This window comes from Polyodon spathula, chromosome 22 (assembly GCF_017654505.1).
Source record: "Polyodon spathula isolate WHYD16114869_AA chromosome 22, ASM1765450v1, whole genome shotgun sequence".
NCBI lineage: Eukaryota > Metazoa > Chordata > Actinopteri > Acipenseriformes > Polyodontidae > Polyodon > Polyodon spathula.
The window spans coordinates 28,057,380-28,194,387 of record NC_054555.1 but is presented as its reverse complement, the minus strand read 5'-3'; the positions used below and the strand labels follow the sequence as shown (position 1 = coordinate 28,194,387).

The 137,008-nt window shown below is 47.6% G+C and overlaps 6 protein-coding genes across 9 annotated transcripts in view; 4 read left to right on the top strand and 2 right to left on the bottom strand.

Moving 5' to 3' along the window:
- The window catches only part of LOC121296968 (calcium-binding protein 1-like), a 19,512-nt gene extending 8,453 nt beyond the window's left edge, over window positions 1–11,059 (bottom strand). Inside the window, exon 1 of one of the 2 annotated variants that reach the window (XM_041222943.1) lies at window positions 9,768–11,059. In XM_041222943.1, the coding sequence (XP_041078877.1) occupies window positions 9,768–10,511 (744 nt within the window). In that variant the 5' untranslated portion in view covers window positions 10,512–11,059. The remainder of the gene's footprint in view (window positions 1–9,767) is intronic. The other variant, XM_041222944.1, reaches the window with a different exon arrangement.
- A 9,039-nt stretch (window positions 11,060–20,098) lies between these two features.
- Window positions 20,099–28,647, bottom strand: LOC121297181 (RING finger protein 10-like). 2 transcript variants are annotated; one of them, XM_041223289.1, is made up of 17 exons: window positions 28,110–28,647; window positions 27,120–27,304; window positions 26,624–26,826; window positions 26,216–26,306; window positions 25,769–25,953; window positions 25,205–25,341; window positions 24,797–24,957; window positions 24,299–24,442; window positions 23,827–24,073; window positions 23,584–23,717; window positions 23,000–23,117; window positions 22,501–22,602; window positions 21,954–22,103; window positions 21,575–21,672; window positions 21,315–21,372; window positions 20,660–20,860; window positions 20,099–20,383 (listed from the first exon to the last, which is right to left on the bottom strand). In XM_041223289.1, exons 1-17 carry the CDS (start codon window positions 28,252–28,254, stop codon window positions 20,307–20,309), a joined length of 2,436 nt encoding a protein of 811 aa, XP_041079223.1. In that variant the 5' UTR covers window positions 28,255–28,647; the 3' UTR covers window positions 20,099–20,306. The 2 variants fall into 2 exon arrangements, with proteins under 2 accessions (XP_041079223.1, XP_041079224.1); XM_041223290.1 differs by having other exon boundaries at window positions 20,099–20,380.
- An 822-nt stretch (window positions 28,648–29,469) lies between these two features.
- On the top strand, window positions 29,470–83,610 carry LOC121297180 (uncharacterized protein KIAA1671-like). Of its 2 annotated transcripts, none has more exons than XM_041223288.1 (13): window positions 29,470–29,965; window positions 39,490–39,581; window positions 44,285–45,937; window positions 46,255–46,378; window positions 47,173–50,181; window positions 50,799–50,930; window positions 74,225–74,343; window positions 74,949–75,075; window positions 75,186–75,366; window positions 75,623–75,753; window positions 76,094–76,227; window positions 82,613–82,696; window positions 83,337–83,610. In XM_041223288.1, the coding sequence occupies exons 3-12, from the start codon at window positions 44,349–44,351 to the stop codon at window positions 82,689–82,691; spliced, it is 5,625 nt and encodes a 1,874-aa protein (XP_041079222.1). In that variant the 5' UTR covers window positions 29,470–29,965; window positions 39,490–39,581; window positions 44,285–44,348; the 3' UTR covers window positions 82,692–82,696; window positions 83,337–83,610. The 2 variants fall into 2 exon arrangements, with proteins under 2 accessions (XP_041079222.1, XP_041079221.1); XM_041223287.1 differs by having other exon boundaries at window positions 29,471–29,965; window positions 75,183–75,366.
- Window positions 83,611–87,131: 3,521 nt separating this feature from the next.
- On the top strand, window positions 87,132–90,608 carry LOC121296864 (beta-crystallin B3-like). Its single transcript, XM_041222740.1, has 6 exons — window positions 87,132–87,370; window positions 88,571–88,653; window positions 88,931–89,049; window positions 89,477–89,609; window positions 89,902–90,044; window positions 90,236–90,608. The coding sequence occupies exons 2-6, from the start codon at window positions 88,579–88,581 to the stop codon at window positions 90,462–90,464; spliced, it is 699 nt and encodes a 232-aa protein (XP_041078674.1). The 5' UTR covers window positions 87,132–87,370; window positions 88,571–88,578; the 3' UTR covers window positions 90,465–90,608.
- Window positions 90,609–93,530: 2,922 nt separating this feature from the next.
- Window positions 93,531–96,063, top strand: LOC121296865 (beta-crystallin B2). Its single transcript, XM_041222741.1, has 6 exons — window positions 93,531–93,732; window positions 93,826–93,921; window positions 94,052–94,170; window positions 94,574–94,706; window positions 94,879–95,021; window positions 95,798–96,063. Exons 2-6 carry the CDS (start codon window positions 93,859–93,861, stop codon window positions 95,964–95,966), a joined length of 627 nt encoding a protein of 208 aa, XP_041078675.1. The 5' UTR covers window positions 93,531–93,732; window positions 93,826–93,858; the 3' UTR covers window positions 95,967–96,063.
- A 4,292-nt stretch (window positions 96,064–100,355) lies between these two features.
- LOC121297126 (beta-adrenergic receptor kinase 2-like) overlaps window positions 100,356–137,008 on the top strand; it is a 41,932-nt gene continuing 5,279 nt past the window's right edge. Inside the window, exons 1-3 of the mRNA XM_041223189.1 lie at window positions 100,356–100,470; window positions 101,932–102,044; window positions 109,179–109,255. Coding sequence (XP_041079123.1) covers window positions 101,932–102,044; window positions 109,179–109,255 — 190 coding nt within the window. The 5' untranslated portion in view covers window positions 100,356–100,470. The remainder of the gene's footprint in view (window positions 100,471–101,931; window positions 102,045–109,178; window positions 109,256–137,008) is intronic.

The window sequence follows — 137,008 nt, the reverse complement described above, 5'->3', positions numbered from 1 at the left end:
AATTGGCTGGCTCTTGGATCCCCAGTACTGTACTGTATTGAATTGGCTGGCTCTTGGATCCCCAGTACTGTACTGTATTGAATTGGCTGGCTCTTGGATCCCCAGTACTGTACTGTATTGAATTGGCTGGCTCTTGGATCCCCAGTACTGTACTGTATTGAATTGGCTGGCTCTTGGATCCCCAGTACTGTACTGTATTGAATTGGCTGGCTCTTGGATCCCCAGTACTGTACTGTATTGAATTGGCTGGCTCTCAGATCCCCAGTACTGTACTGTATTGAATTGGCTGGCTCTTGGATCCCCAGTACTGTACTGTATTGAATTGGCTGGCTCTCAGATCCCCAGTACTGTACTGTATTGAATTGGCTGGCTCTCAGATCCCCAGTACTGTACTGTATTGAATTGGCTGGCTCTTGGATCCCCAGTACTGTACTGTATTGAATTGGCTGGCTCTTGGATCCCCAGTACTGTACTGTATTGAATTGGCTGGCTCTTGGATCCCCAGTACTGTACTGTATTGAATTGGCTGGCTCTTGGATCCCCAGTACTGTACTGTATTGAATTGGCTGGCTCTCAGATCCCCAGTACTGTACTGTATTGAATTGGCTGGCTCTCAGATCCCCAGTACTGTACTGTATTGAATTGGCTGGCTCTTGGATCCCCAGTACTGTACTGTATTGAATTGGCTGGCTCTTGGATCCCCAGTACTGTACTGTATTGAATTGGCTGGCTCTCAGATCCCCAGTACTGTACTGTATTGAATTGGCTGGCTCTTGGATCCCCAGTACTGTACTGTATTGAATTGGCTGGCTCTTGGATCCCCAGTACTGTACTGTATTGAATTGGCTGGCTCTTGGATCCCCAGTACTGTACTGTATTGAATTGGCTGGCTCTTGGATCCCCAGTACTGTACTGTATTGAATTGGCTGGCTCTCAGATCCCCAGTACTGTACTGTATTGAATTGGCTGGCTCTCAGATCCCCAGTACTGTACTGTATTGAATTGGCTGGCTCTTGGATCCCCAGTACTGTACTGTATTGAATTGGCTGGCTCTCAGATCCCCAGTACTGTACTGTATTGAATTGGCTGGCTCTTGGATCCCCAGTACTGTACTGTATTGAATTGGCTGGCTCTTGGATCCCCAGTACTGTACTGTATTGAATTGGCTGGCTCTCAGATCCCCAGTACTGTACTGTATTGAATTGGCTGGCTCTTGGATCCCCAGTACTGTACTGTATTGAATTGGCTGGCTCTCAGATCCCCAGTACTGTACTGTATTGAATTGGCTGGCTCTCAGATCCCCAGTACTGTACTGTATTGAATTGGCTGGCTCTTGGATCCCCAGTACTGTACTGTATTGAATTGGCTGGCTCTTGGATCCCCAGTACTGTACTGTATTGAATTGGCTGGCTCTTGGATCCCCAGTACTGTACTGTATTGAATTGGCTGGCTCTCAGATCCCCAGTACTGTACTGTATTGAATTGGCTGGCTCTCAGATCCCCAGTACTGTACTGTATTGAATTGGCTGGCTCTCAGATCCCCAGTACTGTACTGTATTGAATTGGCTGGCTCTCAGATCCCCAGTACTGTACTGTATTGAATTGGCTGGCTCTTGGATCCCCAGTACTGTACTGTATTGAATTGGCTGGCTCTCAGATCCCCAGTACTGTACTGTATTGAATTGGCTGGCTCTTGGATCCCCAGTACTGTACTGTATTGAATTGGCTGGCTCTTGGATCCCCAGTACTGTACTGTATTGAATTGGCTGGCTCTCAGATCCCCAGTACTGTACTGTATTGAATTGGCTGGCTCTTGGATCCCCAGTACTGTACTGTATTGAATTGGCTGGCTCTCAGATCCCCAGTACTGTACTGTATTGAATTGGCTGGCTCTCAGATCCCCAGTACTGTACTGTATTGAATTGGCTGGCTCTCAGATCCCCAGTACTGTACTGTATTGAATTGGCTGGCTCTCAGATCCCCAGTACTGTACTGTATTGAATTGGCTGGCTCTCAGATCCCCAGTACTGTACTGTATTGAATTGGCTGGCTCTCAGATCCCCAGTACTGTACTGTATTGAATTGGCTGGCTCTTGGATCCCCAGTACTGTACTGTATTGAATTGGCTGGCTCTCAGATCCCCAGTACTGTACTGTATTGAATTGGCTGGCTCTCAGATCCCCAGTACTGTACTGTATTGAATTGGCTGGCTCTCAGATCCCCAGTACTGTACTGTATTGAATTGGCTGGCTCTCAGATCCCCAGTACTGTACTGTATTGAATTGGCTGGCTCTTGGATCCCCAGTACTGTACTGTATTGAATTGGCTGGCTCTTGGATCCCCAGTACTGTACTGTATTGAATTGGCTGGCTCTTGGATCCCCAGTACTGTACTGTATTGAATTGGCTGGCTCTTGGATCCCCAGTACTGTACTGTATTGAATTGGCTGGCTCTCAGATCCCCAGTACTGTACTGTATTGAATTGGCTGGCTCTTGGATCCCCAGTACTGTACTGTATTGAATTGGCTGGCTCTTGGATCCCCAGTACTGTACTGTATTGAATTGGCTGGCTCTTGGATCCCCAGTACTGTACTGTATTGAATTGGCTGGCTCTTGGATCCCCAGTACTGTACTGTATTGAATTGGCTGGCTCTTGGATCCCCAGTACTGTACTGTATTGAATTGGCTGGCTCTTGGATCCCCAGTACTGTACTGTATTGAATTGGCTGGCTCTTGGATCCCCAGTACTGTACTGTATTGAATTGGCTGGCTCTTGGATCCCCAGTACTGTACTGTATTGAATTGGCTGGCTCTTGGATCCCCAGTACTGTACTGTATTGAATTGGCTGGCTCTCAGATCCCCAGTACTGTACTGTATTGAATTGGCTGGCTCTCAGATCCCCAGTACTGTACTGTATTGAATTGGCTGGCTCTTGGATCCCCAGTACTGTACTGTATTGAATTGGCTGGCTCTTGGATCCCCAGTACTGTACTGTATTGAATTGGCTGGCTCTTGGATCCCCAGTACTGTACTGTATTGAATTGGCTGGCTCTTGGATCCCCAGTACTGTACTGTATTGAATTGGCTGGCTCTCAGATCCCCAGTACTGTACTGTATTGAATTGGCTGGCTCTTGGATCCCCAGTACTGTACTGTATTGAATTGGCTGGCTCTTGGATCCCCAGTACTGTACTGTATTGAATTGGCTGGCTCTCAGATCCCCAGTACTGTACTGTATTGAATTGGCTGGCTCTCAGATCCCCAGTACTGTACTGTATTGAATTGGCTGGCTCTTGGATCCCCAGTACTGTACTGTATTGAATTGGCTGGCTCTTGGATCCCCAGTACTGTACTGTATTGAATTGGCTGGCTCTTGGATCCCCAGTACTGTACTGTATTGAATTGGCTGGCTCTTGGATCCCCAGTACTGTACTGTATTGAATTGGCTGGCTCTCAGATCCCCAGTACTGTACTGTATTGAATTGGCTGGCTCTCAGATCCCCAGTACTGTACTGTATTGAATTGGCTGGCTCTCAGATCCCCAGTACTGTACTGTATTGAATTGGCTGGCTCTTGGATCCCCAGTACTGTACTGTATTGAATTGGCTGGCTCTTGGATCCCCAGTACTGTACTGTATTGAATTGGCTGGCTCTTGGATCCCCAGTACTGTACTGTATTGAATTGGCTGGCTCTTGGATCCCCAGTACTGTACTGTATTGAATTGGCTGGCTCTCAGATCCCCAGTACTGTACTGTATTGAATTGGCTGGCTCTCAGATCCCCAGTACTGTACTGTATTGAATTGGCTGGCTCTTGGATTCCCAGTACTGTACTGTATTGAATTGGCTGGCTCTCAGATCCCCAGTACTGTACTGTATTGAATTGGCTGGCTCTCAGATCCCCAGTACTGTACTGTATTGAATTGGCTGGCTCTTGGATCCCCAGTACTGTACTGTATTGAGTTCTGTACACTGTACTGTGTTGACCTCCTCCAGTCTCCAGTACCAAGTTCTCCTATTGAATATGCTGGCTGCATGATTCCATGCACAGCCCTGAATTCTGCACAAATTATCTTGAGGCATCTTTTACAGACAGCTTTCGGAGTTCATTCATTCATTCAATCAATCAATCAATCAATCAATCTATCAGTCAATCCACACGTCTATTGGTGAGCGAGGAACAACCATGCAGCGCACCGTGAGGACTTCAGGGTGCCTGACTGAACAAATTAAACACAACTGCACTGCAACACTGTTATGGGAGCTCATTATTTTAAATATTCGCTTATAAGCTAATCGGATGCCATCACAACAATATTCTATTGGAGATCAGTTTGAATCCACACAGGCTAGAGGCAGAGCACTTTGCAAAGCAAGTAAAGCAGACACCTTACCTTCTGGGACAGGCTTCTGCGTGGAGACGTCACACAGCTGCCCATAGCTTACTGTGACCCTGTCCCTCTCTAACTACTCTATCTGCAGGCGCTGGGGGAGATGCTCTACTGGGGCTGAGCTCCAGCTACTGCCATGAGGAGGAGGAGGAGGAGGGCTGCTGCTGCCTGCCTGCCTGCGAGGAGGAAAGCCAGATGTGGAGCAGGTCAGTGCCATACAGAGGGGTCCGGTGAACACGGGGCTGAGGGGGGCTGAGCCGAGGGGTGAACAAGTTAGAAATCCCACCAGCCAGGAGGCCAGAGCAGAGCAGACATGCTCTGAACTCACAATTGATTAGATTTTAAATCTGCTTCCTTCCCCAACACGAGGAGAGACGGACAGAGACTGAGATATAGCGAGGGAGAGAGGGATGGATGGGAGGAAGGAAGGTGGCTCACACAGGAATATATGACACACAGTTACCAGCGAAAAGAAGGGGCATTAATCCAAACGCACACACAAGCTTAACACACACACGCACACAGACACACACACGCACACACACACACGCACACACACTCCATCTTCAGAGCACTAGCAAAACAAGAAACACTTTTTATGAATTCTGAGGAAACGCACTCGGCACTGGGGCAGGAACACCACTGTGGGCTGCGGATATTTTCATGCTGGTAAAAACGAGATCTTGCTTCTGCAGCTTACACAGCTTGCATTGCGCTGCTGGAGAGAGTTAATTCCTGCGTAAAATCACCCTGCTCCATGTTGTTGTTAAATTGTGCAAATATAGGCTTAATATTACCAGATCAACCTGCCTTTTTCAATGAGTGTGTTCAACCCAGCCCAGCACTCTAACCACTGAGCTACTCAAACCCACTGCCTTCCACACTGCAGCCCAGCACTCTAACCACTGAGCTACTCAAACCCACTGCCTTCCACACTGCAGCCCAGGACTCTAACCACTGAGCTACTCAAACCCACTGCCTTCCACACTGCAGCCCAGCACTGTAACCACTGAGCTACTCAAACCACTGCCTTCCACACTGCAGCCCAGGACTCTAACCACTGAGCTACTCAAACCCACTGCCTTCCACACTGCAGCCCAGGACTCTAACCACTGAGCTACTCAAACCCACTGCCTTCCACACTGCAGCCCAGGACTCTAACCACTGAGCTACTCAAACCACTGCCTTCCACACTGCAGCCCAGCACTGTAACCACTGAGCTACTCAAACCCACTGCCTTCCACACTGCAGCCCAGCAATGTAACCACTGCCTTCTATTACAAGCAATCAACAGTTTCCATAGCAAGAGATATCGAAGTGCATATTGCCAACCAGGTACAAGCAGCATTGTGTTTGCTTTGCACTGCTGCATGGACAGTTAAACAGACGGAAGACGCAAAAAGAAAATGATGATCATGCCTCCTAACTTGACCCTACAGGATTTTTGCTTCCCATTAAAGGAAAGTCAAACAACAATCGCTTGCCTCTGTGTTTGGCAGCATGAGGAAAGGCGAGGGAATACGTCACAGCAGCACAGTTCCCACAGCCTGCTCTGCCCTGCTCTCCTCCATCACTGCCCCAGGAGGAACACACTGCTAAACGAGTCTTACAGGGCATGGCTACTGAGACCTGCTTAACCCCTTCACACCATCCTTCTGTGCATGATGCTTTAGCCCAGACCTAGTCTTTGAACCCCACTTTGTACCCAGTGAGTCAGACACACCTGCTCAGTGGTACATCAGGAGGTTGTGGGGGTCATCTTCAAAGCAGAAGGAGGCGATTGTTAACAATTCAGCAGAGAGCACAAACAAGCTAGAGCTGATACCGTCAGCACAGGACCTACAAAGTAAAAAACAATCTTCTGCAATATGTTTGTAAGTATATATACAGCAGCAGACCCTTCTGTTGATGCCATGCCGCCAGTGGGAAGCTCTTTGTATCAGATGTAAAGTCACGGTGCAATGAGCTTCTTGTTTAACTCTATGTTATAAAAAAATATATCAGTACATGTTGCTGTGATTGTCACTCCACTCAGGAGCACAGCAGCCAGCAGCAATAAAACCACACTGTGACGCAGCACAGCAGCAATATCAAGAAGAACATAGTTATCACAGCCCTCTGGAGATGTGACATGCTGCTGATGTGTCCTATAGGTCCCCCGGGAGCCACAGCCTGCATTAAAACACGGCTCTAAAGACTGAGGGAGAGGAGGAGGGGTCTGTGCACCAGAGCCATCGCTTTCACCTTGAGGTGTCTCAAGGTACACTGAGAGCAGCCAGCCTGCCTGCCTGCCTGCCTAGCTACTGTTATGAGGAATAAACCAATCACATACCCATGCTCTGATTTCACTTGCTGACCTTCAGGGGTCTATTTTAATGATCTAAACAGCTGCGTGCATCTTAATAAGACCGCCCTGTAATTCACAAGCCTGGTCCATCACTGACCGCTTTAAATTGTGTTTAACGATGTTAGCAAGGCCTCAAAAATAATCAGATAGGACTGATATAGAGGAGGAGGAGGAGGAAGAGGAGGAGGAGAAAGAGAAGGCAGACTCACCAGGATCCTCACCACGCTCATTTCTAGGTAACTGCAGGTAATTGAGTCTCAGTTCTGTGGGATACTTGTCAGGAATGCTAATGACCCAGCTGACTGGCATTCAGTTTCACTCCACAATACTGAGTCAGACAGCAGACAGAGAGAGGAGAGCAGGGGAAAGAGAGAAAGAGAAAGGAGAGAGAAGGAGAGACTGAGCTAATCCTGCTTGCCCTTGCTGCCTGATCCTCTTGTGAGTCACAGGCTGCCACGGCTGGATTCTGGTTTCTGGAGAATATCCAGCATATCCATCAAAAGAAATACAATAAACTGCTGCTGCTCATTGCACAGCATGGCTGAGCTGAGCTCAACACAGCTCTCTCCTGATCTCTCTCAGCTCCCTGCCTGCCTGCCTGGTTACATACACATTCAACATTGCCACACGCGCAGGTATCAACATTCCCTGGAGCACGACTGCTTGCTGCCCTGACACACACACGCACACACACACGCACACACACACACACACACACACACACACACACACACACACACACACACACACACACACACACACACACACACACACACACACACACACACACACACACACGCACACAAGCACAGCGCTGCTGGTTACTGTGGTAACCAAGAGACAAGGTCCTGCCTGGCACAAATCACCTGTCAGTCAAAGAGAGGCTACAGACAGTTGAGACGTAGACACAGGGCCAGTTCTATTGAGACATGCGCAGAAAGCCAGGGGTTCGAGGTGTGGCACCCCCACCACCCTGTATCTCCCATGTGTAGAATATGGTATCGACGGATATCCACGCCATTCCCACTGTGCCCTTGGGAGAGTTCAGAGTGGGGAAGCTTGGCAGTGTGGCTAGTCCCAAATAATACATCCACTGCAAACTGCAGAGCAGTCTAAAGCAGGCTGTCCATTAATCAAACACCACATAGACAAGAGCACTGGAAGTGCTGAAGAAATGCACTGCACCACGTACAGATCAAATTGAACTAATACAACCAAAAATCAAACGCTTTGTTTTTAATGGGGAGCTGAGTTTCTGTGAGTGGCAATGACCGGCACAGACTGTTTGAGTCAACACAAATACACAAGCATATGCAAAGAGCCTGTGTGAGTCACACAGAGCCTGTCAGCACAGCGACAGGAATCCAATGGAACAAGAGTCGAGTGCAGGCTGCAGGATCATAGTGGACCGCCTTCTGCAGCGGAATCACTACAACTGTTTCCATAGATGTATCAAAGCTACTCCTACTAGCAAAACTGTTGTGCAATTAATGATACAACTGTGTGCAACGGGCAAGCTTAAACTAATGCAAGAGCTGCCAACAGGAAATCATTAGACATCCTGAACACAGAGATTTACCCAGAGAGGAGTCAACACACAGGTTTGAACAACAGGCATTATAAGAAGCTCATTTTCACATCAAATGCAATTCCTACAATACAACAGAATTGAATACATACTGTAAATGACAATAATAATAATAATAATAATAATAATAAATAATAATAATAATAATAATAATAATAATAAATCTTTATTTACGTAGCGCAATTCAAGTGCAAAAGCGCTTTGCAAGCAGAATAAAACACAGAAACAAAAGAAGCACACTTACTAAAAGCAGAAATAACACCAAAACTCAAACTGAAACATGCTAATATTAAGAAAAAGCAATATTATAAAAACATGATTTTAATCGAGATTTAAAAATAACAGTTGAGGGTGAGCCTCTAATAGAAGCTGGTATAGAGTTCCAAAGTGTGGGGGCATTAAAACAGAAAGCAGGCTCTCCCATCCTTTTAGGGTTGACCCTCGGAATACCCAGGAGGCCAGCATCAGCAGAGCTGAGAATGTGTTCCTGCTGGTATGGAACTAGCATGTCATACAAGGGGTCTGGAGCTAATCCATTCAATGCTTTAAATACTAGTAATAAAACCAATCCTATAACGCACAAGAAGCCAATGCAATGAAGCCAACACAGCAGTAATGAGAGCCCTTTTTTTGTTCTCGTTCTCATTCTCGCAGCTGCATTTTGCACAAGCTGCAGGGGTGGTGCAAATCCAGAAAATAAAGCGGCAATCTAATCTAGAAAAAATAAAAGCATGTACTCATTTTTCAGCATCATCCAAGGACAGAAGAGGTCTAACGTTAGCAATATTCCTCAAGAAATAGACCCTAGTAATATGTTTAATATGAGATTCAAAGCAAAGTTCAGAGTCAAAAATAACCCCCAAGTTTCTCACCTCAGATTTTAACAAACCTAAATCAATGTTTGGACTCTATTGCTTAGAGCCTAAAAGTAGGACTTCTGTCTTATCCTGATGTAACTGTAAAAAATAGAGACATCCAGCTTCTAATACCAGCAAGACGCTTGAATAAGACATTGATAGCTGTTGTGTCACCTGGTTTAACAGATATATAAATCTGTGTATCATCTTCATAGCTGTGAGAATTCACCCCCTGTTTCCGAATAATCTCCCCAGGTGGAATCATGTATAAAGAGAATAACATGGGACCAAGAGTGGAGCCCAGCGGGACTCCACTTTTAAAATTGGCTAATCCAGATGCAGATTCTCCTAAGGCAATAAAATTGTGTCTATTCGATAAATATGATTTGAACCAATTTAGAACGGTACCAGAAAGGCCGGCCCATTCTCTAAAACGATTAATTAAAATCTTATGAACCACGGAATCGCAAGCAGCATCCTTTTAAAAATAGGGTTTCCTTTTCATAATAATTATTTTAACTTAGTTATAATAATAATAATAATAATAATAATAATAATAATAATAATAATACGTTTCTTCCTTACCTGGCCGTACACCGGGTTGAGGATGGGTCTGAGATTATGGGACAGGCTGGACTCTGCACACCCGGCGCTGGTGCTGCTTTTGCACGCCTTCCCGGACGCGCGGCTGGAAGACTTGGCGAGCGGGGAGGAGGAAGGGGTCTGCCGCGGGTTGTTCCCCGAATGGCTGGAGGCGAGGCTCAGAGAAGAACCGGCTCGGGATTTCTCCCGCGCCGACTCGTAGAAGCACTCCAGGTCCTCGTACTGTTTAGACTGCGGGGCAGCGGCGTTGGTGGAGGCGGGCAGGCTGTCTGGATGCCCGCGGTCCGAGGCGCTGTGCTGGGGGGGAGGATGTCCCGGTGCAGGGTGGTGTTGATGGTTGTGATGGCGATGGTGATGGTGCCGGTGGTGGTGATGCTTTGAAGTTTTGCATTGCTCCTGACCGCTCAATCCTGATGCCGCCTGATGTTGGTCTGGATGATGCCCGGGGGCAGCCGTGGCATGCGATTCATTCCTGCTGCCCTGCCTCGCCCCGTTCTCCCGGCTGGCCCCCGGGTGACACAGGGGTCTGCGGGTGCTGACATCCCCGTCAGCCGGCCAACGGGGCTCTCCGTGACAGCCGCTGCCGCCTCCACCGCTCCTCCCGCTGTGGTTGCCGGGGTGGTGATTGCTTCTCCTCCCGGAGACTGAGTCGGAAGCCGTTTTCTTCGCAGCAGCTGCCGATTTCAGTAAAGACGTTTTGGATTCGCTTTTTGGAAGAAAGCTCATGTCGATGCTTTATTTATTTATTTGTTTGTTTGTTTGTTTGTTTATTTATTTCGGTCTGGTTTGTTTGTTTTCCTTTTATTTGCTTCCCTAAGACAGTCAGTTTCAACGTAGCCTCGTCTCCAATTTGTTTATTTATTTAAAAAATAGATTTATCAGGAGTCTGCGTCTTCTACTGTGTAGCTAGCGGCAGAGGTCTGTAGAGATGAACACAGAACAGCGCTGTACAGTACCGGATTGTGCCGGGCTCTGTGTACCCTCGTCCTTGTGTTTCATTCAGCCAACTATAATTTAGCTATGTGACGGGTTGGCAGACAATAGACTTTTCACTTTATGAAGATGAATCAGACACCTGCAGCGCGTCGTCGGTCAGTCCAATAAAGACGCACACACAGGGAGCCTCCCGCTTGCTTTGCCCCTCCGATAATTTTAAACGCGCTGCACTTACTCGAGCCGAGGCTATAATCTAGCACCTGTAATAAACTCAGGGAGTGGACGTGAAGCCGGGCTGAGGAACTGGACAGACACTCTCTCTTTAAAATAAATAAATAGAATACATAAAACACAGTGAGGATTCATTCAGCCATGACGAATCTATACCCTCGCTTCACTCCGAGACGACCCTTCTCTCCAGCGAGCATTTCAAATGATTCCTGATAGGTAATATGTAATTATCGCAGGACCGTCCACAGGGCTGTCTTGCGGGGTCTTACGGGGTCTGTGCATCTAAAGAAACCTCTGTATCACATCATATATTCCTCGTGTGTGTGTGTAAGTATAGGTACATTTTTATACAAGTGCGCCATGCAAATTCTGCATACCAGTTCATGTGTAAGCACTGTACGGTATATAACGCCCGCGGTCAAGCGGCTTTATAGTGGAGGCGGGGTTGTACTGCACGGGCGTCCCTGACCATGTCTAGAGCATCTGTACCAGAGACTGCACGTGCCACAGGACAACCAACAGCATGGCAAGCGTCTAGACGAACTGCAACGCCCAGGACGACAAGCACTGATCTGCACCTGTGATTGATGGGAAGATGACGGCTGCAGAGGAGTCAAATGCACATGTTTGCAACATTGCAACTGCGTGTGTTATTAAAACACTCCATTATTTCTATACAGCTGCGTTTCTTTCTTTTTGACAGAACTGTTTCCAGCTATAAATAACATCTCCGAATGATTGATTTTGGGACTCCCGGGAGCAGCTTCTGCTGTTTTACCCGTTCTGTAACACAACTAGTGACAGCTTGGTTTTATTTTCTCCCACAAATAAAGTGGGGCAAATCCCCAGCCCCTGCAGCTAATGAAGGCTGAGAGACCCAGGCTGACTGCTGTCAGAACTGCCAGCTCACAGGACCGCTGCTCCAGCGCTGCGGAGATCAAACTAGCACCCCCTGCCTGCCAGTGACAGGGTTACGTAAGTCTATAGATTTACAAAGCATGGCCCAAGTTTTAGCATTCCTCCGAGAGATGTACCTTCACTGCCTGTGCATTACAGCATGCTCATCACTGTACTTTTACTATACTCCACTACCCTTTCCCATCCTTCAACCATGCTATACTGCAACCAGCCCATCCTTCAACCAGCTATATTGCAACCAACCCATCCTTCAACCAGCTATACTGCAACCAGCCCATCCTTCAACCAGCTATACTGCAACCAGCCCATCCTTCAACCAGCTATACTGCAACCAGCCCATCCTTCAACCAGCTATACTGCAACCAGCCCATCCTTCAACCAGCTATACTGCAACCAGCCCATCCTTCAACCAGCTATACTGCAACCAGCCCATCCTTCAACCAGCTATACTGCAACCAGCCCATCCTTCAACCAGCTATACTGCAACCAGCCCATCCTTCAACCAGCTATACTGCAACCAGCCCATCCTTCAACCAGCTATACTGCAACCAGCCCATCCTTCAACCAGCTATATTGCAACCAACCCATCCTTCAACCAGCTATATTGCAACCAGCCCATCCTTCAACCAGCTATATTGCAACCAGCCCATCCTTCAACCAGCTATACTGAAACCAGCCCATCCTTCAACCACGTTATACTGCAGCCTGTGGATCTGGGTTCAAGGACCTGACTGAATATCCAGTTGCTGCAGTCTAACTGGTCACCGGAACCGAGCGCTCCCCTCCTCTCCCCACCCAGTGAGCTGCAGAAAGAAGGTTTATTTTTTGTCTTTTAGTTTCTCAACAGCAGCGAAGGACTCAGGCACCTTGGAAAAGCTGTCCCACATACTCGTTCCCTTTGGTGACCTGATAATTCAGGTTTCAGTCTAACTGGATGTATTTATAACCCAGCAGTCTGCCCAGAAGTGAGCAATCAGGCAGACACCACCTTGTTCTGAACAGTTTTGTACAAGTCGATATCAGTTTGCATTAAAGGTGTCTGGGGTTTCAATATCAAAAACTACGTTATTCCTGATGCAGGGGTGTATAAACTATTCCTGGGCTCAGATCAGGTATTACTAGCACTGCGTTTCCACTGCCTAGTGCTGCCCTGCTCACATGTGTCTCTGTTAATCACCCATTATCCTGGCACTCTCTGGCCCTCGAGATTCTCTCCAGTCTAGTTTTTTGTGCCAGTTAGGTCCTAAATTAGTCTGTTGACTCTCAGCAGCTTCATTTGAACTCAGGTATTGATGGGCTGTTGATGTGGTAACACTTAAGAGCTCCCAATCAGCAATTAACAAACATTCACTGAGAAACGTGTCACTAGCTAGCCAACACTTAGTTAATTATTAAACCAGTACATCAATTTGAATTGGGACCAAACACTGGCGTTCATTGTTTTCCAATTTCCAGAGCAGAGTTTACATGAAAGCAATATGCTGAGGTGTGAGTGAGTGTGTGTGTGTGTGTGCATGTGTGTGCAGGCCCCCTCAGTAAGGGCTGCAGGGACAGGCAGTGTCCTGTCCCGTGGCCCTGGCCTGGCAGCGCTGGCTGGTCACTCTCTGGTTACCAGCTGGAATGATCTTTACACACCATTAGCACTGACCATTACCAGTGAACTCATCTCTGACGGGTCAGTGCAGTGAGACACATACAGCCCTCCTGCGCATGCAGACAGAGGCGGGCACACACACACACACACACACACAGCCCCCCCCACGTGCAGACAGAGGCAGGCATGTAGACAGGCATGCAGGCACGTGCACACACACACACACACACACACACACACACACACACACACACACACACACACAGCCCTCCCGCGTGTGAAGACAGAGACATACATGCATGCGCACACACACACTCACATACAGCCCCACCGCACGTGCAGACAGAGGAATGCACACACACAACCCCCCCCCCAGCATACTAACCAGGGTCGCAGGATCTGCAGGGAAACAGTGACTCATACTGAAGGGTCAGGAAAGATTGCAGGTAGATAGAAAGAAAGAAATCAAGTAGGATGCTCTGAACATGACACACAAACACAGTGTGAGACAAAACACCCTGTACGGAGGGAGTGCTGTGTGATGCCCTGCTGTTAAAGATTGTGACTCCTGTGGTTGAGATGAGGTTAAAAGCTCTATAACCATGCAGAGGAGTCTGGTTCTTTTGTAGAGTGCTGAAGGTACTGGCTTCAGTGTACATTGTCAGCCTCTGCCTGGATTGCAATGGTTTTACCGAGCTGTCACTGTAGACTGGCTGGTGTTGTTCTGTATATGGACTCCCTCAGAGCGGTCACAGGGTGGACGATGTGATGGGCCGCTCTGCTTGCTTGCACACTTCCCTCACCTGAATGAGCAATACGCTTTGCCATCTCTCCGGGGAAAACAGATATTTATAGATTTGATTTTTCCTCTTTTCATCCTGCAGCTGAAAGTGCTTCTCGCTGATTGAAAATCTAATTGAATCCTTAGCGTGCGTGCCAGAGTGACAAGAGCAGGTCGCTCCGCACACACAGAAATAGCAGCAAAGTCCTTTGCCATCCCTGCCAGAGACACACAGGGCTTGGAGGAAGAGCCTCACGGAGGGGTCTGTTTGATTCTTCAGCGAAGATTCCACTTTTACAAAGTTAACTAACAAAAAAACAAAACAAACAAAAAAAAACAATAGGAGGGGAACATTTCTTTCTAGCCTTAAGGCAGGTACAGCACAGGACTGATACAGCACATGACTGATACAGCACAGGGAAGTCCTCCGTTCCCCTGTCTGTCTGTCTGTCCTCACACAGTTCTAGTGGTTAGTCTCGCTGTCTTGGCTCTCCAGTGCCACGGGCGATTCAGCTGCCAAACGAGCAATGCTAATTATGGTGGAAATCTTTAACGCTTCTAAAGACACCATCTGTCACTGTGTGTGCGCGTTACACACACACACGCACACACACACACACACACACACACACACACACACACACACACACACACACGCACGCGCGCACGCACGCACGCACGCACGCACACACGCACACACACACACACACTCACTTCCTTCGCAGCCTTGTGTGTTCAGTCTCTTTGTTAAGGACCCACAAGCACAGCCTCCTCTGCTGTTCCACTCATGTGTCAAGGTTACAGTCAATAGAAAATATTGAGCTGAGAAGCAGCGCTTCAGTTAGTGGATAACACAGCAGTCTCTACTGCACTCTCTGCTGGAGCCCTCCTGCCCTGATTCGAGGCCCTTCTTTGTTTGCTGTGATGGAATCCATCATCACCCCCAGGGCTGATTCTACCCGATCCTCTCACCCCTTGCTAAAGGTAAAGGTGCTCTCACTTTGCAGTTTGCCGTGTTTCGCTGCCTCATGCCTTACCACACTTTTACCACAGCTTTATCGTGGCATTCTGCTGTAAACACAGACTTGCTTATTCTGCTCTGAGACTTTGCACTGGAGAGAGGGAGAGATGGGGAGAAAGGAGAGCTGGATGGTTGGAGTGAGCTGCAATCAGGTGGAAAGACTGACGCACTTCCAGTCGGGGATGGATGCTATTTATAGAATTTATAGAACCTCAATGACACCTGTCCCCCCCCCCCCCCCCCCCCACCCCCCGCCACCCCAGACCCACCAGCGCTCACCCCTCCTCCCCTGGCCTTGGCGCTCGCATGGCTGCATCTCTGTAATCTCAGATCAGATCTACACTCTGCAGCAGTGAAGCCGGACCCAGCAGAGACTCTGCAACTCAATCGGGCCAGGCCTGAGAGCAGCACATCAAATAAACATGAGGACCAGGTGGGGAGGGAGGCAGGCAGGGAGACAGGGAGGCAGGCAGGGAGACAGGGAGGCAGGCAGGGAAACAGTGAGGCAGACAAGCAGGGAAGCAGACAGGCAGGGAGGCAGGCAGGCAGTGAGACAGGCATGCAGGGAGACAGGCATGCAAGGAGACAGTCAGGGAGGCAGGCAGGCAGACAGGCAGGGAGACAGGCATGCAAAGAGACAGTTAGGGAGGCAGACAGGCAGGGAGACAGGGAGACAGACAGGCAGGCAGACAGACAGGCAGGCAGGCAGGGAGGCAGACAGACAGGGATGGAGGGAGGTGTATAGATAGACAGGCAGGCTGGGAGGCCAGATAATCACCTGCTTCAGAATTGAGCACTTTGGCACCCTTCAGTTGAGGTACAGTACAGTTCAGTGCACTAGTGATAATGTTTCTGAAACACTGGAAAGGTTTCAGTTTTACAGCACAGTTCAGTGCACTAATGTTTCTGAAACACTGGAAAGGTTTCAGTTTTCTGACACCAAGTGTTCAACAAAGTATTAGTGAAAAGAAAACACTTCAAAAGACAGAGAGAGAGGGGAGTGGGAGAGAAGCCCATTCTACCAATGGCAGCCTCATCCCATTGCAGCTGCCTGTTGCATGTGCTAGCTTACATAAACATTGCATTGCCACTGTGGTGCCTCTGCCAGGCTGCTTTGCCACTTGGCATCATTTGTGAAGGGAGGCATCACTCACAAGCAGCTGCTTCCCATGCAGCACAGGGGCACGCTGTAAAGCAGGACTGCAGCAGCTCATCTAACAGGAGACGAGGGCGGATATTATTCTCTGTACAAAAGGAACAAGGGCAATTACCCTCTTGCATGCAGGATCTTGTTGTAATTTGGGAATTAAATTGCAGTGTGATACTGCAGACACCCACTCTCCTCTGAAGAGCTCCCACGCTGCTCTGGGAACTCAACGCTGTGAAAGTGGCTCATGTGCTCTCTCTCAGTCCAGCTTCAGGGAGACTTGCACCACGGCCCGGACACAGTTTGCACAAACTGTTAATGTCACAAGCTGCAAGAAGCTCTTGCAATCGCCTTGAGTGCTGAACCCTCAGCTAGAAGGCAAAACCTGAAAGAGAATGAAATCCCTCACTCGGGTTCTGAAGCAGCCAGCAGCAGAAACGACATTTAAATCTTATTTCTAGAAAGTCAGTTTTTTTTTTGGCTTGTTCCTGCCCCACTCCTCCCTGCACGATTCACACAGGAGCTATATTTGTCAGATCGCTGAGTAAGCTGAGCCCTGACTCCACAGTGCACCCTGCAGGCAGGCAGAGGGGAGGGCACCTGCCTGGATCTGTGGCTTAACTGCTTCAGCTCCCTGCAATGAAATCACTTCAATAAATTGGAGGTGATCTGTGCGAACCTTTGGCATAAGCAGTCAAACGAGGATGTGTTGGTTTTTTTGTTTTCTTCCACTTTCTCAGGATCTGGGCAGCAGCAGCCTCCTTCCTTCACAGTCTCCTGACTGAAACAAATCGCTTTTCAAACCTTGCAGGGGGCTGACACAGCGCAGTGATGGATCTTCATTGCTGCTGGGGTTTAACTTCTCCAGACTCTGTAGCTTCGAAACTCCCCGTCCTTTTCATCTTTCTCTCTCTCCCTCTCTCTAAACCTCTTTTTCTCTCTCATGGCGGAGAGGGAGCTGTCACATGTCACGGGAGCTTTGTCACTCTTCATCGCTCGGCTCTGTGCTCATTTCCATGACAAACCCCTCCGCCTGCCTGCTTTGCAATCTGGAGCTCCAGCTTTGTAAAGGAGTCACAATCCTACATTGTGCGCCCCAGGAAAAAAAAAAAAAAAGCCTGCTTTAAAAATACACTGAGCCAACGCTTAAGCAGGGAGACTTTTCCCTTTGATCCTCAAGTCTCTTATCCAATGGACCAGGACCCAGCTTTATGACAGATTTACACACTTAATAACGCCACATTCAAATGCTAATTTCTACATGTGCACCTGACCCGGTATTGCAGCGAGAAACTGCTATGCAACAGGACTCTTATTAAACAGTAATATTTGGGACACAGGAACCTCTCGTGGACCGCATGGCAATATCACACCCACAATGCACGTCGTGTGATTATACTGCGCACGCTAGCAGTACAGCAATACTGCAGCTACGCTGGAGCGCACGGCTTTTTAATGACACGCTGAAGACACGCGTTAAAGCGCAATGCAATTCAACAGGCATTACCAAGAATCTTCACTCTGATGAGGAGCATGAAAATATGTGCCGCACTGCCACCTAGTGGACATCTGCTGCATCTACTATCAGCATTAATGCACATCCAGCCCCACCTACTTACTGTGGCGCTCTGCCCAGGCAATGGCAATCAACTCAGTGTGTACCCGCCTTTTAAATTAGACAAAGCAATCACGAGCAGCGAAAACGCTTCTCCACCAATCATTCTGTGTTCCAGTTTGCATTTCTTACACTTAATTGGTATTAATTACTGAGCCACTCAACCCACTGCCTTCCACGCTGCAGTCAAGCACTCAAACCACTGAGCTGGTGTTGCCTCCTGCCCGGTGTAATGCTGTTTTCTTGATCCGGTATAACAGACAGCACATGCTGCCAGGCTGTCAGAGTGAAGGTGAGTTCTGGGTAGCAATAACTTTAGACTTTCAAAAGGGACACTGTTTTTCTTTGCTCCGGTAGGCAACATGTTTTGAACTGTGATGCATCCATGCGCACTGTGGCTAATCAGGATACTTTTGAAAACCTGAAATGGGGTCAACTGCTATGCAGTAGGAGTCTTATTTTTATCCCTGCGTTGAAGTGTAATGAACACATGGCCTGTTATGGTTAATGCAGCTGTGCCAGGCACTCAGATCATTGAACTCCAAAGCCATGTTGATAAATGCATGGTCTGGACAATATTGCATTTGTCTCTCTTACTCTCACTTAGTTGTAACCTCATACTGACAAGAGTTTAACACGCTGAACAAGTCAGTGCTTTAACTGGTGCATCTTGACACTTGCAGGAAAACACTTTCTTTACTTTCAAACTAATACGGTTCATGCCAGACCCAGATTTATCAAAATATCGAACATGGGTTTTCATCATAATCCAGTTGTATAGGACAAAACCAGCTTTCAGTGCATGAAGGTGGGTAGGGATTCATTCCCTGCTCCTTCAGTAACAGTCCTAATAACACCACCACCAAAAAAATAACAATCAATAAAGTATCACAGCAAGGCTTTGATTATGTATATTGTTTTATTCCATCAAACTGTTGGCTTAAACTTTCTCAAGTGACAAAATTAAACTTTTTTTTTTTTTTTGTCTAACTCAAAATAAAAGATGGGGGGAAACAAAAACCCCACAAATTAAGCTGCAGAAAACGTTAAATGACGGCTGCAACCCAGAACAGGCAGGTTTGCAAATAGTGATTCAAGCTTGAAGAATGGAGACTCCGTTGTGTGCTGGGGCCGGGTCTTGCTATACCTCCACTGGGTCTCAGAGAATACCAGGGATTACACTTAAACACACACACAGGGGAAGCCAAAACTGCCACGGATCATCCCTCACACGTTTTAGTTTAAACCTCAGTAGTGAGTTAATATTTGAACCACAAGCTATAAATACCTAGGGAGGTGCCCAAGCACCTGCCTGCAGACATAATGTGTAAAGTGTACACTGCTCACATATAGTGCTCTCAAAAGCACAGGGCTTTCCATTCCTGTCAATGCTAAACATCTCCACATGGTCCAAAGCACCATGCTTACTCCAGGCTTTGCAGTAAGCCAACTCCACAAGGTAGAACATGCTTAATACAGAGTTTCCTCCCCAGCAGAAACAGCTGGCATGGCAGGATCTGCTCTTAACAGCTGCTAATTTACAAACATGTGACAATAGTTAATGCCAGAGCCTTGCTCCCTTCCATAGCGTAATGTCACCTCCAGACTGACAGAGCTGGTTCACAGAACTTCACTGAAACAATACTGCTTGAATTGAAGAGGATTCAAATCTGAGCAATGCACAGGCTGGTCAGCAGGGAAACAGGAGCAGTGGAGGGGGGGGGGGGGGATTGGGGTACAGAACAGACAGACAGCTCCTGCTCCCCCCCCCCCAGGTTTGGGTTGACCTGATTCTCTGTGAACCTAGCACAGCCTGGCACCCCTGGGGGCAGCTTGTACCAGGGTGTCCACAGCAGAGTGCATTCCTGCAAGCAGCGGTGGGATGGAACAGCTGTGGAGACAATACTAACAGCTGACTGACTGTCCTTCACCGCAACACTGTCCACTCCCCATCATTAAAACAAATTAATAAACTAAAATCACTTCACAGCAAAAACAAAAAAAAAAAAAAAAAAAAAAAAAAAAAAACAAACAACTAGTCTGAATGCAAAAATTAAATAAAATCTGATATTTTTATGCAATTATTTTATATAATTGTAGAGGGTATTCTACAGAGGCACTCCTCTTCCCAGTGTGTGTGTGCTTCTGTGCTGGAGATGCCAATGGCAGATGTAAATGAAGAGATTTGAAAGGGTTGACCCGGGGGTGGCTGGCTGGCTAATTTTAACTTGTTTGGCTTGTTCTGGGCAGGCAGAAGCTTGCCAGGTCGGCTCAAGTCCTATTTCGTGTGAACCATCGAAGTGCTGAACAGCAGCTTCTGTTTCTTCTTTTTCTTCTTACCCACTTTCTCCTCTGCTGAGAAAAAAAGACAATGGCAATGATTGAAACAGGACTATTCCCTGGAAACTGCAGGCTGTATGGTCTGACTGTGAGGTACTTACTTACGCACTAGGTGTACAGTAACCAGTATCTCTTACAGACACAAGCCATGTTCAGCAAAGTTACAATGAGTCAATGTACACATCACTTGCGTTTACATGAAGTTAACTCAAGCACTGTGACCCGTTATATGCCTCCCAGTACCGCTCCATGCTTCCCAGTATAGTGCCCCAGTCCCTCCCCTCACGGTACCTGCACTGTGCCCCAGTGCCAATCCCTGCCTCCCAGCGCTTGGAGACGGTTCTGGCAGTGGACTCGGGCCCTTGTCCAGCTGCAGCAGCGCCACCTCGAAGGCCTGGCTGAAGGAGTTCTGGAAGCTGGGAACTGGGACCCGGTCTGACCCATCACTCTCCCCATCGCTGTCAGGAGCAGGGGGAGCCAGGGACAGGTCAGCTGACGGAGAGAAGACAGGCAAATGATTGAGGAGGCTGCTCATTAAACAGAAAAAAACAGCAAGACACCAAACCCTGAACCAGGCTGACTGGGAATATTAGAAAAACGTCTGTTTTTACAGACCCCGATTAGCACTAATCTTGGGCCACTTCAGGATTCTGAATATAAATGATGGCTCGTCTCTTGCTACTAATAGCCTATATTAATGGGGTCTAACTTGACAGGGCATATGTTCAACATCTATTTGCACTTTTCTAGTGACAGTAACTGTTGGGTAGCTGTGTAGCGGTCGATGGCAAATCCTGTTCCAAGGGCACTTCTTATTCTTGGTTGTTTTGTAAACTGATCCTGGATTAGTGGTCTAATCCGCCAAGTCCAGAGACAGACCTGCAGAAAAGCAGACCGAAAACACAAACCGGACATTCCAGCTCACGCCAGTCAGGTCCTTCCTCACCTTTCTTTGGGGTCACCCTGGGCCAGCCATCCGCCTTCGCCTTCCCATCACGCAGCATCTAGCGAGACACACAAGCACATAGTCACCAGGATTTCCTTGCTCATTTCACATTTTAAACTCTGTCTCCTTTGTTGTAGAGGGATGTGAACTAGTTTGTTTACCCCTCAGATAGTTCCATGCATCTCCTGAAAGAGGCAGCAGGATCACCCATTCCTGCAGCAAGGGAACTACCCACTTCCCTTGCACCCTTGCAAACTCACCTGAGCAAAGGAGAGGCAGCGAGAGTCATCCTCCAGGCTCCCCACACAAGGAGGGGGGCTCGGGCCCCCCAGGCAGGGGAACACCAGGCTCACTGTGTCTGCAGGACCAGAGATCAATCAGCAAGCAGCTTCCATACATTGCGTAAAATCCAACAAACATTTACCCTACAAAACAGGTGCTAGAAACTTCACAACATCATATACATTTGTATTTATTTTTTCCCCCAGATACTCACACATTGGTGTCCCTCCTAATAATTCATGAAAAAGGTTATTTTGCTAAAGAGACAAGTAATTAATATAAAACTTGTTTATAACAAACTTCTGAGCTGTTAAGAAACACACGCTCAATCTGAGCCACACAAGTTACTGTGATTACCAGAGGAAGGGCTGGAACTGAGTGCTGAGTGAGAGGACAGCAGGGACTCCGACTGGAGGGAGAGGCCCAGAGGGACGGCAGTATCTGCAGGCGGGGAGCCGAAAGCAGGGAAGTGCTGCAGGTTCTCCAAGCCGATGTGCACCTCGGGGTCTGACACACAAGAGGGAGTCAGAGAGAAAGCAAGCAGCACAGGAGGTCAACCAATCAGATATAAAAACAGCTCTGCAGCATCCGAGTTAAAAAGCATCGAGCGTAAAGGTGTCAGTAAATATGTGCACGAATTTGAAAGCGCAGGGAGATTTCTACAAAAGAAACGTGCTAACGACTGACCAGACAGACACTGCTCCAGCCGCTGCACAGTCCTCATCTAACCCTCCTTCACAGACCATTAACAGCAACCAATAAACTAGACTCCGCTCTGACCCCCATGTCTAGTTTCACCAAGCCGAATTAGGTCTGTTCTTTAGGTAAGGTGATCTAACATTAGACCTGTCCAGGTCTGTGAATCTAGATGTAATCTTGGCAGTGTCTGGGCTCCAGCACTCACATCTCCCCTGTTTCTGGTTCTCCTCCATCTCAATCCTCCTCTCCCTGCGTCTCTCTTCCCGCGCTTTCTTCTGACGGAAGTGTCTCCTCTTCTCAAGGTCATCTAGGGGAAAAAAAAAAAGAAAGAAAATGAAACTGTTAAAAGATCAACTACATAGAATGATGACCAGTAGATGTTTCCCAAGCAGGCTGTATGTAAGAGTACATTTATAATAGAGTCTGAAATTATGGATGTTGTACTGTACTTTTAAACAGCATTTGCTCCTCTGCCTGCATTGAGAAAGTTTTACTAAATTACAGAGACCTGGAAAATCCCAGGAGAGGAAAAAGGACAATTTCTGAAATGGCACATAATGCTACTTGAGATCCAATTCCTTCACGGTAAAGGACAGGAAGTCTTCGGATCAGCACACAACGACGAGACAGCGCTCTCTGAGAATGGAACAAGACTCAGGCACGAGTTCAGACTCCAGCCTATTGGAGCAGTGTGGCTAACTCACCTGCAAAGGCGTCAAGTGTCTCCTTGGACAGCAGGGGGGGCTGCAGAGCCAGCTCACAGATGCTGAACTCACAGGTGAGAGGCAGGTGGGAGAGGTAGCGGTGCCGGCGACGTACCTCCTGTGGAGGGGGGAGAGAGAGAGAAACAAATCCATTAATCCAACCACACACAGGTTAAGGCAGGAAGAAATGCTGATGTCATGCAATGTAATACGGGCATGAAGTTATACAAGACAAATACCTGGTGCTCCCTGTGAAGAAATGAAGAATCCACAATCTTAACGTGGGTTTATGCCTTTGCATGCATCATGGTATCTTAAACTTTAAAACCACCAACTAGTAGCCATGCAGATATTTCCTGTTAAAAGCAGTACTTTAAAACACTGAACCTGACCAGGTCACGTGTAACTTGCCGAGCGCAGGAAGCAGTTTCAATAGGAGAAGGATGTGTGTGTGTCCAGATGTTAAAACCACCTCTCAGCCATGGACATATCTGATTGCACTGCATGTAGCAGTAGCTGGTAATTAAGGGTGTGCTTAAAAACGGTCTGAACCACGAAAAGCGAAAGTTTAACGCTTGCCTCACCTCGTTCACGGAGTGCCCCTCGATTTCCACCACGGTGGCACTGATTTTCTCGGGGCTCCCCTCCAGGCTGCCGTACTCGCGCATTAGGCAGCGCACATTAATGGGGTGCAGGAACATCTGCTGACCATCCTCCGCTGCAAACAAGCACACGCAGGGTCAGTGAGCAGCAGCCAACACCAACAGACCACCCCTTCGTTTCCACTGGACTTTCTACCCTGAAGCTGCAGATGCATCCCCACCTACCCTGGTAGAAGTAGTAGTACGGTCCGTTCCCAGTGGGCTTTAGGGCGGTCTCGCGCTGGCCAGTCTGAGCGTGCTCAGTGGTGACGGTGCTCGGTGCCGGCTCAGACTGAGGCTCGGGGGCCTGGTGCAGCTCAGACTCGGGTTCGAGGGCGGGCTCGCTCTCTGGGGAGCAGTCAGTGGCCCCCTCCTCCAGCAGGTCGGGGTCAATGACCTCATCGTCGAAGGCAGAGGAGTACTGCACCGCAGGCTGATTGAGAGGAGAGAGAGAAGTTAGCCAGGGACATGCAGCTCAGCCAACAGCAGTTAGGACTTGTACACTGTTCTTTGTTTTACAACGGGTCCAAAACACTCGATGTCACAGAGTATGATGTTACACATGACAGCTTCAATTCAAACTGCCCATCAAACCACCAGTAATGAAATAATGTTCCCCCAATTTTTCCAGTGTGGGGTGGGTGAAGGAGCTCTGTACCTTGCTGTTTGGGATTGCATTGGTCCACACCTCAGAGGTCACTTCAGCCAAGGGAGGGTCACTCACGGTCAGTGCTTCTAGTTTGGCCTCAGTGGCGGTCATCTCCTTCTCTGGGCAGGACTTCAGCAAAGCTTCCTCGCGCTCCTAAAACAAACACACAGCCGTCCGGCCATCACACCTTGAAGAGCCTGGTAACTCTGAATCTGGCTACTCGGACAGGTCAAGACAGAGTACATATACATAGAACCACACTAACACTACAGAGCAGCCCTATCATTAAACACATTTTATTTGATATATTGCACAAGTCAGAATTCTAAAGTAAAACTATATGAAACCAAGTCAAGTCAACAGATGTCTGTCTACTTCACTGTCAATTAGTTTAAAAAATAATTAAACTGGACGAGTTTGCTCTGTCACGCAGCGCTGCTGTACGTATCACTGCCCTTTATGCAGCCCAGCAAAGGGAGGCAGCAGCAGCATGGATCAGGACCTCACCTTGAGCTTCTGCAGGGCAGCCTCGATGAAGCAGGCCTCTGGGGTGTGCTCCTCTTCCAGGTACTGCCTCTGCAGAGAGGCCCTCTCCTCCCACACGACCTGCTGCAGCACCTGGGAGGGTGAGGCCAGCAGCAGCTTCGAGTACTGGCTGTGCAAGTCATCTGGGACAGGAGACACACATTTACAGGGGCCTGCTCTCCATACACACACACACTGGGGCAGCACTGCCCTGACACGCAAGGCAGGCCTTCATAAAGTAAAAACAGAAAGTTCATTGACTTGCACTGCTGTTTCTCTTAATTCAATAGAAATGAGAGATCTTCACAATACTTTTTAAAGTATTAGTCTTTTAAAGCCACATGGCAGGTCTTGCCCCTCACCGCCCTCCGCCCCCCGCCCCCCGCTTACCTCCAAGGCGAATAGGCTCCTCCACCTTCATCCACCTGGGGCTGGGCAGAGCCACCAGCATCCCCTTCTCACGTCGCATCAGCTGCATGGTGATGGTGTCTCCAACCAGGTACTGCCGGGTTTCCATCGCCACCACACTGAGGAGACAGGCAGGCTCAAACAGGGCAGAGGAGCGCCATTAACTCCAGCACTACCAACTGTCATTAACAGCAGCCAAAGAGAGCTGTTCTAGATTTAATGACGACAAAGACATGAGGAGCCAAAATGTTTGTCTACGTGATTTATAATCCACTCCCAGGATTGTTTGAAATTGAAGGAATTTAAAAAACACTTGTTTTGTCCTCTCCTGTAGAAGATCATATTTAGATGGTACACTGTATGGATTACCTGCCAGTCTTCACAATTTCACAGAATCCTGATAGCTTACAGTAAATCCCCACATTCCTCTAGAGTACTGGGATCTTGATTCCCAATTGCTCTCTCCTAATATATAATTGAATATGGGTAGATCAGCTAACAACCCCAACCCCCCCCCCCCGCAAGGCAGGATGGCTCAACACTGACCTCTTGAGGTCGCTGGTGTGGACTGCCTCATAGCATATAGGACACTTGGTCCAGGTCTTCTCGCCAAGGGCCAGGTAGTGCAGGATGCAGGCCCAGCAGAAGATGTGTCCGCAGCAGGTGATCTTGGCAGCGACGGGAGGGTACAGGCAAATGGGGCAGGAGGGAACCTCGTGGCTGTAGATGCGCTGCCAAATCACAGGGGATCAAATCGTCTCAGCAGATTAGGTACCAAAGTGTGTAATCAGTGTTGGAGCACTTACTGACCAGCTGTACTGAAAGCGAACCTGACTGTCTACATTGACCACGCTGTTGATTACGTCTATACAAGTCTCTATATAAGGACACTTTGGATCTTCCTTGTGGTTTGACTCTAGTTGTATGTTTGCTACCTGCTGGACTTCAGACGATGATGTGTTCCTGAATGTATTTGCATCCTGAGATACTCACCACCTGCTGTACGGAGTCCCAGCTGACCAGGGTGTCTGGGTCAGCGAAGTGAGCAGTGTAGTCCTGGTCCTCAGACACCACGAACTGGCAGCTAGAGAGGGCAGAGGAGAAGGGGGGGAAGAGATACGGGAGGGCTTTAAAAGACACTGAGCACAGCAAGACCTTCACTATAAAATACCAAGAAAAAACAGAAAAGGAAAATGAGCAGTACAAGATGTTGACTACTGGAATCGTGGTTTGTTTAAACTGTTAAAAAGCTCTTTCAAGTCAGAGTAGTGACTTGCTTTACATAAAAGGATAGGGTCTTAAATCCTATTTTAAACACATTGTGTGTATATCTGATGACAGTCCTCATTAGGTTAGGGAGAGAATGTGAGGTTATTACTAGAGGCTACACTCGTTACTCACTTTGCCTGGAGGAAGAGCTCCTTGTTGAAGGGCTTTGCTTTGTGCCCCCACTTGTTGCGCCGGCCCCAGCCCCCATGCCCGTCAGAGACGGGACCGCCCTGCCCACGCGGCTCGAAGGTGAAGTTCAGCAGGTGGTTCAGGCTGATCTTCTTGGGACCAGAGAACTGGGCCGGGCTGAACTCGGCCCGCTGAGCCTCTGCTACCTGGAAAGAGAGAGAACAACAGCTGCACTCATATTTGGTTCACGCGGCCGGCTCAGCCTGTGATAACAGACCTGTTATGCCTTTCTGTAAGGCCATACTGCACAGCCTAAAGCTAACCTACATTTGACCTTTGGCAACAGTTTAGGAAAATGATAACACTTGTAAAAAAAAGTCAACTATTGCTGACAACCCTAAACAAAACAAAATACATGTAAATATATAACATTTGCTAAAGCTGCTTTGTTTAAATACACACTAATCTTTATAAGGTGAAGACTCTTTTCTGCCCTTACCTCCTCTCGGCGCCCCCCTCCATACAGCCGGCTGCCCCCTCCTCTCTGGGGGGGTCTCTTGTCGAAGGCCTTGCTTTTCTGTGGGGTGGGGCGGCGAGCCTGCCCCGAGAAGCTCTCTGTTTTAGGGTAGGAGGGTTCGCGTTTGCGGGTGTGGCGCTGCTTTGAACCATTACTATTCTTTCCATCTGTGAGCAGAAAGAGAAGGAGCGACTTTTAGAGGCTTAGCATGGCTCAGGACAGGCAGGCAACCAAGGAGAAGGCGTACCAACTAAAGGGGATACAGCACTACAGTTACAGTTTCTGTGCATTTAAAGACAAAATTGAATGAAATCCAAGTGTTAGTTGTTTTTATAAAAAGCTGAACCATTAAAGTAAACAGAAAAAAACACCACTAGCGTTTAGTCGACTTTAGTTAAACAAGCTTTTAAAACACGTGGTCTTTAACTTATACACACAGAACTAAGTAAATAGGGGAGTGAGAACTACTGACAGATTGATCTTCAATACAGGTGGTCTTCATAGCACTCAAATATGAACATGGTATGCAGGTAGTTTACATGTCCACGCATCCAGGGGCATCGACACAAATTCCCAAAACCTTAAATGTCTTTAGAATCACAATAGACCGCTTTTGAAGTGTCTGTATTGACGTGGGACACGTTTGGAGAGCACATATACTTATTTTTAAACCTTCAAACAAACGCTGTATACCAATGAACTGTGCCCTGTCTTCGAATTATAACACTGTACTATAAACACACTAGAGATCCGTGATCTGTATAGCCTGCTTCGGTCACACATGCCCCACCCCCACCCCATCGGCTGAAGAGACAAGCTCGACATACCCTACTAATACAACACTTGTGAATGTAAACAAACTGGACAAGCCAGAGGCCCTGGGGTGCGCAGTGAGCCTCGGACTCGAGTTTGCGGGTGCCCACAGAACCCCCTCCCGTAGGCGGGTGGTCGGTGTACTGGTATGGTAGGCACCTGTTTTGGGTTTAGAGTCCCCGGTGGCTGGCCCAGCAGACCCGGAGCGGGGCGGCACTTTGCTGGTGCTGTTGGCGTTTTTCTCCATGGCGTTGCGGTTGTTGTTGTTGAGTTCCTGGGAGACACAGGCCGAGTTCTCCAGCATCAACAGAGGCGACCAGGGGAGGGGAGAGCGGGAGGCTGCGAGTGCGGGGGATCAGGCGGCAAGGGCCCAAGCTCATGGTGTTCACACACAGAGGCTCCATCACGGCGACATCATGCTGACAGCAAAACGAGGAAAAAAAACAAATATCGGGCTGCTGAGGAAGACAGCGACGCAGCGCCGAAGTACTGGGAGGGAAAAAAAAAAAAAGCTACAGAGGGAATCGCGACCCCTGAAGGCAGAGTTTCTCCGGCAGCAGGGAGAGACCGAGTCCCGAGAGTGAGGTAGCGGATCTCCTGGGGAAGGAGAACGGGAGAAACAGAAAGCTGAAGCGTAGAAACGAGCAATAATAACAATGGCGACGAGTCGCCCGCTAAGAACCAGAAGCACCCGGATGGGGCCGGTATTTATAGCTTTCCATGAAAATGGTGGCTGATGGGATATGTAGTTTGTTTTTCCCTCCGTTCCGAACAACTCGGCAGGCTGGGAGTTGTAGTTTTTAAAAATAGAAATCATAGGCTGTACGCAGTCCTGTTATGTTGCGCAGTAAAAAAAAAAAAAAAAAGATCAAATAACGTGCAGCATTCAGTGAGCATTACAACCAGCAGATACTATTATTACAAAAAATCTTCAAGCGCACTTTCAGTTAAACGCAAGCACAGCTAACAAAAAAACCCTACCTAGCAACCGATAGCAGTTTAAGTTAAATCTTATTTTCTGCTTGTTTTAGACTGTGTGGTTATTATCCAGGCCACTAGGGGGCGATGAGTGTCTAGAACAAATATTAGGGTAATACGTAGGGTAAAAACTTAATGACCTTTGTAATGTGTTTTTATAATATATCGGATTTATACTCGATGCAGGACTCTCTGGGGATGGAAAGAAGACTCCAATCACTTAGCAGTTTGATCCATTCCCGGTTTTACCTTGGGTTTAATAAGACTCCTGAGCTAGTCACCTATACACTTAGGCTAATCAAACCCCTAGTAACTGGAACGGGCGAAACTGCTCTGCAACAGGAGTCCTGTTTTCATCCGTGCCACGTGTTGTACACACTCTCTAAAATGCGGATTGTCAATGCTTTGCAGAAAACGCGTTAGCTGAATACAAAAGCAATTTCTCGCCTGCTGCATCCCTACAGTTGTCCAGTAGGGTGTGCCTGGTGTCTATGGTACGGTCTGCCGAGGGTAGTTCTGCCAAACAGGTTGCTACCAGGAATATCAAAACAAAAGCCAGGCAGGGGGGCAGGCAAGCAACAGAGACGGGGGAACAGTGTCCCCACCTACAGGCTTATTGCGTCCAGCAGGGAAGGTTGCTGGCAAAAGCAAGCCTGCTGATTGATCGTTTCAGTTTGCTGCGCTTGTGCCGTAGTTTGTAGCAGCTATTTTTGTTTCCAGTTGGACTGGTCCGGGCAGTTTGCGAAGTAAAAGTTTCGGGGTTTATGTTTACTGGAGAGGAGGGACTTCACAGCGAGGCTTCCCCCTCTCGCCGCAGCACGCAGGCTTGGCTGTGTCTGACGCCGGCCAGTTAGCAAACCGAAAAGGTGAAACAGAGTCTCAACAGGTGGACTATGTTTAGAAGTCGGTGTTTGCTTTTTCTACCAGCGCATAACAACACAACACCGGCAAGACCACAGGAAGGAAGTTGCCTTGTTTAAAAAGAACAAAAACAACAACATTCCGGCCAGGACAATCCGTTTGGAAAACAAAACAAGGTAAGTGTGTTGTGTTTGTTTCGAAGCCACTCGAAATGAATGGGTTTGTTCCTAAGAGTGTGTGAGTGTGCTGGTTACAAACTACATTTAAAAACAAAACTTTGAGGGTGTGTGTAAATATATATATATATATATATATATATATATATATATATATATATATATATATATATATATATTAAAACAAAAGTATTCTTTTCTTTGGCTGCTATCTCGATCTTCCCTCCCTAGTGAAAAGTTTTATTTGTATACCCAATTAATCAAGATCTGTCAGGTTCCCATACACTATCGCCGGGGAAGTGCACAATAAGCGCCGCTTGCATTGTGTTTAACGTGGGACGGAGTTGTATTGTAAGAAAATTCAAAGTATCTTTTTTTCTCTCTCTTGAGGAAACGTTGTGTTTCCGAGCGATAAAGCGACGAGCACCGCACCGTACTGTCGCCAGGCTGGACAGAGTTGAGTTTTTGTTACTGTACAGTATTTGAACACAGCAATGACAATATTACATTTGATCCCATTGTAAATATTTTCAAAAACAAATTAAAATAATCATTAAATCATTTGATTTAATTCAATGTTGATCAACTGGGGAGAAAAAAAACAAAAAAAGAAAACACGAGCTTTTAAGATGCTGTAAATGCGTGTACACTAAACACGGCGCCGACACAGTAGTAACTTTATATAGCGTTAGTAAATATACTAAAAAAACAAACAAAAACAAAACCCCTCAAATGCACGCCTGGTATTCAAACTTTCTTTTGCAAGCGCGTATGCGGCTGATTCTCGTTGGCGTGCGTCCCGCGGTGTGCAGCGCTGTCTGTATTACATTTAAAAGCACGCAGTTCTGGGAGTAAGTAACTTCATTCACCCCGCTCTTTCCGCTTCAATTATGGATCCTGTGATGTGTTTGTAGACAGCAGCACCTAATCAGCTAACGCTTGTGTCCGCCACGCCGCGTTTGTTGGGATCTGATTAATTGTAAACCTTTTTCCTTAAGTTGTTTAACTCTGTGTTTTAATCAGGAGAGTACTCGCAATCTAATTGCATCTAATCTCGATTTAAAATGGGAAATAAAAATGTGTTGTTTCCAGGCCAGTGATACTGGGTGGGGTGGTCCTCTGGTCCCCTGCATTGTTTCTCATTCATTTCCAATGAGTCACAATGCCATGCTGTGCTGGAAACTGCAAACACTTCAAAGTGAGCAAACCCTTTTTCTTAACGCACCAGTGAAAAGAAAACAATGCACCCTTCCCACGCCAGCCACACAGTTCCAGGTTCCCTGGTTACAGCCTCCTTTAAGGCATGACCCCCCTGCACTCTCCACACATGCCCAAGCTGTGATTATCAAGAGGCCACTGACTCTGCTCAGGAGACATCCAGGTGCTAGTCTCCAAAGAAATGAGAGATTTCAAAATAGTTTACTGCGTCTAAGCAGGTGTGGAAAATATACATTAGCTGTGAAGTGTTGTCAGCCTCTCGTGTTGCCTTGGCTGCACGTGGCAGCGAGGGTGTGCCAGTTGAGATGCCAGTGTGTCAATGGGGGGCTAAGCAGGGTTCAAGGGAGCAGGGTATTGTGTTGTGTACTTAGCTTGTTGACTGGCCAGTTTGCTCACAACAGTAAACCGTGACCAAGGAATTTACATTGTAGTGTAAAATGTAATGCAATGCATGGCCTCCTCTTTAAATAAGGATATGACTCTTGGCTTCTCTTCAGTATTGCAAAGTATCGCATTACATGATGCCTACGTGATCGTCACAGAGCGGTTTCATTCATCATAATGAGCAGCTGTATTCCTGTGTGTAACGCGCACATGGTATGGTTTAGCGTCATGAATGGATGGCTGTGGATTGAGACAGGTTCATTATTAGACTCCTCTAAATGTCAGCGAGCAGGCAGGTTGGGTGTGTGCTTGTGGAGACGGCTGAAGTTAACTTTGTCTGCTATTGTTCGGGGGGGGGGGGGTGTTGTGGATTCCAGGTCTTTCCAGCAGTCATCAGCCAGCGCTATCATTTCTCAAATGGTGCGTCATATGTACCTTTTGGCTTCAGTTAGATTCTCGACCCAGGGGGGCAGCCCTCGCTGTGCACCAAAAACGGGGCACACAGTAGGTTACGTGGGGCCACGTGTGTCCCCGTCCCCTCACATCCCTACAAAATATTTTGCTGAGCTGTAATTATAGAAAAGCACATTGAGGTGTGAAGTAATATCCAGTATGCAAACGCATACAGCTACTGTGCCTGCATACTTCACTGAGTCTAATACACTACCTTTTGTTTATGTCTGTGCCTCCAAGACATTTCGTCTGGCATCCTGCATCTGGAGCCCATTGAAAGGAATCTGCTGGAGTGGGTCCGGCCCTAGACTCTGGAACACACGCCCTGCTGTAGGTGCTTCACAGAAAGCAGTCTCTTACCGTCTTCAGGTCTGAGCTGTAGTCTTCCTTCCAGGCTTGGGTTTTCATTTGTCAGGGATGTTTCATGGAAGGGCTACAGAGACTCTGCTAGCATGCCTGACCTTTTCCCATTTCCTGTATCTTTTATCCAGTGGAACGGATACTGTGTGCTGCAGAGCTGCTTTGTGATCAGCACGATGAAGACGCTGTGGCAGAAATGCTGTTTCCTGTGCAGTAAATAATAATAATAATATTAATACAGGTGTGTAAATATATATGTTAAATTAGCCAGGGGGAAGTGGAATAGTGCTCTGATGGAAATTCCTTGTGGATGCATTTAAAAGCTCATTTATTTTCTCCTGAGAAATAACCTCGCTCGATTTGATGAGTCGCCGGGTGTGTGCTCTCCCAGGCTGTTGGCATCGCTCTGTCTTGGAAAAGCACCGTCGTTAGCTGCTGAGCGAGCCTGCGTGTCTCTGAACCAGCCACCCCTAAAGCTATTAGCCTTCCTGGCAGTCGTGTTTGTTGAACAGATTTGATTTATTCTTCCTTGTCGCTCGTGTTGCTGCCTGAAGTGAAGCCTGTGCAATAAAGACCCGTTCCACGTTCCTTGTGTTGATGTTAAGGACTCTGGAAATCACTTCTTAGAAATTATAATCAAGATAAGGTTTCTTTAGGAATTGTTTGGCTCTGTAACTTTATAAATGTGTTACACCAAGTGTTTACAATGCAGAGGGTGCGCTCCAAACCAAACACACAGAACGTGGAATGAGCCCAAACAAACCAAAATACTTTCTTGTTTTAAAAGCTTGTTGGTCATGTGTCTGTTTAATACAAAGGAAATGTTCTTCTCCGATTCCCCAAATCTTTCTTTTCCTTGCTAAAAAAAATATTTATTTTTGTTCCTGGTAAAATGACAAGAAATGGAAAGTATTTGTATAGCGTGTTCTGAGAATTTTTTTTGTTGTATCTGAGGGTGTTTTCGTATTGAGTTTTCTGAAAAGAGAAATACCTAGCGAGTTAGTAAAAAGCTCTTGAATAATGCTGCTGTGAAACAGGGTTTGACTTCAGCAATCACGAGTGTTTCAGGAATATTTATCAAGTGATTATTACAAAGGTCTTGTGCAAGTCAGGGTGTTGCACAGTAACCCACAGGTACGGCAGCTGACTGACTGTGTGGGATGTGCTCAGAGTGTGTAGGTGCGGGACTCGCAGCATTGGTTCTGAATGATAATGTTTACAATGGAAGGACTCCAGTAGTTTCCCAGACACTCCCAGTCACACAGTACAGCAGAGACAGGTGCAGTATCTGGGAGGAGTGCTGTGGAAGCCAGGAGGCTGTGCACCTGTTCAGTTCATTATTCCACAGTGCAATTACTATCCAGTGGATAGTGGCGCTTCCTCTGTGCAGACCTTTGGTACCGATGTGATGCCTCTGTATCCTTGCACAACCAGACACTGCTAAGGTTTCGATCCAGTCCCCTGGTAAACGCAGTGTTCCTGAAGCCCAATCTTGCAATAAAGATTTGGATTCATTGTTGATCAGGTGTTAGTCATTACATTTTATTATATGTATTTATCCTTTTCTAAAGCTAACAGTGTATGGCTCTGAATGCACTGCATATTTTGATGAGTTACATATACAGGGTTTTCTGGATAAAGTTGCAGGTTTATTATGCTCATTCCTGCTTTAACAGACCTGGACGCATCGTTTTGCTTCAGCATTTCCTTTTCCAGAATAAAATTTTAAAAATGGGCAAGAACCAACGTGCTTCGAGTTCCTTACCTGAATGTTTGAAACGTTGACTTATGCAAAAAAACTAAACCGAGAAACACTGTGCTTGCAGTCTGCTTCCAGCTGTGTTTGGGATGCAGCAGAGTGCCTGGCTGCTGTGTTTCCCTGCTGAGGTCCCAGGACCTCATGCTATAATTTTGCATGCTCCGTAAAGCACTTTGAGAGTCTTGTCTGTCTGAATGCTGAGCTCTGCGGCTGGGCGGGGACGGGGGCTATAAAACGGTAATGGGTAATTATTAATCCACGTGGGCGCTCCCTGCTCTGCACTGCCCAGGAAATTGCCATGGCTAAAGGTCCGTTCAGGGAAGCACCCTCCTGCGTCACGCTGCTTTCTTTGGAAAAGGACGGTAATATTTTTAGCAAGCTGGTTCTTTAACCCATTGCATTAACCCCTTGACAGCCCATCTAGAGAACTGATCCTGCATAGGCCAAACTACACCCCAAAAAAGAGCCATCATAAATCATTGATTTAATATTTACAAAGTTGAGAAAAGAATCAACAAGGCACACTGTGTTTTTGGGTGTGTACAGTGTGGGTTGGGATTGGCTGGGAGTCATGTCCATATCCTTTGTTATTGTCATTGGATTTTAATTGGATTGCAGTAACAGCAGGATGCATCACGGCAGCGCTCTGCACAGAGATCCACGCGGTTCCTCACTCGACTCTTGTATTTATTGTGCAGTTTTTTTGCTTTGCTGATCTGGGTAATTTGCTCCCCACAGGAGCAGAATGCAACAGTGTTTTGCATTGCTAATCCTGGTAATTTCCTGGCTGTCACTGACAGTGATTTTAAAGGGCCTCCCCCTCTCCTTCTCTTAATCCCAGGAGTAACACATGTCGCATTTTGCTCTCTTAATCCCAGAGAATTAACTCTTGCAGAACACAGTAGGTGGTGGAAGTGTTTTCTCGTTGCTTTCCCCTTGGGCCGAGAGTCTTGAATCCAATGAAGAGAAAAGCAAAAAGCGTTTGTTTGTCAGAATTGGATCAGCTTTTTAAGGATGGAAAATTGTTTAAGATGCAGTGAAGGATGCACGCCAGTGTGTAAATCTGTGAGCCAAACTGGCATACTCCTGCAGTATTAAAATGAAATTATGTAGGGCATACACTTTCAAAAACATATGCCAGGCTATATTTGCTACAGGATTGACTTTTTCTCATATGCCAAAGGGAATATGGGGAGCATGGATGAGTATACAGTGAGAGGTAGCATAGCCTTAAAAACCACAGCGATTTATACCATTATCCCATCGTCTGCACCCCGAATCACTCCTGTGAGGTGATTCTGGATTTCTGTCTCGCTGCAGTTTGTCTCCATGGTTGAAGTGTGAAAGCAGCTCCAGCTGAGTGGTTGAAGATCATTTGTCCAGACTGCCGGCCAGGTCATGCAGAATATGTGCTGTGACTGCACTACCTTAATTGAAAGACCCTCCAATCAAGAGCTTTTTCACGCTGCTGTGATCTCAGTACAGTAGGGTGCTTCACGCCAGTGTGGTCTCGGTACAGTAGGGTGCTTCACGCCGGTGTGGTCTCGGTACAGTAGGGTGCTTCACGCCGGTGTGGTCTCGGTACAGTAGGGTGCTTCACGCCGGTGTGATCTCGGTACAGTAGGGTGCTTCACGCCGGTGTGATCTCGGTACAGTAGGGTGCTTCACGCCGGTGTGGTCTCGGTACAGTAGGGTTCTTCACGCCGGTGTGGTCTCGGTACAGTAGGGTGCTTCACGCCGGTGTGGTCTCGGTACAGTAGGGTGCTTCACGCCGGTGTGGTCTCGGTACAGTAGGGAGCTTCACGCCGGTGTGATCTCGGTACAGTAGGGAGCTTCACGCCGGTGTGGTCTCGGTACAGTAGGGGCTTCACGCCTCTCGGTACGTTCTTCACGCCGGTGTGGTCTCGGTACAGTGCTTCACGCCGGTGTGGTCTCGGTACAGCTTCACGCCGGTGTGGTCTCGGTACAGTAGGGTTCTTCACGCCGTCTCGGTACAGTGCTTCACGCCGGTGTGGTCTCGGTACAGTAGGGTGCTTCACGTCGGTGTGATCTCGGTACAGTAGGGAGCTTCACGTCGGTGTGATCTCGGTACAGTAGGGAGCTTCACGCCGGTGTGATCTCGGTACAGTAGGCTGCTTCACGCCGGTGTGATCTCGGTACAGTAGGGAGCTTCACGCTCTCTTCTCCTGTAGTTCGGATCAAGCTCTTCCCTGCTCCTCAAGCTCATTGGATTCTGCTTGTGGGGTCAGCAGGAAGACACCAGGGAGCAGTGTGGGTTTCTGTGGCTGTGGTTTCCACGGCGACTGTAAATTCAGCATGGAAGATAAGAGCCTGGTGCTTCAAACAAGGCGAGTCAGAAGTGACCAGAAAGAAAGAAGAAACAGACAGGCTTTATTAAGTGCTTTGTTGTCCTGTCTAGTTACAGCTCTGGAAAGAATTTTTAAAGAGACAGCTCAGTTTATCCGACTTGTTCATCATCCCTACTGAAGCATTAGCTGTTTGTGCTCTACCTGCCCTTGATTCCAGCTGCCAGCTGTTTGCATGTTGCCATGAACATTCAGAAATCCACTAACTATACAGTGCATAGCTGCCAACAAGTAAATACAACAACTTCCACATTACTAGTTTTGTAACAAAAGAAGTTTTACTTTAAAAGTGGTGCAAATTGCATTTTGATGTAAATGCCTTGATAAATGTTTTTTTTTTTTTTGTATTTTTGCTGCTCCTCGTAAAACGTGATTGGAGTGAAATCAATCTGCTGTGCGTTCGGTGGGAATCTTGAATTATCTCCAACCCTGCAGCAGCAAAGTACCCCCCCCCCCCCCCCCCCCCCCCCCCCCCCCCCCCACACACACACACACACACACACACACACACACAGATATGCAGTTGAAGACATTGGGCAATTTCTCTTTGCGCTGGGAACTGGCAATGCAGGCTGTTTGTTGTAAACAAGCAATGTGAGTGAATGGTCTAGCGATCCGCACCACTGAATTGTGACGATCTGTTGACTTACTCACCCCTGCGCCCATCCACAGCCCACACCACTCCCAGCTCCTCAGAGTGACCGGGTGAGTCGTTCTATGTGTTTAGAGTATCGATGGCTGTTTTTTTCCCCCCCTTAGTCTTGAATCATTAACGTTCTTGTTTATCAGGGCCTCTGAAACCAGCTGTTTTTTGTCTGTTCTGTTGTGAGAGCTTGATAATTCAGTCCATTTGAAGTCTCTAGTTAACTGTGTCTTGAAAAACTTTTATAATTGGCAGCTTTAGTTCCCATATGTGCTTCTGCAAGATAAACAAAACCAAACCCTTTATCCTGACCTCGGGGATGACGGCGTTCATCCTCTCCAGACCTCCGGGATGACATCAGAGGCAGTGATTGTTGTACTGATTCAAAATGTAGAATTGCAGCAGTTGCTTTTGGATTGCAGGGATGGCAATAAGACTCCTATTGCTTAGCAGTTTCACCCATTCCAGTTTTTACTATGAGCTTGATTACCCCCAGTGTATAGGTAACAAGCGCAGGTGCCTCTTATTAAACTCACAGTAAAACCCGGAATGCATTTTTAAATCTGTATTTATTAATTTTTTTAGCACCCGACTCCAGCCCCAGTCTGATGAGTGGTTTCGATGCTGAACCGATGTTCGTAATAATAAAGTATGTTTTAACACAATGGCTTGTTTGTAAATACATCCTTCAGTTATTCATTTTGAACTCATCAGACCCAACCCCCCCTTTTCTGGTTTTATCAACTGTAAGAGTTGAATCTCAGCATTATACCAGAATTGCATTGAACTTTGTAAGCAAGCTGTGTACTCGCTGCTCCTCTCTGTTTTACATGACAATTCAAGGCTCACTCGGGAAGTGAGGAGCATGCATCTTGAGAGGGGATTGAGTTCAAAACAATCTGATTCAATGCAAGGCTCAGCATAGCAGTAGGTGTCCCGGATGAGAGGAACTTTGTATCCCACGTGTTTACTCTGAGTTCGTTTTTAAATCAACACATTTATAAATAGGTGTGTTTTATTTATTTATTTATTTAATATCTGTCTTCAAATACTTAAAGGCAATTACTCAGAAAATCCAAGCGCTGGCACACCTGTAGATGGTAGAATCTCACTGTGATGCTTTCACGTATCTGATTGCTAGTCCTGTGCTGGTTGAGGGGTGGGAGCCCATGCTCTGGCAGTGTCTGTATTCATGGCCTCGCTCCAGATCTGTTGCACAAAGCTCGTTCTCATACCTGCTGTCGCTGCCTTCAGAGTCTCAGGTTCTTATTAATAACAGGGATATAGTGAGTCGCTTGTTAGCAGAGCCTCGCCCAGAGCTACATTAAACAAAGAAGTAATACTGAGGTAGAGGTGCAGGTCGTTCCCAGTCCAGCTCTAGAGGAGTGTTAGACGGGGGGGGGTGGGACACCACTGCCCCCCTCCCCTGGATTTTACATGGGCTGTATTTTTCGGTAAAGCTGGCCTAGCCCTGCTCCTCATCCAGAGAGTTTTGCACTGTTACACCTGAGCAGAGACACGTTGCATCATTTGAAGAGGTCTCTCGCATTAAAGGCACACCTGAGAAACCTGGGATAGGATTTTGTGTCTTAAGCTGGGGGAACACAAAGCCACTTTTATAGGAACCGTGGCTTGAAACCTGGTTGCGGGAGACCTAGTTTGAGGCAGCTTTGCTATATCAAACCCCAAGTCTCCCCTGATGCAGTGGCTGGAAACTTAGTCTCCTGAAACCAGGTTCCAAGCCTCACAGCGGCTTCTCGTTCCCTCAGCGTTGCATTTAAACCTTGGTAAGAAAGCGGAGGATCCTGCCTAGTTTCAGGTGAGAGTGTTCTAGCACACTGTAACACTGCGAGCACGTTCCCCAACAGGACATTGTTAGGTGTTGGTTCAGCTGCTCTGTGGATTAGTTGAAGTGCAGCAGACTCAGTAGAGTCTCTTCACAGACTGCTGGTTGCATGGAAACAATGCAAAATGCCCGATACTCCAGGCTTGTGCTATTTACAAATCTCCACAAAGGATTCCCGGTGTACTTTGCATACAGTATGGAAAATATCCATTCTCTGTGCAGCTGTGCCGGGGGGGTTGATTCGGTAAAGTGGTAGGTTTTTTATATATACTTACTTTACGGTGCTGGTACAGTAACCTGTATTTGATATTTAAAGAGCACTCTTGTGTTAAGGACTTGTGTTAAAGTTTCATGTTAATTTACACTCTGTACACTGTGCACATGCTTGCAGTAATGTATAGAGGCTCTTGCCCCTGCTGCGTGTTTTCAGTGCTGGGTTTCTTTCCACAGACCAGAAGGAGTGTTTACGTCTTTTTTGTTTTTGTTTTGTTTCAGATGATGTTGCTGTCCCATCTGCTGTGATGACATCACAGGCACGTCGTTGCCATAGAAACCAGGGCCCCCGCACACGTAGCTGACTCAGGCAGGTAAGCACAAGGTCATGTGATCACGGATTCTCTCAGCGATTTGAGAATAGTTCTGCCACACACACCTCCCCCACGTGTAGTACACCACAGCATAATGTTTCTGACGTCAGAAACTTCAGATGAAAAAGTGTTGATGTGAGAAAATGCAAGTGGAGTTTATATTTTGAAACTTTGTTTCGCAGCCCTCCCACCAGACTGCATCCCTTCAGAGAGGCTTAAACTGGGTTCACGACCAAAACAGCCACTTCCTCTCGGAGCCCTGACACCGCAGCTTCTCACAAACTTTCTTTCACTCTTTCTCTGTTCAGCTCCACATTTCTTTGTAGATCTTCTCTTGTCAGCGTCACAAGGCCAGAATGTGGATGGCAGGCCTGCACATTCAGTCAGTCAAGTTTCAGATCTGTCCCTTGATAAGCACAACCTTCAAGTATGCTGAAACGTAGGCGGGGCTTTGTCTGATATTTGCACGAGTTCTGGTCTCTAAAGGGTTTGGCTGCCAAAGACTTTGAACATGACGATGCAGCTTCTTATAACTGATAATGCTGCGCTCCCCTGAGCGCTGGTAGTGTTTCTAATGAAGACCGTCTTTCTTGTGTGCACGGACCTTGAACACTAGCCAAACCTACGTGGTAAAAAAATAAATCATTTGCTGAAGATGCAGACACATGGGTACAGGGCGGTCGTTGTTGAGCTGTGCAGCAGGTGAGCGTTTCAGATAATACAAGGCTGCCTCCGCTGCCTTGTTTGAGAGCCTCTGTAGCAAAGCCCAAGCGGTTCTTTAGACCTGCCGGTTGCAGTTCAGATCAGTCTGTGCTGCTCCAAAGTGCTGGAGTGAGCCTGTAAATGACAGCGCTGTGCTAACTCTGCACCACACCCTGTCATTACACAGGCTAAGCACAGGTAAGCGAGGCAGGCTGTAATCACGTGCTGTTACTTTGTTACTCTAGAGCTTTAATGCGTGCTAATTTGGGAGTGTGTGTGTGTGTGTGTGTGTGTGTATGTGTGTGTGTATACAGTCTAAACAAGTTTTGACACAAACCCGTATTGTAAATTGAAGTGTTACTGATACAGCCTGGCAGCTCTTTTAAAAACGTATTGTTCTAAACTTCTCATATGTGAACAAAAGAGTCCCTCTCTGTTTCAACCCTCCTCCCACCTCCAGAAAGCAGCTGAGAAACAGCAGAGGCATCCTCCTGCAATAAGTAACGTGTTCCTCCCCTGCTTTGATGCACACTTTTGGAAAATGAAAAGTTCATTTTGGGAACCATGAGCAAAAGTCTATGACCCCTGATTACTGATAAGTTTGTGAGACTGCAAGTGTTATTATTCCACAAAACCAACCCCCCCCCCCCCCCCCCCCCCCCCCCCTGCAGCACCTGACACAAAGGAGCCTGTGAAGGAGAAGGGAGTGCTGCCTTCCATTGAGGAGGCTTTTCTTCCTGTGTTAGTTCTGTAAAGGGTGTGCTATGTTCCCGAGTTGAAAGAGGTTCAAAGTAACCTTGCCAGATAGCTGAGAATGGAGTGTATTATGTGAGTGTTATTATTGTGGTGCTGGAGAGTTTTTAGATAGATTGGCACACTAAGTGTGTGACTATCCTTCACAGCGCAGTGGATTTCTTTAGAATGTTTCGTCAGGATAACAGCAACACGAGTCCTGTGGGTGCAGCAGAGGATATGAGTTCCAGTGCACAGTCCTGCGGGGTCTCCTGGCAGCCTCGTTTTTTTTTAGTGTTGTGGAGACAGTCAGTTTCTCCCATCTCGTCCCAGCCAATGAAATGAACAGTGAATCGCTGAGCTCGGCTCCTCCACAGCCAGACCTCTCTGAAGGGGTTTCAGGAAGGAGTGGCAGCAGAGAGGAGGCAGCGTGGAGAGATTGACCAGATCAGAGCTCTGCTCTGCCTCACTGACCGCACAGGCAGCCAGGCTCGGGCTCCAGGCCTGCTTTTCAGTGCCAGATCCTTTTTAAAATCCAGCTCCTTCGAAGGAATTGGAATTGATAGATTAGAGGCATTCATAACTGGTGTGATTGTTCAGCTGCTTTCATGTGAAGCCAGTTGAATTGATGTAACATGTTGCCACTGTGAGAAGCTCATTTTAACAGATTGCTGCTAGTTACAATGTTTGAGCAGCGATGTGTTTGGAATTGATTAAAAGGAAATGGGAACTGGAATTGGGAATTGATTTTTAGAAGGAATTGACCCCGACCCTGGTGGCAGTGAAGCAGATTCATGACGACGCAACACGAAACTGTGGCTGGCAGGTGTGTTTGTGAATTCATGTGTTTGGGACGGCTGCAAGGTTCTCTGTTTCAAGTCAGGACACAGGTTTGAAAAGCCTCCGGACTCCCTGATGCTCGAGCCAGCGGTTCCGAGACTCCCTCGGTCGATTCCTCCCACAGCTCTCCGTTTCAGGGAGAATGTCTCGCCGCTAATTAAACACCAACACCAATACAGCGGGGAAGCTGTGTCAGCACACAGGAGGAAGCTGTGCTGGAGAGAGTTCAGTTCACACTCCGCTCTGCACATTCCTGCAGGACACCGGGGGTTTTATTATACATTGTGCAACTTCCTTTTTTAAATCCACGCGGGTTGCAATCACTGTAGGCCACATCTAAATAGCAGAAACTGTAGAAGGAAGCATAACTTCATGCAAATAAGCATGTGGGCCGTACCTCTCTTTTACAATGAGGATTGCTAGGGCTGTGCTTGGAAATAGACGACACACCGTGAGTGATCAGAGTCCTGTAGTTCTGGCTTGTTTACTGTTTTTATAACGAGTACAATATTTGAGAAAATGAAGCATGTTTTAAGCCTATGCTAAACAGCATTACTTTCCTTGGATCAGGCGCTGCATCTGTCCAGCAACACTGTGGAATTTGGAATATTCTGTCGCTGTGTTTGAATGAATGTCTGCGCAGTGTACTGTATGTACAGTAAACAATCTCGCAAGAGCCTCTCTCTCTCTCTCTCCTAATGGGGCACTTCGCCCAGTCCAGCCCGGGGGCAGTGCCCGGGAGCAAGTCTGATCTGTTCCTTGTGGCTCTCCTGCCATGGTGAGCAGGCATCTCGTGTTAGATTGGGGTTCCCTGAGCGCAGGCATGTGATCTGTATTGACTCACATACCTATCAGTACACAGAGCGCCCTATTGACTAAACACGGGATACATAGAGTAGCAGAATAGCTCTTTCAAAATGCAGACATCTGTTATTATTATTATTATTATTATTATTATTATTATTATTATTATTGATCCTATTTATTTCTTCATTGTCTGAGTAACAGTATTTATAATATAGATGACTCAGTGTGTGTGGCACTGTCTGTCTGCGTCTCGGTTTTGTTTACAGGTGTTTTGCATTCTTTCCTGCGTGAGTGGGTGCAGCTTCAGTAGTTGGGTGCTGGTGTCTGTTTTTTTTAAATGTCAGGGATCCATGCTGGATACAAACCCACAGCCATAGACAACCAGCATTAAATAAAACAAAAACTTAACTGTAACCACACAGCTGCCTGCAGCTACAGATCAGCTGGAATTACCAAGTGTGACCCTGCGCTATTACATTTCTCACAGTCTGCAGAATCTGGAGAGAGCCGCAGGTTATCCCTGAATACTGCTTGATGTTGTGATCGTTGTGGCAAAGCTGCAGTTTCAGCTGGCACTAGCGCACTGTAATTGAATACACAGGCTTGCCGGTGCTGTAGCTGTATCTTTTTTAATTTAGTCGTTTGCCCGTGTCGTTTTCAATAGCGGGGAGTGCAGGGCAGTTTTCATGAGGAGGAGTGAACCGATTTCTGTCTTTGCCTGTGCCCTGGGTGCTTTCAGCATTCACGCTGCAGACCAGCAGAGGTAATGGAGCACTCCTCCAGAGACACGCTGGGGGGGGGGTTGGGTTTCTCAAGGACAGGACAGTACGGGCGGAAGTCAAGGCTCCCATTACGCAGCTAACTGATCCATTCCTATGAGCCTTGTTTGCAAGTGACCTCCGTGAAAGATGCAGAGCCAATCATAGTCCCTCCTACACAGTGGGGTTGATGTTAAAAACGAGGAGTGCACGAAGGTGCAAGGCTAGTGCATTAAACCCTGGCATCATCTGTTCTAAACGGGGTGTAAAAAAGAAATCCAGTCCAAAAAGAGATGCTACCCACTCCCTCCCCCCTTCCCAAGTGAAGAAGTGACATCGTTGGATTCCTCAGTCTAAACTCTTACTCCTCTCTTTTCTTTCCCTAGTATTTTGATAGCTGCTGTTAGTATTATGTGGCTTTCTGGCTGCACTCATTCAGCACCGTTTTCAGTTTGCGAGATCGCTGCAGTAACGATTGCTACCCTGCGTTTTTCTTTTTTCCCTTTGGAAACCCGATCCCCTGTCTCTCGTTGTGAGAAGCTGAAATCACGCGGCACTTTCTCTGTGTCTGCTGGTAAAGACAGAGCCCTGTTGATGACAGCTTTCAGAGAAACTGCTCTGGAGTGCTTCAGTAATCTTCTGTTATAAAATACAATACAGTGTAATAGAATAGAGTGCATCAGTGGTAGTGCTGGAGGTGGAGAGAGCGGGAAGGAATGGACAGCAGCCTTATAACGCTGGTCTTCAAACTGTTATTCATTTAGTGACCCTGTGCAGGAGAAGATGCTTTGGTTTGGTGAATAGCTGGAATCTCTTCTTTGAACATCACATTGACTCTTGTGTGTCCTGTCTTTGTCTCCTCAGATCCCCCATGCCCCTCCCCCTCGGACTGGTTCAGTTGCTGGATGCTCAGACCTCCGCACAGTAAATGGCAACGCGGGTGGAGGTGAAGGGACCCCCCCTGGGCCTTTCAGAGCCGCGGGAGCGAGTGAGTGAGAGCCGTCTCTCCAGAGCCCATATCAGCCCACTCACAGACTCCAGCAACAAGGCTCCGGAGCTGGGCCCTGGGGCGCTCATCCTGCCCGAGGAAGGCAGCAAGCCAGCTCAAACCTTCAGCCCCGGAGGCAGCAGCAACAACGTGCCCTCCCTGGGGCCCAAGCCCAGACTCACCCCCAAACCCTTCGCCCTAGAGAAAGCCCCCATCATGAGGCCCATTGCTGCGCCCAAGCCGGCCCCCAAGCCTAGTATTGTCCCTGGAAAGCTGGCTCTGACACCGAGCGGGCCGGCGATGCCGTCGGAAAGCAGGACTGCTGAGCCCCCCAAACCTGCAGCGCTACCCAAAACCAGGACACTCCCAGAGACGGAATATGGGTTCACACAGATCGAGCCACTCAGAGTCACCTTGTACGAGACCTTCACTATTAAGAGTGCCCAGACCATTGGGGCTGGACAGCAGGAGCGCCCCTCTGCAGAGACGAGGCTCACGGAGGACCCCAGACCCGAGGGGTCCCCCAGGCCTGCTGAGCGGACAGCCCAGCCTGAGAGGCGCCTGGCCGCCTTCCCAGGCAGCTCTCTCTCCAGGGCCAAATCGATGGGCTTCCTGGACAAGGCGGCGGTGGATCAGGACAGTGAGGCCGGCAAGGCAGTGGGGAGCGAAGTGCCTGACAGCCAGGCCTATGAACCCAGGGTGCGAATGAGAAGCAAAGCCAGGCCTGTGTCGGCCATGTTCCCCAGCCCGGGCAACGATTGCAGCCGTGCTAATCAGGGTTCGGAGCCCCCCTCCCAGGCTGAGAAGCCCTGGCTGCGCTCCCCGAGGCCCCTCTCCATGGATCTGACCGCCAAGTTCGAAGCCATCGGGCTGTCGCAGAGCCAGAAGAGTGGCAGGGGCCTCGCGCCCCCCGAGGAGAGCAAGGAGAACATGCCGGCGGCTCCTAGGAAGCATTCGGACACGGGTTCAAGAGGTGAGAAGGTACCTGAGCTCAGAGGCTTCCAAAAGAAGGAACCAACAGACGCTCCTGGGAAGAAAGCTGAGAAAGTGGAGGAGCCAAGATTGGAGCCGGACGAAGGGTGGAGCACAGAGATGGCAACATGGGAGGGCGAGAGGGAAACGGGAGGCCAGGAGGTCACGGTGAACCGAGGTGCTCCAGGGAAAGAGGCGTCAAAAAGCGTTCCAGAGGAGAAGCCTCTCGCTCCCATCCCTGCTGCCGCTCCCTCTCCCTCTCTTGCTCTGGGAAATTCTCAGGTGACCAAACGCGAGGAGGAAAACAGGGCACCCCCTTCTGGTGGGAATATTAAGCGCCGCATCAGCCTGCTGCTGGAATCCAGCTTGGTGGGCATGTCTAGTTCACCGGGGGCAGAGTCATCTCCCCCGGCCACACCCCCAAGTGCCACTGAGGTCATCAACGTGGGGATCAAGCAGCGAATCAAGGAGCTGAAAGTGGACATGCCCGAGGCCAAACCTGAGCCACAGAGGAGGTCCTACCAGCCCCGCCCACGCTCCTCAGACCTCACCAAGCGGTAAGGGCGACTTTATTACACCTTTTTGTATTTTTATATTTAACCAGTAGTGCTCCACAGTCACTCAGAACTACCCCTCAGGTCACTGTTATCTTGCCCACCAGACGTGCAGGAGTATTTGCTTTGAGCTGTGGCGTGTTTGTTTTGTTACTGTGTGCTTGTGTTTGCGAGTGTTCAGTATCATTTCAAAACCAACAACAAACACAGCTCCCCTAGCGGCAACTGAACAAGAAATATAAAGAAAAGAGGTGAAGGTTGAATGGGAGCAAGCTGCTCGTGTTGATTTTTGGTTAAGCTGGTTTTTCGGTCTGTCTCAGGTTTTCCACAGAGGCAATGAGCCAGGAGACTCTGTCTTCCAGTCCCGCCACGGAGAAGACTGCGACAGAGATGGAGGGAATGAGGAAGGGGCCTGAGAGAGAGAACCAGGACCAGTACAGAAAGGTGGGGGAATCCTCGTAGTCCTACAAACTTTGCTGAATTGATTCTAAAAATATAAATAAATCAGTAATCACAGTTAAAGAAGCCCAGGAATGTGCTTTAGCAGTGTCAGTTTCCAGAGGCAGTAGCTCACAGCAATCTCCCTGCTGCTGATCCCCAGGCTGGTTCTGCTTTGAAGTGCCGCGTCGTTCCCAGCCTCTCTCCAGCCTTGTGTGTGGAGAGGCTGTGTGAACTGGGACAGGGACTCTGAAGGAGTGACCCAGCCCCCAGACTGCTTGCTTCCCAGGCCCTGGTTTACACTGAGAGCTGAGAGGAGGATTCCTATTAACCCCCCTGGGAACACAATCAGTGTAGCGCTCCGAGCTCAGCCAGGGAGCAAGCACCTTTCACCTCAGTTTTATGTTGATTGTTTTATTATTAGTGCTCCCTCGTTACAAAGTGTGCCTTTGTGCTCCGTAATGCACTTTGATTCATCGTTTTGCAACGCAGATACCGCAGTCTCTTAATGGCTCCTCAGTACAACAGTACAAAGAGAAAGCACTGGAATTATTATTAAGATCCATTTTGTCAAAGACATTGAGAAAGAGGCTCCCTAAAAATCTGTATCACTGACATGGTAGAGAGCTTAGTATTAGTTTGGGCTTCTTCAGTATGTGTTTAGAGGTGATGCTGCAGTTTGACGCATTCACGATAAAATAACATTTTTGCGAACGAAAATTTTAAAATCACTGTCTGCATTGATGACGAATTGCAATCGGGCACTAAAGCTGCTTCCTCTTTTTTTTTTCCCCTTACAGACTGAGGACCCGTCCCCTAGCCAGAGTGAGCAGATAGATTCCAAATTCCCGGAATTCTCCTGGAAAAGCATGAAGTCCACACGACCGGTTCCTGAAAATCTTCCGTCGCCGAAGCCTGAGGTGGTGAATCAGGTGCCTCGGAAGGGCAGCATCCTGGGAGAGAATCTGCCTCAGGGACCTGAGTGCGAGAGCCTTCCACAGGCCTCCGAACAGCAGCAACCAGTGGGTAAGAAGCCAGACAGCAAAGCCAGGGACGACTCCTATTTCTCCTTCCAGACAGTGAGGGCCTCCCTGTTTGAAAACTATGTGGTAAAGCAAAAGGTGATGGAAGCCCACATCTACTCGGATAATTCGAATCCGAAACAAGAGAACATTGGAGGGAGGAGCGGGGTGCCTGAGCTGGACCAGGGCCAGTCCCCTGACTCTCTCCGCTGGGAGAGAGAGAGGGAGAGATCTGGAACCTGCGTCTCCTCTTCTTCTTCAGAGTCCTTCCGCAGAAGTCTTCCCAACAGAGATAAAGACCGCAAGAGCTCTCCATCAACGGCTGCCTTGCGAGATGAGCCCTCTCTCCTCGTCACCAGGGAGGTTTTGCCCAAATGCGTTGTAGAGTCTGTAAGGGTCGATCATGTCTTCGACACCATTCAAGCGGTCAGCGAGAAGGCGGTCAGCGAGAGCGTGCCGGTCGCACTAGAGGACAAAGCCATGACCCTTCGATCCCGGAGGCCGGCCGCGAAGGACACCCGGGACAGTGAAAGTCCTTCAGTTCAGAGCCAGGGGGTCAAGCAGCAGCCAGTCCCAGGGAGCGCTCCCAAATGGGAACCAGTGCCAGAGATATCCGATAAAAGAGAGCTCTCTAGGAATCTGCCTGCTGAGGAGACACAGTCTCTGGGTGCCAGCAGGATGAACAAGAGCAGGATAAGAACAGAGGACAGCATGACCGACCAGCAAGCTGTACCGGAAAGGGTCAAAGTTCCTAGAGAGGAAACTGTTCGGGGAGTGGCCGATGACAGGCCACTGGGAAGCAGATGGACCAGGGTGAAGCCCGACGAGGGTCCTGCTGAAACCAAACAACCGTCCAGGGGAGCCAAGTACCTGAGGGTGGGGTCGCTGTGCAAGTGGAGGGCCGAAGCCCTGAAGGAGAAGGACGAGTATTTTAAGAAAGAAGCGCCGCCCGCTCAGAGGGGCAGTTCTCTGGACGCCTACAACTGGAGCTCATCGGAGAAGAAGCCCCGCAGGTCGGAGACAGAGTCAGCCGAGTGTCCCTCCACAACGGAAACTCATTCACTCTCCAAGGGAGAGGCCAGAACATTTAAGCAGGAGCAGAGCCCGGGTCCGGTCCTCTCCACGCAGGGGAAGACTGCGGTCAGTGAGTTTGAAGAGTTTAGCAGAGTGAAGGAGAACGAATACCCTTCTCAAGTGCCTCCTGGAGACCACAGTAGGGCAGCAGCCTCCGTTGGCAAACAGGGGACTAGCTTGAGGACCAGGGAAGACAGGCTGGCAAGCAGTGGAGCCGAGGACGTCGTGGCACCAAAGAGCTTGAAGACAACAGACCAAGGTGTTGGGTTGAAGCAGCGTGGCAATACCAGGCTGCGAGACACTCCTCCCAAGGAGAAGAGAAAGGACTCTGAGCCCAGGGCCACTTATTTTGCACTGACTGGTCAGATGCCAGACTATCCGCTCGAAAGCCTGGGATCCAAAACCACGCAGCAGCCCTCCGAGGGCACGGGGGTAGAAGTAGCCTTTGATGATTTCTCAGTGAAGTCTTACAGAAGGTGGGGGTCTCAGGGGCAGGTCTTGAAGAGGAATCCCTCTTTGGAAGCTGCCTACGGGAAGTTGAAAGAGAAGGACTTGGGGATTGAAGACGCTCCCAAGAGTTATGAACGGATGGCAGTGGGTGGCAGGAGTGATGAAGCTGGGGAGGAGACCGGCAGTAAATCTCAAATGAGACGAAAGGTCCTGAATCAGGATGCAGTGCTGTACGAGAGGAGGAGGGACATCCCTGAATCGGAGAAGCCTGCCTACCCCGACCCACAGAGCAACCAACCGCCTCAGGGCAGCCGCGAGATGGAGGTTGATGGTGTAACAAAGTGGAACGCTCCCACCTCCAGAGCTGAGGAAGGCTACAGGATGGGAGTCCAGGATACTGATGCCCTAACTGTAGAATACAAAGGCATGTCCTCGAAGGTGACTGACCCCTGGCAGAGGAGGCTCGAAGAGGGTTACTATCCCCTTGCAAGGACTTCCAGGGGTTCATCACAGCCTTCCACAGACCTGGACAGCCCCACTGGGGCCAGGACCTACGCAGGTTACCAGCCTAGCGACCTGCCCAAGCCAGAACCTCAAAAACCAACAGGCTTTGTAGATTCCTATTCCAGGGAGGAAGGGAGGGCTAAACCTGACTCCCTGCACCTGGAAACCACAAGGCATTCTCCCCTAGAGAGAAACTCCTCCAGGGATGATGTTCCTGCTACAAGCAGGAGTTCGGAGGAGGACTGGAGACGGGGCTACAGGAGGAACACCCCCAAACCTTCCGGGGTGGAGCATTTGGAGACTGTCAGGGATTCGGATCGCAGCATTGGCAGGGGAAAGAGGGTTGGATATGCGGTGGATGAAGCCCTGGATAGCAGACTCAAACAGAGGGTCAAGGAGCCCTCTGGCAAGCCGGTCCCTAGCCAATCGGCCAGGCTGGAGAACGACTGGTACATTCCCAGAGCGTCTGTGAGCAACGAGAGGCACGGCCAGGAGTCCAGGTCCCGTCTACCCAAAGAGACAGCAGCGCCTGCCGGGGCCCCTTACGAGGCAGACGCTAGGAGACAGTCCAGGAAGAAGGAGCAGGAGTTAGAGCCCCACTATCCTGAGCCCAGGAAACAGGGGTACCTACCGGCCCAGGACAGCCCTGTCGCCCCAGCGGAGCCCAGCAGGGGAAGGCAGAGCTTCCCTCAGGAGAGCGGACTGAAAAGGAGCAAGAGCATGCACCGTCCGCGAGCCCTTACTTGGGGAGAGAAGAAGGTAAGGACAAGGCTGTCTTTGCTCTTTAGTTTAGCGTTGGTATCCAATTATCCCACACTGCATAATAAATAATAATAAGTGGAGGGTGTTATAATCTACAGGGCATCTCTGCACACTGACACGCACATCATCTACAGGGCATCTCTGCACACTGACACGCACATCATCTACAGGGCATCTCTGCACACTGACACGCACATCATCTACAGGGCATCTCTGCACACTGACATGCACATCATCTACAGGGCATCTCTGCACACTGACACGCACATCATCTACAGGGCATCTCTGCACACTGACATGCACATCATCTACAGGGCATCTCTGCACACTGACACGCACATCATCTACAGGGCATCTCTGCACACTGACATGCACATCATCTACAGGGCATCTCTGCACACTGTTAATGCTGATCATGCCACTGCCCAGCCTGGAACACCCAAAAGGATAGTTTACCCACTTAAACCAATAACATCTAATAACACTACTAATAGAAGACATACAACTGCTGCTACGACTAGCACTAACACTACAACTAATAACCACTGCAGCTAGCACCACCGCTGCTGCATGGGCAGGTTGTGAGGAGAGCTAACTCTGTGTCCCTGTGTCAGGACTCTTCTCGGGAGCGCTCGAAGAGTTCCCCACGGAAGAGTTTCGGAGCGGAGGACACCCTTGATGGCGTCTCCCTGATCCGAATGAGGGCCCACAGCATGAACCGCGAGAGGACCAGCGAGCGGGGCGCGGTAAGAGAGCGGGCTGGGGGGTGGCAAGATTATCCAGGAGGATATGCAGCTTGATTAGCCACACTGTACAGGGAACAAGCTCAGGTGTGTCTGATTTAAACCAGGTAGTAAAACCAGGAATAAGTGTAATCAAACGACATCCTAGAATTTATTTTTTTATTTTTTAATTTTTTGCTGTTTTGTGTGTGCATGCAATTACACCTCAATGCAGAGTGGGGGTGCTCTGGTGTAGGTGTTCCAAGTTTGGCATAGTGAGGTGTCTTTCCCTCCCTGAATATCCTGTAGTGAACTCTGTGGTGCTGGTCTCCACGCCCTCGCTGCGTTCCCAGATAGAAGCTGTGCTGATGGCAAAGGAATGCGGGCTGTTCTGTGAATTATTAAACAGTACAGCTGCTGCTAATGTGCAAACCTGTGGAATTGTTTTATTCCAAGCAGGAAAGGCTGGGTTGCTGTTTCTAGGTGTGAGTAACACTGGAGGTATTTGGGCACCTCGCCTTCACCTGCTTCTGTTTTTAAAGCACCCGTCAAACTGGAATGGGCTCCAGGCTGCTGATCTCCTGCGTCATTGGAACTGTGTTACCCTGGCGCCCTGGCATTCGCCGAGGTGGTACAAAGAGAACCGTACCAGCACAACTCAGTCCTGACTTGTGTTTTGCTTTTGATGTTGCTTTACTTCTTTTGGCTCTGGATGATTTACTGTTAGCAGCACAGTACACAGGAGTGCTTCCCTGACTTCCTCGTTTGTATGAACTCATTCAGCACATCTTTAACACATTTCTGTTCATGTGTTCAAAAAATTGACAAAAATAAATAAATAAACTCATCCCAGAAAATGGAAGTATCCTGAACAAACCTTTCTACCTGGTTTTAACTCCCTAAGAAATGCACATTCCAGCTGCACACAAGGATGTGATCTGTGCTGACTCACAATCCTCACAACGGCCTGCGCTGGTCTGTGGCGAGGGTGTGAAGAAGGTATTGGATTAGTAATGGGAGAGGTTTCTTTTTGCGCTGTACTAGAGCTGCTAGTGGTTTAGTTGTCATGACTGCCCCCGGTGGTCACCTTGATGTAGTACCGTTCCTTCCCAGCATGAATTGGACAGTTATAGCCGGAGGCAGGCGAGCAGGGGCCCTGTATTTATAACTTGTTATGAATTCCGTCTGGAACTATAAATCCCTGACACTGGTGTTCTCGGGCAGCGAGACCTTTGTGTTGATTTGCTATGCAATCCCAGCCACGCAGGTTCTGTAAATATCCGAGGCGGGTGTGTGGAGGGCACTCCCTCCCTCCCTGTCTGTCTGTCTGTCCTTACCTGGTAGTGCTTGCCTGTGGAGCTCAGCCAGCCTGGTTGCCGTGGCGACGTGCACTTCCTGCTCCTGCAGACCGTGTTTGCGTGCTACCAGTGCTGAAGGGAGGTGTAATAGTGGGAAGGAACGAGTAAAGAAATACCCAGGAACAGCTCACTGATCCCTATTCAAACAACAGTAACTACTGCAAAAAAATGTATAGATTTCAAAACTAGCTGAGAAGAAATTGGGAGCAGGTAGCAGCTTTTCAAATCGGCATTCTGAACCGAGCAAAACTAAGTTTTAGCTTACAAAACGTCAACAGAAACTTTAAAAAATGGCCAGCTGCTTTGCTTAAAAAGTGCATCCCTTTTTCCTGCCGTTAGGAGGGAGTAGTGAGCAAATTGTCTTTCACCGTCAGGGGTTAATATGAGGCGGCTTCTTCCGTGGTTAGTCTATTATACTGAGCTTTTCAAGCCAATTGAAAGGCATTGGCTTTCCTTCACTGTGCGAGTCTGCTGCCACCCTGTGGGCGAGGCGGTACTGCACAGGCTCATTCCCATGCTGTCGTGTAGACAGAGCTGTGGACCGGTCTGCACACCCTGTGTTTTCTCTGGTTGTGATACTGTGGTGTTTGAGTCAAAGTCCTGGTCCACGCGGGTAACTAGCAGACCACGGTTTTATTCTAGCCTGGTCCTAATCATATACCATATTGGTAAGGTCTTGGGAACAGAAGCTTCAGAGCAGCATGCAGTCCCCAAGTATGACCATTAGGTGGCACTGCTTACTCAAACAGTGGTTATATTTGTCAGTCATTGCTGGAATGGAATTACTACTACAGAAATGGAAGCAAGTCCTGTTGCATAGCAGTGTAATCCATTCCAGCTTTTAATACAAGCTTGAGGTAACAAGCTCAGGGGTGTCTTATTAAACTCATAGGGAAACCAGGAATGGCTCACACTGCTATGCAATGAAAGCCTTATTTCCACCCCAGTACTAAACAGTAGTGTGTTTCATGGTTCAGTATCTCTGTAGGGTTGTGTTGTGCAGAAGTCTCTTGACAACTAGCAATAATAAATCTAAATAAAGGCTTCACAAAAGTCCTGTGTTTTTTAAAAGCCCCTTTTGGCTCCAGCTTGTGTTTTCCCAGCCGTGCCTGCTGATGTGTGACGTTTCCTGTTATTGAATATTGACGCACTCTTTTAATCTCTATACAAAGCCTGTCTTCCTCTGCACGGCCGTTTCTTCTTTTGATTTATTCATCAGACAGCACCAGCGAGAGCTGGAAACGTGACCCCTTGCTGGGGTGGCTGGAGAAAGCAATGCAGCTGAATTGAGGTGGAAGTGTTTGGGTGACTAAAGTGAAGTCCTAAGAAGCCCACGTGAAAACCCTGCAGGGCTGCACACTCATGCCTGACTTCCCACTGCAATCCACCAGCAATAATAGCAAAGCTGTTGCAGAGTTTTAGTTCTCTTCATTTGCTGAACTTAAGATGAGCGGCTGTAGCACGGGCTCCATTGGACCTGCATTTTCCATCAGCTGTCTGTAGCCTGGCTGCTTTGGGAACTTATAAAGTTACAGGCGTGTGTGAGTGTGCGTGTGTTTTATTTCCCCCCACTTTTATTTCCCCTTTGGGTACCCCAGCTGAATTTCCAGATATAAATATATTGAAGTAATAAAATCTCACATAGCTACAGTAGGGGATGGAACTAGACCCCTGTTGCATAGCAGTTTCACCCCTTCCAGGTTTTAATATGAGCTTGAGTAGACACAGTGTTTTTATAGGCAACAAGCTCAGGTGTTTGGTAAAACCAGGAGTGGATCAAATTGCTATGCAATGGGAGTCTTATTGCTATCCCTGTATGGGGTTCTTCTGTTGAGAGCCTCTTGCCTGAATCGCTGGAGCCAGATCAATAATTATAGGAGATGCTGAAATATGTATACATGTATACACTAGCTTTGGAGACCACAAAGGTGTCTTCATCAGGAGGGAAGTGGAAATTATAGACAGGAGGAACAGTCCCACAGACTCTCTTGTCTAAACTGTAGCTGGAGTAGCGCTTCCTATAAAGTGCAATGTAGATTACCTGGACTTGGTTGGATCAAAAACCAGGACTGCCCCTCCTGAGTTCTGGAATGGAATGCTGTGGATACAGTGTGCAGAGTAGCCAGTCAGGCATGAAGACTCCTATTACATAGCAGCCTAAGCCACTTCAGGTTTTATTGTGACTGATTTCCTAGTAAAACCTGCAGTGGCTTAAAACTGCTACGGACTGGAGTCTGTTAGACTGCTGTGCCCTGCTGTGCCCTGGCACTGAGCCGTACAGGACTGCTGCACTCAGTGAAGGGAGGCTGCCTCTAAAGGGTTAACAGGCGAGGCCAGGGGCCGGTCACATGACCCTGATTTAAGAGGAAGTGATGACGTTTGTTTAAAGGGGCTGTGCTTCCCGGCTCCTCTCTGCTAACCAGCCTGCTCTGTTAATTAAGTATGTTTTTTTTTTTTTTCCCTCACCTCCTTTACACGCCTCTGTGACTCTTTGCATCCCTTTAGCAAAAGCAGTGCCGGTCACAAGGAAAGAGATAGAAAGTGGACCAGTTATGCCATCGCTAGGACCTTTTTATTTTTGTATTTATTGCTTGAACAACATTAACAGCAACTCCAAACAAAACTAAACCAGCAAGTTTGTCCGTGTTGTTTTTTTTTCCCTACCTGATGTGTGGCGGAGACATGGAGTTCTATTACTGTCCAAATTTCCTCAAGCCCTTGCAGTATGTGTGGGTAAGTCAGGGAGCTGAGCTTTAAACAATCTTTCATGCTCCACATCTGTTTGTATGAACTCTTGGGGGTGTCTGCTTGGCTGTCGGGGAAAGGAGATGGCTATCTGTAGCAACTCAGGAGTGTGTCTGTGTGTGTCTCTCTCTGTGTGCATAGGCATGTGTCTCTGTATGTGTTTGTGCATGTCTCTGTCTCACTGTGTGTGTGCGTGCCGTCTCTCTCTCTCTCTCTCTCTCTCTCTGCATGTGCGTGTCTCTCCTCTCTCTGTGCATGTGTGTGTCTCTCTGTTTGTCTCTCTCGCTCTCTCTCTCTCTCTCTCTCTCTCTGTGCAGGTGTGGAGGGGACTGTGCTGCAGGCATTCTCATCAGACAGGACAGCGAGTCCCCTGGCAGGCTGCTGCATCCTTGTGGGATATCTCTTTGGGATAATTTGTTTTGCCACAGAGGCTTTACAAGCCCGAGCTCGTAGCTGCTTCTCAATGTTTCCCAACCCAATCCCTCCTGCTGGATCGACACAACATTTAAAAAGCTGTTTCTTATTCAGTGGAAACATCTGAACAGCAGTGCTTGTGATATCGCCTTCCCTTTTACAGTTTGATAACGCGTTCAGGCTTCTATGAAACACTTTTATCTTTGAGTTTGTACAGGGGTGAAGTTTAACAGTCAATGCCTACAAGTCTTGAGTTGTTAACACTGGATTGTAAAGCAACACTAAACCCTCCTTGGTGTGTAAATATTTTAAAAGCTGCCTCTCTCATAACTTGCCAGGTTTGATTACAGTCCAGGCTACAGGTGGGTCATTGTCTTCAGCGGGACTTTGAGAAGTTCTGTTGATGATCCAAGTGCAGTGTTGCACGGTGCACAGTTAGGATCTGGAAGACATTGTAATGGCAACACCAGGGTTTGTCTGTCCTGGTGCTGGCGGACTGCAGACTGTCCCATACCACTGACCACCAGGCCAGCACTGGAAACCGCAGACGAGTGGCACTCGCAAACAGTGGCTTTAAAGAGGAGGCGCCGGAAACAAAATTTTTGTAACCCTTTCAAGATTTCATGAAAGGGTTACAGTCGAGACTGTCCTCCCTTGCAGATGAGACTTCCTGTGCAAACCTCGGTTTTGCTGCTGCTTAATTAGAGCTGAGTGGGCGATAGAGGCTGAAATGATATTAAAAGCACGTTTGCAGTGGCGTCGCACTGTGCTGTGGTTTCAGACACTGAAACAGGGGAGGTGTTATGAGTACTGCCGTGTGTTTCTGTGTAAATACTGTAGAGGATATACACTAATAACCTCTGCGTGAGAGAGGACTGCAGCACACGAGGGGGGGGGGGGCGCTTTTAGTTTTCCATCCCCCAAAACCAACACTGCCTTTTTATTTAAAACAAAAAAAACCTTTTCAGTTCTTTTTTTGTTTTTTTGTTGTCTCACTTGATAATGATTTTTTTTTTTTTTTTAAAACAAAAAAGTGTTTGAAGTTTGAACTTATGTTTTCTTGGTCTGGCCTGGTGCTATACATTTCACTTTGAAGATACTGGCTGGAGAACAATAAATCCCTTTATTAAATATTGCTGTTAGTGATTACTGCTAGACGGGATAACTGCTTGCATTGAAATCTGAATGCGTTGTTGCAGCATGCTTTTATTGACAGTAACCATATATATATATATAATATGTACGTTTTCTCCTATCAGCTTTGTTGTGCATCTTGTATGTGGAGCAGCACAGCTTCTGCTCTACACGCCTTTTAAAAAGACATTTATTCTTTTCTTGGCCACTTGGGGGGGGGGTTTGGGTATAAGATGGGCTTATTTATCTGAAAGGCTTGGTTTAATGTACTGCGTTCATCAGTTGTAAACAGCAGGGGGCGCTGAGAGCCTTTTTATTTTGTCGTGCTGTGCTCCTTAAAAGGACGTTTGTTTTCCTGCTGCACGCAGTTCAATTTCTTAAGCTATGGGCAGTAGCTTTGCTGTCCTGTTACTCCATTAAACCCTTTCTGTAGCTGAGGTCATGGAAGCTAAGCAGGGGTTGGCAGTTCAGTTTGGGGGTCCGGGGGGCACCCTGCCCTCTCCACGGCAGGTGAGCTCTTAGACCTATAAAGATCCAGGGGTGCTATTAGAGGGTTCAACTCCAGCCCCCTGCATCCTGGAGTACTACGGTTACCAGTGCTGTGTAAGTGTGCTTCTGTAAAAGCTGCATTAATAACTCTCCATGTCTCTCTCTGTCTCCCTGGCACGAAGCGTGCTGGCAGGCACCCAAGCCAGTGCTGATCTGTATGTGTGGAAATTGCCTCTTGTCTGATGAGCAGGCTGCCTGTCACACACACTTGCACTGGCTGTCCCCTATTGAACAACCTTTAGAGATGCTTACAATTTTAGAGATGCTTACAACTTGACTCAGCCTGGAACACACTGTACTGCTTTGTGAGTCAGACACTGGGACTGAGACAGTGTAATAGTACGGCTGGCTGTCTTTCTAGTTCTGCTCATTCCCCCCGCCCACAGCAAGTGGGTCCTTGTGGACGCCCCCTTATTTCTCTCCCTACTACAGTTTAATTACAAAACCGTTATTACAATTTGATATGGCGGTATTGTTATTTTGTTAGTTCTACCTTGAGAACCGCTTGTCCGGTTGAGTCAAAATGTCATTGACGTTTCACAGCAGGGAAGGAAATAAGACTCCCATTGCATACCAATTTGATCCATTCCTGGTTTTACTAGGAGTTTTTGTGACAGAGCACACCTGAGCTTACACTGTGGCTTGTCAAGCTCGTAGTAAAACCTGGAGTGGGTGAAAGGACTATGCAGTAGTCTTATTTCCATCCTTGCACAGTACCTAGTATCAGAATGCGGGCCATGGTCCTGGAACCTACCTGGCTTTCAGTACTTGCACGTCCCTTGTGTGTTTTGCCAGTAATGCCTGAAGCGGCGTGCAGTCGGAGTGTAGAATTTGTTTAGCGCAGTCTCTGTGGAGGGTATTGCGTCATGCAATATATTGTGTTGCAGGTGAAAGCTGTTGTTGTTCAAACCACCAGATAAACACATTGTATGTGGTTACTTTGGCCCTGGACAGCTCTGCCCCTAACCCCCTCCTTCCCCTGGCTTTGCTGATCTTCCTGCCCTAGTTCCAGTCAGGGTTTATTTAGGATGTTAAAGTAACTCTCCCAGGAGCAGAGGGCCTCTCATCACGGACCCTCGCAGCTCTTGGCACTATCCCATTGGCCACTCCAGTTTGCAGAGTTCATCAAAGAGCAGTCTGGTGCGTCTGGGAGCAAGCCAGGCTCCAGTGCAGAGTAACAGGGACAGCCATCTTCAGTTTAACAGGGAACCTTCCATCTTTCTGTCTCTCCCTCTCCCTATAGGACTGGAGACTACGTGATTAATCCCAGATTCCTGTCTTAGTGCTCTGTAGTTTATATCTTGCATTTAGAGAGAGAGAGAGAGATTGAGAGAGAAATTGAGATTTTTCCCTCTAGGGAGAGAGGGTGAGCAACGAGACCAGGCCTGTAGGTAATGAATTGCCTTTTCCTGTTCCTGAAATGTATTTTCATAGAGAAATATCTTCTGTTCCCCCGTCACTCCTCCCTCTGCAGTCGGGGCCAGCCTCCAGTCTGCATGCTGTGAAAGCCTCCCATGTTGAATGTCTTGAATAGCCAGCCTTGATTTCTATTGCCTGCTCTAGTCTTTCGTTCTGCAGTTTATATTGTGGGATTGGTGAACTTGGCTTATCCCTGTGTTTGCTCTGCCCCCAATCTCTCTTTATCGCTCCTTCAACCCCCTGATAGAGAGCTGTAAAGCAAACCGATTCAGCTGGAGCCTCTCGCCACCACATTCTTCGCAGATGGCTTTGCAGCGGCTCCGTGCTGGCCCTCCCATCAGAGGACATCACCCCTCAACATGTTATTTGACACGTGATTTCATTTCTAAAATTGGCAGCTGTAAATAACAAGGTTCTAATTCAGCAGCCAAGGACCAAGCCCAAGTAGGGGTAACTAGTCAAGTCAGTGCAATTTGTAGCAGCCTCCTTATGATGCACAAAATAAAATGGGTACATGATTGACGATTGAGTATTCCTTCTGAGGAATTACTCAGGAGCACAGTTTGTGTGTTGTGGCCGCTGTGCAGCAATACTACATAGAACATGAATCAGTTCAACATTAGGTTTGAAACTCTGCAAACGGCAGTAAAGGTACAATGCAGTGATTGTAATCCATAACCAACGACAGTTATGTGTGTGCCCAAACCGGTCCTGTCACCGTGGCTCACACTGCTGAGCACATTCCCCAGGCAAATCGGTTTGGAAACAGCAAGGAAGCCGGGGTGGGGCAGGGCGGGGCAGGGCGAGGCAGGCTGAGTGTCGTGAGCAGGTATTGCTGAAGGAACATTCTTCAGGGTTTGATACACCACGTCTACATGGCCAGTTCAAAGTCTGCACCACTTTCTTATTTTGATGGTGCATGGTGAGGGATTTTGATGGTGCAGGGTGATTGATTTTGATGGTGCAGGGTGAGGGATTTTGATGGTGCAGGGTGAGGGATTTTGATGGTGCAGGGTGATTTTGATGGTGCAGGGTGGGATTTTGATGGTGCAGGGTGAGGGATTTTGATGGTGCAGGGTGAGGGATTTTGATGGTGCAGGGTGAGGGATTTTGATGGTGCAGGGTGAGGGATTTTGATGGTGCAGGGTGAGGGATTTTAATGGTGCAGTGAAGGCTGATTGGATACTCCAACAGGAATATTTGATTAGAGGCTGGCGGGTGGGCTGTCATCACAGGCATGCGCAGCGTCGCCGCTCCTGCTTCATCTCCTCCCATCGCGCAGCGCAGTGCAACACAGCGCGGCTCAGGCTAGCTACATAGTGCCTGCTGCTTCTGCTGCTGCAGGACCTGCCGTCCATTCTCAATGAGAAAGACCTGGCACTCGTTCTGAAACTGCAGACACTGTCCATAGCTTTGCAGTCCATTCAATCAATGTGCTACATTCATTCTGAGCAGCATCCTAGGACTATTGGACGCGCAGTATTAATGTGTACTGCACCCGGGTTGGTATTTATGCACAAGCTTGCTGCTGGGTGTTATTTTACAGTAGCATTGCAGAGCGCCTGACTGCCTGTGAAACAGCCCTGCAGACGGAGTCCTGAATGTGCGCTCGGCAGCGGCTGTCCTTGTTTGCACAGAAGAATCCGCACAAGGCCTGTGTGTTCCTAGTGCGGTTCAGGGTGGCAGTGTGGATGACAGTGAAGTAAAGAACAGGGCACTTCAAGGTTCTAGAATCCTATCTCAGCCCATTGAATTTCAGCCTCCAATTACTCTCCAGGAACAATGTTGTGAAGGATGCATTTACAGGAGAGTAAAAGCAGTGTTTCTTAGCCTTTCTGAAACCAGAGACTGGCACAGAACCTTCTGCAATACTCTGAACCTTATGGGGCTGTGTGTGTTTTTTTTGTATCCCAGTGCACAGTTGAAGAAAAAGCATATGTTCATATTTTGAAAAACTAGAAAAAAAAAGTCCAATGATGTTTTATTTAAGTGCGCCCACACTGTTGTTTCTTATTGGTTTTGTAATCCTTGCAGATGTTTGTGCCTTTCACAACTACATTGAAGAAGCACGAGTCTGTGTGAGATGGAGAAACACTGCCTTGCTGAGAGGGACCCAGTTTAGTGCCTTGTCTCTTGTAAAGCGCTTTGTGACGGTGGTCCCCTATGAAAGGCGCTATATAAAATAAAGATTGATTGATTGATTGATGCAGGGGAGGCGCGCTCTGGCTGTACCTGGAATAGAACAATGGTATGAATAATAAGAGCTGTGCTGCGGTAGAACAGAAGTGGGATGACACTCACAGCTGAGAGACTGACTCTGATGAGTGCCAGTGTGTCTGTCTCCGAGGTCCTGCTGTGAGTCACAAGTGTGTGTGTGTGTGTGTGTGTGTGTGTGAGTCATGTTTAAAAATGTAATGACAGGAGCTAAGTTTACTTGTAAGAGTGAGCTGAGTGCACTGCGTGCGTGCGTGTGTGCAAAAACCCTTTAGCAGCGTCAAAGTATTTGATTTATGATTTCAAACTATTAGAAATGTCCACAAATAGCTGGGTGGTCTAAAGTGGAGTTAACCTTCCTCTCTCATTTGCTTAGCTTTTGACGTCTAGGTGTTCAGTACCACATTGCTAGTTTCCCTCAATCCCACACAGCCGTCCCCATTGCTCCTTCTATACTGGTCTGTGCGTGCTGGTGCAGCACGTCAGGGGCCCAACATGGTCCGTCTCCATGGCTCTGATTTTGAGTGGAGAGCCGTGATAATGAGGAGGGGATGCTGACTATCCTAACATGCTTTTTAAACAGAGCAGGACTGGCAGGTAATCAGTCTGTACTACACTGTAGCCAGGGCACTGTGGTTAGCACACCCGCTCCTCTCAGATGGGATCTCCAGTTCCCATGAAGTAGACAGGACCCAGGCCCCCCCCCCCTCCCCAGGTTGAGTCCTGCTCCAGACAGATGCCCAGAGCACTGGAGCACAGTCCCCCAGATCCTGTTTGCAAGCGATTCTCTTGAGAGAGGCACTGCTCTTCCCTGCTTTGAATGTCATTTGCATTTGTTTCCAAGGGAAATAATGCCTGCCTGTGTTTTAGGGCTGCTGCTGTTATTTGTTTTAAAGAAGGTGGGGAGAAAAAAAACAAACCAGGGATTAGGGCTGAAACCATGAAACCGTGAAAATGCAAGAGAGAAGTGAGTTTACATGCTGCCAGTCTACCTGCCTGGGTTAAAACAGTGCAGCGTTCCCTGGGTTTGTTTTCTACTGCGGGGGCTGGAAATCGATCTTGACGTTCAGGTGATTCGCATTATCCTGATTCTTCTTGGTTCATTTCAATTCAGATTAAGAGGCGTGTGCCTAAATCGACTTCATGTTGTTGAACCACAGTTTGTAACCAGAACAGAACCCCTGGAGCACTACCGCAACTGAACATAACTTTTAATAAAATTCAACAACAGATTCACACCCCTGTGAAAGGAATGCGATACAGGTTATTGTAATGTGGTTTATTTCAAGGCCCTTTTTAAAAAGCTGCTCAGAGATGACATGAATGTGTTTTTCACATGCTTGTACATATGCAGCAACAGTGAATTATTCTAGAGCTGTGCGTGTGTGGGCGTGAGTAGTTTGAGGTAACAAATGAATATTCTGCAGCGGTACGTGGTGTTCTGGACTGGGGGAAGGGAAGAGCGTGAGGGGGGAGGGGGGAGGGGGGAGACGGACGACAGATGTGACTTTTGCCCACCTCCCTGCCAGACTCTAGTGCTGTGTGAGGAGGCTGCTTTGCTGCAGTGCTGTTCAGAGCTGGGGTATCCTGTGCTGTGTGAGGAGGCTGCTTTGCTGCAGTGCTGTTCAGAGCAGGGGTATCCTGTGCTGTGTGACGAAGCTGCTTTGCTGCAGTGCTGTTCAGAGCTGGGGTATCCTGTGCTGTGTGAGGAGGCTGCTTTGCTGCAGTGCTGTTCAGAGCAGGGGTATCCTGTGCTGTGTGAGGAGGCTGCTTTGCTGCAGTGCTGTTCAGAGCAGAGGTATCCTGTGCTGTGTGAGGAGGCTGCTCCGCTGCAGTGCTGTTCAGAGCGGGGGTATCCTGTGCTGTGTGAGGAGGCTGCTCTGCTGCAGTGCTGTTCAGAGCAGGGGTATCCTGTGCTGTGTGAGGAGGCTGCTCTGCTGGGACCCTGTGGAAGCCTGTGCTCCTGTGAGGTGTGTCTCACCTGCCTGGTGACTCACGCTTGCCTGCCTTCGCTCTGTACTCCCTGCCAGTGCTGCCGAGCGCAGGACGGATGTTGTTTCCTGGTTTCCTTGGCAACACCCCCACACACAATCACAATCACAATCCCCCACCCTCCCTCTCTCTCTCTCTGTACTGTAATGAGGCCAACCCAAATCCTTCCTCTGCCTGTTTCCTCACCTAGCTCATTGTTCTCTCCCTGGGAGGGAGGGAGGGGTGGAAAGACAAGGCCAGACTGAGGGAGAGGAGGAAGCAGGAAGACTGCCTGTACCCCCAGCTGCCCAAGACCCCTACACTGCATATGCTAAACAGCTGTATCTGTGGACAGCACCCTCTCCTCCCTTCCTGCCTCCTCTTCACCAACACACTCCACCCCTCTCCCTTCGGTTATTCTAACTACCCTCCAAGTGAACGTCTCTATGTGAGAGCCGCGAGTTAGTCATTCAGGAGCAGAGGCAGGAAGGCAGGCAGGCAGGGGGAGACGAAGTAGAAGCAGCATCAGCCCCTGACACATTCCTCAGCCCTCTCTCGCTTGCTCTCCCGGCCAAGATAAGGGTCTGATGTCATCAGGAACGCTGCTTGGCAAAGCTGCAGGCAATCTGTGTAAGTGCAGCCTGGGAGGCAGCCGAAGTGATAAGCCCAGCCCTGAGGCTCACCCTCCCTCTTTCTCTCTCTCTCGCTCTCTGCTGGGTTTCCCTGCTGATTTTCCAGTTGCACAGTGAAACCAGGAGGAGCAACCTGGACAGCTGAAGCCCTTTTTCCTCAAGGCTAGAGAGAGACGGAGAGAGATGCGGCAGCAGCCTCTGCATTGAGGAGTAAGAGCAGAGCTTACCTGTCAGTGAGGAAGAACAGAAGAGCGTGCCGAGCAGTGCTGGCTCGTTAACTCAGTGGAATGGGTGTCGTGAAGGTGGAATTGTGGATTAGTTTGACGCAGTACTGTGCTTGCCTGCCTGCCTGCCTTGCAGAAATCAAGAGGAGTTCATTCAAACTATTTGTTTTTCTCTGTGTTTGTTCCCTGGTTATAAGTCCTGCGTGACCAGAAGAGTGAGATTCTTGTTGTTTTTGCATAGAAAGAACTGCTCATTCAGTGTGTGGAGGAACTACTGGCTCAGTAAACCAAGTTTGGTAGGCGCTTCATTTTTACTGGATAGAGTTTTTATTTATTAATAATGTCCTCGTTGGAAAACGAAATGTCTCCGTTTAGCGCTTCACTTCCCTGGACTTCCATCTACTGCGCATCAGGAAAAAGTTTGATTGAGTTGTGCTTGAGTGTCTGGTGTTAAAACAGCACACTGTCTTCTCAGCACGGCAGCTACTACACTTCCTGCCTTTACTAAACCCAAACCGACAGTAACGAGAGGGCTGGCATTGTGTAAGGTGAAGTATTTTTGCTAAAACAAATAGATTTTTTTTTTTTGTTGGTGTTGCTGTAATAATCTTGCGTTCTTATGATTTGGTTAAATTATTTGCTTTCTATTTTGAAGCAAGTTCCTGATTTTAAACCCTTTGCAGACTTAAACCTTCAATGCAGCTGAGAGCTTTGGAAATTCAATGAACAAATTCATTTTATTAACTCGTTACAATTATTAGCTGTCATTTCTGGACCGTGGCCTCCCACACTTCTCCACGCCTGCTTGCTCTCGTTAACAAAAAAATCCCAAAAAAACAAAACACTTGTGCTGGAATCCCATAAGCCCTCTGCTCCAGCACAGAGCCTGTGCAGCGTGCTCCGTGTGAGTGCTTGTGCCCGCAGTGGCTGGATCTCGCCTGCTGTACCGCTCTGCACCGCGCCTGGCGTGATGGAGTACCTCGGTGACAAACTGGTGGTGGCGCAGTCGCAGGTGACTCAGTGGATGGGCACGGTGCGGCGCTCCTTCCAGGACGCCCTGAGCCTGGTGACCACGGCGGTGACCCCCGAGCGGAGGGGAGGGGCTGGGGAGGGCGAGGACGGCCGCTCCTCCTTCAAGCGCGCCTCCTCCCTGCGGAACTTCGCCTCGCGCAGCCGGGAGTCCATCCGACACTTCTCTGTGCGCAGCCAACACAGGTTCTCACTGAGGAAGAGGCGCGGCAGCGCTGACCCGCTCAAACCCGTAAGACCCCCTGTCTGTGTGTCTGTCTGTCTGTCTGTCTGTCGTGTATTAAACTGTTCCTCTACTCCTGATCGATGTTACGGTCCATAGCACACAGGTCTATATATATATATATATATATACACTCATTATTTTTTTTTTGTACTCGTTATCTAGTAACACGTTGTGGCTAAATGTTTCTTGATTTGGCTGTGGATGCTTTATGAACAGAAGTGTCCTGCACACCCCTGATCCTGTATAGAATCAGTTTGCCATGACATCACGAGGAAGAATGGGTGGGGGGGTGGCGGGCAATCAAACCGTAAATTAACAGATGGGTAATAAAAACTTTCCCTGAGTTGGTTGCAATAAAAGGCCGTTGAATATTGACCCTCAGCTGGTCAGATTTGGGGGGTCGTAAATGGACCACGGACTTTGTGTTCATGTTGGCAGTCTTGATTCTCGGCCTCATCAGTGGCTCCCCTATTATAAACCATCTCTTTTTTTTTTTAACTGGTCAGACTGTGATGACAAATGGGAGATTGATATTGAAAGGTTTGTGGCGACTGTTTCAGGTTTTTTTCCGGATCGGTTATTATAGAAAACAAACACACAAGGCTGTGGGAACGCTGGTTTAAAGGGAGACTTTAGACCATCTTCACCTCTTCAGTTAGCACGACCCAAACTTTACCTCGAGGGTTAGACTTCATTTGGTTTGCTCATCTCGGGAGGAGTTTTAACGAGGCACGGAGCCGCAGAGGGTTCAGCTGATTGGCTGTTGTTTTTATGCCAGCGTGGCTCAGCAGTGGACGGCTGAACGAGACCCGGAATATGAGTGTGATGTAAGCTTGGACACCCTGAAGAGCGAGATGCCAGGATCTCTGTGCTCTCTCAGTGCGTCCAGCTGATGAATGTGCTCTGCTGCGAGAGGGCAGTCCGGGGCGTTACAGCCCGGCTGTGGTACCGTGTGGGTCCACGGTTCTGTGGCAGGGTTACGTCCACTCACCCGCCTGAAGAACTCGGATTCAAACTGATTCAGATAGTACAACATGAGGTTCTGGAACCAAATCTGGTTTCAAATTGTGCTGGCAGAGTCTCTATTAATCTAATCGGATTTAATTATGATTACTGTTACCAAAAATGTTGTACTAACGCAATGGCTCCTGAAAAACTCAAAATAAGTTTTTCAATAATTAGGACGTATCCCGCTCCGTGTGGCAGATTCCCGTTCCTTTTTCCAGTTTAAAAACCTGAATGTTTGAGTAAACTGATTCACTAATAATTGACTCGCTACACTACGCTGCACACGACCCCTCCCTCCTTCTATCAGGCCTGGGAAGCTCAAACCTGCGGTGACATCCCATGTTTACACGGAAGTATGAATGAAGTTTAGAAAGTATTGCAGTTAATACCATCATAAGACAGGGCTGCTTTTAAAAGGCTTATCAGGGTGCAGTGAGTGCCTCTCCTGTGTTTGTCTTGCACTGTGCAAAGTGGGGCCAGCAACCAGAGGCTCATTAACAATGGCACAGATCCTGTGTTTGTCATTGGAGCGGCTGTTAAAAAAACAAAGTAGTGGCTCTGCCAGTAAGAGATTGATATAGGTGTGTGTGTGTGTGTGTGTGCGTGTGCGTGCGGTAAGCTGATTGTGTTTCTCACCTTCTAGACCTTGTGAGAAACACACAGAAATACTTTGAGGACTGCTAGCCTAGTCCGTGTCTAGTTGGGGGAGGGGGTAGTGTAGAGGACTGTTCTAGGAGCAAGGAAAGTACAATTGTGAGAGAACAGAGAGAGAATGAGGTCAGGGGTGAGGAGAAGCCTGGATCCCTCTCGTCATCCAAGAGACCGTACGAAAGTAGTGAGCTTCATGTACAGGCAGCTTGGCGTGCAGGACAGGCAGGGGCTGCTGAAGGGGTTAAGGGAGGCGTGCAGGTTCCATGTGAATTTGAGTGCAGGGAGGCTGTGCTTCGTAAACTCTGTGCTTTAGTGCTGTAACTTTATCAGCGTTGGTTTTTGTCACGCTAGCATTGCCCTGTTTTAAAAGGTGAATATGAAGTAAAAGACAACCTCTTTATCCCTCTCGAGAAGGGGCTGCAGCACGGGGATTGGGGGGGGGGGGGGGGGGGGGGGGTATGGATGATATGCATTCAGGGGATCAGGGCTAATGTGATCAATCATGAAAATACCTGGGAGAGGGCTGGTCAGATTAGGATCGCATCTATCCAGAACGTCCCTAATAGGAAGTGCTAGCACACTGCAGACTCCACAGTGCCCCACCCCTTCACTGAGAGAAGCTGGTTTCACTGCTAGGGCAAACTTCTTCTTTTTTTGCTGTTTTCAAAAAACTGTATTTTAAGATAGAACGGTAACTTTTAATAGAAGTCTGCTTGGCAAGTCTATATGGTAAAATGCATTTGTTTTTTACCTGACTGGACCCTGGTGGTTTGTGTTCACCTGTTTTCTCAGCTGTGCTGTGCTGCTCCAGTGATTCGTGGGGTATCCTGAGTGCTGTGTACAGGGGCTGCTTTTGCACTGATAACATTGACTCCTTCAGCCAGGCCTGCTGGATGCTGGAGTATATCTGGTGGAGCGTTATCAACCTGGGAGGGGAAGCACAGAAATATTTCCTGGTTCTGCAAAGTAAATGAATGAGCCTGGATGTTTCACTGTCTTGTTAAAGACAGGACTGTGAGGGTTTTGTTGTTGATGACCAGTTTATGGTGTCTCGGGGGATAACGCTGGCTGGGGTACAATGGACCTTGAGTCAGTTACCTGTGTGTGTGTGTGTGTGTGTGTGTGTGCGTGGGTCTCTGTGTGTGTGTCTGTCTGTGTGTGTGTGTGTGTGTTTTCAATGTTCTTTGTTTAGTTTGATAAGCTGAAGAACTCCCATTTCCTGACAAACTAAAGCAAGTCTTCTAATGAGTATTTTAATGACCCTGCCGCCTGTATTACATTGTGGGTTAGGCCCTTGTAAAAGCAGGAGACGGTTTTGTGACTGCATTTAGCACACACTTCAGAGTAGTTTATTAGGGGAAAGGAATTGAATCCACTTGTTTTCCGTGGGGTTATTGCGCTGTGGGAGTGTGTAAACAAATGTTTGCAAATAATTAACATAAAAAACCCACCTCGACTGTGTTTGTGCTTCTAGCAGTGCTGAAGTGCCCCACCCCTTTGGTCTTCAGGAAAGGTCCTCCGTGTTTATCTACAGGGACACAGCTCCTGTTCTGGATGCCTCCTCACAGCCTGCCAGAACATGTCCCACAACGTGCTGCCCTGGGCAGTCGGGATGATCCAACTCCCACATTCCATCTCATTGCTCTCAGTTTCCAGTTGTTTTCAGATAAGGAGCTGAGCTATCTATAGTGTGTTCCGTGCGAGGACGGGACTCCTGTCTCCTTTCAGCTTTGGTTCTAGTCACACGAGCTCTTGTACCTCTGTCCCTCCCCAGCTGTAAACTGGATACAGACACATTCCCGGTGTTATTGATAGCGGGGCTGTAAATGTGAATTATTTATTGAAGTGTTTTTATAGCGTGATTGCTTTGCAGAATCGTTCTGCAGTAGTCTGTTTGAGTCTGTGTGGTTACAGAATTTGAATGGCATGGACTTCAGTTGGTGTTCAGCTTGCTGTGTGAAATAAACAAAGCTGCGTTTAGCTGTATATCGTTAAAAACCCCTTCCCTTGTTTTATAGAGAGAAGGATTTGGAAACCTACTTCACCCACCCCCATATTCTGACCGTGCCTCCCTCCTCTTGGGAAATAATGAAACACAATTGGTAGTTGAGGGGGGGGGGGGTTATTACTGAACCAAGCCTCCTGGCTGCATAATGGAACAGGGAGGGGTGTGAAAGGGAAGTACTTGTTTTTATATTATTTTGAGATTTGGGTCATTTGGGATACAATGTCAAGAATGCTTAATTTAAGAGTGCATATATACTGTACATAAGCACCATTATCTGAGCTACTCAAACCCACTGCCTTCCACACTGCAGCCCAGCACTGTAACAACTGAGCTACTCAAACCCACGCCCCTCTCAGCATGCAGTCCAGCCCTCAAACCGTTGAGCTGCTAGTTTGTGTCTGATCCCTGACCAGTGGTTAAGATGCTGCACTGTGCAGTTGTCTGACTCCCAGTGATGCGAGCCACTCGGCTGGATTGTTGACGCAAGGAGATTTCCTGAGGCTTGGGCTTGTCAATAAATCTTGTGATTCACTACGTTCCTGTCACACTCTGCATCAACATTAAGCCACAGCTCTTTCACTCTGTTTCATTGCTTACTCAAGTGCTACTCGAAGCCAGTCGCCTTTCTCCTTCATAAACAATCAGTTTGACAAACCTGATTAATGGAAGCAGGGTGGCCATGTGGTGAGAGCTGGGGGACTGGGAGGGAGTGTGGTCTAGTCGTTTGAGCTGGGGGACTGGGAGGGAGTGTGGTCTAGTTGTTTGAGCTGGGGGACTGGGAGGGAGTGTGGTCTAGTCGATTGAGCTGGTGGACTGGGAGGGAGTGTGGTCTAATTGTTTGAGCTGGGGGACTGGGAGGGAGTGTGGTCTAATTGTTTGAGCTGGGGGACTGGGAGGGAGTGTGGTCTAATTGTTTGAGCTGGGGGACTGGGAGGGAGTGTGGTCTAGTTGTTTGAGCTGGGGGACTGGGAGGGAGTGTGGTCTAGTTGTTTGAGCTGGGGGACTGGGAGGGAGTGTGGTCTAGTTGTTTGAGCTGGGGGACTGGGAGGGAGTGTGGTCTAGTCGTTTGAGCTGGTGGACTGGGAGGGAGTGTGGTCTAGTTGTTTGAGCTGGTGGACTGGGAGGGAGTGTGGTCTAGTAGTTTGAGCTGGGGGACTGGGAGGGAGTGTGGTTTTGTGGTAAGAGCTGAGGGACTGGGAGGGAGTGTGGTCTAGTTGTTAGAGCTGAGGGACTGGGAGGGAGTGTGGTTAGTGGTTAGAGCTGAGGGACTGGGTGGGAGTGTGGTTTTGTGGTAAGAGCTGAGGGACTGGGAGGGAGTGTGGTTTAGTTGTTAGAGCTGAGGGACTGGGAGGGAGTGTGGTCTAGTGGTTAGAGCTGAAGGACTGGGTGGGAGTGTGGTTTTGTGGTAAGAGCTGAGGGACTGGGAGGGAGTGTGGTCTAGTGGTTAGAGCTGAGGGACTGGGAGGGAGTGTGGTTTAGTTGTTAGAGCTGAGGGACTGGGAGGGAGTGTGGTTTAGTTGTTAGAGCTGAGGGACTGGGAGGGAGTGTGGTTTAGTGGTTAGAGCTGAGAGACTGGGAGGGAGTGTGGTTTTGTGGTAAGAGCTGAGGCACTGAAGGGAGTGTGGTTTAGTGGTTAGAGCTGAGGGACTGGGAGGGAGTGTGGTTTAGTGGTTAGAGCTGAGGGACTGAGAGAGGGCAGCGCTGAGGGACTGGGAGGAGTGTGGTCTAGATGTAGAGCTGAGGGAGTGGAAGGTTTAGTGGTTAGAGCTGAGGGACACTGGGAGGGAGTTGTGGTCGAGTGGTTAGAGTCCTGGGAAGGAGTTGGTTTTGTGGTTAAGAGCAGGCACGAAAGGCACTGAGGTCTAGTGGGACTTTCCGTACTCACACAATCTACAAGCCAGTGGTTAGAGCTGAGGGACTGGGAGGGAGTGTGGTCTAGTTGTTAGAGCTGAGGGACTGGGAGGGAGTGTGGTCCAACCTTTGTGGTAAAGATGGGAGGGAACTGGGAGGGACGGAGGGAGTGTGGTCTAGTTGTTAGAGCTGAGGGAGTGTGGTTTAGTGGTTAGAGCTGAGAATATGAGGCAGTGTGGTATAGTGGTTAGAGCTGAGGGACTGGGGAGGGGAGTGTGGTTTAGTGGTTAGAGCTGAGGGACAGGGAGGGAGTGTGGTTTAGTTGTTAGAGCTGAGGGACTGGGAGGGAGTGTGGTTTTGTGGTAAGAGGTGAGGGACTGGGAGGGAGTGTGGTCTAGTTGTTAGAGCTGAGGGAGTGTGGTTTAGTGGTTAGAGCTGAGGGACTGGGAGGGAGTGTGGTTTAGTGGTTAGAGCTGAGGGACTGGGAGGGAGTGTGGTTTAGTTAGAGCTGAAACGCTTGTCTAATTGACTTACTTTTTTGCATTGCAGTTAGCCTGATAGCTGGTTGTAGTTTACTGGCCCTGGCGGGTGCTGGATCAGAGCTCAGGGATGAAGCTCAGTGGAGCCCAAGGAGAGTGTGGGCAGCAGCAGAGCAGGCCCCCCACCTCCCCACTTTACGGCTCCTTGGAGAACCGGTTGTGCAACAAAGAAAATATTTGGTTGCCTAGTTACCCGGTACCATAGCGATAGATCGCAGAGCCTCAGTGAAGCCAGCCCTGTGGGAGCAGCTCCTTTGTAACTAACAATCGATGGAAATATTGGAACTGTTTCAGAACGCAAACTGGTTATAATAAAGTATGCTATTTGTATCACTGTTAGTATCATTAGAGGCTGTGGACCCTGTATTAAAATACCCAAACTGTCTGCAAAATGATTTATTTGATTAGTTTGAAATTAATGGTGAACAGCGTGCAGGGTTGGGTGCAGCTCAGGTGGTATTGCATTACGCACTGTAGAGCCGATGCATCTTCCTGGCAGCAGCAGAGAGTCCAGACAGGAGTAGGATTATTGGGGGCGATCCAAGGTGAGAGGTGTTGAAACCGTGCAGGATGGTCCAATATGGAAAGTAACAGCTCTTGTCTCCACCTTTTTTCAGTTGTGTAACAGTGGCGCTGGAATGAATGAGGGGGTCACCATTATAAATGAGGTGCCCCTTTGCTGTATCATGGTTTAATGGTGTTAAATCGTGTTTGGGGGTAAAGTAAAGGATTTCTGGCATTTTAGCCTTGTTTTTAGAGTTGTGGAGTGCTCTGTAGCACAGACTGCACACCGGTTCCTCTTGTGTGCAGTGCTCTCGCTGCTTTTCTGTGCATTGTTTCAAAGTCTTGTTTTATTTTTTGTAAAGTAAGCAAAAAAGGCAGAACAACTGGAGCAGGGCGGCCTTAGGGAGTTGCGCTGCCACTGAAGGCTGTTTCACAATTTCTAGAATGTTTTGAAAAAGCTTTATTGGGCCCTGATGCCTGCACTGAACTCCACTCTAAAATCATTTTACAGAATTCTAGCAATTTTTATCTTTTTTTTTTTTTTTTTTTTTTTACTGTCCATTTAGAATTTTAAAAAGCTTGTTTGATCAGCACAGAATAGGGGTGGAATCGGGTTCCATTTCGTCACTCTCTCAACAGCCTCTTATGCAAAAGACAACATATCTTTGAATGTACTTCCATATGCTCATTTGACTATTGGTTGGGTAATACATTGATCTGTCAGGTTCATGTTGACAAGAAAGTCCATTCAGGGAGTTGAAATCTGGCTTTGTTGAGCTTGTCTAGAATACAAGAGCCCCTGCTTATTGCACTGTGGTTATATGTTGCAAAAGCACGGAAAGAAACTCATACCAGCTCTGCACCCAGTCCTGGTTCAGAGCTGCCTTTATTAATTATGTATTATTGAAATGACCAGGAGGCAGGGTTAGTAGCATCAGACTTGCAATTGGTTCAGTGCAGATTTAGCAGGGCCCTGATTGCTGGCACCTGATCTCTCCAATCTATCCTAAGCAAGGGCAGTTGTGAAATCCAGGACTGGAGACAACAGGGCTAGAGTGAGTTTCTAACCCTGCAAAAGGTCTCCAAAGGAAAAGGCTTGTGTTTCATGTTGGCGGCATCTCTGCAGTGGAGCCCAGACATTTAAACCGACCTGGGGTTTATCAAACTGTCCCCTTAGCCTCTCTCTCCAGGGCAAGAGGAGGCCCTGCCCTCACTGTTAATCTTTTAATATGGATTTTATTGATACAGTGTATCGCTGGTGGTCTCTGGTTAATAGACACTGTGGTACAGCAGCTAACGCAGTGTGTATTGCTGTCTACAGCAGCTTTAACATGGTGTTTGCTAAAACTACCTACAGCTTCTACTGTATAACACAGTTTTGGTTTGTTTGGTCAGGAGTGTTAAAACGTGGGTCTCCTGGATCTAGGTCCCTTTGGCCATGCCTTATTGCATTAATAAATCTAAACTATAAAAGTCGTTTTTAGTATGTTTGGTAATTCTACAGTGCAGCAGTTGCAAAAACCCTTTGTCTGCATGAATACAGCAATGCACTTTGGGATGATTTTAACTCACTGAATGAAAGTTTAATGTCTTGGTCGGTTTTTAAAGATGCCAATTGTGCACTTCCTGGTCTAGATCTGTGTCATTTTGACTGGCAGCCAAAAGAGCGGCTTACCGACGCCTCTGGACTGGGAGGCGGTGGGGATCGATCTGGCAAAACAGGTTTTTGAGGGGGTTTTGGTGTAGTGTTAAACTTTTGAACTGTGTTGACACAGCGAGCAGCAGAAAAGGTGCCGTCTTTCTCTGTAACACTTTGTGATCTGGGTTTACACTAGTGGAAATCACAAAGTAATCAGTTAAGTGAGAAAGCTTCCTTGTAGCTGGGTCCTGGGCAGGTGGGAACATGTTACTAAGTAAAACAGTCTTGCAAAACACATCTGTGAGTCCTCTTTAATCTGTGTACACCGGTATCTTTTCTTGTGTGCGGCTGTCATCCTGTGCATTGAACAAATGACACATTTCTTAAACCTGTTGCAGCTCGATTTGAATGTTTAGCAGTAGTTCCTGAGTACTGTCTTGGTTTTTATGATTTCTAATAAGTTAAAGTGTGTGCAGTACCTTTATAAAAGTGCAGTAAGGCACACTGAAAACAGAGAGAAGGAGAGAGAGAAAAAAGAGCTCCAGGCTTCTGCCTACCTCTTCCACACATTACCTAAGACTGCGTGTGTGAAAATTTAAAGGAATAGCTGCATGATATTTTCTAACCTGTATAATTGAAGTTCTTCATCGATGCATCTGGTCAGCTGAGCATGCTTGCACAGTAACACTCGCTCAGGTCCGAGTTCCACCGTTCAGAGCATTAATGTGCTCCTGTGTAGCTGCAGAGCAGCAGGCGAGCTGAGGACACGGCAATACACCCTCTCTGCAATGAGGTCAGGGAGATCTCCTCATTAAAACCCCACGCTTCACCAGCCACTGATCCTGCGCTGCCTCACTGGGGCTCAGCTGAAATGCAGTCTGAAATCTCAGTGTGTACCAGCGAGCGGGCCGGGGGGGGGGCGTGGTACAGTCGCAAAAGGTCCTGTAGTGCTGTAGCAGCGTCTGGTCTGATTTACAGAGACTGCGTCAACTGCGTTCCAAAGAGCGCACGGCTGGTTCCAGGTTTTTTTTTTCGTTTGAATATTTCTTGGCCCACATTCAGTACTGTGAACTGGGGAAGGGGGTATATAATAGAAGTACTGAGTGTGTATAGAGTCTTATCAGGGCAGGGCTGCTGTGCTCGGAGCTTATGTACAGGTTCTCTATATTGGGTCAGCATTGTTCCATGATCCTCTCTCTGCAGGACCAGCTGAAGCAATGTATCACCAAGCCAAGGTCTGACTCCAAGGACACAGACACGCTGGTCCAGGAGGCTGACAGCCAGTATGGCACGTGGGACACGGGACTCCGCACTGATGACAGGTGAGTGCAGGGAGGTGCGCTGGGCCTCTGTGTGAGAGAGAGGCAAGGTTGAGCTGTCCCCCATCTCTCTCCAATGATCTGTCCTGTCCCGTCCCCCCAGGACACTGGCTGTGGGAGCTGTGCAGGGCAGGCTGTCCTCGCTCCAGCCTTGTGATGCTCTGCTGTCTCCTGCTTTATAAATGACCGTCTGCACGTCCCTCTGAACTCTGCCCTGTTCTGTGATCTTCCTTTTCAATTCATTATGAACTGCTTGCCATGATGTTCGCACTCTTTCTCCAGCGGATGTTCTTGAGCCTGGTCTGGCCCGTTGTCAAGGCAATGCATTCCTTAACAAGGGGGAGTTACAAGCTGCATGTGGTCTGCGCTGCCCTCTAGTGGAAGCTCTTCAATGACAGCTTTTGAATGTCATATTGATGAAAACATTTTTGCTGAACATTTTTGTCAGAGAACTGAATTACTTTTCAGTATTTCTATCAATGCATTGTAACAAACCAGATGTTTGTGTTATGATGACTGTTGAACACGTGTGTGTGTGTGAGAGTCTCAGTCCTGAATACCAGTGTGTGTCTCTGCATGGGTCTGATCTGTGGTTTTTGTGGTTCCAGCCTCACGCCCGCCACCCCGACAGAGAGCAGCAGTCCCAGTCTGCAGAGACAAACCCCCGACCGGGACTCTGCGCTCTCCCTCTCCTCCAGCACGCAGGGCGAGTTTTCCGAGCCAGTCTTCCCTGACGTGAGTAGCAGATACACGCTCTCACTTGCTCGTGAGACTCCTCTGATGTTTTCTGCGTGTTGTAAGGACCCCGCTCCCTGCTCAGTTCTGATTCGTTCTCTTCACAGCAGCCCACGTCGTTCCTGGACTCGAGCGCTCTGAAGACCCGGGTTCAGCTGAGCAAGAAGAGGATCAAGCGCACCCTGCCCTCGCGCACGGTGCGCCTCAGTGGAGTGCCAGCAGGGGGTGACAAGCTCTCAGTCCTGCCGGAGAACACAAGGGCAGATGACTGGATGTTTAAGGACTCCACAGGTACAGCACAGCGGCAGCAACAACCACGTCTCTTTCTTTCTTTCTTTTTTTCTTTCTTTCTTCTCCAATTAAAAGTTACATATTCATTTTATAACCCTGGAATGGCGGCTGGATTGCGGATTTTGAAAATTTTTTATATGCCGCTAAAAATTGCCTTCTAAGGTCCTAGTGATGTTTTTAGGGCTATTTTAAGTTCTCGTCTCCACCTGTTTTTGCATTGAGTGGGATTAAACTCCAGCGTCTCTTCACTCTGCAGAGGAGAAGGCAGTGCGGCAGATTGAGGAGGAGGAGGAGGAAGAGGAGAGACCCAGGCGGAGCGATCGATCCCCAGCCTGGCAGCCACAGCGAGTCCCCCTCTTCCCTGGGATGGACCCCTCTGCTCTCAAGGTGGGCTCCATCAGACTGCACTCCCGTATATATACTTTAGATCATTATTGAAATATGTAACCTGGAGAAAAAGCCTCTGAGATTATTCCTCTTGTTTTATAAGGGCACCATGCTAAGTTTCTCATTGGTGGATGTATTTTATAATGCCTAGATGGGTTTTATGTTTTGGCAGGGCAGCATTTCAGACCGTATGGGGATACAGTGGGAACGTTGTGTGTTTTTGTGTGGCTGTGGTCGTGGGTTATGGTGACCTCTGTTTATATGGTACAGGTTTCTGTAAAGCTCTGAGGTGTGTTACTGTCCCACCTTCCTAAAGTGCTGTTGCTCCTCCCTCTGTCAGGCGCAGCTGCGGAAGAGAACAGACTCGGACAGTCCAGCAGAGGGGTCCCCTTCCTCCCAGCTCCCCAAATCCCCCTTCTCGCAGGGGACTGCTGGCTGCAGAGTGCTGCCATCTGCTGGGGGCAAAGAGAATGGGTAAGAGCAGAGCTTTCCGGCGTGAGTGTGTGTGTTTTTAATTTTTTGTGATTCTCACTTTACCATGTCCTGCCTTGAACAGAGTGTTTAGAAAGATTGTAAACATGTGCAGAAGGGTGTGTTTCCGGGTTTCTTGGATGTTGTGGATGGGTTGTAGGTGTAGAAGGGTGTGGTTCAGGGTTTCTTGGATGTTGTGGATGGGTTGTAGGTGCAGAAGGGTGTGTTTCCGGGTTTCTTGGATGTTATGGATGGGTTGTAGGTGTAGAAGGGTGTGGTTCAGGGTTTCTTGGATGTTGTGGATGGGTTGTAGGTGCAGAAGGGTGTGGTTCAGGGTTTCTTGGATGTTATGGATGGGTTGTAGGTGCAGGAGGGTGTGGTTCAGGGTTTCTTGGATGTTGTGGGTGGGTTGTAGGTGCAGAAGGGTGTGGTTCCGGGTTTCTTGGATGTTGTGGATGGGTTGTAGGTGTAGAAGGGTGTGGTTCAGGGTTTCTTGGATGTTGTGGATGGGTTGTAGGTGTAGAAGGGTGTGGTTCAGGGTTTCTTGGATGTTGTGGATGGGTTGTAGGTGCAGAAGGGTGTGGTTCAGGGTTTCTTGGATGTTATGGATGGGTTGTAGGTGCAGGAGGGTGTGGTTCAGGGTTTCTTGGATGTTATGGATGGGTTGTAGGTGTAGAAGGGTGTGGTTCAGGGTTTCTTGGATGTTGTGGATGGGTTGTAGGTGCAGAAGGGTGTGGTTCAGGGTTTCTTGGATGTTATGGATGGGTTGTAGGTGCAGAAGGGTGTGGTTCAGGGTTTCTTGGATGTTGTGGATGGGTTGTAGGTGCAGAAGGGTGTGGTTCAGGGTTTCTTGGATGTTATGGATGGGTTGTAGGTGCAGAAGGGTGTGGTTCAGGGTTTCTTGGATGTTGTGGATGGGTTGTAGGTGCAGAAGGGTGTGGTTCAGGGTTTCTTGGATGTTGTGGATGGGTTGTAGGTGCAGAAGGGTGTGGTTCAGGGTTTCTTGGATGTTGTGGATGGGTTGTAGGTGCAGAAGGGTGTGGTTCAGGGTTTCTTGGATGTTGTGGATGGGTTGTAGGTGCAGAAGGGTGTGGTTCAGGGTTTCTTGGATGTTGTGGATGGGTTGTAGGTGTAGAAGGGTGTGGTTCAGGGTTTCTTGGATGTTGTGGATGGGTTGTAGGTGCAGAAGGGTGTGGTTCAGGGTTTCTTGGATGTTGTGGATGGGTTGTAGGTGCAGAAGGGTGTGGTTCAGGGTTTCTTGGATGTTATGGATGGGTTGTAGGTGCAGGAGGGTGTGGTTCAGGGTTTCTTGGATGTTGTGGATGGGTTGTAGGTGCAGAAGGGTGTGGTTCAGGGTTTCTTGGATGTTATGGATGGGTTGTAGGTGCAGAAGGGTGTGGTTCAGGGTTTCTTGGATGTTGTGGATGGGTTGTAGGTGCAGAAGGGTGTGGTTCAGGGTTTCTTGGATGTTATGGATGGGTTGTAGGTGCAGAAGGGTGTGGTTCAGGGTTTCTTGGATGTTGTGGATGGGTTGTAGGTGCAGAAGGGTGTGGTTCAGGGTTTCTTGGATGTTGTGGATGGGTTGTAGGTGCAGAAGGGTGTGGTTCAGGGTTTCTTGGATGTTGTGGATGGGTTGTAGGTGCAGAAGGGTGTGGTTCAGGGTTTCTTGGATGTTATGGATGGGTTGTAGGTGCAGAAGGGTGTGGTTCAGGGTTTCTTGGATGTTGTGGATGGGTTGTAGGTGCAGAAGGGTGTGGTTCAGGGTTTCTTGGATGTTGTGGATGGGTTGTAGGTGCAGAAGGGTGTGGTTCAGGGTTTCTTGGATGTTATGGATGGGTTGTAGGTGTAGAAGGGTGTGGTTCAGGGTTTCTTGGATGTTGTGGATGGGTTGTAGGTGCAGAAGGGTCCGGGTTTCTTGGATGTTGTGGATGGGTTCAGAAGGGTGTGGGGGTTTCTTGGATGTTATGGATGGGTTGTAGGTGTAGAAGGGTGTGGTTCAGGGTTTCTTGGATGTTGTGGGTGGGTTGTAGGTGCAGAAGGGTGTGGTTCGGGGTTTCTTGGATGTTATGGATGGGTTGTAGGTGCAGGAGGGTGTGGTTCAGGGTTTCTTGGATGTTGTGGATGGGTTGTAGGTGCAGAAGGGTGTGGTTCAGGGTTTCTTGGATGTTATGGATGGGTTGTAGGTGCAGAAGGGTGTGGTTCAGGGTTTCTTGGATGTTGTGGATGGGTTGTAGGTGCAGAAGGGTGTGGTTCAGGGTTTCTTGGATGTTATGGATGGGTTGTAGGTGCAGAAGGGTGTGGTTCAGGGTTTCTTGGATGTTGTGGATGGGTTGTAGGTGCAGAAGGGTGTGGTTCAGGGTTTCTTGGATGTTATGGATGGGTTGTAGGTGCAGAAGGGTGTGGTTCAGGGTTTCTTGGATGTTGTGGATGGGTTGTAGGTGCAGAAGGGTGTGGTTCAGGGTTTCTTGGATGTTGTGGATGGGTTGTAGGTGCAGAAGGGTGTGGTTCAGGGTTTCTTGGATGTTGTGGATGGGTTGTAGGTGCAGAAGGGTGTGGTTCAGGGTTTCTTGGATGTTGTGGATGGGTTGTAGGTGCAGAAGGGTGTGGTTCAGGGTTTCTTGGATGTTGTGGATGGGTTGTAGGTGCAGAAGGGTGTGGTTCAGGGTTTCTTGGATGTTGTGGATGGGTTGGAGGTGCAGAAGGGTGTGGTTCAGGGTTTCTTGGATGTTGTGGATGGGTTGTAGGTGCAGAAGGGTGTGGTTCCGGGTTTCTTGGATGTTGTGGATGGGTTGTAGGTGTAGGAGGGTGTGGTTCAGGGTTTCTTGGATGTTGTGGATGGGTTGTAGGTGCAGAAGGGTGTGGTTCAGGGTTTCTTGGATGTTATGGATGGGTTGTAGGTGCAGAAGGGTGTGGTTCAGGGTTTCTTGGATGTTGTGGGTGGGTTGTAGGTGCAGAAGGGTGTGGTTCAGGGTTTCTTGGATGTTGTGGATGGGTTGTAGGTGCAGGAGGGTGTGGTTCAGGGTTTCTTGGATGTTGTGGATGGGTTGTAGGTGCAGAAGGGTGTGGTTCAGGGTTTCTTGGATGTTATGGATGGGTTGTAGGTGCAGGAGGGTGTGGTTCAGGGTTTCTTGGATGTTGTGGATGGGTTGTAGGTGCAGAAGGGTGTGGTTCAGGGTTTCTTGGATGTTGTGGATGGGTTGTAGGTGTAGAAGGGTGTGGTTCAGGGTTTCTTGGATGTTGTGGATGGGTTGTAGGTGTAGAAGGGTGTGGTTCAGGGTTTCTTGGATGTTATGGATGGGTTGTAGGTGCAGAAGGGTGTGGTTCAGGGTTTCTTGGATGTTATGGATGGGTTGTAGGTGCAGAAGGGTGTGGTTCAGGGTTTCTTGGATGTTGTGGATGGGTTGTAGGTGCAGAAGGGTGTGGTTCAGGGTTTCTTGGATGTTGTGGATGGGTTGTAGGTGCAGAAGGGTGTGGTTCAGGGTTTCTTGGATGTTGTGGATGGGTTGTAGGTGCAGAAGGGTGTGGTTCAGGGTTTCTTGGATGTTGTGGATGGGTTGTAGGTGCAGAAGGGTGTGGTTCAGGGTTTCTTGGATGTTATGGATGGGTTGTAGGTGTAGGAGGGTGTGGTTCAGGGTTTCTTGGATGTTGTGGATGGGTTGTAGGTGCAGAAGGGTGTGGTTCAGGGTTTCTTGGATGTTGTGGATGGGTTGTAGGTGCAGAAGGGTGTGGTTCAGGGTTTCTTGGATGTTGTGGATGGGTTGTAGGTGCAGAAGGGTGTGGTTCAGGGTTTCTTGGATGTTATGGATGGGTTGTAGGTGCAGAAGGGTGTGGTTCAGGGTTTCTTGGATGTTATGGATGGGTTGTAGGTGCAGAAGGGTGTGGTTCAGGGTTTCTTGGATGTTGTGGATGGGTTGTAGGTGCAGAAGGGTGTGGTTCAGGGTTTCTTGGATGTTGCAGAAGGGTGGTTTCAGGGTTTCTTGGGTTGTAGGTGGAGGTGCAGAAGGGTGTGGTTCAGGGTTTCTTGGATGTTGTGGATGGGTTGTAGGTGTAGAAGGGTGTGGTTCAGGGTTTCTTGGATGTTGTGGATGGGTTGTAGGTGCAGAAGGGTGTGGTTCAGGGTTTCTTGGATGTTGTGGATGGGTTGTAGGTGCAGAAGGGTGTGGTTCAGGGTTTCTTGGATGTTGTGGATGGGTTGTAGGTGCAGAAGGGTGTGGTTCAGGGTTTCTTGGATGTTGTGGATGGGTTGTAGGTGCAGAAGGGTGTGGTTCAGGGTTTCTTGGATGTTGTGGATGGGTTGTAGGTGCAGAAGGGTGTGGTTCAGGGTTTCTTGGATGTTGTGGATGGGTTGTAGGTGCAGAAGGGTGTGGTTCAGGGTTTCTTGGATGTTGTGGATGGGTTGTAGGTGCAGAAGGGTGTGGTTCAGGGTTTCTTGGATGTTGTGGATGGGTTGTAGGTGCAGAAGGGTGTGGTTCAGGGTTTCTTGGATGTTGTGGATGGGTTGTAGGTGCAGAAGGGGTGGTTCAGGGTTTCTTGGATGTTATGGATGGGTTGTAGGTGTAGGAGGGTGTGGTTCAGGGTTTCTTGGATGTTGTGGGTGGGTTGTAGGTGCAGAAGGGTGTGTTTCCGGGTTTCTTGGATGTTGTGGATGGGTTGTAGGTGTAGAAGGGTGTGGTTCAGGGTTTCTTGGATGTTGTGGATGGGTTGTAGGTGCAGAAGGGTGTGGTTCAGGGTTTCTTGGATGTTATGGATGGGTTGTAGGTGTAGAAGGGTGTGGTTCAGGGTTTCTTGGATGTTGTGGATGGGTTGTAGGTGCAGAAGGGTGTGGTTCAGGGTTTCTTGGATGTTGTGGATGGGTTGTAGGTGCAGGAGGGTGTGGTTCAGGGTTTCTTGGATGTTGTGGATGGGTTGTAGGTGCAGAAGGGTGTGGTTCAGGGTTTCTTGGATGTTGTGGATGGGTTGTAGGTGCAGAAGGGTGTGGTTCAGGGTTTCTTGGATGTTATGGATGGGTTGTAGGTGTAGGAGGGTGTGGTTCAGGGTTTCTTGGATGTTGTGGATGGGTTGTAGGTGCAGAAGGGTGTGGTTCAGGGTTTCTTGGATGTTATGGATGGGTTGTAGGTGCAGAAGGGTGTGGTTCAGGGTTTCTTGGATGTTGTGGATGGGTTGTAGGTGCAGAAGGGTGTGGTTCAGGGTTTCTTGGATGTTGTGGATGGGTTGTAGGTGCAGAAGGGTGTGGTTCAGGGTTTCTTGGATGTTGTGGATGGGTTGTAGGTGCAGAAGGGTGTGGTTCAGGGTTTCTTGGATGTTGTGGATGGGTTGTAGGTGCAGAAGGGTGTGGTTCAGGGTTTCTTGGATGTTGTGGATGGGTTGTAGGTGCAGAAGGGTGTGGTTCAGGGTTTCTTGGATGTTGTGGATGGGTTGTAGGTGCAGAAGGGTGTGGTTCAGGGTTTCTTGGATGTTGTGGATGGGTTGTAGGTGCAGAAGGGTGTGGTTCAGGGTTTCTTGGATGTTATGGATGGGTTGTAGGTGTAGGAGGGTGTGGTTCAGGGTTTCTTGGATGTTGTGGATGGGTTGTAGGTGCAGAAGGGTGTGGTTCGGGGTTTCTTGGATGTTATGGATGGGTTGGAGGTGCAGAAGGGTGTGGTTCAGGGTTTCTTGGATGTTGTGGATGGGTTGTAGGTGCAGAAGGGTGTGGTTCAGGGTTTCTTGGATGTTGTGGATGGGTTGTAGGTGCAGAAGGGTGTGGTTCAGGGTTTCTTGGATGTTGTGGATGGGTTGTAGGTGCAGAAGGGTGTGGTTCAGGGTTTCTTGGATGTTGTGGATGGGTTGTAGGTGCAGAAGGGTGTGGTTCAGGGTTTCTTGGATGTTATGGATGGGTTGTAGGTGCAGAAGGGTGTGGTTCAGGGTTTCTTGGATGTTGTGGATGGGTTGTAGGTGCAGAAGGGTGTGGTTCAGGGTTTCTTGGATGTTGTGGATGGGTTGTAGGTGCAGAAGGGTGTGGTTCAGGGTTTCTTGGATGTTGTGGATGGGTTGTAGGTGCAGAAGGGTGTGGTTCAGGGTTTCTTGGATGTTGTGGATGGGTTGTAGGTGTAGAAGGGTGTGGTTCAGGGTTTCTTGGATGTTGTGGATGGGTTGTTGGTGCAGAAGGGTGTGGTTCAGGGTTTCTTGGATGTTGTGGATGGGTTGTTGGTGCAGAAGGGTGTGGTTCAGGGTTTCTTGGTTGTTATGGATAATGTACGATGTACAGGGTAATGTACGATTGCTCTTGCTAGTTGTTGTTATAGGGGTTCAGCATGGACTTGTTTTAGTGTCTCTCGTGTCTGAGCTGCGCTCCCCATATTGCCTCTTGCATGTTCCTGCTGATGCCTGTGCTGCTGGTTTTCCCCCCCAGATCTGAGGAGATGTCTCCACAGTGGATGAAGGAGCTGAAATCCAAGAAGCGTCTGAGCCAATACGAGAGCAACCCCTAGGAGGGGTAGGTAGTTTACTTTCATGTCCTCTTTGTGCCCTCTGGCACAGGCAGCTGCCCTTGGCCTGTCTTTCTGCTCTGCCCCAGCTCAGGAGAAGCTGCCTGAGCTCTGCCTCCACCCTCCTTCTCCAAGCTTGCTTCAGGCGCCTCTTTCCCCAACGCAAGGCTGCCTTTTTGATGTCACTGCCATCTTTGTGAAGGACGTGGCTCGGTAGATTGTCTCTCGTCTGCGGAGCTGCTTGGTTTGTTTCAGGATTGTAAAAGTGCTTGAACAGTCCTGCTGGGAGGCCAAACATTTCATTTAAATTCCCCCCCTCCCCCCTCCCCACCCTTCTATCTTCTTTCACAGCCCAGAGGGTTATTTCTAAAATGTGTGTTCAAATACAAAGATTGCACCTTTCAAGACAGACACACCTAGTTATTAGAGAAGGTATAAACCTGCACTTATACCTGAAAAAAACAAAGGTGAACTAGATTGTGTTGTTCAGTCTCTATACTTCCCTCAGGAGTCTGTGATGTGACAGCAGAACAGCCCTGCCAAGTCTCTAGACATTACTAAATTAGTTTAAAGAATGCTGTCACTCCAGCACTGGCCCAACCCTATAAATTCACACAGTGTCTTTTCTTGCACCCCCGTTTATTACAGGTTAAACACGTGAGAAGTGGGAGGAGTTATAACAGAAGCCTTAACCTTTGACCTGGACATGAATTCACGCTCTGCTGCTGCTGCTGTCGTGACACTTCCTGTCTCGATGTGCTATGTGCATGGTGCCTTCTTAGAAATATTTTTGTGGACAAAACAGAGCTGCTTTATGTTTGTACAGTAAATGGCTATATTCCAGGACATTGGATTCTGTGAGCTGCAGTAGCGTACAAACACAGAACTGGGGGGCCCAGCTACCCCCCCCCCCCCCCCCCCCCCCCCCCCCCATACAGTAGCACTGCTGCGAGATAACTCCAATGGAACTCTAACCTTTGACCCCGGAAGTGTTGAACGGAAATGGATGTGTTCGTTTAACCGAGAAAGCGACTCATTCGTTTTTCATTTCTTCTTGTTTTTTGTCAGCCCAGGTATGAGAGGTTGCTATAGCTTTTAATGTTTTAATTTGCCTTCTTTTTTACTTATTTTAAACTTGCAACTGAACAAAACAGTGTTGAAACTTTAACTTGAACATTGTGTTTTATCCCACACAAATTTCGTTCTTCTTGTTTACGACACGTCACAGCCCACGTACACGCACGGTTGCACACGCACGCACGTGCACACGTGTGTGTGCGGCACACTGCGGTGCGTGCGTGTGCGTGCTGACACGTGCGTGCGTGTGCACACGTGCACACGTGTGTGTGCACACTGCACGTGCGTGTGCACACACGCACGTGTTGCGTGTGTGTGCGTGCGTGCGTGCGTGTGCGTGTGCCACGCACGCACGCACGTGTACGCGTCACACACACGTTGCACGATAGCATGCACACGTGTGCGTGTGTGGCACGCGTGTGTGTGTGCGTGTGCGTGTGCGTGTGTGTGTGTGTGTGCGTGCGTGTGTGTGCGTGCGTGTGCGTGTGTGTGTGTGTGCGTGCGTGTGTGTGTGTGCGTGTGCGTGCGTGCATGCGCGTGCGTGTCTGTGGTGGCTGCTAAAAAATATTTAATCAGCACTGGGAGCTGCGGATACGACTGATCTGTGAAACCTTTATTTAAACAAACAATGTGTGTGTGTATGTGTGTGTGTGTGTGTGTGTGTGTGTGTATATATATATATATATATATATATATATATATATATATATATATATATATATATATATATATATATATGTGTAATTAGAAACCAGCAAGAACATGATTAAAAAGAAAATCAAACAATATTTACTTTTTTCATTTGAAAACAAAAGCAATAATACCTGTTTTGAAAATATACGTTTCAGATTTTCTTTTTGTAAAAGAAGAAAAAAAAAAACCCTGGCAATGTTGTAAATATGTTGTCATTGTTCTCTGTTTCTGTTTGTTGCTATTTTTCTCGGGGGCGTGGGGATGTCCTGCAGGGGGAGCTGTGTCTAAGGGAAGCCCACACACCTGGATATCCTGGGTCTGGCCTGGTATAGAAGGGTTCTGTCTGTCCTTGTTTTAGTAATCCTGTGTAATGCCCCTGATGTGTGTCACCCCGATCCCTCTCCCATACCCTTATACCCACGCCCAGACCAGGAGAGGAGCCTTCAGATAGCTGGCTGGTTTCTGGTTTTTATTATCCATTTTTGTGTACATGATTGATTTGAATTAAATGTCTCCCTCCAAACTGTGTTGCTGTAACGTTGCCCTGGTTAGAAATACTGAAGATCCACACTGTGCTTTCAGACCTCTCTGCAGAGACATCCCAAACCTTTTCACACTTTGTAATCCTTACCGTTGTCCTCTCGTTCGTGCCGCACGCTTGCACACTCACAGATTTCTGAACCTCGGCCTTCACAGTGCTTAACCCTACAGTGTCTGATCAGGGAGAAGCGATGCGGGACATTGAAGCCACCACAGCTTCGCTCGTGCTGTGTGTTTGGTTACCTCTCAATTCCAGCTGTATCCCAGCTCTCCTCACCTTTGTGCTGGTGGCATTCTCACTGAAATTCACTTACATTATTATGTTGTTCTTGTGCAGAATGCTATACAGTGACAGGGGTGGGATTCTTTACCCTCAGCCTCAAATGAGTCTGAAGTCGTGCTATTCAGCTTTTTACAATCCAGAAACCGCAGGGCCAGGGTTTATAGGGTTAGTAAGGGGAGTAGGTGTTGCACGTGGAGAGGAAGGTAGAGTCGCAGGATTCACCTTCCCCACAAACCTTTCCTCCCCCTCCCCCCAAACTCCAGGGCTAGCAAGAGCACAAGAGACTGCAGACAGCGTCAGGACCGGAAATGAGAATCTTTCAGATCAAAATTGAATTATTTTACCTTTTAAGATAAGAATGTTGGTGCATATATATATATATATATATATATATATATATATATATATATATATATATATATATATATATATATGTATGTTGCTCAAGTAATTGTTAAATGTTTAGAGGCTTTTAAAATGTTTTTAATTTTCACAAACCGTCTTTTGCACACTGCGATTTTCCTTTAAAATGCCATAATTTTGTCAATTTTTTTTGGGACATTCTTAATAAATTTTTGGTATCATGATAGACCTCAAGGTGTCACTGTTTTTATTATTGCTTTGGTTGGTTGGTTGTTTGGGGAGGGGGGGTGGTACTCCAAAAGTGTTGCCAAACTTGGGCCAAACAGTCTGAGCACATTGTTGCGGGGGGGCGATATTCCCTGCAGCACATCACACACTGATGATGTCACACATCACACCTGTTGCACACACTGCAGACCAAGTTGGTTCCCGACTCTTGTGATCAGTAGCTATAAAGTTTTTCACTCCATGTTGTCTTTGCCATGCACCGTCCACCTGACAGCAAGCATGGAGTGCAGCTACACCTTGTTATAGCATGCCTGGATCCAGCGAGGATCCCTGGTAAAATCAGGTAATCTGTGTCCTTGTCTCATATTGATAGGGACCGTGCATGTGGGTGTGTGAGTCAGGGTCTCTGCTTGATGTGCGTGTGGGTGTGTAAGTCAGGGTCTCTGGTAAGTCAGGGTCTTGATGTGCGTGTGGGTGTGTGAGTCAGGGTCTCTGCTTGATGTGCGTGTGGGTGTGTGAGTCAGGGTCTCTGCTTGATGTGCGTGTGGGTGTGTGAGTCAGGGTCTCTGCTTGATGTGCGTGTGGGTGTGTAAGTCAGGGTCTCTGCTTGATGTGCGTGTGGGTGTGTGAGTCAGGGTCTCTGCTTGATGTGCGTGTGGGTGTGTGAGTCAGGGTCTCTGCTTGATGTGCGTGTGGGTGTGTGAGTCAGGGTCTCTGCTTGATGTGCGTGTGGGTGTGTGGGTCAGGGTCTCTGCTTGATGTGGGTGTGGGTGTGTGGGTCTGGGTCTCTGCTTGATGTGGGTATGTGTGTGGGTCTGGGTCTCTGCTTGATGTGGGTATGTGTGTGGGTCTGGGTCTCTGCTTGATGTGGGTGTGTGTGTGGGTCTGGGTCTCTGCTTGATGTGGGTATGTGTCTGGGTCTCTGCTTGATGTGGGTATGTGTCTGGGTCTCTGCTTGATGTGGGTATGTGTCTGGGTCTCTGCTTGATGTGGGTATGTGTGTGGGTCTGGGTCTCTGCTTGATGTGGGTATGTGTGTGGGTCTGGGTCTCTGCTTGATGTGGGTATGTGTGTGGGTCTCTGCTTGATGTGGGTATGTGTGTGGGTCTGGGTCTCTGCTTGATGTGGGTATGTGTGTGGGTCTGGGTGGGTATGTGTTGTCTGTAGTGTAGTGGATGGTTATTAAATTGCTGACAGGTTTCTTTTCAGTCAATGCCCTGACACGTGTGCGGTTTCAGGGTGAATGTGCTGAAGTGAAGCTTCTCTCTAATCTGGCAGGCGGAGCAGTGCTGGCTGGCGGGTAGCTGGGCTGAAGTGCCAACCTGCTCCAGGCCGTGCTATTGAGAGCCAGTCTCACGGACACAATGCGTCTGGCAGAGCTGCAGCATCAACACTTCCCTGTTCTGCTGCAGTGGCCAGAAATAAACCATAAATAGCCCTGTGATGATGGGACCAGCACACAGCAGCACTGGGATTCAGGATATTGCACGGAGCAACAGGTAAACTGCACAGCTGCTGTGTCTGTCTTCTCTCTCTAGCTTGCTTGCTCTCTCTCTCTCTCTCTCTCTCTCTCTCTCTCTCTCTCTCTCTCTCTCTCTCTCTCTCTCTCCGATGTGTATTGCACAGATTCTGAGCTGCTGCTTCCTTTCCTTCAGTCTGGTTCAGGTAAAGCCTGGTGGTTAAGTTATATTCAGACTTGTTCTGTTCAGGTGGCAGTCTTGCACAATCTGGGAGTGTTTAACACAGGTTTTAAACCTGCATTCCTGAGATGCTTGGAGTGCGTTGGCTGAGATGGGAATGCATAGACCTGTTAATACGATGGTCCCCTTGCTTGCTTCCAGTTTAGAGTTAACTGATGATCTGAAGACCTGAGTGACTTCAGCCTGAACAGTAAGGCTGTCTGTGACCTTACTATGACCTGGGTTCAATCCCACACGTCAACTACAAAAACGATTAACATTCTGCAAGTTTGAATGCATAGCAAGAGCAGGTATGCCTTCAGCTTGATGATGGGCTGGACGGGTGTGGTGCTGTGTAGCGGTCTGCATGTGGATTTGGGCGTGCTTGTCCTGTCCTGGAGGTGTGGATTGAAAGCAGGGTGTTGCTGAGGGAGTCAGACCTGTCAGGCAGCGTGAAGATGGGACGTCCTTGATGGACACCACAATCAGCAGTGGCAAGAAACCTCGATGTCACAGTTAGTGGTACACTGGGACACTGACAACTTTACAGACACTGCCCTGACGTGGAAGAGACCCATGACAAGAAGACACTGTCTCAGGGGGAGACGGACATGAAGACAAATAGACTGAAAAAAACAAAAACTGTAAATAGCTGATCTCAAAACTATTGCTCTGAAAAAACTACGGAGGAAATATTATTATGCCATAAACTGAGCATTAATTCAACAACCAACTGGGGAGGACCCTGTATTTGCAGATGTCACCAAGGTAAGGTTTAAAACTAGTGATCCACACGCTTGTCTCTCTATTGATATTTTTATTGATATAGATGCTTCATCAATAATCTCCACTTGATGTCCGACCTCTCAGGCAGGGGGGGGGCCTCTGTATTGATTCATAGCTGCACCAGACGGAAAGCGTGCCACACGCAAGGCATTGTGGGTAACAGCGGAAAGGTCTATAAAGGCAGCATGCTGTGGTGCTCAGGGTGACATCACTGTCCTCTTTCTGTCCCTGCAGGCATTGCCATGACTGAACCGCAGAGCACGCCAGAACAGATGGCTGCTGGGAAGAGCCAAGGAGGAGCAGGCAGGACGAACAAGGTAGAGCTCTGACATCTTCATAGAGCTTCTAGAGCTCAGAGTGGGATGGAATCAAGGTAGAGCTCTGACACCTTCATAGAGCTTCTAGGGCTCAGAGTGGGATGGAATCAAGGTAGAGCTCTGACACCTTCATAGAGCTTCTAGAGCTCAGAGTGGGATGGAATCAAGACTCCCATTGCATTTCACGCTACTCTCACTGAGCTAGTGATCTCTGCACAGAGCAGGCTCCATGCAGCAGCGCTCCAATGCCTCTCTGCTCTTCTTCTTCCTCCTTCAGCTCATAGTCTTTGAATTGGAGAACTTCCAGGGGCAGAAGGTGGAGTATTCCGCGGAATGCAAAGACGTGACAGAGAAGGGCTTTGAGAAAGTGGGCTCTGTCATCGTGGAGTGTGGACCGTGAGTACAGGGGCAGGGGTAGATCGGCTGAAAAATACAGATAGTCCGGCAGAACCACTTTTATCCAAACTGCTCTGGACACATGAAAGTCTGGGGGAAAATGTTGGGGATCAAACCTTGCTTTCAGGTCAAGGAGTTTGCTGTGATCCAAGCGCCGTTCCTCTGTTCTCATTGAGAACATGTGTTCCTCGGGGCTGTCTCATTATTTATTTAAAGGTTAGGAGAGTTGCATCCACATTCTTTCTCACAACTGCGAACATCATAATCAAGATTGAAATATTAAAATGGTTTGGAGTTGCCGTTGCTGCTTTGATGTTGATCATCAGGATATATAGTACAAGTGGTTTCTCAGCCAGAGCCTAGAGCCCATTTTCAACAACTCCCTCCATTCTCTCTCTCCCTCTCTCCCTCTCTTTCTCTCATGCAGATGGGTCGGGTTCGAGAGGAAGGGCTTTGCGGGCGAGCAGTTTGTCCTGGAGAAGGGCGAGTACCCACGCTGGGACACCTGGTCAAACAGTCATGCCAGCTACAGCCTCATGTCTGTCCGTCCATTGCGAGTCGTGAGTAACCTGGATACTGCTGACAGGGAATCCAAGCAGGCAGGCAGAGAGACATATTCACAGGCAGAGAGACACAGATAGGCAGAGAGACAGATTCACAGAGAGACAGGCAGGCAAGGACACAGGTAAGCAAGCAGACAGGGAAACAGACAGGCAGATAGACAGACAGAGAACAAGGCAGTCAGGGAAGCACACAGAAAGACAGGCAGACAGGCAGGACAGATGAACATCGCTTGCAAGATCACACAGCCTGTCTGCAGCCTGACCAAATGTAACCACCCCCCACCTCCAGGACAGCGCGGAGCACAAGATCCACCTCTTCGAGAACGCCGGCTTCAACGGGCGCAAGATGGAGATCGTGGACGATGACGTGCCCAGCCTGTGGGCCCACGGCTTCCAGGACCGGGTGGCCAGCGTGAAGTCACTCAACGGAACGTAAGTAGACACTTGCATGCGGGACAGGGAGTATTTAATGCAGAGTCACCCAGCCAGGACATGGGAGAAACTTTATAAAGGGCCAAGTGTCTTAATAAATGAATGGCAGGCACAGGAGCAGAGATGCAAAGCTAATATCCTTAATGAAGTCAAATGGTGTGAAATGTTCCCCGTGTTATCGCCCACTGCAGGTGGGTGGGCTACATGTACCCAGGATATCGGGGGCGTCAGTTTGTCTTCGAGAAGGGTGAATTCAAGCACTGGAACGACTGGGATGCCAACCTGCCTCAGATCCAGTCTATCAGACGAGTGCGCGACATGCAGTGGCACAAGCGAGGCTGCTTCCAGGTCCCCGCTGACCCCCCGGCACCCACCCCCATCCCCGTCATCCCCACCCCCCCCACTGCGGGCAGCAGCTGAAGGAGGGCAGAGCCGCCCTGCCCCTCCTCCCACCCCAGCAGTGCCTGTGGCAGGGTCACCAAGAAGAGACGCATGCACAAGTGACCCGGTCCCATCTGGATCCATGTGCAAAAACACATCTCTCAATAAAGAGCCTTCAAAAGACACGAGCACGCCTAGTCTCCCTTATTCCTCCAAGCCTATCCTTGTCTGGGCTGGGTGTCAGGACACTGTGGGGCCCCTTGCTCATCCCTGTTACATTGTACATGCATTGTAGCTCATTCCTGCGCAGGTCAGCTTGGACCCACATGCAGTATATACAGCACTTCCACTGTTCACCAGCCCGGCTCTCCAGAAAGCAATACCAGTGCACCGTGAAGTGGGATCACTGGATGCTGATGGGTATCCAGGTGCGATGAAGTGAAGGGCCCAGCCCAGTACAGAAGAGGTGCTTGTTGAAAAAAACAGAATGGGTCTATCCTGTCTGTCTGTCTGTCTGTCTGGCTGCATGCTGCTACACCTGTCTGTCTGTCTGGCTGCATGCTGCTACACCTGTCTGCCTGTCTGTCTGTCTGGCTGCATGCTGCTACACCTGCCTGCCTGTTTGTCTATCTGTCTGTCTGTCTGTCTGTCTGGCTGGCTGGCTGGCTGCATGCTGCTACACCTGTCTGCCTGTCTGCCTGTCTGTCTGCCTGTTTGTCTGCCTGTCTGCCTGTCTGGCTGGCTGCATGCTGCTACACCTGTCTGCCTCTCTGTCTGGCTGGCTGTCTGCCTGTCTATCTGCCTGTCTGCCTCTCTCTCTGCCTGTCTGTCTGTCTGTCTGTCTGGCTGCATGCTGCTATACCTGTTCTTTTGCAGTTCGGGACAATTTACACTAAATCAAGAGACAGCTAGGGGGCGTCACCTTTTGAATCAACATACATATTCAATCTCTATGAGTGACATCACTCAAAGGGAGGAGCCCCATTGTGCAGACCCCACCCATACAACGAAGGGTCCTGTTTTTAAGTAGGCACTAAAGCAAACTTGTAGAAAAATAAATAAAACTGGAACGCCAACATAACTGAGAGGAAATAACTTAGCTGCATGACGGAGGAGCACTTCAATTATTGTTATAAGGAGTTTTATGTTGTTAAAAATGATTTTATTTCTCTCTGAAAATTTGCTCTTACATCTGTACTTATTTCAAAACAGTGTCCCGCAAGAGCCAGACCACCGCTCTCCAGGAGTGAGACTACCAGTCAAACAAACACAATACTGCATCTACCCACCGGGTGGCACTGTGTGCTAAGTGAAAAACTGCAATTTAACGAAACCTTAGTTACAACACTGGCCCACCAGGTTTGAAAGGAGCTTTACCAGCTCTATGGGTTCTTGAGTCTTTCCACCCGATCTAATCTAGCACTCTGTAAAGCAACACACCCTAACATAAAGAACTGCAAACAAGCATGAGTAAAACCATTCCAATAACTGCTTGTTAGGAGGCTGTGTGGTTGAGTGGTTAACGAAACAAACTTACAACCACCAGGTCAGCGGTTCAAATCCCAGCTCAGCCACTGACTCATTGTCTGACCCTGGGCAAGTCACATAACCTCCTTGTGCTCTGCCTTTGAGGTGTGATGCTGTTGTAAGTGACTCTGTAGCTAATGCATAGTTCACACACCCCAGTCTTGTACCTTGTAAAGTGCTTTGTGGTGGTCCACTATGAAAGGTGCTATATGTAAAGATTATTATTGTTGAGATGGTCAGTGAAAGTGTCTGTTCATATTATGCAGTGTCAAAATTCAATAAAGCATCATGAAGTATGCTTATGTTTTTTATATATATATATATATATATATATATATATATATATATATATGCAATGGCTCTAACTCCTCTGTACAAGACTGCATCACAAGAACTAAAAAGACACTTTTCTATTTGTAGACCAATGATTCAAGGAGCCTTTGTCTTTGTCATGTCTCCAAAATAAACGTGCATGCAGTATGATGCTATGCGTTGCCTGTCTTGTTTTTATTTCAAACTGTGTAATGGTTGCAAGGGCAGTGTGCAATAGAGAATCCCTGCTGCCCATAACATTCAACTGGGCTTTGAAACCTTTGCTTGCTTTTGACTTTGACAATGAACCAATGTTGTAGGTATAAGCCATGCTCAGTCATTTCAACTGATGCACACCGATTGCAGCCACAGGTTTACCAGAAACGAATGTTAAATGACATCTGATGCCTGCCTGCCTGCTCGCTCTCTCTCATACACACACACTGTATATTATAGGTCCCTGTTGAGTATTCCCAGTTCAGACAATGTGCCAGTCAGTCTCGGTTGTGTACGGATGGAAACATTTTGTTTCCACTAAGAATGCATGACTTTCCACAAGCAACTCGTCCCTAAAACGGGTTGCTTCACTCTCACTACAGAGAAGGAATCTTTGACACAATTACAACATGCAGCCACCAGGTGACACTTGATTGCTGATTGCTCTGCAGCTCTCACACATCACCTCTCAGAGCTGCTTTCTGGGATGCTATGCAGAGTGACCATGTGCAGCGCTGCAGTATTACATTCCAACACAGATAGGAATCGTCACAGCAGTCCAGTATGACTGAGTACCACGCATTTAACTTTAGATTTTATTGCGTATGAACTTGCATATGGGCAACAGAGTAAATGCAAAATACATTCTTGCCCCTTGATGTGTAACACAGCCTGAGCATTATAGACACTGCCCCCTAGTGTCTAACACTGTCAATGAGGTGATTGGAGGTTTTTTTTGCTATACTGATATGGGATGGATAATGATAATATTAATTATAATAGCTATGGAGTGGGCTTGCTCAGCCCTGTGTGTGTATGTGTGTGTTTACATGCATTGACAGCCCAGTCAGCACTCCGTCTCGGTTCCAGCACAGTGCAGAACACAGCGAGCACGCCCCCTTGACAGGCTCGGTGCCCTGGCTCAGTAAGCCCTGTGCTGGGTCTTTCAGCAGCTTTGTTCCACAGACACTGCCCCGGCTCTTGGCACCGGCAGGGCTGATTCATGCAAACTCTGAACAATGCCAGCGACTTGGAAAATGAAAGCTAATGAAATAATTGGACAACTTGATATGCTCGGGTACAAAGGGCCCCCCAGGTCATCTGAGCGCGGGCCCCATTCACCGCTAATCTGCCCTGATTTACCAGCTGTCCTTCTGGAACTGGTTTAGAAATCATTCTGGCAACGCCACTTAGCGTGCCGCTATAAATTGAGCCCCACTGCCCCGTACCTCACTGGCACAAGCAGGTACTGGTAAGAGCTGCCGCTACTAATATTAATAATCAGGTTTGTACTGTTCTGCTGTGTATCGCTCACCACTCTGTGTCTCCTCCCCGTTCTCCTCAGCACTTTTCCACTTAACAAAGCATCTGGATCACAATGGCAACAGACCACCAGACTCCTGCATCCAAACAGCAGCAGCCGGGAACCACGGCATTCAAGGTGAGAGACGAGGGGGAGGCTGAGGGCGATGGAGACAGCACAAGAGAGAGGGGAGAGAGGAAGAGAAAGAGGAGCAGAGAGAAGGTGGAGAATGTTCAGAGTTACTGACGGGATTTCTCCCCCCTCCCAGATCGTTATCTACGAACAGGAGAACTTCCAGGGCCGCTGCCATGAGCTGACTGGACCCTGCCCCGACCTGAGGGAGTTCGGAGTGGAGAAAGTGGGCTCCATCCTGGTGCAGTCCGGACCGTGAGTCCAGCAGGGGGGCAGGAGAGAGTGCAGGAACTGTGGTGTCTGTGTGTGTGTGTGGGGGGGGGGGGTGTAATGAGTCCTGATGACAATCAGTGGTGTGGGGGTAGTGTTGGATTATTCTTCATGATGATGCTGCAGAGTAAGCTCAAAGCTGTTGAGAGATGCTGAGTGCTTGGAATTCTGCAGTGGAGAGCTGCCATTGAGGGCTGTGTCAATGTGCAGACTCTCTCCCTCTCCCCTTTCTCTCTTCTCCTATCTCCCTCCTTTCCCTTCTCTCTCCCTCTCCCCTTTATCTCTTCTCCTGTCTTCCCACACTCCCTCTTCCTCTCCCCCTCCCCTCTCATCTTCCCACACTCCCCCTCCCTCTCCCCCTCCTCTCTCTCTTCTCTTCTCTCCTCAGCTGGGTTGGCTACGAGCAGCCGAGCTGCAAGGGAGAGCAGTTTGTGTTTGAGAAGGGAGAATATCCTCGCTGGGACTCCTGGACCAACAACCGTCGCAGTGACACCATCTCTGCCTTCAGGCCAATCAAAGTGGTGTGTACCTGTGACATGGGGGCGGGTGTGAAGGAAGGAAGGATTGCATAATTACAACCAATCCCAGGAGCTACTTAAAAACTCTGTCTGTGTCTGTCTGCCTGTCTGTCTGTCTGTCTGTCTGCCTGTCTGTCTATCTGTCTGCCTGCCTGTCTGTTGTTGACTTTCACAGGGCAGCCAGGAGCACAAGATTGTCATGTATGAAAACCCCAGCTTTACTGGGAAGAAGATCGAGGTCATTGATGACGACGTGCCCAGCTTCCATGCGCACGGATACCAAGAGAAAGTCTCCTCTGTGAGGGTGCAGAGCGGCACGTGAGTGCAGGGGAGCGGAGAGCACAGCCACTACTAATTATATATATATATATATATATATATATATATATTAGAAGGACATGCTGGATTCGAGCCCTCATTGTCCTGACCCTCGGGAACTCTGTGAGTCCAGTGTGTGTGTCCCGTGATGACAGCGTTCCTTGCACAGCCTGTCCTGTTCTCTTCCTGTAATTGGGCAATGCTACTGGCTGTTTCAGTGCGCAGTGTACGGTGCATTGTTTGTAAATCCCTCTTTACAGACACAGAGCTGGCAGCTGCTGACCCTGTTGCCCTGAGCAGCTCCGCACAGCTACGTTCTAGAAGTCCTCAGAGCTCCAGGACAGAGCTCCAGTCCAGTCACCCCTTCACACGCCACTTACTGCTTAGCTAAAATACAAGGGCCTACACTGGGGAGGCCAACACCCTCTCCCCTCTTCATCAGGACAGCTAGCTTGCATTACAAACACACAGAGAGAGGGATGATCAGACAAACAGATCCTGATCTCCCTCTCTCCTCTTCATCAGGACAGCTAGCTTGCATTACAGACACACAGAGAGAGGGATGATCAGACAGACAGATCCTGATCTCCCTCTCTCCTCTTCATCAGGACAGCTAGCTTGCATTACAGACACACAGAGAGAGGGATGATCAGACAGACAGATCCTGATCTCCCTCTCTCCTCTTCATCAGGACAGCTAGCTTGCATTACAGACACACAGAGAGAGGGATGATCAGACAGACAGATCCTGATCTCAATCTCCCTCTCCCCTCACAGATGGGTGGGGTATCAGTACCCCGGATACAGAGGGTATCAGTACCTGTTTGAGAAAGGGGACTACAAGGACAACTTGGAGTTCGGCGCCCAGCACCCCCAGATCCAGTCTGTGAGGCGCATTCGGGATATGCAGTGGCACCAGAGGGGGGCTTTCCACCCCAGCAACTGAGCCACCAGAGTCCCGGGACTCCCTCACCTGGTTGAAGACGAGATGGACCCCCTCCTCTCCAGTGATCTGCCTGCTAGCTCATACACCTGCCACCCGTGTTATTAAGATTGCCAGTGTTCACTTACCGACTGCTACAACAAACCAATAAAGCTTTGTGCTTCAAATTGAAACTGCGAGCTGCTGTCTGTTTCTCCCTCCCTCCCTCCCTCTCTCTCTCTCTCTCTCTACGGTGGGGTGTGATAGATATAAAAAACTCGTCTAATTGGGAGTGTAGTGATGATGTTACAAGAAGTTGTAGCAATTTACAGCTACTGCCGATAGCAATGAATACAATATCAGCTACTTACACACCTTCCTCGCCGCACACCTCCCACAGCTTGCAGGTTTTTGAATCACTGTACAAAAGGTGATTGATATTGAATAACTATAGAGTCGATTTGAGCTAATTCAGCTATCTGGCTACAATGAAATACTATAATACCTCTCTCTCTCTCTCTCTCTCTCTCTTAATTGGAGGGTGTGATGATGTAAAAAAGTTGATTGAATATGAATAATATAGAAAATTTGAGCAATTCAGCTACTGCGATAGCAATGAAATAATAATAATAATAATAATAATAATAATATTGACGAAGCTGCAGGTGTTGCTGCGTCTCTGTGGAGAGCTGCAGGGTTTAAGAGATCACAGATATTATTTCTGTGTCTCTCTGCAGGATCCTGCGTGCTATTTGATTAGTTCTCTCATTTGCATAACTCGCACAGCTGTGAACATCATCACTGCAGCTCAGAGCGGCTCCTCCAGCGACCCTCCCCTCCCCTTCACAACCAGCAACCACTAGACAGTGTGTGGGCATCTTCGGCCCGGTGCAGTTGCTATGGAGACGGATTTAATTTTTTTATTGTATTTATGGGGTGGGTGTGGGTTAGGGAGCGATACGATTTAATACGTGTTGATCCTTCTCTTCTGTACTGTCACCTATCACCAGTAGGTGGCAGCATGTGTTAAAGAATGGGCCGAGCCTGCTGCCTCTCTCAGTGCTCAGCGAGCCTCTCTGAATCACGCTGCTACAGCAGGTGCCACCGTTTATTCTTTCAATTTAACGGTAAACCAAACACAGTCTGGGACGTGTGTGTGTGTGATTCATGAACACAGAGTCCCAGACAAACACTTGTCACAATAAAAGTGAAGACGCTATAATTAAACTGGCAAAGATCCTTCGCTGGTTTAGATCATTAAACAGACCCTTGTGTAATTATGCTGCTGATCAGAGCTGAGCCCTGGCTTGGCCTGGCTTTAGGACCTGTGTAAAGTTTAGATCTCCTTATCTGAGCACTACCTACCCGCTCTGTCATGGTCACCACGGTTATGAATGGCATGCAGCACTGTCTGCTTCATTATTGCTCGAATTACCCCCCAGTTCTCCGCTGTGTCCCTCAGAGCGCCTGTCTCAGGATCACACTTACGAGGCAGCGCCATCTGGATGAAAGAATGCAGGCAGTACGTTGCCATGGGAACAGCTGCTTGAATATTCCATCAGAAGTACATTACGGAGCTCTAATGATGTTATAAATCATTTTAAAGTTGTCAGGGCGGTTTGATGGGATCTGCTTCGACCTGTCCTGAGGGAGAGAGAGGTAGAGGTATAGACAGAGGTAGAGAGAGAGGGAGAGTGAGGCTCCTTGATAATTTAGGAGAAGCAGGGTGTCTGTATGGTTCTAACTGGCCCAGTGATTAGAGCCGAGGGCTGGTGAGGGAGTCTGTCCCTCATCCTAAGAGCTAAGCCTTACCGGTTACCATGGCGCGGGTTCATTTTCACAAATCTTCTCCAAATGTTTATCAAAGACTCCAAACCTCCCCTAATCTGATAATCAGACTGCAGCCAGGACTGAGAGCCATTCCTGGGTTCAATTCCAATTCCTTTTTAAAATCAACTCCAAATTCCAGTTCCTTTTTAAAATCAATTCCAAATTCCAAATTCCAGTTCCTTCGAAGGAATTCGAATTGGAATTGATATTTTAGAGATTTAAAAATGTTGCTGCTTTCATTTGAAGCCAATTTAATTGACTAACAGTGACTTCAGTTTTAGTCATGTGTTGCTACTGTGAGAAGCTCATTTAACGGAATGCTGCTAATTGCAATTTTAACAGCTACACCACAGCCACCCTCAATAGGCAGAGGAAGAAAAGAAGCTGTGATTCTAAATAGCCCCCCCCCCCCCCCCCCCCCCCCCCCCCCACAAACAAAAACCCCAATGCACCTTCACCGAATCAATACAAACAAAGCCAACAATACATAATTAAACACGGCTTAGAATGATTGAGAAAGTGACTCCAATCACTCATGCTGCGACTGTCCGTCAATATGAATTTCCTTCCTACCTCAGCATAGCATCCAGGACAAGGGCTCTCCAGTGGCAATGCAGTGGCAGAGGAATGGTTCTGCATCATTTCAATTCTCTATTCCAAAAAGCACAATTATAACATTACACCACCAGGTGGCACCAATCACTATGCAAAAGCCCCATTGGCATCAACACCTTAAAATGGGAAGTTTTTTTTAAAAAACACATTCCTGATTAGAGAGCAGCAGTCAAATTGCAATCTAACTGCAGTCTGTTAGCAGTGAGCTGCTTTTCATTCAGAGAGCTAACGCTGCCAACTTTATATTTTATTTTGTAAAAGTCTAGGCAGTAAACTAAATGGCGCTGTTAAAATAGATTAAAATAGAACAAGGGTTAGGATTAGTGACAAGAACAAGGGCTTCTCCTACCCAGGAGGTGCTGCCCCCGTCCCTGCCTGCCCCCGTCCCTGCCCCCGCCTACCCCGTCCCTGCCTACCCCCGTCCCCCGCCTGCCCCCCTCCCCCCCGCCTACCCCGTCCCTGCCTACCCCGTCCCCGCCTGAACTCTCTCCCCGCCTGCCCCCGTCCCTGCCAGGGGCCTACCCCGTCCCGCCTGGTGTTAAAAAATTAAATAGGACCCCCTCCCCGCCGGGAAGGGGCCTCCCCCCCTCCCCGCCCGGCCCCCCCCCCTCCCCGCCTGCCCCCCGTCCCTGCCTACCCCCCCCCCCCGCCTGCCCCCCTCCCCGCCTCCCCCCGTCCCTGCCTACCCCCGTCCCCGCCTGACAACTCTCCCCGCCTGCCCCCCGTCCCTGCCAACCTCCCTCCCCTCCTCCCCCTCAGCCCCCGCGCCTACCCCCCCCCTCCCCCGCTCGATGAATGGGGGGCCCCCCCCCGCCTCCCCCCTCCCCGCCTACCCCCATCCCTGCCTACCCCGCACTGCCCCCTGGTGCAGGGACCCCTACCCTACCCCCCCTGACCCTGCCTACCCCGTCCCCGCCTACCCCGTCCCTGCCTGGGCCCCTCCCCCCCCGGACGGGGCAACCGATGGGGCCTGCCCCCTCCCCCCCCGTCCCTGCCTAGGGACCCCCGCCTCCACCCCGCCTCCGCCATGCCCCGGGGACCCCATCCCCGCCCCCCCCTCCCCCGCCAACGCCCCCCCCTCCCCCCGCCTGCCGAAACCTTCCCCTCCTGAACAGAAGTGGGAAAGGGGCGGACCCCGACCCCCCGTATGGAGGCCTGGGACACCCCTCCCCCCCTGCCCCCCCTCCCCGCCTACCCCCTCCCCGCCTGCCCCCCTCCCCCGCCTACCCCCACCCCCCTCCTCCCCCCCCCTCCCCGCCTGCCCCCCCTCCCCCCCCCCCTCCCCGCCTGCCCCCCTCCCCAAGGGCCGGCCCCCCGGTTCCCTGCCTTGTAATAGACAGAGCGCTACCTCTTAGACAAGCTCCCCATAGTAAACGCAAAGCCAGGTGTAATAAAGCACAGGTAAGCATGGCTAAGCCCTGAGGGGTATGGTAAAGAAAACATTACTAAAACTTCAGAATACCAGGTGTTCCTTCACTTGAGAAAAACAATGTCATTAACTTAATTAGCTTGAGCTCACGCCAATCGCTTTTACTTAATTGAAACTCTTGATATCTCAGAATATATATATATATATATATATATATATATATCCACACACACACACACACACACACACACACACACACATATATATATATATATATATATATATATATATATATATTGCACTAACTGTGCTATACACTGGGGGGCAGTGTCTCCAATCCACTAACTGTGTTAAACACTAGGGGGCAGTGTCTCCAATGCACTTTTATTTTACTAAATAAGTATATTTAATAAATAAATAAATAAATGCAGTGATGCAGCGATAATGCAAGGAATTTAGACGAAGGGGCGATTTATTCTACAAAAAAGCTAATCTTATTTACTGCGCACTGCAGGTTATTTCCTGATTTCGGGATCCTGATCCCGGCGAAGCGATCCAGCTCCGTGTTTTCCAAGGGCTCTTGGTCTAGCTCGCTGGGGAGGAAGTAACTCGCACAAGCGCGTCTGCTACAGCCTTGCGAAGCAGCAGGGAGAAGCGGGGCTGTGACAGGGGCAAAAAACACCAACTGTTACTAGAAAATCGCAAAAAAAGAAGGTGTGCTATCAGTAATACCCGGAGACGATGAAGATCAATCGAAACGCGCGATCGCAATTCACGAAGACATTAAAAACACGCATTTTGTTTGTTAGATGAGAGACAGGCTTGCCCGGAGAAGGGTCGTGTCTAAGAACATTTTTGCCTTTAGTGATATTCTTTTTAGATATATATATATATATATATGCTTTTCAAAATTGATTTTTTTTTTTTTTTTTGGCGGAAGGAGAGACAGTGGGAAAATGAAGACGTTTCAAAACAGCTAGCTTTCAAAGGATCGTCGTCTTAAATGATAAAAAAGAATCTTTCAAAGAAGGCGGTTCGGTGACCTTCTTTAAAAAAAAAAAAAAAAAAAAAAAAAAGCGTGTTCTTTTTTAAAAAAGATTTTGCAGTTTGGTTGATACCACTTCACCAAGCCAGAAAATGGAGAAGCGTTCGGTTTGGCTTTAACTATTCGTGTGACATACTGAATTTAAAAATATACCAATTGGCAATTACCCGGCCCCCTATTAACGGCAAAGAATATCGTGTGCACAGAGAACGAAACTACTCAAGACTGTCTTTTTTTTTTTAAACATAACATATATATATATATATATATATATATATATATATATATATATATATATATATATATATATATAGCTGTAAAAACAAATATAGTGAGGTGACTGGCTTGTAATAATATTAAATTCAAGGCTGTAATAATATTAAATGCAAGCCAAGAAATTAAATAAACATAAATATATTTTCGTTCTCCAAGAAGGAAACTGGCCTCGTTTTATTTTCTCTTGGTTTTTGGATGTTTTTAGTATTGGAGAAAACTTTGTTTTTTTTTTTTTTTTTTTTAAATTGTTATTATTATTGTTGTTATTATTTTTTATAATTCTGCACCCGTTTTTCAAATCGTTGAATTGTTTTTTGGGGAGAATTATCAAAAACCGGTTTCTGGCAAGTAGTCCTCGGAGTTTATTTCTGTGTGGCCTCGGAGGTAAAGTGCGGTGTGTTCCTCAGCACGACCCCGGCTTTGACAGCTCGGACTGGAATACCCCACACAGCAAGACCGCTGATTCCAGCACTTCTGTGCGAGATTCAAATTAGAAAACAATACAGTTTACAACTGAAATACTTCCTCGTGTCATTTCTATTTGTACAGCAGGCAACAAGTCTGTGTTTATTTTGCAGAAGCCGATTTTTCTCCCCCCCCCCCCCCTTTAAAAAACAGTAAGGAGCCCCCCATTCCAAAAAAAAAAACCCCATTCAGTGCGAGTCTATCGAATTTGGTAGAGTAACATTGAGACACAAACAGCGATTGAAATGGTTATTAACGGGTAGGAGGGAATTCGTTTTGAATTCGTTTTTTTTTTTTTTTTTTTTTTTTTGGGGGGGGGGGGGGGGGGGGGGGGTTTTTTTTTTTTTTTTTTTTTTTTTTGTATTTTTTTTTCTTTTCCCGTGTGGAAGATGGCGGACTTGGAGGCGGTGCTGGCTGATGTCAGCTATCTGATGGCGATGGAAAAAAGTAAATCTACCCCGGCGGCCCGGGCTAGCAAAAAAATCATATTGCCGGAACCCAGGTAAAGCATTTCTCATCGCTAATGTATCACGGCGTGTCCGTGCGTTGCTGTGATTGAAGCTCTGTGCGGGGGGGTGGGGTAGGGGGGGTCATGTTAGCTGTCACTGGGTAATCCTGTTTACTGCTAGTCCAGCTAAATAACCTGCAGGTTAAATATATATGTATGTATGCTGCCAATAAATATGTTGTACAGTTGCAAATTAACAGCTTCATCTAAACAATAAAACACTTTCTTTTCCTGTCGCAGACAATAAACAAAATAGCATTCCTTCATTCGCTCCTACATGCATACGTCGTACATGCATACACACATGCATATGGACTGATCAAAAGCAATGTAACGAGTCAGCAGCACGGCTGTATTATTACGCCAGAATGCTTTGTTTTTGCTTTGTGTGTTTATAATGGTAGGCTGCACTGTGCTTTTCTTGTTTCGCAACTCACCTTTGTGCCATTGGTAACACACAAGCTAAGTTTGGCAGACAGAGTCAAACTGCAATAGGCTATTGCGTGGTGTCACCTTTTAAACGGGGTCCCGCCCATCCTCTGGCTGCCTTTGAGTGAAATGGTGTGTTTAATGCAAGGACATTGAGCCGCTATTTGAATGTGTATAACGTAAACATGATTCACTGTTACCCGAAACCTTGCCCTTCTGCAGATCTGAACAGTAATTTAACTGTAGGTCGCGGGTGTGTTGACAGGCCTCAGGAGCTGTGTGGCCACCTAATATCAAGTTTGTTTGCGTGGTGAAGGAAAGTCAATATTTAGCCTTGAAATAATGGTGGGTTTGTGTAGTGGTTGCCACAGTGTGCATACAGGTACTGTACAATATAGGGGCCGAATAAAAGGGTTTACCTAGTTACATTCGGTTAGTTTCAACAGTGGTTGGCGTTTAGGTATGGCATGTAAAACGCTGTACTGTACAGGCCTATGAGGAAAAATACGCTAAAATAGAGCAGTAATTGCACAGCTGAAAAACTAATCTAATGGTGTATAAATGCAACTAGCTCACCCCCTCTATAAAGTGCAGTGTGTATAATTGGAGTTTATCACATCAGCTGTCTATTGGAATCGAATAAATAGGTTATGGAGAAATGCAGTAAGCAAGTGCATTACATTCTCACAGGCTAGCCCAAAAAAAGGCTGTCCGGTCCTGCACAGTCAGCTCACAGCTTGCAACCCAGCGAAATCTCGATTAATAAAATAGGACACAATGCAGCCATCTGCTTTTAATAAGGATAAAAAAAATGCATGTGAATGGGCATATTTGGCTTAGGGCAGCAGCGTTTGTTTGAGGGAAGCTGAAAATCCTTAAATAGGGTTTAAAAAAAAAAGTGCTTGGTTGCCAAACAGGGACCCAGGCTAAATATTAGCAGTGTAATGTATAGCCCTGGTGTTAATTCTAGCACCGAGACCTGTGATCCAGCGCCAGATACATGAGATTTTAGCACCCCAGTAACTGTTAGGGGTGAAGTGCTTTGAACTGCGGCAGGCTGCAGTGATCAGATGGTTTCTAGTTGCCATGCATGTATATTCTGATTTTTGAAGGGATTATATCCCCAGCCTCAATTAATTGATGCGTTAAGAAATAAATAAACAAGGATGTTTGGTGGTCCAGTGGTTGGAGAAAGGGGCTTGTCACCAGCTGGTGCCCAGTTCAATCCCAGCCACTCACTCACTGGGTGTGACCCTCAGCAAGTCACTTAACCTCCTTGTGCCCTGACCTGTGGATGAGTTGTGATGCACAGTTCAGCCCTAGTCTCTGTAAGCTGCTTTGGATAAAATCGTCTTCTAATAGATTTAGGCCTGCTTTGTTTTTGTTTGTTTGGTGACCCTGTATAGTCTACAGGATAGATCCTGTGATTAATCCAAGGGCCACTGAGCAGGACAGACTGGGATGCACTTTACTGTGATCCCGGATAGGGTTCCATCGCTCCTGAACGAGTCGATATTCATCAAGTGAAGTCACAGCGGGGTCACAGTGACAGTAGGGATGCAAATGGAGTATGATCAGTTTTATTTTTATCAGCTCTTTCAGCTGTTTTTGACGTTAAGGGATATTAATGCGTATTGTCTACATGCAGCAAAGTGTGCAGCGAGCTCCAGAAAGTGCTAGCCTGAGTAGTGCCAGAACGCTTTTTCATAACAGTAAATCCAAATAAACTCGGTTTCGCTTTGGTTTGATCTTTTTGTCGCTGTCGTTGGTTTGGAAATTTATGCAGATGTGAGTTTGGCTGTGGGGGAAAATCATAACCATTGCATCCCTAGTTGACAGTAAACGGTAGCAGTATAATGACTAGGCTGTATCTGAGTGTGTAAGAGTCTATTACTAATGTGCTGTAGTGAGTTAGTGCAGTGATTGTATACAGCACTGTTGGCTTCTAGACCAGAGGGAATAGTTATTGCCTCCTCTTCTTGCATCAGTTACTTTCCCCAACTCCAGGCTCAACCCTGCTGTTTCTGTGATGGTTCTGGATCTGATATGAGCGGATCGCAGTCCTGTATGGTTCCATTCTCCTTTTTCAGGTTGAGCTTTGGGTCTCCAGGTTCTGGACCCTGTGCCCCCATGGCATTTGGGATTGTAATACAGTATTATTTTCTGGCTGATCTAATAAGCATAACCAGCACCCTTCAGACTGACTGATCTTTAGTGTTCAGATTATTTAAGGCATCAGCCTGGCCAGCGTGTCTTCAGGATCATTGCTTTTTAAATGGTTACTTGCAATCAGATCTCTACCTGTGGCTTGTGGCTTGTCATTGTCTCTGCCAGGGTCGGGGGTAAGTCACTGAAGGTTATTGACCATTTGTAGTTTTTTTTAGTTTCAGTTTGAAATGGCAGAGTGCTACTGTGTGTGACTGTGTGGTATTCAGATTTTTTTTATTTTTTAAAGGAAGTCAAATCTTGTTTATCTTCTAGTTTATCCTATGCTCATCAAACCTTGGGGTATTTTTTCTTTGGTTGTTTTGTGGTATTGTGCACTGCAAGATACAGGCTGGGTGTCTGTTGAAGCGCTCTGGCCCCTGCCTTTGTGTAATATTCTCAATGAGTTCAACAGATCCCAAGAGCAAGCAGCACTGCAGCAGTAATGCAGATAGGGTTGTTTTGAACTGGACCGAGCCTCTGTCTTTAGAACTCAAGTCCAGGGTTTGGGGGTACAAGTCCCTGTTCTGCTGCCCCACCCTGTAAATGGGAACAGGACATCATTCCAGACAAGATGTTGCACGATTGCATCTCAGTAGACCTGCCCAGAAGGAATAGCTTTAAATAATGTATACAAGCTTGTGGCAGTTCGGGATGATGCTGACTCAAGATTTCTGTTTGCCGACACCTTCTCTCTGATTACATCCTTTTTTTTTATCACCCAGCAGAGACTGCAGTGGTTTCTTTCAGCAGCAATGTAGAGATACTCTTGCTAGAAGTCATGGAAGTTTAGAATCCTAATTAAACTAAGAGATCTCGCAGGCATCTGTAGCCGTAGCGTATTGTTTTCGGTTTTTCAGAGCCTGCTGTGCAGTTTACTCATCGTGTGGCTTCTTGTACAGTATGGACTAGAGCACTTTAGATGGGATCTACCCAGAGAAAGAGAACAGTAGCTCAGAGAAAAACAGCCTGATCAAGGCTGCTATCGCCGGGTGTCTTAAACACAGCAAGTCCTCACTTCTCACAGGTTTTGTTTAAACTGCTTCAGCTTGCCTAAAAAGAGCTCTTTGATGCTGTGTGATTTTGTGTAAGTGGTTTTCTATGGCAAGTGTGTGTGTGTGTGTGTGTGTTTTGTTAACACCCCCGTGATTTAAAGAGTTAACACCGCAGATTTGATCCCACAAGATAACAGAGGGCTGGGAGTCAATTATCGGAAGAAAAGGAATGTGAAGGGCAGAGGGTTTCGGAGAGATGAGCCGAGAGAGAGAAGATGAAACGGTTTATAAATCCAGTGATCTGGAACCCTCCAGTTTACTCTGTCACAGTGCGAGTTACTCTGTTATTGATTGGAATTCTTGTCATCAGTACAGTTTGCACTGTTCTTTATGAGCTTCAAACCCAGTAGGAATTGAAGGAATTCTTTTCTGCGGTCCCCTCTGTGGGCTGTATTTTAAAATGGCGATATCCAGATGCTTGTTGCGGCTTTTATAATAGCTGACAGATGAAGTTATAAAATCCTGAATCCCAGAGTTAATGACCGCTGGGCAGTACTGTGGTACGTGAATGAGAGGGCAATGGTAATAATAATAATAATGCAAAAAAGTAATTCTAACATTTCAGGTTTTAATGAGACAAGGAATGAAGTGAGATAGAATGCAGACTTCTTTTTGAACTAGGTTTATAAGAAGTGTCACAGCAGGTACAGAAGGGTTTTTAAGGGCTGTCTGTCCTATGAGATTTCAGGATCCTGACTGCCCTGTATGTAAACAGGGAGTCCACAGAAGCGATTTTGCAAATCCCAGGGTGTTTAATGCATCGCACATTTAAAAGGGAAAATCAATTGAAATCACTTTCTTGTCCCGTGGGGCTCGTTAGAAGGCAGAGAACACTGGGCTCCCTGAGGCAGGGCTCTGCAGCCAGGGTGGGGATGCTGGGAGCTCAGTGCACCTGATGGCAGTGTGCTGTGGGGCAGTGCGGAGCGATGGCAGAGTAGGCTGGCAGTTTCATTAGAGTGCCATGTGCACCACTAATGGTTTAGGTGGGAGGGATTAATGGCACAGTCATTTGGATTGCTCTCTTTTTAATTTTTTTTAATATAAAAGCTCTATAGTCTTGTTCTTTTTAAACTGGCGCTACACTATTAAATGTATTCTGCATATATGCATCTTTATAGAGGCTACCTGCAGCACATTCTGCATTGTGAGCATCTTTTTGTTCATAGTAAATGCATTATATGGCTATAAACTACATTGATTTTAAGATCATTACAAATAAACAAAAAAACATGTGATTACAATTAGGGCACAGCATATTGTTTTTTTGAACTATGGTACAGTTACTTGGAGCATAACTACAGGCAAAAGGTAGGGAACACACATCAAGTACTGTAACAGGATTGTGCGCTTCAAAAACTAACATGGTGTCGTGACCGTTAACCTTTTAAATAGGGGGTGGATTATTTTTGCTTATTTTCTACTACCTCCAATGGGTGCAGACTTTGCCCTGGTGCAAGCAGAAAGGGAATCGGAGCCATTGTCTGTGTTCGAGAAAGCGTTAAGCCAGGCAGAAGCTCAGCTATACGGCGAGCAGCGAGGATTCCCCCACATGTGAAATGTGCGCAGCTCAGCTGTTTAGACATGCTGGAATGTAAGATATGTATAGCCAGTTAAACTGACACCAGATCAGTTATATACTTTATTATTAATGCGAATCCACAGTTTGTAAACTTTTACCCCTTGGTTAAAGATATTCATGGGGGCGGGCGAGGGGAAGCAACTGACTCAGTCGTGAGATGGGAGGACCCCCACAGAACCTTCAGTTCTCCTGAGCAGCTGTGTGGGGAATCGCTGCGGCGAGCAGAAAAAAGAATTGAACATTCCAAATTGGGGGTAAAATAATTGGGCACTCAAAACTAAACTAATTGCTGACAGCACTGCAGAGCAAACCACAGCGACAGCTTTGCTGTGCCGATGCAGACCGATAATGTAGTCACGCTTTCCCACAGCTGCTTCTCAGCAGAAGGAGTTCAATGAAATTTGGCCAGCTCTACTTGTGGTTCTTGGTGGGCTGTGAAAGCAGGCTGGGTGCAGTGCTTGTACATTTCCCCCTCGGTATTATTCAAATCGTTAAGCTATTTCAGTGATTTTATTCATCTATTGTTTTATTGAAACAAGTCCCTTGGTCTCTAGGGGTTGGGCCAGCCATCATTTTCCAACATTGAATTAAAAACCTCAAGTAAATGTCAGTGGGGAGAGTCCAATGAGTTTTCATTCACCCAGTGATCCAGAAACAGTAGAAGCCTACACTGTGAGGATGAAGAAATAAACCCTGATCAGCATTGTATTCTAAAATACTGTCTGGACCCCCTAATTAAATGTTGTGGACACTGCAGCCACAGTGGAGAGGGGTGAAAGTCATTCCATCTGCAGAGTTATTGTAACCATAGGCCTGCCAATGAATGGCTTTGCCCTGGGGGGGAACCTCATGAAGCTGGCTCATACGGGTGGCTTTTTAGATGTGACTCATTGCAAAACATTGCACCAGATTCACTTTATGCCTGTGCAACACAGAAAATCAAACTGGTAGTGTTTCAAATCTAGCAAAAAAAAAAAACCAAAACCACCGCATAGCTGTTCATAGGGGCCCTTGCATTAAAGCACTGAATTATACGCTTCTAGCACTTAGAGAAAGAGTTGCAAGCGTAGCACTGCAGCCCTGGTGTCAGGGGTCCATTCAATCTAATGATTTGTGGTTACCAGTACAGTTTCACATTGCTTTACACCTTTAATGCATGAAGTCTCTGGGGGCAGAATTGTAAATGCCGGGCCGGCCAGGATGTTGAGAAACTGCTTCTCTATCTCTGTATCTAATAACCTGTCCATCTGTCAGCTTGTTTCTGTGCTGTACCACACAATTTGCAAGTTAAGTAGTCATTCATTATTAAGGGAACAGGCATTCTGAGATAAGTGCGTTACACATGGGAGCAAGCCAGTGAAACGATCCACATTGCTACCTGTCAATCGGCATTAATAAAGCACATTTATTACTCGTAAACAGCTTTGAGGAGCTGGTCTGGAGAGCAGACTGCATTATCAATACGTCTCACTGTAAACTGCTCCTCAGAGATGGGTAGTTAAATAAAACAAAGTGGAATATTTATTTTTTATCATTATTAATGTATAAGCCACAGGTGTGTGGAGTTTCTACAGGCTTTTTCTGTGCTTCCCAGGCAGGTACGTTTAAATCCTTACGCCCCTATTCCTCGTTACCCTGAGTTTGCTGGCGTTCTCGAAGGCCATTAGTGTAAAAACATTGCCTGTTTTTGTATGACAGTAACGCCCAGTCGTACAGAGCCCCCAGCAGCTTCCCCCTGTTTGCTGCTGGAAGTGATCACTGGGAGTTGTCTTTGCAGTGTGGTACAGTAGTCCCGGAGGCTCTTTGCTTGTCGCTTCTGTTTGTTTTCACGATTAACCGGAATGTGCTTGCTCCCCACAGCATTCGCAGCGTGATGCAGAAATACCTGGAGGAGAGGGATGAACTGACCTTCGATAAGATCTTCAACCAGAAAATCGGTACGTAGCCCCGTCGCTAACTTTCTCGTCTGCGGGATACCTATCTGCTGTGCCAGCCTGCCATGCAGTTTGCAGACCGGGTCAGTGCTAAGTAGTCAGGCTGGAAGTACGTGCTGATCTGTAGATCTGTTAGATTTTCAGATTTTTGGTTTGAATTGGAATTGAGCGTGATTAAGATAGGGGCTCCTGCTGCGTCTCATCCAAAGGAAGCTCGGGGGCGTGTTCTGCCTGCCTGGGAGAGCGGGCTAGCTTGATGTGTGTTCTTGTGGATGTTAGCATTGGGTGGATCTGCCAGCTGGAGCTCGGGTAGTTGATGGTTAGAGGTGAAAATCTGCATTTACCCACATTTAAAGAAAAGTTGACAAGCAGAGAACCCATGTATCCCCAGCCCAAGATTAATCATCATGTTTCTAATGCAAATTAGAGGACAGGAAATGGATTTTTGGTAGTAAAAAGGTTTTGCATTTAGCAAATAAAGTTGCAATGTACGTAAGGTGCTGTTGGTTTTACTGTCGCTATGCAAAGGCTGTCTGGATTTGCATGACAGAGTGCCTCTAACTGTACAGGTCCGTGGACAGTGTCACAGCAGCTTGGTCGTGGAGCCACAAAACCATGGAAATGTTCTCTTGAATCTGTTGGCATAGCACTCAGAGTGGGAGCGTGGGACGGAGCTTTGAGAAAGACCTCATGCCAGATTAAATCTTCATTCCGTTTTGTGATATCACAGGATCTCGTTGTTGTCTGTATGATTACTGTTTGTCTTTAATATTGAAAGCTTGCTTGGTGTGCCTGTCTGAATGACGCAGCACACCTCTAGGACTCTGTGGGAAACACGATTTGCGTACTCGCTTTTGAGAACACTGACAGATTTGACTGAAGTGTTATCTGTGTTGACAGTGTTGGTGCCTGATTCCAGCCTCGAAACTTGCACTGCACTTGAGTGCTGGCTCCCCAAAACAGTTTGTATGATAGCCTGTCAGCCAAGCACTGACCAGGCGTGTCACAGCTTAGTCTACCAGCTCACAATCGGGTTGGCGCTGTGTACAGGCTGCTGCAGTTCAGGGCAGCTCTGAACTTCAATGACTGCTGGTGGTGTTGAGTGAGTGAGCCGATTGCCCACTTGTGTACACTGATTACACGGGGATTAGCCTTTGACACAGGGGCTTGCATGTCTTGTTTTAGTTTTTTGTTTCAACATGCCCAAAGGGGATGTCCACAGGAAAGCTGGAGTGGGGGTATCACAAAATGCCAGCTCAGTAAGCCCTGGACTGTGGCTTCGAGAGCGAATGCAATGAACTGCTATAGGACGGATCCAAATTCAAGTCATGCCTGTGTCCACGCTAGCTATGCAAAGCTCTGTCCTGTTAAATGAAACTCTTCAGGAATCCGGTTGGATTCAGAAGGTGATTGGCCGTTCTGCGAGGGGGAGAAAAAAAGGCCACTTCTGGCTCTGGAAAGTATGGGGATGATTTCAGAGAATACTGTGGAGGTTAAAATGGCAAAGTCAGGTACGTCGTTTCTTTTTAATAGTCGTGGCTGTTGCATTACATTTGTCAGCCCCTGTTGTGCATTGTTTGACTAAGACTGTTTTGTATCATTTTTTACAGCACAGTTGTTGTGTTTTTTTTTTTGTAAAATCTCCTCTTTTTCAGGATATCTTGACACAGTACTCTGCAGCAGTGACTACACAGTGTAATATTTATTAATGCTGATTTCAGGTTTAACTGAAGTGTGGTATTACAGGACGTGACTGAGTGATGCATGCAGAGGGTACAAAGCTTTCAGGATTGGTTATGCTGAAATTGGTTTTATTTTATCAGTTATTTAAGGCTTATTTTGTATTCAAAAAAGATAATCTACTGATGTCTAGACATTGCAGAAGCATTTATCCATTGGCACTCACATGGGCTCTGTTTATTAACGTTCACACCTGGCACCTGCTGTTTTTTGTTGAATTTCACCCCTGATGCCAGCAGTGCTCTTTGTGAGGTGCTTTGTAAGTGCGTACGGTATTATATTGCTGTTGTATAATAAATGTTTTTCTTCGAAGGTGCAGCTGACAGAAGGTTTTGGCTTTGTTTGACTCTGTTGCTGTTGCAGTTTTTAGTTTTAAAAGTAGAAAAGTCTTAATCTGGACCTGAAATGCATTCTTCAGTCTTTCTTGAAGTGAGGTTATTTGAATGCGTTCCCATTACTTTTGGAGGATTATTTTTGGAAGCATTCCTGTGTAACGGAATACTTTATAAAAATGAAGGAGACAGTACTACACTTTAACCAGGTAGCTGATTGCGTGCATTTGTTTAATCTGTTGCCAAGCTGGCCAAAATATTCCTACCAGGGTGGTGCTGTCTGCTGTGAGGGTACCAGGGGCTCCAGGTCAGAAAGCTTCGGCAAAGCAGAACACATTTGTGAATCAGCAGCATTCGTTGTGTCTTTGTGAACCTTTCCAATGCTTAAATCCAGCGTCATGCTTGTTGAGAAGACAACAAGCTAACTGTTGTGAAAATGCCTAGTTCTGTTTGTTTATTTGTTTATACCCTGGTCCCTGATTTATCGGTATATGATCTTTGTTCTGGCGTTCACCACCCCATTCTGCTCATGTTTCTGCATTCTTGAGCATAGCTCTCATTTAAATGAAACTGGGTGGGGTGCTCATGAAATAAAGATGTGAGCATATAAATTGCATGCAGAGAGGAGACAGCAAGGTAGAAAATCTCTTTCTAGTGGACCCAAATGGCCAGAGTCTTTTGTTGTTTACGTAATCCGTTCCATTCTAGTCCCCCCCCCCCCCCCCCCCCCCCCCCCCCGAAAGAAGACCATTCTAAAATAGCCATAATCGTAATGTCCAATTTCTGTTTATTTATTTATATTTTTAGTTTTTTCTTAACAAATTGTGCTTCCGATGCCTTGGTAGTAAAGAGCATTGAGAATTTGAATTTGAAAAATTGAAATTCTCAAAGCTTTTGCATTGAAAAATAAAACATCCCTCATAGCTCATAATGAAAAATAAATAAAAAAAAAACATGAGAAACCCTGACAATGCAAAAACTTCTCTGCATGTCCTTTCACTTCCCAGCTGTCGAGTGAGACGCTCAGCAGTGCCTCCTAATAGTCCAGATCGGGCTCAATCAGTGAAGCAGCAGCGTTAGCGTGCGTGCAGCCCGGCTGGCAGCAGTGTAGGTGTGTGTGTGGAGGAGGAGGGGGTGCTATACATTGCTGTTTGCGCACTGCTGCTGCAAGGCGACCCGCGTGCAGGCTTTCCTGTGCTCTGTTGAGTCAGCTCAGTCTCACAATGGCCAGGAAGCGGACGAGGCATGAACACTGCAAAGCCTGACCTCGGCTCTTATCTTATCTTCAGCTGCAGGGAATGGAAGTAAGACTTCCTTTGCAATCCCAGGTTTTGCTTCGTCACACCTGAGCTGTGCTCTACTCATGGTAAATGCCTGAATGGCTCTGAGCATTATCCGGGTGAAACTAGGCAAAAATGAACATCATTGGTACTAGGCTGGACTAGCCTCTGGGCCACAAAGCTTGCGTCTCTCTGGGTTTGTATATTAATGCCTTTGAGGTAGGGTGTGTACATTTCCAGTTATACAATATGCAGTTGGGTACAGACTGAATGTGCTGTTAACAATTCAACAGTCGATTGGCCGATCGTTGCCCATTGATTCTCTGTGTCCCAGCCGTGCAAGTCAGGGGCTGTAAACAGACTGGTCCGCTGGTGCAGAAGAAGAGCGCTGCCTGACTGGTTATTTATTAATATAGCAAAGATCTGTACTGAGCTCTGCTGAACAGACTTGGGAAACACAAGACACCAAACGTGAGCCTTTCCTGGCTTGATGGGTAACTCCTAGTACTGGGGCAACTGAAACAACTCTATAGGGGAAACACATGTTGAGTGATCAATTTCTTAAAGAAACTAATAGATAATGCCCTATAGATGTTTATGTAAGAGCAATGATGAAACCTAGGCTGGCTGTTCTCCGTATCCTCCCAGAAGCCAAGGGGATAAAGAAGTCCGTTGTCTTTACTATCAAACACAATCTGATGGAATAGAGTGAATGAAGTCAATCGTTCTCTTATCGTATGCCATCTTCGTGGAGCACTTTACTTTGAGATCCTTCAATGCACTTATGGTTGATTGGCAAAGCCATTGCTGATTGTGTGACGGGTGACACTCCTGTGTGTGCTTATCTGAGAGTGCTTGTGCGTTTAATAAGCAATCAGCATCCAGTCATGTCTTGAGAAAGCAGCTCTCTCCCAGTCTGTGGTCTCCAATCACCAGACCTGTACCATGTAAAATGTTCTTTGAAGCCAAATCCGTATATCAGGCAGTTTTCTTGGAATGTGGCAGCATGCAATCAAATTACAACCCCCCACCCCCCCAATTTTCCATGCTACTTTATTTTCAGGGATACATTTTCAGGAATAATTCTGCTGTCTAAAGCTTAAAGAACATGAAGCCACTTTTTCAGGACCAGTGGCTTGAAACCTGGTTCCAGGAGACCTAGTTTGAGGCAACTTTGCTGTTTTAACCTCCAAGTCTCCCCTGGTGTGCTGTGCAGAGTCCTGAAACCTAGTTTCCTGAAACCAAACTACAAGCCGCAGAGTGTCTTTGTGTTCCCGCAGCTTAAGACATCTCTTGCAGTCCAGTGGTCAAAAGTACACTATGAGTCTGAATGGTGACCTTGAAGCTGTCTGCTAATTTTGTAATTAAAAAAAATTATTTGCGTGGATCGACAGTTAAAAACAACAGGAACTGTAGCTGCCGTGTGTTTTCTTAATGACTAAGGGGAAGTTTCCAGACATGAATAATAATACCTGACCCCTTGAATTCCAAAAGCTGTGGTTCCAGAACTGTCTCGGGCATTCTGCTTCCTCAGTTCTGCTTCCTCCTCCTCCTCTCTCCCGCAGGGGGGGAGGGTCGGGGTAGTATTTCATCAAGGTGCAGATGTTACTGTACTGAAGCAAGGAAACAGGAATGAAAGGGCTCTTAAGTGAAGCACTCAAGTGCTGAGTTTAGTCAAAGAACATAAACTCAGTGATTAAACATTTCAGCCTCACTGAAAGTCTTCCAGTGGAAGTGATTGCCGTTGGGTTTGTTCTGTTTCTTTCAGCATTTCTGAATTCCACGGTTATCAAGAACAGAATTGTATTTTAAGTGGTTGTTGACACTTCATTTGAAGGTCTGTTTTGAGGCTTGCTTTTCTTTTTCTTTGAATGATTCATTTTAGCAAGAGGTTTCAGTTCTTCAAAGTCATCTTGTTCTTCTGTAGCAGGGGTTTCCAGCTGTTTGTCTTGTTCTGTGGAGCCATTTCTCAAGAAATGAAGTGCTGTGTCACAGTAAGCTTTGCGTGGTGCAGCATTAACATGTAAAAATTGAAGAACACAAAATAGCTGCTTGTGTGCTCGACCTGTTGCAGTTTTATTTATTTATTTTCATTTTACAAAAAGCACCTTTCATCTCAAAGTCCTGTACACACACAAGCAATGCAGAACTCAAAAGGAAATGATGCTCTGCTTGGCTGGACACAGCACCTGTCTGCCCTGCAGGTGCTGAAGCACATTTTAAAGATCCTGGCTTCCTCTGCGCCAATAAGAAATGCCAAACCAGCAAAGAAAGTGTTTAAAGAAGAGGTTCAGTGTGGCTGTCTGCACACCTGATCGGTTTGGGCACAGTTCCACGTTGGAGGGAGTAGGTGCTGAAAGCTCTCTGGCAGGGAGAGTTGGCAGTCCAGCTTTCACAGAACCTGCAGCGAGTCTGGAGACAGAGAATGGAATCAAATGTGCGGCTGTGGAGCGCTGATTTCTTATATACCTCGTCTCTGCCAGGGCTTGGTGTCATGAGTACATCTGGAGTACAGGCTAGGTGGAGAGGACTTTAGGAGGCTGGAGACAGATCTGGTGATGAACCGTACCCATTCCCTTTCGCTCTCCGTTTCTATTGTGATGGGAGATTGAATTGAGCAATGTCAGACTGCTCTTAAATAATGGATGAGGTGAGAGAGAAAGAAGAGCTAGACGAGTACAGTGCGCTGAAGCTTGTCGTGATGTGTTCCTTGCCTGAATTAACAAGTGCCATGCTCCCTTCATCCCTGATTTATTGCCAAGTCCCTCGTCAGTCTGCGGGATCTCTGGAGACGAATGTTTTATTTACAGATGAGCTGGCAAGTAGCACAGTGAAGCCTGGTCCAGAAAGGTCAGAGGGACTGGGGGGTACAGAGAGTGTGTGTGGGGGGGGGGGTCCTGTTTTTCAATTCCAATTCCCTTTCAATCAATTCCAACACACCATTGATCAAAATCGCAATTGACAGCATTCTGTTAAAATGAGCCTTTCACAAGAAGCCTTTGCTGGCTCTTGCAGTGAAACATGGTTTGGTTCAAACTGATGTGCACTGGAGGTCTTTTTCCATGCCTTTAGTTAATAAGCTGCGTGAAACAGCGTGGCAGCTGCTAGTTAGTGAATGTGCACATGCAGGTGCTGTGCGTGCGGGCTCCTGTCTGTATTGAACGTGCTGTACCCAGCCTGCACGTCATTGAAAGCACTCTCAACAGAGCAGCTCAAGTGTAAGACAGTAACAGGGGGAAGGCGGAGAGGAAGAGAGTGACTGCTAGCAGGATGTGTGGTGTGGAGGAAGTGTGAGAGTCCTGGCTTCACGCTGTCAGGGCTGAGAGCACGCTGTTTGACGCTGTCTCGTTTTTTTTTTTTTTTTTTTGTTACAGTAGATTGTCAGGGTGGGAGATTGAGCCCCCTTTATCTACACACACCTCAGAATACCTTGTAGGTGCACGTGTGTCCCAAGTGCATTACAGAGGTCTTTTCTGTAACAACGTTTTGGGAGGTGCAGCGATGTACAGTACAGTACAGTCATGTTGCTGGAGTTCAGCCAAAGGAGGAAAAAATACTGGCTAGACGGCCTAGTAATATTTCACAGATTATTCCAGCTAACCCCCCTGTCCACTGCTCTTTCCTTCCCTTCTGAATGCTGCACATGCATGCATACCCAGCTACCAGCACTTCTCTGTTATTTAGAGAGAGAGAGAGAGAGAGAGAGAGGGGGGGGGGGGGGGGGGGATTGATTCTAGGACGACGGGGGCGTGTTTGTGCAGAAGATGAAATAAATGGTGGTCTGAAACCTAGCAGGAAGAAGTCTTCATCAGTCTGGCGGACACGTCTTGGGGAGAGGCCAAGCATTCCCACAGTAAAGTGATTTACAGAGCCGTGTACCCGGGATTTGCATTCCTCACTCCAGCGCTGGTATTCATACAGACTGCTGTGCTGGGGACATTGCTAGTGGCCCCACTGTTAAACAGACTGTTTAAACAAGATCAAGCTGGCTTCCATGCAGACCCACACTGATTCACGCCTGAGCCATCGCTTCTTTTAGTTAGCCGCAGTCACTGGGTTTACAAGCCTATTCAAATCCTTTTTAAACAGACCTTACTCATGGCAGTTCCTGACAAAGATCAGTGACCTGGTCTGTGATGGCCTCTAGGGACTGTGTAGCATGTTTTGCAAAGCTGGTGTCAGAGACGTGAAATTCAGTGGCGTGTTTCTGTTTGAAATGCCAGTTTCGGTTTGATACGCTGATCAGGTAGGTCAGCGGAGCGAAACTTTAGAATTGAGTTTGAAGTACCTGCTGAAGGGTAACTGTATCATTTTAAATTTGTTATATTGGATATCTAAAAACGAAATATCTTATGTACACTAAGAAATAAACAATATAGTCTGGAGCGGATTTGAACTATTTGTGTGTGTGTTATAAATCTCAATATGAATATTAATAACCATGTATTTCTCAGCGAGTTCAATGCACTACATCACTATAGCTTGTCCAGTAAAGATCTTGTAATTTGTTAGTCCCAGGTGACCCAGCTAATGAATAATTGACCCTGCTGTCCATGCCAGTATTTCTGCTTGAGGGGACTGGACTGCAAACTGCAAGGAGACTTTGTTGGAAGCTGCGTTTCCCAACACTGTGTCTGTGTCTGCTCTACCTGGGCTGTACAGCACTGAAGAGGGAAACGGAATCTACCTTATCAAAACTGTCCTCGTTCCAGCCTTTCCTGTGCACATCCACAGTTGAATTTTTGTGGTTCTCAGTTAACTCAAAAAGAGCAGTTACTGTGTGTGAAAATCTGGAAGTGATCTGTGGTTCCTCCTCGGTTATTGTAGCTGCTGACACTGCAGCTTACGCTCAGAAACGAATGCATTTTGCTGTAGAGCTGATAACCAGAGTCCAAAACAGCCTCCCCAGTCCTGAGCTAATGGGTATAAACAAACAGAATGAAAGCCACCTTCAGGCTTTAAAAATAGCTCATCAGCTACAGTGTTGGTTTTATAAGGTGCCGGAGTGTCAAGCAGAGAGCGTGACTGAGGGAAAAGAGGAAGAATTGGAGAGAGAACATACAGTACTGCGTGGGTGGAAGCAGAGAGAGGGAGGGGGGCAGGGAGGCAGTGCAGCTTTCGCACGGTCACCCTGCACACATTCATATAGGACTCGGAGAGAAACACACTTCATTTAAACGTGTTTTGTTTTGCTGTTTTAAAGGTTACAGGAACACAGCCAGACAGCCACGGAGTGCTGTGCAGGTGCCGAGTTTGTTTCCTGTTTAGCTTTTGGCACAGCAGCCAAACGTCAGGAGTGATCCAAGCGTTAATGAAGGGAGGACGACGATTGTGTCGATGCAGCAAGGTTTTCTAGAGCAGAATTAACCTACTAGACTATTACACAGCTCCCAATGTTAGTCTCCAGCGAGTTCTTACCGGCTTTAAAACATTAGCAGCACTTTTTCAAAAATCTTTGTTGCCAGTTTTCTTTTGGAAAAAGCAGGTCACAGTGGAACAAAGACTTAGCAAGTGAACTTGGCGATCGAAGAAAAGTGTAAATTCAGAACCAAAATCAACTGTAAAATAGTAACGAGCTGCGTCAGAATGTCAGCACTGCTGTAGGGGCGTGCCGTTTAATTCACTGCACTGCTTTCGTCTGCATTGGCACCATAAGGACCAAAGGAAGTGGTACGACGCTTCTCATTCTTTCTCTAGAGATTTCGTTTTGAATTATTGCCGCTCTCGGGATAAGTAGGTGCAGTATCACAGAATGGGTCCTAAAGAGAAATGCATGCTAGTTAAGCCTATTAGAGTGCAGCTGCTTGCAATGCAGGGCTGGGTTCGAGAACATTCAACCTTGTCTTTATATAAGCCTCTTCATATTGTGTGCATCTAGTGCCTAGTGTGTGTGTATTCTTGTCCATGTTTGGATACATGTGTGTTAATCTACATCTGACCTTGGTCAACCTTAGAAGTGCCAATTGATGTTTTGCATTGCTTGACAACGGCTGTTGCCATGGATGCTTGCTTTTACGAGTCGGTGCTTGAATGGAAGCAGGACTCTGACGGATATAAACGAATGAATGTAAAAGGAACCTTGCACACACACACACACACACATTAGCGTTATAGCGACAGTAAAACTGCTCCGGCTCTTTCAGTGCAGAACCCCGTCGCTCTCAGATTTGTATTTTCTCAGTGAGAGCACAGTAGTGTTGTTTTGTGTCCTCCTGTTATTTCATTATTTTCAGGCTAGTATTTAAAAAGCTGTCTTTCTGGTGTTTGAGAAATCTGCTCGGATACCATTTGTAAAGGAAGTGGTTTGACTTCCTGTATTGATAGGCTCTACATCAAGGGCTGCCAAAGCTGTCTCTTCCAGTCCTGGTCTTTGTTCCATCCCTGATCTAAACTGTTTCATTGAACCAATTAAACCACCACCTAAAGTGGTTAATTATATAATTGTACTTGTTAAACCTGGAGTGGAATGGCCCTCCAGGGCCGTGATTGGACACCCCCGCTCTATGTAAATAAATGCACCTTCCAATACAATGTAGTCCAATCCAAAAAGTCCCAGTCCGTTCTTTCCAGGCAGCACTAAGCAGTACAGCACGTGACGCTGGTCCACTGGCTCAGGAAGGGCTGCAGTGTGGGCCCCACAGCTTCAGTTAAGAGTTTGATCCTGAGAAATGAATAGCTGCAATCTTCTTCGTCACGTTTCACCTCGAAGGCTGCTTTCTGATGAGCTGCGGCTGCAAAACAGCTGGAAACAGCTGCTCTGGGAAGGGGAATGCCTTATTACCCAGGCTCGGGAAGGCAAAATGGTTGTTCCAGCACAGATTCAAACATCAGTGCTGATGGATAGCTCAAATTAACAGGGGTGCCTGAGGGGGGTGCTTAAAAGCTGTCGCTGCAAAAATGGAAAAAAAGCTTTAAAATTGGGGAATATTTAAGCCCCTCTGAATTGCACTCTAACCACTGAGCTAAGGCTACAGTCTGTGAAGAAGCACTGTGTTCAGAACCATGCGGTAGGAGAGGTACAGTTATTAGAAGCCCTGTTCCTGAGTCTCTGAAAGCTGCCTGCGGACAGTTATCCTGTGGTCGTCATCTGGGTACCTGGGGGCCTCTTTCACTGCATTGTTTTAATTGGCATTGGAGTGACACAAATAATTGACCAATCAATTCAGTTACTCACTCCGCTCCTCCCATTCCCTTCCCCTTACCTTACCCAGGCTCTGCACTTCAAGGGGATTGTGCAGCTTCACTTCATAACAAATTCCCCTGAGGAAATCACACTTCAATATATATCGTGCAAACTGGATTAGTGTAGGGCCAGTGTGTATGCAGCGCAGTGCTGGGCTGCAGTGTGGAAGGCAGTGGTTTGAGTAGCTCAGTGGTTAGTGCTGGATTGCAGTGTGGGAAGCAGTGGTTTGACTGGCTCAGTGCACTGGCTCTTGTGAAATTGGTGGAAAGCTTGTAGCTGCTCTGCCTCTGCAGTGCCTCGGGACTCGCTGGCTCTTGAACACTGTACACGGTGAAGGGAGAAGTGAATTTGAGTCCTCAGCAGAATAAGCAGGCATGCTATCCAGCATTCCCAGCTCTTTCTCCTCACCACTTCCTGCCTTGTTGTGCTCTAGCAGGCTGTTATCAGTGAGAACAGTATGTGTGTGTGTGTGTGTGTGTGTGTGTGTGTGTCGCAGTGACCGTGCATTCTGATCGTTAGGGGCCCATGAAGACACCTCCTTCCCTTCTATGTTAGGGTACTTGTTTGTTTTGAATATTTCTCACACGTGAGACAGCAGGCCTATCATTAACAGTACACTTCAGAAAAAATAGAAATTCACACAGCCAAGCACATTAACAGCTGTCTCATGAAGAGTCCTGGACAGCAGAAAAAAAGAGAACAGACCATTACCCCATTTCCCCACGGATGTCTAACTGCACTTAAATCGTTGCATTTGTTTATATGAATATAAGGGCATGCCCAAGACTGGGACCAGTGAAGTGGTCGGCAGTGTTGAGTGGTCTTGGCGTGGCGAGTGAGTTAAGCCTGTACAATAGTGTGCCTCACACCAGTATGAAACGTTCTCAAGGGCTGTGTGGTTCTTAACCTGCTGTACCATCCATGCCCAGTAACTTGGCCTGACATTTTCTCTGCAGCATTAGGGTTTTTTTTTCTCCGCCCCACTTAAATCCTGCACCTTTTTAAATGTCTTTCTGTTGTAGTCTGCTTAACTAAACTGTCTTGCAGCTCCTGCCGCTTCCTTTCAGCGCGGGGCCCTGGTGTTGCAGGGAGCTGTGCAGTTAAACCACGCTCTCGCTGTTAATTGAAGCCATTTACTGCAGTCTTCACACAGCACATGGAATGCAGCTGAGAATGCAGAGTTGTTTATAGTGCAAAAAAATATCATTTGATGGGCTTATCTACCCTTATCTGTTGTTGAGCTTCCTCAATTCAAGCGAGTTCTTCCTTTTTGTTGTGTGGTTATACTGACGTGAAGATTATTATTGTTATTATCGTGCTTTTAATCGAGATTCAAGAGTTAATTCACCCTGTGTAACAAAACTCAGAAGATGAAAGTGTCCGAGACAGACAGTTCAACAGGCAGTGAGATAGCGTATTGAGGAAACACTGTTTTAGCTTGACAAGGGTTACAAAGCATGCACTGTACCGAGCTGGTATTAAAACAAAATAAGACTTCGGGGAAAACTTCTAGTTGAGGTGTTTGTGAAATAATTTGACAGGATAATACTTTGGTGTTACTGCATGCTGTGTATTACCTGTAAAGAACATAAGAAAATCAGTTTGCTGTCAGGGGGCAGTGAGGGAAGATGGACTATTCTTTTTATTAACAATGTTCCATGATGCAGCTGTTCACCATTTCTGTTGACTATACTAGAAGAAAGAACAAGCGAGAAAGTGCCCATCACAGGTCTGTATCCCACTCTCTCAGGTGGCCTTGCCTGGCACAGCTTGTAGGTCAGACTGGCATGCAGCAGTTTGTTAAAGCGTGCCACAGCGCTGCAGGGAGAGGGTGAGTGACCCGCTTGTTGTGCTGGTGCAGAGGGTGTACCCCAGGGGTTCAGACCAGCAGGCTTCGCAGCTGCTGCACAGTATAAGGGCCTGGGGGCTTCACCCAGCCTATTAAACAGTACAATACGGCACTGCATAATACAATTCCAAACAACATCACACAATACCTTACAAAACAGCACAATAGAAGTGTTTACTGTGTCTTTCACATTGAGCATCCAGGGTGCTGGAGCAGCAGAACTGAGCTATTAATCAAGATGAGCCACTTCTCACAGCAACACATGTCGCGGGATTCAGTCCTTAAACAGCACACAGGCTTGCTGTTGGCATTTTGCTTGCTATTCACATGCGGCTCTTACAGGATTGCAAACATTTCTGTTTTCCGGCTTGTCAGTAGAAGTTTGTTCCCCTTTCTCAGTAAACAAATAAGCCTGCATTCATAGGGTTTGGCTCATTTAAAGGTTCAGAGTTTGCATCGTTAGGCTGAGGAACACAAAGCTAGTTGTATGCTAATGCTGTGTGAATCGCGCTGAACCCTTGCTCTGCTTCTTTGAGAGTGGACACTCTCTCCTCCATCGAGAGTCTGGGATCATTAGCTGCGATTCAGCTCCCAGTCTTGACGATTATGCGATCAGCAAAGAAAAAATAAAATGGATGTTTGGCTGATTTCCTGTTTTCTCCCAAAACTGAATGCACAGCTCAGCCCCAGGAGGCCCAGACTCCACTTGAGGAAGTCCTGCTTGCTGCCTTGCGCAGAATCAGTCTGGAGAGCAGAGAGTAAGAGCAGGGGGCTAGGGGAGCGAGCGGCTATCTGACCTCGGCTCTGCAAGACTCACAATGCTCACACAGACACATGCTCACACCGGCAGTCCGTGTTCATGTAGTAAGTAATGCTCAGACACACAACCCTACACTGAGCCCAATCCGTTTGGCTGTGTCCTGCTCTCTCAAGGCATTGCACGGAGCGAGCTTATAAACGATAGTGTAACCTTGGCAGCTTGCCCGGCACTGTTTATAAACTGCTACACTGCATCCATTGTGCAATCAATATTTGGCCCTTGTTGCTGTAGACTTGAAACCCTATGCTGGCAAAACACTTGTCTGGACCCGTACTGCTTCCAGTGGGGGCAGGACTGGTGGGTGTGGCAGTTTTGTCCAAGCTGGTTCATGTTTTATCAGTTGCAAAGTGTAGTACAGGAATCTCTCTGAATCTCTCTATACAGTATATCTAACCTTCTCTGATGTAAGCCAGCTAAAATGCAGATACAGTGGGTGCTGCATCGCTCTCACTTCATTTTTAATTGAATTTGCTAATGACTCTGTCTTGCTGCAGTTCTGTCTCTGAGGCGTGGCGGTGGAGCATTTTGAGAAATAAGATTCATGCAATAAGCAGATCATGAATAAGGTAGGAATTGAACTCTGAATTTCCCCTTTCCCTTCACGGCGGGCGTGTGTATAGGGGGAGGGAGAGTGTGTGACCTGCATGTGTGCAAACCGCAGAGTCCCCAGGTGTATTGGTGTGTGTCGGCTCTGGTTTAGTTTGATACCTGCACACCCAGAGCTGTGAAGTTCTCCTCCCTTGAGCATTCTCAACGGTCTCGTTTAATCTGTGGCACAAAAAAAACCGAACTTGATTGAGCCTTAGGCTGGATGAGTTTAAACGGAATGTAAAAATATTCTAATTTTGCATTTAAATTATACATGTTCCCCCTCTTTCCCCTCCTCAATAAATTGTTATTTTGACTTCCTCTGCGCCTGTGTGTGATTTCATCTTTAGCCAGTCACAGAAGAGTATCTGATCTAGTAGCAGAGATGATTGTGATGGACTGTTTACCAGTTTGACATGTGGAAGGACAAGGATTTATTCATCGTCTGTCTTTTATTGAGCCTGACTACAAACTGCCTTCCTGCTGTGAAGGCTAACTTGCTAGATGCACTGAATAAAGCTCTGCATTTAAGCTCAGCAGCAGACTGCTGGAGTGTACCTTGTGCACATCATACATTGTGGGGATAAAGTTTCTGCTTCTGATATGCCAAGTCCACCTGGAGCACAGGTGAGCCCCTTAACTGAGCCGGCTGTTTCTGGGATACCTGGTACTAAGTTCTCCATAGTACGTTGTATTGAGCCCAGCAGTTAAGAATGCTGGGAGGCATGTGGAAGGCTGTGGGTTTGAGTATCTCAGTTATTTGAGAAAGTCTTGAGTTGCAGTGGCTTTTGAGTAGCTCAGTGGTTAGTGTGCTGGGCTGTAGTGTGGAAGGTAGTGGGCCAGGTTTAACTGTGAAGTGTACAGTAAAAATACCTGTCCTTGTGGTTTAGTGCCTGGGAACGTGAAAATACCATCCATCTGATGGATCGCTGGCACAAGAGTGTCTGAACTAATACCTGGTGAGCAGAAAGCAGCTTGAGCTCTTCCAGGTTCTGCTTCTGCAAGCCTCGTAAAGGTATCTGATAAAGCTTACAGTAAAACCTGGAGCTTCTCATGCCTCTGCAATGCAGGAGGGGTCTTCGTTTTCTTTCTGAAACAGCTGATGCTATAAAGCATGAGATCTGGCAAGGATCTTCTTCAGGTGTGATTTCCAGCCCAGGCCAGAGCTATTGGATTCATTACATGTTTGATTTGGATTTATTACATGTTTGATTTGGACTGGAAATGGTTTTGGAAACATTCTGACTGCACTGCCTTTCAAAGCATGTGGTTGTTGTTGTTGGAATCTGATTTGAGTTAATGTTTTCAAATGTTCCATTTCACTATTAAATTTTATTTTTAAATTTTCCCTGCATTTGAATTCCAGAGTGGAAGTGATATGTTAACAGCAGTGACCAGCAGTACTCTTTAGCTGAGATCACCCTAAGGAGTCCCCAGTGCAATTATGCAACATGCCCCCATGGTGGTACGATGTACTGTAACAAGGCACCTCCTGTGTGTGAAACATGTTCTGTTGTATCCTAGCCCAGCCAACCTCCCTTCAGACTGAGTGGATTACAGAATACCATGGCAACAGAAGAAAAGGTTAAATATCGTGCATGCATCAGTGTAGCTGTTCAAGAAACCCTGTGAAGCAGATTGCAGCGAAGAGATGTGTGGAAATACACCCTGCTTGCTGTAAAATATTTGAAGTAGATTGTTTCAGACCAGACACTACTGTACAGCTTTGGAAGGTCACAGCTCTGAAGATGCATGAGAATATCTCTTTTTCTCCCTCCTCCTCCTCCTCGCTCTGGCTCTCTCTTGCTCGCGCCTTCGTGCCTGGCAGTGTGGGGGAGGGATGCTTTCAGCTTGGTGCTCAATCGATAGGGAGCACTGGCAAGGTTAAGTGTTTTTGTCACTTCTGAAAATGAGGTTTCTGGAGAGTGTTTTTAAGATTTGTTCCTTGCTTGAGGAGTTCAGCTATGCAGAAACTAGCAATTGTGGTCCAGCCCTGACTGTCTGTGGAATGATTAGAGCCTAGCCCTTTACTTTGGGGTTATAGCTGAGACGCTGGGAGGGAGAAAATTAAGCCAAGTGGCCCAGGTTAGAGCTGGGGGACAGTGTGGTCAAGTAGGTAGAGCTGAGGGACTGGGAGATAGTGTGGCCAAGTACTTAGAGCCTGTTCACGATTGTGAATAATGTTCTGTTAGGAAACGTACAGCATCTCTTATTGCCAAAAGATCTTAAAACCAAGCCTGATGTAAAGCACGCTGAGTGTCAAAGCCCAGGTTTAGGGTTGAATTGTTTCGTACAGTAGACCCTTCACCACCAGGCTTTAATCATGAAATACTTTGCCTTCTGAGCTGTGCTGAATCCTCCTCAGCTGACAGGCTGGCTGGCAGGGAGGTGACAGTTCTCGAGAAGAGGGATAGCAGGGCACTATAACTGTGCTGTAGTCTCATTGCAGATTTCCAGTGAAGCTAATTGTAAAGTCTACAGTAAAGTCTGGCCTTGTGGAGCAGTGATATTTTTCATGCATCAGCTGTGGACCTGAGGGATGTAGAAAGTGGTATAGTTTGCACATTGAGTCCTGATGGAGCTGTCCTAGAATGAGTTGCTCAAGGTGTCCCACTGTACCGTCATCTTCCCCACGGTCTCGTGTTGCTGCCTGTCCAGTTCATTCCTCTGCAGGGCATTCTTCTTTGTCCCTGGCATTTCCCAGGGTGCCCAGCTGGTACAGCACTGTGATTGTTTAACTGTAGTTGAGATCTCTGATGAGAAATGTCTGTAGAAATAAAATGCAGCTGAGGAGAAATATATGCAATCTCTAAAAACAAACAGCTAAAAAAATGAGGCCAAATATGGGGTGTGTTTTTTCAACTTCGATAGAAGCTGAGTTTCCTTCTCGCCTGGTGAACTGATAACCGTTGAGAAAGGAAGCAGGACTGGCTGCCCTTGGGGGAGATTGTGAAGCTGGTTACTCGAGGCAGAGGGAGTCCCTGTGTCAGAGTCACCCAGCCCGCATCACTGTTCTAGTGCTGGAACCTACGGGTTTCAAGCATTCCTCCTCGGCTTTATATAATAAGCTGCATGTTTGTTTCCTGGAAAGCCACGCCCCTCTGCACCAACCATTAACCACACCTTTTATAGCTGCCTGCTGTCAGCAAGTAAGTTTCCTGTTTTAATGTCTCTTAATTATTGAAAGTGGAGGAAGAAGACTGCATAGAAAACCAGTTTCGACAGATTGTGGAAGTGACCTTCTGTAATGTTGTGCAGAAAGACCTCTTTAACCTTCTCGACTTTGAGCAGTTACAGTATTCGGCCTCCAGGAGGAGCTATATAGCAATCCCGTTTGCACGTGTCTATTATCTAATCACCAGGATCTAATAGTCAAACACGATAACAGCCGAGCAGTAAAGTTGCACAAACGCTGACGTTATATATATATATATATATATATATATATATATATATATATATATATATATATATATATATATATAGGCATCATAAACTAACATGACTCTGTGGCTGGAAATGAGGAGTGAAGGGGTGGAGTGAAGCTGGGAGGGTAGAGTTTCTAGCTTGGGCAGTTGTATTTAATAACACACTGTTGAATTCAGTTCGGAGTGTGCGTCTTCATCTGCGTGTGTTTCAGAAAGGGCAGTGCCAGCTGCTCAGACCTGCAGCGTGATGCTGTGAAGGAAATAAAATGCTGTTCTCGATAGCGGTGTGGCAGGATTGGGCAGTGCTGCTGCCCCAGGCCAGCCTCATTATCCCAGAGCCTCTTGTGTGTGTTTGTTCCTGAGTCGCTGGCTCCAATCCAAAGGATTGACATTTCCCAGGGATCACATCAAACGCTCCTCCCCCTCCCTCGCTCCCTCGCTCTCCCTGCATTGTTTGTGCAGCCAGTAAGGATGGCCTCCATTTCTTTTTAGATGGCTGTGCCCAGTGTGGGTTTTACTGTTCCCTATGTAGCACTGATCAATTGTCAATGATCTGAGCACTGTAGCACTGATCAACCCCTGTGTAGAAAGCTGGCATGAATCAACTGTGTTTGGTTCAGTACTAAAAAGTGCACTCTAGGGTGACCCTTTTAATGAATTTTGAATCTGTTTTAGGCAGTAAGAGACGCTGGACTGTAGATATAGCAGCAAAAGAAACTGCCTAATTTGATGCAGTGTTGTATTTGGTGACTGGATTATACTGGCTGCAAGTACAGTGGGGAAGGTAATGGGTTTGAGTAGCTCATTGGTTAACGTTAAGAGTGTGGAAGTCTGGTAGCTATCTGCTCTGTGACGGTTTGGAGTCACTTCATACCCCTGAATTGAGACATCACTGCTGGAGCGGTATTTTGCCAGGTCAGGCTAAAGCTAGTATAATACCATTGCAGTTTTAGCATGGTTTATCTTTATTGGCATTGCATAGAAATATAAATGGCTTTGTTTTAATAGCAGCTGCGACGTATGATCTTGCCCTGTGATTTCTCTGCTTTCCAGGAGGGATAATCTGATTGCAGTGATGAGATTAGAGATCACTGTTTCATACAGTCCCGCTGGCACCAATATCCTCACTGTCGGAGTCTGAAAGCCCTATCAGAGGCCACTCTGTGCACTGGAATCTGAATTCAGACTGGCTTTCTGTTTCTGAATGTAGTGCTTGTGAACGTCCAGCACTGATGTAAACCCCCTGCCTGCCATTCAGACCTATCTCCCTCCCTAGCAGACACACTGCAGATTGCACCATAGTGAGGGATTTAAACCTGTTCACAAGCAGCCGGAAAACAAAGCCAGTAATTAGCTATGCTGTAGGGGTGCATCGGCTCAGCGTTTTTGTTCTTTATTTTTAATGGATTATGTAAAGTTTTTATTGGTATTAAAGTGATACTTTCTACCGTCGCTTTTAATTTCTTACCTGTGTATTGTTTAAGCTAAGAATTGCAGAAGCAGGAAAGTGACATTACTAAGTAAGCCCCGTAGATTTACCTCCTTCCCCCTCTCCTCCAAAGCAGCCAGGCTTGTTCTCTTCACTGGCAATGCCCCTCCAGGGAGAGTCGGTCCCTAATTAGGAGAGTTTTAATTGGTTGGTGCCTTGCGGAGAGTGTGATGCTTAATTAAATGTTGATCAGTTTGTGTGCAGTTGAACACTGGATGTGTACCCTAGCACAGTTACAGAATTATGAAACACAAGCTCAGCTGCTGCACTTGTATAGCATATCAAGAGAAGATTAAAGCCTTGTTTGGGGGCGTGCAGAGGGTAGTGTCGTGCGATGCACTGCCTTGCGGGATTCGCTCCCCTGCTGGTGAGATGAGGTTAATAACTAAAACTATGAATGCAGGCAAGCCCATTCTTTTGCGTTGTGATTAAGATGCTTGCTTGCAGTGGGCAGGGTTGTTCGGCGCTACGCATTAACAAAATAACAGATGCCCCCGTTTCCTTTGAACGCAGTTGGGGTGGAGTGGGGAGGATCGTGGGTCTCCCCTTTTTAAACCCTCTCTTTGTGAGGGGGTGGATGAGCTAGGGCTACTGAAAGAGATGTGAAACTGCTAGCAAGAGGAACCGAAAGAGATCCTTCTGGGATGTTGAAATTATACAAAGACTTAGATTAATAATAAACACACATTTACCAGAGGGGCGTAGCGCAGAGACACAAATATCTGGTTTCTGACCAGGAAGATCTTTATATACTATACTGTATCATAATAGTTTTTTTCCCCTGTCCACAGACACGCACTTCGTCTGTGAACTTGTAGATGTATTAAGAACTTGTTTACAAACCATTCTTTGCAATGCGTGCAAAACATGTTTGCCGGAAAAAAAAAACATTTCTTGGTAAAATGAGTGTCATTTTCCAAGGACTGTAAGCAGTGGTTTACTCGGTCAATGACCCTGCTGTAATAAAACACATAATTGCTGTTTCATGGTTGCTCAGTCGAATGTTTTTTAAATCTGCAAAACTTAGCTTGTGAATAGAAATCTGTTTCACAGCAAGTAGCACCAGCGAGGATTTGTTTCCAAAAACATTTTAATTGAGGGGAGCAGCCAGGGCTGGAGGTCACAGGACTTGTGTAATCAATGGTTCTTCAATTCCAGAGCACTTTGTTTTCTTAATCTTTTGTTAATACAACATCGTGTTTCACGAATGATCCAGCATGGGAGACGGACGCTCGCAAAGCAACCAGACGGACAGGTGGACGTACAGATGCGTGCAGTTTTTGGGGTGGAGAAATACAGGGAGTAAGCGAGAGGCAGGAGAGATTCACTCAGAGGAACAGGTGTTGAGATTGAAAGTCAAGGATTATAGTGACATCGAGAATACGGTTAGGAATGTGGAACTGAGCCAGAGGGAGAGGTCGCTAGGTCACAAAGAGGAATTATGTGAACCAGAGTTAATCGTGGTAATCTTATTAGTAGGGGCATCACGATACCTGTTTTAAGTGTTCTAATCTGATTTCAGGGCTTCAGCTGAGATTCTTAGGACAGACTGCCACTCTGTCAGATCCGGTCAGGTGGCATGGCAGTGCCCAGGCCTGGACTCTGACTAACTGAACCCAGCTCCCCAACTCGCACTGCCCAATCCAGCCAATGATTCTTCTTCGTGACTTTACACCACGTTTGACCGTTTTTCAACACATGCTTTTGCCCGTTTTGTTCTTTGAAAGGTCGTTGATTGTGCAGGTGGCTGAGCAGGTGCTATAACCCCACTTCCTCATTGCTTCCTTCGAGCGTCTGACTGCAGTGCATGGGCGGGTGAGACATCGCCCCCTCTGCCATGGCTCCTCAGCCCCTGTGGTTACAGTGCTGGGCTGCCCTGTGGAATGCAGTGGTTTGAGTGTTTTGCTGCAGTGCTCTTGTGCAGCTCAGTGGAGTGGAAGACAGTGGGTGCTGGCTGCTGGTTCTCCGATTCTGAGTGCTGTGTGTTTCTGTGCTGAAGGATTAGTCTTTCTCATTAGAGGCGGCTGGCTGTGTTTGACAGTGACGGATAGCTGGAGAGGATGGAAACCATCTGGGTGACATTGAAACTTCCTGGCCAGTAATCTGTGTAGCAGCATGCTGCTGTTAGACTGCAAAACAACTTGTGGCCCATCCGCTGTGTGTGTTTTCATAGGTTTGCTTCTAGGACTGTATCCATAAAGCATGCATCACTAAATGCACAGAAGTCATATGGATGTTCTGTGTTATGAATCCTGAATACAGTCCAGTGTGGGGCTGGTGTTGTACCCCTTGGAAAGGGAAATCTGCAGACAACAGCATAAGCACTTGCTTACTTACAGTTAAGAAAACTACTGCCAGTGAAAAGTGGCTATTGCAGTCTGATTTGAAACTTAAAACAGAGAGTCCATTCTACATACTGTATCATCCACAGGTATCAGGTGTGTGTTGCCCATTTATATTCTTTCGCACAGTTTGAGCTGTAAGTCTTTGGATCTGCATTAGCCAGGACACAGGGTTCTGCTGTATTGAATTTGGTCTGTACTGTACTGCATACGCTGCTGGTAGCTCTCTATCTCTCTCCATCCTCTTGACCTGGATCTCTTTGTGCTCAAGCCTGTTCCTGCTGGGCTCACTACAGTGTTTCTAGAGCAGTAATCATTTATGGGCTCTTAATGATCATTTTTAAACCTGCATTTTTGCGGACCTCGTTTCACTGTATTTTTGTTGTCGGGGGTAATGTTGCTGGGACAATAAATCCCCTCTGTGTGAAAACACCAGCAAGATTTATACAGAGTTTAAGGGTGCAGGATTTGGATGGGACTGCTTTTTAGACCAACACAATAGAGAGAGCTCTCCTGCTGTGCCGAGCCATCCCCCAGAGGGATTTTGCATTAGGTGGTGTCCCTCTAACATGCATGGGGTGCCCGTGATTGATGGGTGGAAAGCCCTGCAGTGTTGTGTTCAGTTCGCTCCATCCTCTCTCCCCCTCCCCCTCACTGTTGTAACTGTTGGTTTCCTCCCAGTCTCTCTCTCTCTCTCTCTCTCTCTCTGCGGTGATGCATGCAGGCTGTGGGGAAGGAGATGTAAAGAGAGCGGCGCATAGGAAATCACGGCACAGGAGTACACGGGACTGGAGCGGAGCTTGTCTTGTACTCTGTACTTGGGAAAGAGTGCAAGCCACAACCACAGTGCCGTCCAGCAAAGGGCAGCACAGAGGAGCAGTGTTGGGAAACTTATTTTACTTCCAACGCCAAACTTTCTTATCTCTTCATTTTTTACTTTTTGTTCAAAAAGTTTTCTAAAAATACATTTTACGAGGTTGCCTGTTGACACAAGCGCTTGTGTTCACAAGGGAAATAGATTACCTTTTTTTTATTCTAGCTGGGCAATAGATTAAGCTTCTCGTCTGTTTGACATTTGAAATCTGCTTTTAAAAGCAAGGAGCAGGCTGTGGGAGAGGTGAAGAGACTTGTTGAGTTTCTTCACCCAGGTGTTGGAATGCTCTCTGCCTGGTACAGGAGTCAGCGACCTTGTACTGTAGAGGCATGTCAGCAATCACAGTGCATGATAACTCCTATTGCAGAAGAGATGGCTCTATCTGGGTCTCGTGTCCATTCGGGTGACTGTGTGTGTGTGTGAGAGAGGTTTTAGTACCACACCAACCCTCCGCAGTGAAAGTGCGGTTAAATTAACAGGGAAGTACCGCTTGCATGAGCAGTGTTTCATTTTTTGTTTCGCAATTAGACCTGTAATAACTGCAGCTAGCAGAGTTAAAATGCAGTTCATGTAGCATTTTCCTAACCACAGTATGCTGGACCCATTTACTTTGTACTGATTTTATTATTTAATGTGAGCCCACACTGTGACTAACCCCACTGTGTTCAGATCTAGTCAGGGTTTTCTTTTGGTTTTCCATACTAATAGACTTGTCTGCTGTGGATTTCTAAATCGTGCTGTCTGATGCAGGTGTTCGAAAGCATTGTTGCTAGACCACTGTAATGGTGTAGCCCAGATGGCAGCACGCTCATCTCTGTCGCTCTCTGCTCCACCGTGCAGATGGCAGCACGCTCCTCTCTGTCGCTCCCTGCTCCACTGTGCGGATGGCAGCACGCTCCTCTCTGTTGCTCTCTGCTCCACTGTGCAGATGGCAGCACGCTCCTCTCTGTTGCTCTCTGCTCCACTGTGCAGATGGCAGCACGCTCCTCTCTGTTGCTCTCTGCTCCACTGTGCAGATGGCAGCACGCTCCTCTCTGTCGCTCTCTGCTCCACTGTGCAGATGGCAGCACGCTCCTCTCTGTCGCTCCCTGCTCCACTGTGCAGATGGCAGCACGCTCCTCTCTGTTGCTCTCTGCTCCACTGTGCAGATGGCAGCACGCTCCTCTCTGTTGCTCTCTGCTCCACTGTGCAGATGGCAGCACGCTCCTCTCTGTTGCTCTCTGCTCCACTGTGCAGATGGCAGCACGCTCCTCTCTGTTGCTCTCTGCTCCACTGTGCAGATGGCAGCACGCTCCTCTCTGTCGCTCCCTGCTCCACTGTGCAGATGGCAGCACGCTCCTCTCTGTCGCTCCCTGCTCCACTGTGCAGATGGCAGCACGCTCCTCTCTGTTGCTCTCTGCTCCACTGTGCAGATGGCAGCACGCTCCTCTCTGTTGCTCTCTGCTCCACTGTGCAGATGGCAGCACGCTCCTCTCTGTTGCTGTCTGCTCCACTGTGCAGATGGCAGCATGCTCCTCTCTGTTGCTGTCTGCTCCACTGTGCAGATGGCAGCACGCTCCTCTCTGTCGCTCCCTGCTCCACTCTGCTTCTGAAATATGGATTCCACGGAGGGAAGTTTGCGGTGCTGCTGTTATGTTTCCACATTACTGTGTTTGGAAAGGCAAAAGTGCTTGAGGAGAACAAACAAAGGATTGATAGAGTTTCACATAGAGCTGTACCTTCGATCCAGATAAAACTGCCCACGCATTGCTATTGTATAGTTCTTCATTAAGAATTACATGCAGCGTTTCAGCAGCAGAATCCAGGCAGCCATTCTTTGAAACCTGGATTTAAAAGAGATCTGCTCAGATACTGTTAACCGCTATCTTCAACTTTAATTTGCATGTTTTTGCAAGTGACATAGTTGGAAAGCATTTTTTTTAGCAATGAAGGACAGTAAAACTGCAGTATTGCACAGTATACAGCAATGGCATGGATATGCATTTATTATTGCAGCATTCCAGAGCTGTCTTGTTCAGTCTATAACAACCAATGAAGGGACTGTTTCAAAAGTGGTCCTTTTGAGAGAGGTGATTTTTAACATGGGAGATAATGCACATTGCTTCATCACAGTTCTTCCTGTGGAGAATACAATGATATATACATGTATGGGTCATAAAAGTGACAGTTTCTAGGCGATTAAAATGCCAACAGAGATGCAAACACCACACAAGTAACCTTGACCAGATAAAACTGCACCCCACAGTGCTGAATATGTGTGCAGATTTGCAGCTTGCTTGTTCCTAGCCCCTGTCGGTGTCCATGTGCATCCCATCAGTCAGGCCCCCCCTGTTCTTGCCCCTGAAAGCATTGTAAAGGGGGAGTCGGCTGAAATGACTTGCATGTAGTGTAGCTGATTGATCGAGCTGGGCATGATTACAGCACAGCATTGCTCCGAATGCAGTCTGGGATATCTAGGACCCCGGGCACAGGCATCCTGTGGTATGATCACGTTTTTTGATGCAGTGTTCTGGTTGGCTACAGGCCTGGCACACTGAGCCAGCTCTGTCCCTATGGCAACCGCAGCCTTCCTGTCTCACTGCACTGCAATGTGCAAATGTGTCTGTCTGTGCAGAGCATCTCTTTCAACACTCCTCCAGTCCATTTACAGAACATTCCTGAGCCTTTCCAGGTTTTCGGTGTAAACTTGAATTTGACCCACCATGCCTCTTTTGCTCAAGTCTCTTCCAGTTCGATTAAGCTGGACTGGCTCAAGCAGCAGTTCCAGTTTAATTCCGCCCTGTTGCGAGTGTGTGCATGCATCTGGATCCCTCCCTCCCAGTTGCTGGGTCCTTACCCCTGGCTCTGTGTCTGCTGCTTGGCTTTGCTTCCTAAGGTAGCCTCTCAGCAAGCGTGAAAAGACAACAAACACGCTGTGTTAAATATTTGTTATCCTGCTGAATTGTACCTGCTGTAGCCAGCATCGATGTGTGGCAGCAGCAAAACACAAATCTGCTGTAGGAGAAACATTAAGAAATGATTCATTTTTGTGCTGTGTTTCCCATGGTAACCAAAAAGTCCTGGTAGATGAAGCACACAGACAATACAACATACTGGGTTCGGGAGCTGGTGCAAGTTTAAATGTGATGGCACATTCTTTAATGGTTTAAAAATAGCAAGAAGATGCAAGGAGACTTTCATGTCATAGATAATGTTTTTTTGTAATTTTGTATATCGGCAGGGAGAGCAAAAATATTCCTTCTCTCTTACTGTTCCCAAGCGTTGTGTTGTGCAGGGCCCCTGCTTTTGCTGGAAACTGAAAGCGTGCCGGTTTGCAAGCCGTTGACAGTGTAATAAGAGTTGTTCCTAGAGTGAGCACCAGTCATCAGAGATGAACATGTCTGACTCTGAGAGTGTGTTTCACTGGGGAACTCTTTGCCAGCCATTCTCAGAAGCACAGCCTGCTGCTTCTTCAGAAGCACTCTGTGATTCGGGTCCTTTTTAAAGGTTAATAGCTGTTGTTAATTTCTGTCTCATTTATAGAGCAGGTAAAATGGTACATGAACAAACAGGTCTGTCACGGTTGTGGGTCCTTGCGTTCAAGCTGCAGTCTTCCGCAGTGTTCTCTGTGATTTGCTGTGTAGCCTGGCTTGCTGAATTATGGCTGTTGTAACTCTGTCAGTGCCTATTCCAGTCAGACTTTCTCCCAGGACTTCCTTGAGTATCGCCTGAACCCTGAAGCCTTCCTGCCCTTCCCTTCAAACTGCTAAAGCAATCTAAGGTTCCTTATACTGCTTGGAGTGTATGCAAGAAGCATTTTGTTGTATCAAAATGGGTATATTGATTACAGTAGATCAGGTTCCTCTTTTTGGTCATGCATTTTTACTGTGACTATGTGTGGGTGGAATTCATACTGTAGCCTTGCGCACACTGCGGTTGCTGAAAGCGATTGATTCATGCTGTAAAGGTTTGAGGTTGCTTGTAAATGTAATTGTTGTCCAGCATCAAATGCTTTGGTCATCTCTGGGATGCATCATTCCCAGGGAAGGGTCTCTGGTTGGTTGGTGCTCCCAGACTCCTGGTGTCTCCCTCTATCCCTCCCCATCTCTCTCTCTCTTTCCCTGGACTGCCCTGTGTGCTGGGACTCCCTGTTTTTGCATTCCCTTAGCAAACCACCCAGTCAGGGAGAAGTGCTGATACTGGCGGCTCTCCAAATCAAACTGTCCACTGTGATCACAGCTGAGCCTGCCGAGGAGAGCACATTCAAACCAAACCAAACCATGCACGTGATCACAGCTGAGCCTGCCGAGGAGAGCACATTCAAACCAAACCAAACCATGCACGTGATCACAGCTGAGCCTGCCGAGGAGAGCACATTCAAACCAAACCAAACCATGCACGTGATCACAGCTGAGCCTGCCGAGGAGAGCACATTCAAACCAAACCAAACCATGCACGTGATCACAGCTGAGCCTGTCGAGGAGAGCACATTCAAACCAAACCAAACCATGCACGTGATCACAGCTGAGCCTGCCGAGGAGAGCACATTCGAGGAGAGCACATTCAAACCAAACCATGCACGTGATCACAGCTGAGCCTGCCGAGGAGAGCACATTCAAACCAAACCAAACCATGCACGTGATCACAGCTGAGCCTGCCGAGGAGAGCACATTCAAACCAAACCAAACCATGCACGTGATCACAGCTGAGCCTGCCGAGGAGAGCACATTCAAACCAAACCATGCACGTGATCACAGCTGAGACTGTACTGCACAAAACTATATGGGCCAAAGCATCATGCTGCATTCAAATCCTTTTTTTTTCCCCATTTGCATTCACATTCTGTTAAGGATTTAAAGCATATTGTATTTATTTCTGTAATTCTTATTCTCCTTTTTTTGGTGGTTCAAATTGGAGGGTTGTGCAAGGGTCTTTCTTTCTCTCCTTCTGTCTCTCTCCTCCTTCTCCCTCCAATCTGTCACACACAAGGCTACAGTAGCTCTGTATGCAGCAGAGGCTTTGATGTTAATTTTAGTTACAGTGACACTGACGCTTCCTGTGACTGGGTTAAAAGGCTCTTATTTTTGTGAAGGACAAGAAGGTTTTTTGTTTGACAAAATAGACAATGTATTTATTTATTCATTTTCTTATGAGACTGATCAGAGTAGCGATCTCTGGTTAGGTCACATATCAGGGTTAGAGCAAGCAGTGCTTTCTCTCCACGCCTGTCTATTATTGTTATTGTTTGTGTTTAGCAATGCATAGACCGCCAGGGATTCAGATGAGTGTAGCAGTCCCTGCTGCTATAACAGGAGATGCAGTCTCTAAGTGATCACACAGCCTGTCTTTAGAGACCCCAGCCCCCTTGCTGCCTGTGCGAGTGCCTCACGTGTGGAATGCAGCAGTTCATTCTGCAGAGACTCCAGTGGGTTGAACTGGGCGCGCTCCAGTCTTTAAGCCTTCTTTTGAAAAGGCTTCTTGTTGTGAGTACATCATCAGTAGCATTCTCCCTGTTTTTTGTGCAATGGTGTGAAATAGTTTGTTCTGGCTGGCCCTGGCTCCTTTGCAGTAGGCAGCACTGTCGTAGGCCAAACAAATATTATCCTTTTATACTATGAGAGAGACGAGGTGGAGCAAGCAGGATTCATAACGCAGATCAGAAATGAGAGGAAGTATTTGGCAGGCATGGGAGAGAAAATATCTTGCATTGCCCCCCATCTTGCCTGCAGGCTTTGTGCCGAGCTGGGTCAGGAGCCAGGGCTGGGGGGGGAGCCAGGGAATTCTTCAATGATGTCATTCACACCCCGCCCCCGGACCCCTCTTGTCCACTGCACAACATCAACAACAATCAA

Bases quoted from the DNA above. Each gene is read 5' to 3' on its own strand.
- LOC121296865 (XM_041222741.1), top strand. From the start codon at position 93,859: ATGGCAACAGACCACCAGACTCCTGCATCCAAACAGCAGCAGCCGGGA. The intron at 94,707-94,878 runs GTGTGTACCTGT...TGACTTTCACAG, and splicing joins CCTTCAGGCCAATCAAAGTG to GGCAGCCAGGAGCACAAGAT. The intron at 95,022-95,797 runs GTGAGTGCAGGG...CTCCCCTCACAG, and splicing joins GTGAGGGTGCAGAGCGGCAC to ATGGGTGGGGTATCAGTACC.
- LOC121297181 (XM_041223289.1), bottom strand. From the start codon at position 28,254: ATGCTGGAGAACTCGGCCTGTGTCTCCCAGGAACTCAACAACAACAAC. The intron at 22,104-22,500 runs GTGAGTGCTGGA...CTTGTGTGTCAG, and splicing joins GAACCAGAAACAGGGGAGAT to ACCCCGAGGTGCACATCGGC. The intron at 20,384-20,659 runs GTACCGTGAGGG...TTTTTTTCTCAG, and splicing joins GGCACTGGGGCACAGTGCAG to CAGAGGAGAAAGTGGGTAAG.
- LOC121297180 (XM_041223287.1), top strand. From the start codon at position 44,349: ATGGCAACGCGGGTGGAGGTGAAGGGACCCCCCCTGGGCCTTTCAGAG. The intron at 74,344-74,948 runs GTGAGTGCAGGG...TTGTGGTTCCAG, and splicing joins GGACTCCGCACTGATGACAG to CCTCACGCCCGCCACCCCGA. The intron at 75,754-76,093 runs GTGGGCTCCATC...TCCCTCTGTCAG, and splicing joins TGGACCCCTCTGCTCTCAAG to GCGCAGCTGCGGAAGAGAAC.
- LOC121296864 (XM_041222740.1), top strand. From the start codon at position 88,579: ATGACTGAACCGCAGAGCACGCCAGAACAGATGGCTGCTGGGAAGAGC. The intron at 88,654-88,930 runs GTAGAGCTCTGA...TTCCTCCTTCAG, and splicing joins GAGCAGGCAGGACGAACAAG to CTCATAGTCTTTGAATTGGA. The intron at 89,050-89,476 runs GTGAGTACAGGG...TCTCTCATGCAG, and splicing joins GTCATCGTGGAGTGTGGACC to ATGGGTCGGGTTCGAGAGGA.